Source organism: Saimiri boliviensis, chromosome X (assembly GCF_048565385.1).
Source record: "Saimiri boliviensis isolate mSaiBol1 chromosome X, mSaiBol1.pri, whole genome shotgun sequence".
NCBI lineage: Eukaryota > Metazoa > Chordata > Mammalia > Primates > Cebidae > Saimiri > Saimiri boliviensis.
This window is the reverse complement of record NC_133470.1, coordinates 62,872,354-62,992,487: the sequence shown is the minus strand read 5'-3', so window position 1 is coordinate 62,992,487 and position 120,134 is coordinate 62,872,354. Positions and strand designations below refer to the sequence as shown.

The window sequence follows — 120,134 nt, the reverse complement described above, 5'->3', positions numbered from 1 at the left end:
CATTGCATATGATCCTCTGCTCCACACTTAAGCAGTGTGATTCAGTGCTTTTTCAGTTCCATGACTTGTCTCCATCCACTTCAGCATCTGCTTCCCAGCGAGAAATACCAGGTTGATTTTATTCCTTTTCCTCTTCTCAGTGTCTACAATCTTAGTCACCAGAAGGTCATGGAGATTGCTCATGTACACCCCACAGCACATGTTGGAATCAACACCCTTGATGGTAACAATTCCAGTGGGCCTAGTATGATCATCTGGCAGACCCCAGCCTCTCACCTGCTCCACCTCAGCCTCAGTTTTTGTACTTTCATGAGCAGCTGATCTTTGATATTTTTATTCCACTCTGCTCAGTGGCAGTTATTTTCTCTGCATTCACAGAGGGACTTTCCAGCTCCATCACACTCCGAGATCTCCCTAACTGCCAAGATGTTGTCTTTAACTCAAACAGATGATCAGCAACTACTGTGATGAGATGCTGCTGTGAATGCTGCTGCATGTGGTCAAACCTCCACTCCAAGTCTATCCAGACCAGGACCTGGCTTCCAGGATCCAGGGGTTCTGTATGAAATGATCAGCCTATGCCACACAGTGGGTCACTCTCGGCACAGAGATGTCATTGATTATATCACTGTCATCAGGCTGTCTTCTGCCCTCAGGGAAAAGCAGCATGTCTTCCAGCACCATGTGAAAACTGCTCAGCACTTATTTCTTGCCATTGCTCCCTTCTGTCTGTAGCTCCATGGGATCACTGAAGGCTATGGTTGTGGTGAACTCCCGGGCATTGCTATTCTGCTGACACCAGAACACACTCATGGCCATCTCTTGGGCATCAGTAGTGTTTCTATATGCCAACAGTGAACAACCTGAAAAAGATATTAAAAAGTAATTTGATTTACAGTAGCCACACATAAAATTAAATACTTAGTAATTGACCAAAGAAGTTAAATATCTCTAAAATGAAAACTATAAAACACTGATGAATAAGATTGATGAGATTACCAAAAAATGGAAAAATATTCTATGTTCATGTATTGGAAAAATCAATATTGTTAAAATGCCCATACTACCCAAAGCAATCTACAGATTCACTGTAATCCCTATAAAAATACCAATGACATTCTTCACAGAAATATGATCTTAAAATTTATACAGAACCACAAGACCCAGAATAGCCAAAGCTATCCTAAGCAAAAAGAGCAAAACTGGAAGAATCACATTACCTGACTTTAAATCATACTACAGAGCTATTGTAACCAAAGCAGCATGGTACTGGCATAAAAGCCAGATCACCTGAGGTTAGGAGTCGGGAGACCAGCTTTGCCAACATGGTAAAACCCTATCTCTACTAAAAATACAAAAATTAGCCAGACGTGGTGGCAGGCGACTGTGGTCCCAGCTACTCGTGAGGCTGAGGCAGCAGAATCACTTAAACTTGGGAAGTAGAGGTTGCAGTGAGCCGAGATCACTCTGCTACACTCCAGCTTAGGCATCAGAGAGTGAAACTCTGTCTTAAAACAAAAAACAAAAAACTAAAAAAACTCCTACCGCAGATTTGTGTTTCTCCAAAGTGTTAAGGTACTCTTATCTCACTTCCTATTAAGATTGCATTTAACAGATTGATTAGAATCAGGTTCACAGCACACATGGGGTGTAAGGAACCATGCCTGCATACCACTCACACACACAGAACATAACTGAGTGGAAGGAGAGATGCTGTGGCATGCTCAGGGGGCCACTTTGGGGCATTTATGTAGGCTGCGTTGTAAGGAGGCTGACTAGCGGGGTAGGGCATGGCTGCTCCTCCAGCCAGGGTCTCGTGGTAGACTGGCGGTCCCATGGGCTGTACCAGGTAAAATGGTGGGTACTGCATTGGGTAGGGTGCTGCTGGCATCCCTGGCTGGGGAGAATGGGGTGGTAGCCCTTGTAGCTCGGTCAAGGGTAGCTGGGCGGCACACTTGGAGACTGAGTGTAAGGAGTGTGCACCACAGTGGTGAATGTGATGGTGGTGACAACCTGACGTGGTTGGCGGCACATCTTGTACAGGCAGTAGCTTGCTCCAAATCCCATGTTAGTCTCTGCCTTCACCCAGGGACTTTCTGTACCCCTTGACTTCCCCTCTTTCCATCATGATCCACTCAGTTTCAATTTTCTCCCCTTTTGGAGAAGAGGAAAGAAAATATCCCACATTAAAAAAATAATAGTAATACAAGGAAAGTATCAGGCAGGGCACAGTGGCTCATGCCTATAATCTCAGCATTTTGGGAGACCTAGGTGGGTGGATCACTTGAGGTCAGGAGTTCGAGACCAGTCTGGCCAACATGAAGAATCCCTATCACTACTAAAAATACAAAAATTAGCTAGGCATGGTGGTGGGCACCTGTAATCCCAGCTACTAGGGAGGCTTAGGCAGGAGAATTGCTTGAACCCCGGAGGCAGAAGCTGTAGTGAGTCAGGATTCCACCACTGCACTCCAGCCTGGGCAACAGAGTAAGACTCCATCTCAAAACAAAACAACATAAAAAAAGTAGCAAAGACCACTGGATCATGCCAAAGAGACTCAGAAGTCAATTTGATGAAAATCTCATGGGACAATTATGGGACAATCTGAGCATCAATAAAAATCATAACTGCAATGAACTGTAAGCATAAAATATGTCTCACACAAAGATTTCATATTGATATTTGCAAAAAAAGTAATGTTCCTGTTGGTTGAATTGTGTTTCCCACTGAAGCTTGGCTCAGTAGCACATGCCTGTAGTCCCAGCTACTCAGAAGGCTGAAGCAAGAGGATAGCCAAAGTCCAGAGGTTCAAGGCTATAGTGAGTTATAATCATGCCTGTGAATAGCCACTACACACAACCTGAGCAACACAGTGAAACTCTGTCTCCAAAAAAGAGTCCACATGTTATAGTCCTAACCCTCAGAATCTGAATGTGACAATATTTAAAAGTTAAAAGTTTTAAAATGGTAATTAAAATAAAATGAGATTCATGTTAGTAGAAGCCTTTATTCCTTTGAAGTGACTATTGGTAGAAATATGAACATTAAAATGATTTTAGTGAAGGCTCAGAAAGAAAAGAACTGTAAAGAGATAAAGCTTCTGTCATCTTATGGAATACATAGAGCATCATGAATACCACATGGTACAAATATGAATGTTTAAGTTTCTTCTGGTGTGGTCTCAAATAGAAATGAGGAACATGTTATTGGGAACAGGAAGAAAGGTTATTCTTGTTATAAAGCAGTAAAGAACTTGGACAAATTGTGTCCCAGTGTTTTGGAAAGTAGAATTTGTAAGTGATGAATGGATATTTAGCTGAGGAGATTCCTAAGCCAAGTGTCAAAGACCTGACCTGGCTTCTTTTTGCTGCTTTATAGTAAAATGTGAGAAAAGAGAGTTAATTTGAGGAAGGAATTGTTACGTAAAAAGGAACCAAACTTGATTTGGGAATGAATACTGCTAGCTTGGACTGAAGGGGACAGAGATAAGATAAAATGAAGGAAGGCTGTTGGACTTCTGAAATTCAACAGAATGGGGCAATAAAGCTATCCAGCTGTAAATGTGTTATCCTTCAAGAAGAGAAGAATAACCCAAAGGTGGATCAGATGTCAGCAGAACTGTCACTGCCACCTTGATCCTAGAGGTACAGGCCCAGGGAATGAGGCTGTATGCTCCAGATTTTCTCTAGCCAGGCATCTGCTTGTGAGTGCCAGAGGGTGTGGGTCTGTTTTCTAGGCTGAGATGGGTAGCCACCTGGGCTCAGAGGATAGAACACTGAGCCAAAGAAATTTATTCTTGAGCCTTAAAATCTAATGGAATTTTCCCTGTTCAGGTTTGAATTTGCTTGCAATCCATGATCCTTTTTTTCTCATTTTTTCTTTTTGAAATAGGAATTTCTATCCTATGCCTTTTCTGCTATTGTATTTTTAAAGCTGATAACTTGTCTGGTTTTACAGGTTTTCAGATGGAGAGGAATTTTGCCTCAGGATGAATCATACCTCGAGTCACTCATACCTGATTTAGATGACATTTATATAAGATTTTGGGCTGGAATGTGGGGTGCTGCTTTAAAAATATAGAAGTACCTTTTGAATTGAGTAATATGTAGGTGCTGGTAGAGTTTTGAGGAACAGAGGGAAGATAGTGTGAAGGCACAGGGAGAAAATGGCCATCTATAAGCCTGAAAATTCTTCTCTGATGGCCCCTCAGGAGGAATTAACTGCTGACAACTTGATTTCAGGCTTCTAGCCTCCATAACTGTGAGAAAATAAATTTCTGTTGTTTAAAGCTAACCCATCTGTGGTACTTTGTTATGACAGCCCTCGCAAATTAATAAATTTCCTTTGGAAGATGATAGAGAACAAACATTGTTTGAAAACCTTATTTTAGAAAAGGCAAAGAGAGAAACAGTTATTTTGACTTCCTATGCAAACTGTACCTCAAGTTAAACAAACATCTATACTTTTAAAGTTTTTTATGGATGGGGTCTCAGTGTGTGTCCTAGTCTGGAATGCAGTGACTGTACACAGTTGTGATCATAGCACACTGCAGCCTTGAATTCGTGGTCTAAAGCAGTTTGTTTGCCTTTGCTTCCTGAGTAGGTTGGACTAGAGGTGTGTGTCACCATGCCTAGCTTATATTTTGTAAGAAACATAGAGGCAGGGGAACATGTTAAATGACATTATTAAAACTCAAATCAGCAAAATCCAGACTCTGGAAAAGTCTAGATAATAGTTGATCATATTTCTTCAACAAATAATTTACAAAGAATAAAAAGAATAAGAGAATGAGGGAGAACTTAGAGAGTTAAAGAGATTTAAGACACAACAAACTGCAAAACAAGTATGTGTAAGATGCTTTGGGTACAGCTTGTGTGCATGTCAAATCAAGTCTTCTCTTAATCCAGTCACTGCTGTGGTGACCAGTTCTAGGCAAGCATAATCTGACAGGGCCTTGCATTGGCCCAATGCAGTATGTATATCTTGCTTCTTGCACAGGGGCTTCTCTCATGCCAAATCATGGAACAAATTACAGACCACTGGACAGTCAGGCATGTGCAAATGGGATGTGTGGCAGAATTAAGTCACGTGGGATTATCTTGACTAATAAAGGAATGGGAGATATTGGCTAAATCCTGCCCTCTTATGTCCTTCAACTAGACAGTTCTGAGATACATTTTATAATGCAACTCAGAAGGCCCCCAAGGTCATACATGTTATTAGTTGCATGCCAACTTAAATATGGAATTATTCCTTGTACTGGCTTTCTTTCCTTTTGAAAATACTACTATATACTTCATTTCTACTCTTGGGATCAGCTCTCAAATAAATTGCCCCACAGAGCTTTTGTCTGTTTGGGGTAGTGTTTATTTTTTTGTTTTGAGATGGAGTTTCACTCTTGTTGTTCAGGCTGGAGTGCAGTGGTGTGATCTCAGCTCACCACGAACTTCATCTCCTGAGTTCAAGGAATTTTCCTGCCTCAGCCTCCTGAGTAGCTGAAATTATAGGCATGTGCCACCACACCCAATTAGTTTTGTATTTTTAGTAGAGATGGTGTTTCTTCATGTTGTTCAGGCTGGTTTTGAACTCCTGACCTCAGGTGATCTGCCCATCTCAGCCTCCCAAAGTGCTGGGATTACAGGCATAAGCCACTGTCGCCTGCCAGGGTGGTGTTTTAAAATGTAGCTTTTACTATTATTTAAGTGGATAAGACCAACAAATCAGGAAATCACTGTCATTGAAAAGACTATTATATTCACAGGTCACAAGAAGAGGCATGCCACACCATGGTCACCTGGGAAAGCACCAGGGTCAGTCAGGAGGCAGAGGGCAAGGGGACAGTGTGAGCAAGAGGCTTTATTGTGGTTTCCAAGGGAAGGAATGGGCAAGTCAAAGTAAGCATGTTTAGAATTAGCTAGTTTGAATAATTTTAGCAGGCTCTATGGCTAAGGGCTTAGTTGTCTGATATCCAAACCTGTGCTGATTTGGGCATGTAGTGACCCTGTGTCTGAAATGCCAATAAAGGAGGTGATTGACTCTGGAGTGGTTGGTTTGCATATGAAAGATACTTTCATAATCCAATTATTTACTATCTCTAGAAATTGGCTAACCCTGCAAGGAGCAATCCCTCCAAGGTCAGTACAGCCTCAAGATGTCAGAGCACCAGAATAGAGAAAATTAAAGATGTGATTAATGCAATTGAATATAATTGGCTCTGTGATACTTTGATATATTAAAAACATATTGGGATGATAACAGAGAAGACTATATAGTAGAACATATGTTTTCCCAGATAGCATAGAAAACATTTTATAATGGGACTAAAAAAAGAGGAATGCAAGTAGAAGTATTAAATATAAGTGTCTTTATAGGCTGGCCCATGATTAAGTTTCTCATTTATATGGCATTCACAAAAAAAAAAAAAGATCTGAAATTTCTGAGATCTCTAGCAATATCTTATTGGAGTTGTAAAGTGTGTTAAAGCATATATATGTGTGTGGTATATATATTTATTTATATATACACATTCATGTGTATGTATATCACATATGCACATGTAAATATGTATATGACAGATGTAGACATACACACACACACACACATATATATATATAAATGGTAGAATTTTGGTGTACACTTGGGTCAAAGTTGTTATATATAAAATTTTTGGTGCCACAAAAGAAGTTAGCACTTGAATATTTCCTCAGCAAGGCAATTTACTTCTATAGCTCACAGATGGAACAACGAATGGCGAGTGCATACCTGGACAAGGGAGGGGAAGGAGTACTTATTCCTGATGGAGTTTGCTCCTACTGCTGTGTCATTCCCCTATTGACTAGGGTTAGACAAAACTAACCCTATTGGTTATTTTAAAGGGAGCAGGGGTACCAGCCGGAGTGGTGGGTTGGGTAGTTTGGTGGGAAGGATGGTTGTGGGCAGGTCAGAGCAGGTAACTAGGGGTAAAAGCAGGTGACTGGAGCAGTTGACCAATATGAGTGAGGATGAAGCAGGGACTGGGGGTACAGATGTGAACTACTGATTAGAACTGGTGGAAGAAGTTGTTTACTGAAACGACAAGGAAGTTAAACTTTAAAATGGAGAATTAAAGAATAAGAGAGCTGAACATACTGACATGCTGATTCTTTGATGAGAAACTTGGCATTCACTGTATCTAACAATCCCCTATCCTGAATTTTTACAGTTTTTTTTTTTCCCCTCTTCAAACTTTCTTAACATGTCTTGGCTTAGTTGTTCTGCTGTCCCTTTGACAGTATATTTTGTGCAATTAATAAACAGTTTCTGATCATAATAGATGTAATTCATTTAATTTACATTTTTATTAATTGTTACCTATGATAATATTGACTTAAATCCTGCAGCTATTTGATCTCAGGTTTCAAATTCATTTGGTAACTCCAATAGTGTTTATATAAACATGGGGGTTAAAGGACCCATGTAAGGCACTTAAAAAAAAATTCCTTTTTCATTTTTAAAATGTTGACAGAATGCTAGGGTGAAAGGGATGGCCAACTAGACTAAAGCCTGGGTGCTGCTCTAATTACTTGGCAGAGTACCCAGCAATAGTCCCCTGCAATATCACCACACATTTGTTTGGGGATGAACAAGGGTAGATTGATTGGTAAGCTCTTGAATAGGCTTGGTTTCAGTGCACCCTGTTAAGTCTTCAAGGAATGTCAACTTTTCCCCCTGCTGCAAAAGGCATGAGGTAAAGTTAACATTGGGGGCTGGAGGCCATGTCCCTCAGAGGCTGACCCACAGGGCTCTTAACCTCAGGGAACAACAGTGAAAGAGACTTGCGTGACTCATCACCCTAGGCTGTGGGGTTCCAGAAGAGAGCTACCATACGTCATGCCCAGTCCATGAGAGGACTACCCAAGTGGAAAGGGGACAATCTTGTCTCTGGCCTGCTTGTCAACCAAGTGTAACAGTCACACTTGTTTAGTGTGTGAACGAAATATATAATCCAGTCCAGCCAAGAATTTGCATCCCGATGCCCTGTTTCAATTGCTATAGTTTGTTAAAAATTTTTGACCTCTATAACAACTACTTTGGTTTTATCCTTGGGTAGGTAGTGAGAGAAGGTTTGGTTAGTGGAGAACTTAGGAGAGGGAAAAGGGGGTGCAGCAGGTAAGGAGGCAATAAAGCACATTTTAAAGTATTCTGTGGGGTCCTTCCCTGAGACTTCTGCTCCTATACCATAGAAATGACTTAATGAAGGGGAAGAACTCTGGGGAGCAGAGATGGTAATGTGCCTGACAATGGGGAGGGTTAACTCCTTTAGCAAAATGAATATATGGTCTTACGAGACTGCAAGTACTAATCTGGGCAGTCCACACTTGCTCTTTAGTGGTCCGCAGAACGTTAGACCAACTATGGTATAAATGCTCTGTATGGAAGGGGCAAGTCTCACAGTTGACACTGGGATCTGCATTGAAATCTTCCCAGACTAAATGGTCCCAATTCACTAATGTCCAATCTGAGTAGAGCCAGGTAGGATAGAGGTATTTTTCTTTTCTCTTTTTTTTTGAAGGGAGACATGACTTTATTAGAAAAATAAAAAACAGCTGAGGTGATGGCTTGGTCTTTAGCAGATGCCTTGGTGGATAAGGCTGCTTTTGGGTGCATTGGCCTTCTCCTGCTCCCGCCGCCGTGCAGGGTCCAACTCAAAACAGTGCCATAGCCTCAGGGTCTCATCTGCTGCTGCAGATGCCACTGTGGCCCCATCTGGGCTCATGGTCAGACTCAGGACCTGGGATGTGTGACCTTTCAGTTCAGCCACTTTGGTCATGGTTGGGTACTTCCAAATAACCAGCTGGTTCTGTGAAAAGCCGTGGCCTGAGATGAGCTCCTTGTAGTGGGCAGACCAGAGGATGGAGCACACCTGGGAATGGGCATCCATAGCACTCAGACAGGCCCCAGAGCACACATTCCAGATGCGAATGTGTCAATTACTGGTGCCTCCTCCCGTTGCCAGGACATTGGACTGCCGGGGACACCATGCTACAACCTTGATAGCCCCTTGATGCTGGGTGAATGTTTGCAGAGGAACCCAGCCACCCTCTCCAGGAGCACTAGGCCACACATTGACCAAGTTATCATTGCCACCACTGGCCAAATGTCGTCCATCTGAGGCCCAGCGCAGCCCACACACTTCCTGGCTGTGGCCACTCAGTGTGGCCACGTGGTGTGCTGCTACCTGAACATCATGGTGGTGGATATGGCCAGAACGTGATCCACTGGACAGGATATAGCTGTTCCAACTTAGGGAGCCCACTCGGGCAGAGTGACTGGTCATATTTTGAAGCCGTTTCTGCTGCTGCACAACCCATATCTGCACCTCAGCACTGCTGGTGCCCAGAGCCAAGTAGTTGCCCTCTTTGATCCAGGCCACAGAAGATACATATTCTCCAGGCTGTTCCATTTGCAAAAGCTGCAGGATGTCACCAGAGTTTGCACTCCACAGGTACACGCTGTTGTCCAGTGCCACCGCCAGCATATTCCCAGAGCTCCAATCCATAAGATTCAGGTAGTAGTCATTTCGGATTTCTGGGGCATCCAGGATATGGTCTGGCAGGGAAGGAATGTTACAGTAGGTCTTCCGGCTGGAGCCACGTGTGGCCTTTTGACTGTAGAGTACTTTCAGTCTGTTCTGGTAACCCTCTGGGGTATTTTGTGGTTTTCCACTGAGCCAAAGGATCTTGGTTTCCTCTGCATCAAAACCGTTCAGGTTCAAAGCCCAGGCTTTCTGACTTCTTCTTGGTGGGCATCTGGCTGTTTTCAGGCTGGTTCTCCTTGCTCAGGAGGAAGCTGGCCACCTCCATCTGGGCAGCACTGCATTGGGGGATATAGCAGTCACCGCCAGGTTTGCTAGGAGTGGTCTGAAACTTGGAACTGGGTTTGCCAGGAGTTCGGCCCGGAGTCCTGCCAGCGCTGTGGGATCGGTTGGCGGCCCGCATGGGTGAGGGGACCCGGCCTGCGGCTTCCTTGGCTTTGCGATGCCAGCGCGAGAGGGGTGCATTGGAGATGGGTGTATCCAGCTGAAGCAGCGAGTGCAGGTCACTCTCAAACGCTAACTGCACCATGGGAGCGCCCACAGTGGGAAGGATCCTTGCAGTTGGTGCCTGCGGAGCCCGTGCGCTCCCTAGCAGGTTGCAGTTCCGACCGGCCGGATAGAGGTATTTTTCTGCAGTGGAAAGCTCTCTTTGACTTGGCAAGTCCCCACAGGGTATAATAAGGCAAGCATCAAATGTAATAGCTTGAGACAAAATTGACTTTGTTACATTAATAACTAGATGGTCAGCAATAAATCGAGGAAAGAAGAAAGAGTAATAGAATAGATGAAAGAGAGTTAAATTTTTCTTAGCTTTAGTTTGGTAGGGTGTCGGGGACCGTCCGGGACGGGTAGGCATGTCTGCTGGGGGTCTCTCGACCTGCAAGAGGGTCCCAATACCTGGAAGAGAGAGTGCGCTTGAAAAATAATAAAGACAGAGAGAGAGAAAGCGAGGTGTCTGGAGGGCTGAATAGGCTGTGCCTAAACAGCAAATTTTATTTTTCAAAGGCCAGGAATAAATACACTTTCTTCTGCTCTGGTTTACATCATAGCAAGAGGAAATGCAAATGTATACCTTACATGGCCTATACAATAGAGAAGTCAGATACACAATCAGTGGTTGTAAAAAGTAACAGAATTTCCTGTGATCACAAAGCTTGTTTACATCCAGACATTATTCCTCCTGGCTGCAGGTATCTCTGGTTTCATCTTGTTTTAGAACTGAGATGTGAAAAGGTTTTCTGGTTTTGCTCATCAGAGTATCTTTTAACCGGATTCTCCTTTGTCTACTCCTGACTTAACTCAACTTCCCCATTCAGGAGTCTCTGAGTCAGAAATCAAAGCCATCCCTTATGGTGGCATTTGCTTTGCAAATATCCCGACAGTTAAACCATTATCTAGGGTACAAGGCAGTCAGGCAAGTAAAGAAAAGGTTTAAGGCTTATTCTTTTTTTTTTTTTTTTTTTTTTTTTTGAGGCGGAGTTTCGCTCTTGTTACCCAGGCTGGAGTGCAACGGCGCGATCTCGGCTCACCGCAACCTCCGCCTCCTGGGTTCAGGCAATTCTCCAGCCTCAGCCTCCTGAGTAGCTGGGATTACAGGCATGTGCCACCATGCCCAGCTAATTTTTTGTATTTTTTAGTAGAGACGGGGTTTCACCATGTTGACCAGGATGGTCTCGATCTCTCGACCTCGTGATCCACCCGCCTCGGCCTCCCAAAGTGCTGGGATTACAGGCTTGAGCCACCGCGCCCGGCGGTTTAAGGCTTATTCTTAAAAAGAGAGTCATAAAAAAGTTAAAAGCAGGAACCGGTTGCTGGCAGGGGGTCACTCGGTCTAGCAGCAACGCATAGTTTTAGGCCCAAACGATATTGTGGTTGATATTAGAAACTGATCATCCATCTTTAAGTTCCTTTTTCCGGATAGCTCCAGTAGGAAACTGTGTTTGGGATCAAACTTACCGTATAGTGAGACTCACGCCTTTTGGGGGTCTCACACGGGAATGTTCCCCACAGTAGGGTTTTCCTCTAGGACTATGGCCCATGACTCTGGGGTAGCGGGGGTGCCTTATTGACTTGGGTGTGATCAGTCCATCCTTTTTCTGCTGTCCAGACTGCCATCTCAGTAGTTAGGAACACTGGACAAGGTCCTTCCTAGACCCGTTTGAGCTTTTTCTTTCCTCCCAACGTTTGACAAGGACATGGTCCCCAGACTGATGCTGGTGTGCTGGAAACTCTAGGGGTGGCACCTGCGCTAAAAGACCTTTAGTTCTGAGGAAAGGGAAAGTGAAAGATAAATCAAGTATATAAACTAATTTTTTTCTTTCAAATGTAGGGAGATCAGTAGTAGAATGTCTTTTTGGGGAGCAGTTCAGACTCTTAACAAGGTAATAAGCCTTCTGACTTTCCCTAATGAAGGTGGATGTCAGGGAGTATGATATTTTCATTTCATATCCAGCACCTGGGCTAATTTCCCAGTGACATGTGCAGTAAGATGAGTCCTACTATCTGAATCAATAAATACTGTAGATGACCTATTGGAGGCATCTTTGTGTAATTAATCTGGATACTTTGGAATGGCCTTAAGCCTGAATTCCTTCCCCCGAGGGGTAATTTTTTTATAGTTTGTTTATTAGTTTTCTTACATACTAAGAAACTATCTGTAACCCATTTGGCCAGGGTACAAAATTCCTATGCACCCATAAACTCTGAAGACTGTGTCACACACGGTTTGGGGCCCCCAGTGGGTCCCTAGGTGCAGTTGGAAGAAGATTCCCCTCATAAGGGATTTGGATAACATTTCTCTCTGGTCTGGGAATATCTATTTTCCTTCTGAATTCTCTTTAGCACCATTTTTTTAAAGGTTTTAATTTCAGATTTTTTTAAATTTTATTTTACTTTAAGTTCTGGGGTACATGTGCAGATCTTGCAGGATTGTTACATAGGCATACAAATGCCATGATGATTTGCTGCTTCCATCCGGCTGTCACCTACATTAGGTATTTCTCCTAATGTTTTCCCTCCCCAATCTCCCCACCCCCTGACCTCCATTCCCAGCCCCCCACCCCCAAACAGACCCCAATGTGTGATGTTCCCTTCCCTGTGTTCATGTGTTCTCATTGTTCTACACCCAGTTATGAGTGAGAATATGTGGTGTTTGGTTTTCTGTTCTTGTGTCAGTTTGCTGAGAATAATTGTTTCCAGATTCATCCAGCTCCCTGTAAAGGACATAAACACATCCTTTTTTATGGCTGCATAGTATTCCATCGTGTACATGTGCCGCATTTTTCATTAATCCAGTCTATTTTGATGGGCATTTGGGTTGGTCCGAAGTCTTTGCTATTGTAAACAGTGCCACAGTGAATATATGTGTGCATGTGTCTTTACAATAGATTGATTTATAATCCTTTGGGTATATACCCAGTAATGGGATTGCTGGGTCAAATGGTATTTCTATTTCTAGATCCTTGAGGAATCGCCACACTGTCTTCCACAATGGTTGAACTAATTTACACTCCCACCAACAGTGTAAAAGTGTTTCTATTTCTCCATATCCTCTCCAGCATCTGTTGTCTCCAGATTTTTTAATGATTGCCATTCTAACTGGCATGAGATGGTATCTCAACGTGGTTGTGGTTTGCATTTCTCTAATGACCAGTGATGATGAGCATTTTATTATATGTTTTTTGGCCACATAAATATCTTCTTTTGAAAAGTGTCTGTTCATATCTTTTGCCCACTTTTTGATGGGGTTGTTTTTTTCTTGTATATTTGTTTTAGTTCTTTGTAGATTCTGGATATTAGCCTTTTGTCAGATGGGTAGATTGCAAAAATTTCTTCCCATTCTGTTGGCTGCCGGTTCACTCTAATGATTGTTTCTTTTGCTGTGCACAAGACCTTAAGTTTAATTAGATCCCATTTGTCTATTTTAGCTTTGGTTGCCATTGCTTTTGGTGTTTTAGTCCTGAAGTTCTTGTCTATGTGTCCTGCGTTCAGTTTTTGCCCATTCAGTATGATATTGTCTGTGATTTTGTCATAAATAGCTTTTATTATTTTGAGATACTTTCCATTGATACCTAGTTTATTAAAAGTTTTTAGCATAAAGGGCTGTTGAATTTTGTCTAAGGCCTTCTCTGCATCTATTGAGATAAATCATGTGGTTTTTGTCTTTGGTTCTGTTTAGGTGATGAATTACATTTGTAGATTTGCTTATGTTGAACCAGTCTTATGTCCCCTGGATGAAGCCTACTTGGTCGTCATGGATAAGGTTTTTGCTGTGCTGTTGCATTCGTTTTGCCAGTATTTTATTGAAGATTTTTGCATCAACGTTCATCATGGATATTGGCCTGATTTTTTTTTTTTTTAGTTGTATCTCTGCCAGGTTTTGGTATCAGGATGATGTTGGTCTCATAAAATGAATTAGGGAGGATTCCTTCTTTTTATATTGTTTGGAATAATTTCAGAAGGAATGACACAAGTTCCTCTTTGTACATCTAGTAGAATTCAGCTCTGAACTGGTCTGGACCTGGACTTTTTTTTGATTGGTAGGCTATTAATTGCTACCGCTACTTCAGACCTTATTATTGGTCTATTCAGGATTCAACTTCTTCCTGGTTTAGTCTTGAGAGGGTGTAACTGTCCAGGAATTTATCTATTTCTTCTAGATTTACTAGTTTATGTGCATAGAGTTGTTTGTAGTAATATCTGATAGTAGTTTGTATTTCTGTGGAATTGGTGGTGATATCCCCTTTATCATTTTTTATTGTATCTATTTGATTCTTCTCTCTCTCTCTCTTTTTTTTTTTAGTCTGGCTAGTGGTCTATCTATTTTGTTGATCTTTTCAAAACACCAGCTCTTGGATTTATTAATATTTTGAAGGGTTTTTTTTTGTGTCTCTATCTCCTTCCTTCAGTTCTGCTCTGGTCTATTTTTATTAGTTTTTAGACCAGAGAAAGTCAAACACCATTTTATGTTTGACAATGCTTTCTGTATTATTTTATACCAGATAAACCAAATTTCAACTTTATATTAGTGTGCTATTAATATTAAACTCAATTTTAATAAAACCTGGTAGACATATTTATCCAATTTTAATGTCTGACCATAAGGTAAGATTTTTATAGACTCTTTTTACCCTGTGTGATTTTTGTCAAAGAGCAGGTTAGTGCTTTAAAAAAATTTTTTTTGAGTGTTGTGCTTTTATTTTAATGACCAGTTCACAGAAAAACTGGATGATACCCCTTAATCATTAGCCAAGATATTTACACACAGAATTTCCTTTATAATTAACATTTTAAAACTTGCTTAAAGCTTCAAAACCTTTTTTTTTTTTTACTTTTCAGAAATGTAGGTAGAAATCCACAAAATGATGCCTCTTTATAATCATTTTACCAAAAGTATATTTTACTTTCCTTACACACCTTGCACATAGATTGTTTATTCAATAGTTTTACATTCAGCAGGCCTAATTACTTTTAAACTACACAACATTTTTTGCATAAATTCACTTTTGTAACATTTTTCATGATTTTCACAGACAGTCTTCAACTTTCTGACTTGTAAACATCCTTTTCTTTAAACAGCCAGTAAATTTATTTTAGGACAAGAATTTACCAAAGAAGATTTTCCTAACTCTATTTCTACAAGAGTTTCGCTATTAATTACTGAATGCCTATTGTGTCTTTTTTCCTTAATCAACAGGGATAAACCATTTAAACCTGCTGGGTTAAGGAAATTATTAGTGGTTAATGTTTAATTCTTATTTATTACTTTTCTAGCAGAATAGCCTTTAGGATTTTTGAATCAGTAAGCTACCTTTTTGTCTTCTCTTTCATATATATATATATATATATATATATATATATATTTTTTTTTTTTTTTTTTTGACTTAGGATAGTTCTGACCTGGTGAGATATGTCCACAATTAGTTTTACTTTAAGGTTTTTGTTTTATTTTATTTCATTTTATTTTTTATTTTTTGTTAGCAAAGCAGTTGTCACTACAGATTGGATGCATTTGGGCCATCCGAGGGCCACTAGGTTAAGGATTTTCGACAGGAAAGCTCCCCACTGTTAGTGGCCTCCATGCCTTTGGGCAAGTATTTTTAAGGGCTACGCCCTTGTTTACACTGATAAAAAGTTGGAATGCCTGCTTAATAAGGGCAAAGCCAGGACAGAGGCAGTCAGGAACAGATTTTTAACCGTCCCACCTGTTGGATTTCTGGTAATTGTCAAATGAGGGTGTTTAGCCTGTCTTGCATAAGGTTTTTGTATAAGGGCTTTGTTTTTAGGGCATAATAAGGATTAGACAGTATCTGACTAATCCTAAAATTTTCTAAGTTCTTGCTTAGTTTCTGGCAGAGGTAAGAATATGATGTCTTCAATGCATTTAAGCTACATTTTCCATTTACCTTTGCTAATTAAATAATATTTGACTAAATAAATTTGGGGACTCTGTAAACCCTTGGGGTAGACTGTCCATCGTTATTGCTATTTTTGACTGGAATGAGAGTCTCTCACCCAAAGGCAAATAGGTCCTGGCTGTCCTCTGCCAATGGACAAGCCCAGAAGGCATCTTTTAAACCTACTACTGTAAACTACTGGTGATTATAATAATATAAGGATTGGGAACAACAGGGTTTAAGAAGCCCATCATGGAGAAGACTTTCAATTATCAATTACAGGTTTTAAATTTACCATGGCTTTTAAAAGAATAGGGTACCCTGCTTTCTCTTTACTACTTCTATCTCTTCCTTTCTCTCTCTCTTTTTGTCTCTCTCCCTCTCTCTGACTTCCTCATTTCCCTCTGTCAGTCTTTCTCTCTCCTCTAGTATTTTTTTCTCTCTCTCTTAGAAGCTCTTTGATAGGTTTACCTTTCTAGTTCTCTATTTATTTTGTAATTTATTGTTAATATTTGGCCAATTGTTAGTGACAAAATGAAGTTTTAACGTTCTCTGCCCAAGAGGATCCTCAAGACCTAGACCCTCATATTTTCCTGCATGTTTTCTTGGTGGGCTGTGTTGCTATTGTCCCACTGGAGGTCTTGGGCAGGAAATTTTTGATCCGATATAGGAACATTTTGGCCACGGTGGGTGGGGCAGGGGGATGGTGTTCACGTTCCTAGGCTACCATAGCAGCTCTACGAATTATACCTCTTTTTTTCCCTGAGAAGAGGGGAAAGGGAAGTTCTGAAAAAAAAAAATTTTTTTTCCCATTGTTCTATCTCGCATTGAAATCCTTTTAGGGAAGGGTACTCAGGCTGGCCGTGAATGGTGAATGGGCTCTTGGGACGATTCCCAAGAGGCAGGGTTATAAGGATGGGGACAACAAGAATAGGAAAAGTGTCTGGGACAGCAGCTGCCTTTTCTTGGTTTTGGTCCCTTCATTATTCTACTAATATTTTAACATTAGCTGTAGGGGATTATTAGGGGAAATATTATTGTTGCTAGCTTTATCCTTTTTACCCTTTACCCTACTTGGAGTATTTCCTATTTTGGGGGTAAAGCACAATTTTCCTTACTGGAAATGTCTCACCTTTTGGGGTGAGGCTCAATTTTCCTTACTAGAAGTGTCTTGCCTTTTTTTTTTTTAACCCCACAGACACCCCGGCCAAGGAATACTTTACTGCCCACCCCGTTTCTCTTACCTTGGTATGTCCTGACCATCAAGGAAATACTTAGCCGGCACCTGGGCATTTCCTTCCTTGGTCTGTGCACAGATTTGCATGGTCGCTGCCGTATATGAGGATCCTTTACCTTAGGTCGCTGGCCGTTTTCCTTCTGCCTTTCTGAGAGTATGCGCTTATTTCTCACACTAGTTTGGTCCTGACTTCTCACTCATGATGCCACTGCAATGAGGCAGCAGGAGTGCTCCTCCTCAAGAGAGAGAACCAAACACTGCCCCTGGAGGGGAATGGGGTCCCCATACTGGCCACCAAGATTGTTATATGTAAAATTATATGTAAAATTTTCAGTGCCGCAAAAGAAGTAGCACTCAAATATTTCCTCAGCAAGGCAATTTACTTCTATAGCTCACAGATGAAACAATGGTGAGTGCACACCTGGACAAGGGAGAGGAAGCGGTACTTATTCCTGATGGAGGTTACCCCTACTGCTGTGTTGTTCCCCTACTGTCTAGGGTTAGACCACACTAACCCTATTGGCTATTTTAAAGGGAGCAGGGGTACCAGCCGGAGTGGTGGGGTGGGTAGTTTGGCAGGAAGGATGGATGGTTGTGGGCAGGTCAGAGCAGGTAACTAGGGGTCAAAGCAGGTGACTGGAGCAGGTGACCAGGATGAGTCAGGATGGAGCACTGGACAGGGGGAACAGATGTGAACTACTGATTAGAACTGGTGGAAGAGGTCATTTACTGAAACCACAGGGAAGTTAAACTTCAAAATGGAGAATTACAGAGTAAGAGCTGAATATACTGACATACTGATTATTTGAAGAGAAACTTGGCGTTCACTATATCTAACAAAGTAAAGAGTCAGTTATGTTGCTGCAGGTTATGAACTGGTAAGTTAGTAAAGTATATGTAGAGATTAGTAGTACTTGTGTGTGACCACGGGAAAAGGGTGATTGCTGTAGTAATAATTGGAGAAGGGCAGGAGGTCATGGTGGAAAGCTGGAGGTGGAGTAGGAGAGGGCACAGTAGAATGAGTGGTCCCCTCTCTACGGATTCAAGGAATTGACTGACATGTGTCAGATCCTTCTGGGGAAAATAATGCTCTCCATTAACTTTTAGAGAGATACATATAGTAGTAACCTCTTCTAGATTTTCTATATATGTAACCTCTGTGTACTTAAAAACACATTATATAAGAGACTGCAATAATTTGGATGTTTATCCCATCCAAATCACATGGTGAAATTTGATCCTCAGTGTTACATGTGGGGCTTAGTGAGTGGTTTGTTATCTCCCTTGGGCGTAAGCTCATTGTTTTTTTTTTTTTTTTTGAGACGGAGTTTCGCTCTTGTCACCCAGGCTGGAGTGCAATGGCGCGATCTCGGCTCACCGCAACCTCCGCCTCCTGGGCTCAGGCAATTCTCCTGCCTCAGCCTCCTGAGTAGCTGGGATTACAGGCACGCGCCCCATGCCCAGCTAATTTTTTGTCTTTTTAGTAGAGACGGGGTTTCACCATGTTGACCAGGATGGTCTCGATCGCTTGACCTCGTGATCCACCCGCCTCGGCCTCCCAAAGTGCTGGGATTACAGACGTGAGCCACCGCGCCCGGCAGCTCATTGTTAAAAAGAGCTTGGTACCTTCCTTCTTGAGACAGGCATGCTGGTTGGTTTCCTGTTTTAATATGGTCTGGAAAAAAGGATAAAAACCTCTCACGCAAGCTCTGGCTTATCTAACCCTCAACCAATCAGTAACAAAAGACTCAAGAAGTAATTATCTGCAAGTTTCTATTTCAGGGGGGTAGGGACTTCCCTGGAGCACCTGCATGTGCACATAGACTTATACTTCAACCTACAGTTAACCCTTCCTAATTTTAATGCTAAAAATCATGCCCAAGGGTGATTTAAAGGTTAATGCTACATACAATATATGAAGAAGCATATTGAGCCACTGCACAAACACTAGAAAAACCTCTCCTATACATGCCCTGATGTAACTCTTCCCTATAGAAATATCTTATAAAACCAACCCAGACACTTCCCTTGTGGAGCAGCCTATTTCTATTTGTAAATGAGGAATGTGTTGCCATCAGAAGTCAAAAAGGAATAAAAGATGTTGGACTTGTAGATTCTAAATGAATGTATCAAACAAATATCCTTGGAGGATGATGTTATACCTGCGTTCCTAATTTTAATGCTAAAAGGTAAAAGCAATTAGGCTCTCATCTGCAAAGATTGTGTGCAATGGCAAAGCTGTTAAAGTATCCCATGGGTGGCCTGAACAAGAATATTGTGTCCCTTTGGAGAGGAAGGCAAACTTTGGTGAGATGCTGTTGAAATAGTCACTGAACAGAACATATTAACTAAATATATAACAGCAAAATATTTACGAGTTTTTGACTGGACAGAATCGGTAATTTTCATAATATTGGATATTTGGTACGGGGGCCTTAATGGATGAGATCACAGGTTGTAATAATCCATCCTGAGATGCCATTAGCTGTATTTTTTGTATCTCTGTATCTATGCCAAATAAATGTATTTTTCCAGGTTTAAGAATATTGGAAAATTGGGCTGTCAAATCAAGAAGCAGTGGAGATAATAACTTCTTTATTAATTAGGCTTTAAAAATTGTGGCAAAATGTACATAATACAAAACTTACTATCTTAGAACAACTTTTAAGTTTCCAGTTCAGTAGTTTTAAGTACATTTCCATTGTGGTGCAACCAATCTTTTGCAAAATTGAAACCCTATACCCATTAAACAAAACTCCCATTTCCCCCTCCTTTCAGCCTCTAGAAACCACCCTTCTACTTTTTGTTTCTATGAATTTACTCTAGGTACCTCATATAACTGTATACAGTATTTATCTTTTTGTTATTGGTATATTTCACTTAGCATAACGTCCTTAAGTTTCATCCATGTGTCAACATTTTCTCCCTCTTTAAGGCTGAATAATATTCCATTGTATTTATATACAGCATCTTGTTTATTAATCAATTATTTATTGTTCATTTATTAATCAAGGTACACTGGGTTGGGACAATCTTTTGTGTATTGTGAATAATGCTGATATGAACATGAATGTACAAATAACTGCTTGAGTCCCTGCCTTCATTTCTTTGGAATACATACTGAGAAGTGGAATTGCTGGATCATACAGTAATTCTGTTTTTAATTTTTTTTTTTTTTTTTTTTTGAGACAGCCTCCCTCTGTTGCCCAGGCTCGAATGCAATGGCATGATTTCAGCTCACTGCAACCTCCATCTCCCGGGTTCAAGTGATTCTTGTGCCTCAGCCTCCCAAGTAACTCAGATTAGTCATGTGACACCATGCCTGGTAATTTTTGTATTTTGTTGGACTGAAATGTTAAAAGGAGTTGAGTACACAATTATGTCTTTCAGTTAAAACAGTTATTTGGGACCAATCAGAGATATGAAAGTTCTTTTTTTTTGTTTTTTTTTGTTTTTTTGTTTTGAGATGGAGTTTCGCTCTTGTTACCCAGGCTGGAGTGCAATGGCGCGATCTCGGCTCACCGCAACCTCCGCCTCCTGGGTTCAAGCAATTCTCCTGCCTCAGCCTCCCTAGTAGCTGGGACTACAGGCACGCGCCACCATGCCCAGTTCATTCTTTGTATTTTTAGTAGAGACGGGGTTTCACCATGTTGACCAGGACGGTCTCGATCTCTTGACCTCGTGATCCACCCGCCTCGGCCTCCCAAAGTGCTGGGATTACAGGCTTGAGCCACCGCGCCCGGCCTATGAAAGTTCTATGGAATGTTTAATATTGAATGTCCTTCATAAGCGCATGGTATATTCTCATAAGCGAAATTTTTGTATTGGTTACTATTAGTAATGTCTGTAACTCTGCAGGGAAAAAGAAGTGTTCTAGCAAACTCTTGTATTGTCACCTTAGTGTATGTTGAGATGTGTGATTTTGATTTATATTTTGGATATATGTGAGACGAGAGGTTCTCAGAGCTTTACCTTGAAAAGGGGAACAGCTTTTAGGAAATTACCTAATAGTGTATAATAAATATGAAGATGAAACCATTTGTTTTGGGGTGTGTGTTTGTTTTTTAGAGATAGTTACTTGGGCTGGAGTACAGTGGCATGATCATAGCTCACTGTAACCTCAAACTTCTGGGCTCAAGTGATAACTTCTGTCTCAGCCTCCTGAGTAGCTAGGAATACCAGTATGTGCCACCATGCCTGGTTAATTTTTTTTTAAATTTTTATTCTTTTTGTAGAGACAGGGTCTCACTATGTTGCCTAGACTTCTCTCAAACTCTTGGCCTCAAGGGATCCTTTCACGTCTATCTCCCAAAGTACTTGTATTACAGGTGTGAGCTATGCTGGACCAGGACCATTTGTTGATCAGGGCATCCAATGCTAACATGACTGTCTGAGGTCTGGCCAAGTGTGTTATTTCTTGGGCCCCATTCTATTAGGGACATCCTGGCTAAGGGATAGAAAGCAGCAATATTCTATTAAGCTCTATCACATATGATAGTTAGCAATGCTGTTCACATAGTCTGTAAACTATTATTACTGTTCACTAAATTAATCCCAAGGGGCTTCCCAGAGAGTCCAGGGGTCAAGGTAAGAAATTACCTTCTCCATCACCTGGCATCTGGAAAGAGACTAAGAATAGGGGTATCCACCTGCTCCTGCAGGTGGAATATACTAGAAGGCTTAAGTTTGGCTCCACACCGTTTTAACAAGGCATTCCTTCACAGCCGGGCTGAACTTGTGTGTTGCTGCTTCCATGACCCAAAGTATAACGGGCAAGCTGGGTCTGGAGGGTGACAGGCTCAAGGTCTATGAAATCTTCTATTTCTAAATGTGTCCAGTATATAGTCAGATATTTGTTGTTTTAATGGTGTATAGCACAAGGCCCAGAGAGGCAATATGTGGCATTAGAAGCCCTGGGGCAACTAATGGCCATCAAGAGTGTTCCACAGACTCCAGAAGGCATGAAAAAGTTGCAGTGAATGAAATGAAGTTTTTTGAAAGCACTAACAGGAGTAATGGTCAATTTTAATTTATCAGTAAAAAAGATACTAAACTTCTATCTTTTTATAAGTAAAAAAGATACTAGACTTTCTTTAAACAGCCAGTTAATTTATTTTAGGACAAGAATTTACCATATAGGCCGGACGTGGTGGCTTAAGCCTGTAATCCCAGCACTTTGGGAGGCTGAGACGGGTGGATCACGAGGTCGAGAGATCAAGACCATCCTGGTCAACATGGTGAAACCCCGTCTCTACTAAAAATACAAAAAATTAGCTGGGCGTGGTGGCGCGTGCCTGTAATCCCAGCTACTTAGGAGGCTGAGGCAGGAGAATTGCCTGAGCCCAGGAGGCGGAGGTTGCGGTGAGCCGAGATCGCGCCATTGCACTCCAGCCTGGGTAACAAGAGCAAAACTCCGTCTCAAAAAAAAAAAAAAAAAAAAAAAGAATTTACCATATAAGATTTCCCTAACTCTATTTCTACAAGAGTTTCCCTATTAATTACTGAATACCCATTGTGTCCTTTCCCCTTAATCACCAGGGAGGAACCATTTAAACCTGCTGGGTTAAGGGAATTATTTGTGGTTAATGTTAAATTATTATATAACATAATTTATATCATATAAATTATTATTATATACTTAGCGAGTGTGTCAGATGAATCTCATTGAAAGAGGATGTCATTAATGTAATATCAGACCTTTGTTCCTGGAGAAAGATAGATGCCATCAGGGTCTTATCTGCAAAGATTGCATGTGATAAAATAGCTATTGTGGTAGTCCCAGCATTTTGGGAGGCCAAGGCAGGTGGATCACTTGAAGTCAAGAGTTTGAGACCAGCCTGGCCAACATGGTGATACCCCGTCTCTACTAAAAACACAAAAATTAGCCAGGCATGGTGGCATGTGCCTGTAATTCCAGCTACTTGGAGGCTGAGGCATGAGAATCACTTGAATTCAGGAAGCGGAAGTTGCGGTGAGCTGAGATCACGCCATTGCACTCCAGCCTCGGTGACAGAGCAAGACTCTGTCTCAAAACAAAAAAGCTGTTGTGGTAACCCATCAGTAAACTAGAAAAGATATGTTGTGTCCCTTTCAGAGGTGGAAGCAGACTGCAGCTGAGAAGCTGTTGAAACAGGCATTAAACAATATATTAGCTATCTATAAGAACAAAATATTTACTGATTGTTGACAGAATAGAATAAATAATATTAATAATTTCACATATTGCGTAGGGAGCCTTGATGGATGGGACCATGCCATTAAGGTAGTAGTAGCCATCTTGAGAACTCCTTTTTAAATTTATTTATTTATTTCAGATTTAAGAGTAGTCAAATGTCAAAATGGTCTGCTAAATGGAAAAGCATTGAGAGTAATCACTTCTTTATTAATTGGGTTTCAGGTAATGAGTTTTAAGCTTTGCAGTCCCTATTTTAGCTTACATTGGGCCGTATGAATTCTTTAACTGAGTGTTGATGGAATCCCATTTCATCAAGCCAATTTTTAACAGCCAAAGATTTACTTTGATTTTATTTATTTCCAATATTATATATGTTAGAGGATTGGGTACTATGACTATGAGAAATTTAGGCAAAGCAACAAATTAAGGCATATCCATTTGTTTTCTCTATTATATTTAGTTACCATTTTAAGAATATAGGGGCCACAATGTTTAAACTTATTGAAGTGCCCAGGTATAATTTGAGCCCCAGTATTGAGTAATCGCATAGATTTGTTTTCAATTTTGGTTCATTTTGTCAATTGTTAAAGTTAAGTTATAACCTGTGTTGTAGAGGCACAGAAACCAATCAGCATCATTTAAAAAAATTTTTTTAGACAGGATCTCACTCTGTTGCCCAGGCTGGAGTGCAGTGGCATGATACTAGTTCACTGCAGCCTCAGACTCCTGGGCTCAAACAATCCTCCCGTGTCAGCCTCTCAAATAGATGGGACTACAGGCACAGGCCACCACTCCCAGCTAATTTTGAAATATTTTGTAGAGATGGGATTTGGCTTATGCTGCTCAGTCTTGTCTCCAACTCTTGGCTTCAATCTTCCCACCTCGACCTTCCAGTGTGCTGGGATTATAGGTGTAAGCCACCATGCCCTGCCTAAACCTTTTCGTTATATCTAATTGAATCAAAGTGTGGAATTTTGCTTTTAGTTACATATAACATATAGACATATATACAACTTATTATACATTAATATCAAAAAACATATATATAATTTATTATATATCTTTTATTTTATACCCTTTTATTAGGGCTTTATTCATAAATCAATTAGTAATCTAGGGCTAGTATTTTGCTTGCTAGAAGTAATGTTTCCTGAATTTTTAAAGTTGAAGTTCCTCTTTGTTTTTTTCCTTGAACTTGAAGCAAGTGAAAGCAGCAGTGTTTTTTCCTTTTTTTGTTTTGTTTTGTTTTAGGTTTTTAGCTTCCTGACACTGTGGTTCATAGTTTTTGTATCTGGTTGATTACAGAAATATAGGGAGGAGGAAGGGACCTGGTGTCTCTAGGCAGTAACCTTTCCCTGGGACATCCCCCAACAACTAGATAATGAGTCTCCAACCTTCTTTGCTTTTAAGTAAAATCTTTAGAATGGCTTGTATTTCTAGGCAGGTAAAAATATTTTCTTTTTTCTCTTTTTGAATGTTTACCTAACAAGTTCCTGGTGGTTCCAAGTGGCTCTTGTTGTGAGCAGTGGCCTCCATTTGTGGTTTTCATTGGTCCTGTTGTAGGCAGCTGCCTTGCTCTCCAAGGCATCCCAATCAACATCATCTGGGTTTGGATCAGCCTCCACTAGAGCAACAGTGGCAGGATCACTTGGCAAGGCCCCAGGCCCTATTTCTTTAATAGTTTACTAACCTCCTCGGAGATCATGAGAGAGTTGGGAAAGAAATGTTCCGGCCTTTTAATTTTAATCATTAAGTTCTATGTCATCACACACAATGGGGTTAGACTGTTAGGTTAACACATAGGGTAAGGGGATCAAGAGTGACAGAAGGAAGAAAAGGCAGAAACATATGGATTGTAGATCCCAGTGCCACTGCTGCCAGTGAGGTACTGTCATCTCCCTGGTGAAGTAGGCACCCCTCTTGTCATGCTGGAAAGTCTAGCCTCAGATATCGCCTCACCAATTTAGTGGGTAGTCAGAGTACATCTTCCTCTTTCAATCTGGACACACTCAATTTAGGGAGGGGAGTTTTGGTGGTAAAGACAATAAGCAGCAGTATGCATCAGCCCAGACACATGTCAGCAAGCCATGGAGCCTTCTTAAATGTTTTTAGCCAGGTGAGAGGGCTAGCTAATAAGCCAAAAGCAGTCTAAAGGCATTTTGTTGTGTCCCTCATGGTCATGACCACTCTGCTTGATTCACCAATTGCTATATATACATATATTTTTGAGACGGAGTCTCACTCTGTTGCCCAGGCTGGAGTGCAGTGGTGTGATCTCAGCTCACTGCAGCCTCCGCCTCTCGGGTTCAAGCAATTCTCCTGCCTTAGCCTCCTGAGTAGCTGGGACTATAGGCACATGCGACTAGGCCTGGCTAATTTTTTTTTTTTTTGTATTTGAGTAGAGACAGGGTTTCACCATGTTGCCCAGGCTGGTCACGAACTCCTGAGCTCAGGCAATCTGGCTACCTTGGCCTCCCAAAGCGCTGGATTACAGGCATGAGCCACCACTCCCGGCCCAATTGCTATATTTTTAAATAAAAACCGGTCTTGGCATCTCTCTCTGGAGAGTGGTCACAAATTCTAACCCTGCCCTGACAAGACTCCAGGGGAGGTTGTCCTGGATGTTTACAGTGTACCTTTTATCCTTTATCCTGGAGAACAGCCTAATGTCGAAGTGTCTAACTCACTTGACTGTCATCAGGTGTCCTTCTGATAAGAAACATGTTTATACTGGAAAATGCCCTTGTGGCTCTTCTCTGATCGGCATCCAGTTTATTCCTACAAAGATAGCCACTCTCTAGGAAAACTCTAATCAGGAAAAGAGTTAGATTCAGTTGTGATGATCAGGTGAGTCGCAGAAGAGGCAGCACAAAAAAGAATATATGAAATAACAAGCAGTTTTTATTACTTACAGATCCCTGAGAGGACAGCATGCCTCACAGGGCCATTGGAAAATGGGGAGTCCATCAAGATAGGTATGTTTAAACAGTGGGTGAGGATCAAGAGAGAGGGAGTGAAGGACCTAAGGGTCAAAGCCTTTATTGAGGTCCAGGATGTTACCCAGGGTTTCCTAAGGGGAGTTCTAATTGATGGTTTTAAAGTAAGTAGGCATGTGTTCCATGAAGGTCTGCATAGTCCGTGCAGAGTGTGGAGGTCTGTGGGTGAGTCCAGTAGGTTTATTGAGCTATTCCAGAGAAAGGTGGTAACCAGGAGATGGTTGCATAAGGCAGTTATCTGGATCAACCAAATTGAGGAACTAGGAGGATATGGAGAACTGCAAACTGTGTTAAGGGTGACTAAGCCCTGCTTCTGGCATAAGAAAGTCCAATTTATGCTTAAAAAGGATACTGAGGCAACATCAAATTGTAAATATTCACTACACTATTTTCCATAGCAGCTGTACCATTCAACATTCCTACCAGTAGTGCACAAGAGTTCTAATTTCTCCACATCCTTGCCAATGCTTGTTATTTTCTGTTCTGTTTTTTGTTTGTTTTCAGAGTATACATCCTAATGGGTGTGAGGTGGCATCTCATTGTGGTTTTATTTTCCATTTTCCTAGTGATTATTGATGTTGAACATCTTCTCATGTGCTTGTTGGCCATGTATGTATCTTCTTTGGAGAAATATCTTTTCAAATCCATGCCCATTTTAGTCAGGTTATTTTTTGTTGTTGTTGTCGATTTGCAGAAATCCTTTATATCTTGATATTAGCTGATTATCAGATAAATGATTTTCAAATATTTTCTCCCATTCTGTATGTTTCCTTTTCAATTTGTTGATTCTGTCATTTGATAGCTTTTTAAATTTTGATTCAGTCCAATTTACACCTATTTTTACTTTTGTTGACTGTGTCATGGTATTAATTATATCCAAGAAACCATTGACAAATCCAGTGTCATGAAGCTTTTCTTCAATATCTTCCTCTAAGAGTTTATAGTTTTAGTTCTTATGTTTAGATCTTTGATCCATTTTGAGTTAATTTTTGTATATGGTATAAGGTAAGGGTCTGACTTCATTCTTTTTTATGTGGTGTTTTCTCAACACCATTTGTTAAAGAGACCATCCCTTCCCCATTAAATAAACTTGGAACTCTTGTCAAATATCATCTGGCCAGTTCCATCCAAGTTGTTGCAAATAGAACAGGGTGACTATAGTCAATAATAACTTAATTGTACATTTTAAAATAACTTAAAGAGTGTAATTGGATTGTTTGTAACTCAAAGGATAAATGCTTGGGTGGATGAATACCCCATTATCTGTGATGTGCTTATTTCACATTGCATGTCTATATCAAAACATCTCATATACCTCATAAATATATACACCTACTATGCACCCACAAAAATTAAAAAATGAAAAAAAAATCATTTGACCATATGCGCAAAGATTTGTTCCTGGGCTCTCTATTCCATTGGTCTATATTTCTGTCTTTATGCTTAATTAAGTTTTACCTAAGTTGCAATCTTTGAAAGTCCTGTTTTAACCTATGTAGGGACATATTAACTATTTTAACTGGAGGTTTGTTGGGTCTCATTTTATCAGGTCAATGTAAAAGCGCAAAGAGTTAATTTAATTGTAATGTCTAATTCATTATGCTGTAGAATCTATGCTCAATATTGGATATTTTAGATAAATGAGCACTATAACTATGGGAAAGGTAGGGAGGTCTACAGTAAAAGTGAAACATATGTGTTTTTCCTCTATTTTATATTTATTTACTTTTCTAAGATTATAAAGGATACAATGTGTATTGTTTCCTCACTGCTGTTGCGATTCATCTTCTGACCCAGCAGGTGTAAGAAACCAGAGGTGCAATGCTTAATGAAAAAGGAAAAGGGGAGAGAGCATTTTATCCCTTCTCTGCTTAAGAACCCTGATGAGGTCATGCAATTGATTGAGGATAAAGATTTCCAGGTATAACTACAATCTGAGCCCTAAGAATTGATTAAGCCTATGGAGCTTTGTTCACTGGCATATTTGAGCAAATGTTTACTATTTATGTTTACATGATTATTATTATATATACAATTTGTTATATAAAATTTTAGTACATTGATTTTAGTATATAAATTTTGGATTTCTAATTGTGTCAAATTCTAGATCTTTGTGTGTGTGTGTGTGTGTGTGTGTCTGTGTGGGTATATATGTATCTATATTTTGGAAATCCAACATTTTAAATATATTTTAATATACTTTGCATTTTATATTAATATGTATACACATGCATACATACATTGGTTTACATAGAAAAGAAACCACAGGCCTGTTGTTTACTATTTTTAGGAATTTGAGACATTTCTATATTTTGTAGTCACATGAATACAATTATATACATATATACATATTGTTTTATAAAATTTTTTTTTTTTTTTTTGAGACGGAGTTTTGCTCTTGTTACCCAGGCTGGAGTGCAATGGCGCGATCTCGGCTCACCTCAACCTCTGCCTCCTGGGTTCAGGCAATTCTCCTGCCTCAGCCTCCTGAGTAGCTGGGATTACAGGCATGTGCCACCATGCCCAGCTAATTTTTTGTATTTTTAGTAGAGACGGGGTTTCACCATGTTGACCAGGATGGTCTCGATCTCTCGACCTCGTGATCCACCCACCTCGGCCTCCCAAAGTGCTGGGATTACAGGCTTGAGCCACCGTGCCCGGCCATATAAAATTGTTTTAAAGTCATTAAAAATATATGCATTTATAATATATATTTAATTACATAATTATCTTACTTGTGCTTTTATATGTTAATTAAAATATATATTAATATAAAATACAAAGTATATTAAAATAAAGTATTTTGTATAGATATATAATTTCTATTACCTTTTATTTTCTCCCTCTGTATTTAGGAGTTTTAGCTTTAGCTTTTTTTTTTTCCTCTATTTTTTGTAAGGGGTAGTGTCTAGATGCCTAAAGCCACCATTTTTAGTTTTTGCCTCTGGTTGATAACTCTGTGTGGTCCTTTTAGGTGGTTATAGAAAGAGAGAGAGAGAGAGGGGAACCTGTAGCCTACTTTCAGGCAGCTTTATTTTATTTCCAGGCTTTCCAATATATCTTCCAGGGAATGGGACTTGTACCTAGGGAGCTATAACAGTCTCTCCCTGGAACAGCACAGTTATCCTTGTCTGAAGTATCAATCCCTTTCATTTGTTCTCTTCCTTTCATTCTCTTTCTTTTTCTTTCTTTCTTTTTATTTTATTTTATTTTTATTTTTTTTGAGGCAGGGTTTCACCATGTTGGTCAGGCTGCTCTCGAACTCCCAACCTCAGGTGATCCGCCTGCCTCAGACTCCCAAAGTGCTGAGATTACAGGAGTGAGCCACCATGCCTGGCTTGCTTGCTTTCTTTTTCTTTTTTTCTCTCTTTCTTTCTTTTTCTTTCTTTCTTTCTTTCTTTCTTTCTTTCTTTCTTTCTTTCTTTCTTTCTTTCTTTCTTTCTTATTCTTTCTTTCCATCCTTATTTTTCTCTCTCTTCTTTCTTTTCTCTTTCTTTCTTTTTCTTTCTTTCTTTCTCTCTTTTTCCTTTCTTCTTTCTCTTTCTTTCATTTTGGTCTCCTCCGCTTTATTTTTTGATTGTCTACCAAATAAAGTCCTAGTGGTCCTGAACAGGCCTGTCCATAGTGGCAGCCACCCTCTTTAGAGTGTCCAAATTGACTTCTGAGGGATCTGGGTCCATGTCCAGGAGAGTGACAGTGGCCTTATCGGTATTTTTGAGGTTCCAGGTTGTGAACATAAGGCTCTTGGCATGCAATAGCAGTCAAGAAGGTCCATGCACATTATCCAGGCATTTTATATTCCTCAATCAACTGCATGACCTCGTCAGGGGTCTTAAGGAGAGCAGGGATAAAGTACTCTCTCTCTCTTTCCTTTTTCATTAAGCATTATGCCTCTGGTTTCCAAGGGTGTGATCTCTTGTTCCTCCCTGGGTCAGGAGATGAATTGCAACAGCAGCAAGGCAAGTAGCAACACAAGAACACTTCTTGCTGGATGCCATGCCATGACCCTGAGATGGAATCCCTCACACTTACTGTTTGCGGTTTGGAACAAATGAAGATCTCCAAAGAGCACTGTTTCTACTCAATAGGGCAGGCTGAAATGTATGGTAAAATAGCAGTTGTTTGTCCCACCAATCAGTTCTACACTGTCAATTGATCATCCTCACTCATCAGGCCTGTCCTATGACCATTGGAGGGAAGTCATACCTTGCTCTATTCACAAGAACCTTTTATATATTTAGCTAGTCAATGTAAAAAAGAGGTGCCCCAGGAGCATCTTCCTGGAATCTAGGAAAGTAACTCAACTCAGACCAGAACTTGGGGAGAACTCAACTTTCAAGTTCTAAATTTAAGGTTGGAATCCATGGAAACACCCAGCAAATACAACAAATAGCAATTGCAGCCATAGTGCAAGTGTATACCAGAAGGCTTCTGATACCATCTGGTGAAACCAATTAGGAAGCCAAGAGAAGGCTTAGTGGCATATCATTCCAGTGGGAGGCCAAACCACCCAGCTTGCTGCATGAAATGTTTTACAATATAGTTTTATCACTATCCAGGTGTAGTGAGTCCAACTGATCAGAAGAGGATTACCATTGAAAAGATAGTTTGTGATATAGATCCTAAGGAAAAAGGGCATACCACACCATGTGGGGTCATATAAGGAAGCACTGAGGCCAGTCAGGAGGCAGAGATAGGGAGGGGAAATGTGAACAAAAGCCTTTACTGTGGTTTCCCAGGGAAAGAACAGGTGTACAAGAGTAAGCAGGCTTATGATTGGCTAGTTTTAGCAGGCTCTAGAGCATAAGGGTTGTCCCTCATTTTCTGATACCTGGTCCTGGGTTGACCAGGGTGGATAAGTAGTAGCCCAGAGTGTAAATGACCAATAAAAGAGATGGTGGAGGGGTATGGGTTCTAGAGTGGCTGGTTTACGTAGAAAAAAAAAAAACCTCCAACAGGCCTATTGTTTACTATTTTTAGGAATTTGACACATTTCTATATTTTGTAGTCACATGAATACAATTGTATACATATTATTTTATAAAATTGTTTTAAAGTCATTAAAATATATATGTATTTATAATACATATTTGATTATATAATTATTTTACTTGTGCTCTTTTTTTATGTGAATTCAAATTATTTTTGAGTGTCACTTGCTTTCTGCCTAAGGAATTTCTTTAGTATTTCTTATAATATGGGTCTGATAGCAATGGATTTTTATCAGTTTTTGTTTATTCAGAAATGTCCTTATTTCAAATTTACCTTGAAAGGTAGTGTTGCTGTATATAACATTCTTGAATCACAGGGATTTTTTTTTTTTCTTTCACTTCTTTAATATATTATTCCACTGCCTTTTGACCTCCATTTTTTTCTGATAAGAAGTCAGCTATAAATCTCACTGGTGTTTCTTTATTTGTGATACCTTGTTTTGTCCTTACTGCTTTCAAGATGTTCTCTTTGTTTTTGTCTTCCAGCACTTCTACTCTGATGTGTATGGGTGTGGATCTCTGTGTTTATCTTATTTGCAGTTTGTTGATCCTATTAAATGTAGGTAGATGAATGTTTTCATCAAATTTGGACAAATTTAAGCCATTATTTAAATTAGATAGTTTTTATGCTCATTTTCTTCTCTCTTTCTGATAGTTCCATTATATATATGTTAGTGCACTTAATGGTGCCCCATCTTTGAGTTTATTTTCATTTTTATTTGTCTTTCACTCTGCTCTGCATATTGTGTAATCTCTATTAATCTATTTCCAAGTCCACTGATTCTTTCTTCTGACAAATTAAATCTACTCTTGAGTTGCTCTTGTAAATTTTTCATTTCGACTGTTACACTTTTAAATTTCCAAATTTTCATTTGGTCCTTTTTTATAATTTATTTCTTTTCATTGATATTCTTTAGTTTCTGAGATATTGTCATCATATCTTCCTTCACTTCTTTAAGCATGGTTTTCTTTAGTTTCTTGAACATATTTAAAAGGGCTATATTGAAGTCTTTGTCAAGTCTAGCATTTATGATCTCTCACAGGAAATTTCTGTTGACTCCCCTTTTTCCTGTGCATAAGTCTAGCTTTCCTGTTTATTTGTATGCCTCATAAATTTCTGTAAAAATTTGTGACTTTCATCCTACTACCCTTACAATTTCCCTTTTCAAGAATGTTCTAGGCTGGGCGCGGTGGCTCAAGCCTGTAATCCCAGGACTTTGGGAGGCTGAGGCGGGTGGATCATGAGGTCAAGAGATCAAGACCATCCTGGTCAACATGGTGAAACCCTGTCTCTACTAAAAGTACAAAAAATTAGCTGGACATGGTGGCGCATGCCTGTAATCCCAGCTACTCAGGTGGCTGAGGCAGGAGAATTGCCTGAACCCAGGAGGCAGAGGTTGCAGTGAGCCAAGATCACGCCATTGCACTCCAGCCTGGGTAACAAGAGCAAAACTCCGTCTCAAAAAAAAAAAAAAAAAGAATGCTCTTTATGTGTAATCATATACTATGTAGCTTTTAAAGTCAAACTTCTTGCATTTAACAAACTGCATGTGAGTTTCATCCACATCACTGAATCAGTAGCTTGTTCGAATGCAACATTTTTTTTAACAATCCATCATTTTAAGGACCATATGTTTTTGTTTCTATTTGACAAATACTTAAGAGTAGAATTGCTATAGCACATAGTGAATTTATCGTTGATTTGATAAGGAACTAAAAAACTATTTTCCAAAGTAGTATACCATTTTGAATTCCCACCAACAAGGTATGAGAGCTCCATTTGCTCTGTATCTTCAATCAGCACTTAGTTTTGTCAATGTTATTTTTCAAAATTTTGCAATTACTTAGATGTCTTATTGTAGATTTAACTGGCATTTTCCTAATTAGTAGTACTGTTGGTAATGTTTGTCTGCTGTGTTTGTCATGTATATCTCTTCTTTAATCTTTTGTCCATTTTAATTTTGTTTAGAATTATTGAGCTGTGGAAGTTCTTTGTAGATTTTGGATACAAAGGCATTATCAAGGATTTGTTTTGAAAGTATTTTCCCCAGTACATGGCATATCTGTTCTTTCACTTAGTTGTGTCTTTCATAGAACAGGAGATTTTGGTCTATATATAGTCCAATTTATCATATTATTTCTATTTATTCTTTTGGTGTTGTGACTAAGAAATGTTTGCCTTTATCAGTCACACAGTTTTCTCATTTTCTATTATAGACACTTAATTGTTTTTAATTATATGCTTATGTCTATAATGTCCATATATGTTAATTTTTATTTAAAATGAATGTTTTTCCATCATTATTTGTTAAAAAGACAGTCCTATCTCCATTGAATTGCCTTTGCATCTTTCTTAAAAATCAATTAAATGCATGTATAGCTCATTTCTGGACTTTCCATTTTGTTTCAGTGATGGAAAGTCTAGAAATAAGTCACACATATGTAATTAATTGATATATCTGAACTTTTCATTCTATTCTGTTGATCTATGTGTCAGAACTTCCACTTTTTTCACACTGTTTTAATGACAATAGTTTGAAGTAAATCTTGAAATATGTCAGTGTGAATTTTTCAACTTTGTTCTTATTTTAAAATATTGTTTTGGCTCTTGTAGTTCCCTTGATGTTCCCTGTAAAGTTTAAAATCAGGTTATCAATTTCTACAAAAAGCTTGTGAAGACTTTGGTATGGATTTGATTGAATCTATAGATAAGGGTGGGGGTTGATATATTCAAAATACAATTAAACTGTTTAGTTAAACTTCTGTGTTTGGTAGTGTTCAATCTAAAGGCAGAACAACTAGAAATCATATACATATAAAGTATGAAGAAAACAGAGACTCTTAACCAGGTCTACACACACTAATTAATCAGCTCCTACAAGTGCATAAGGTCAAATCCTTATGATAAATTATACATACATATATATAGTATAGACACACACACACACATCTTAGTGTGTATGTATGTGTATAAAATTGTATAATTTGTAATAGGAACTTGACCTTATGTAATTATGGGAGCTGATTAAGCAAGCTCAGCAGAACTGTTTAACAGTCTTTTTTTCTTCATATATGACACTTGAAGTCTGCAGGGCAGAGTCAGGAAGAAGATAGATATAAAGTGGTTGAGAGGATGAACAAGTTGGAATCCATAATCACAAGCTGGAGCCCACAAAGATAGACTGAAACTTATGTCACTTCTTCTTTTCTCTGGCCTTGGTGTTGTGGGTGTCCTGCAGAACCTGGAAAATGATGAACATGCATGCCTTGCCCAGGAGTTGGTGAATAAGAAGAATTCAGACAAATGTGGAGTGATTGAAGGCTAAGCTCTTGCCTTAAGCCAATGAGATTTGTCAGCAGATTTGCAACAATGTGTTTGACATAAAAAATGGTTACTGCTGTTTTACTTCTGCTATCCAAAACTCATACATAAATCTCTCTTTGGGCCTAAACTATTCAGAAACATACAGAAAAGGGGATTATGGAAAATGTAGTTCAGGCTAACAAAGTGGATACACTACAATGCCAACATAGTTTAATTTTACTTATTTTATCACTGATGTGTAGTTTTCAGTATACAGATCCTGTACATATTTTTTTAGATCTATACCTAATTATTTCAAGTTTTTTTTATGTTATTTTGAATGGTACTCTTTTAAAAATATTTCCAATTGTTACTTACTGGTATATTAACATAAAACTAATTTTTTTTTCTTTCCAATTGTTGTTTTAGGTTCAAGGGGTACATGTGCAGGTTTCTTACATCGGTATATTGCATGTCATGGGGGTTTGGTGTACAGACCATTTTGTCATTCAGGTAATAAGCATAATACCTGATAGGTTTTTTCTCAATCCTTGCCCTCCTCCCACTCTTCATATTCAAATAGGGCTCGGTGTCTATTGTTCCCTTTTTTGTATCTATATGTACTCAGCGTTTACCTCCAATTTATGAGTGAAAACATGTAGTATTTGGTTTGCTGTTCCCGCATTGATTCACTTAGGATAATTGCCTCCTCCAGCTCCATCCATATTGCTGCAAAAGCTATGATCTCATTATTTTTTAATGGCTGCATAGAGTTCCATGGTGCACATGTATCAAATATTCTTTATCCAGTCCACCATTGATGAGAATCTAGGCTAATTCCTTTGTTGCAATTGTGAATAGTACTGTGATGAACATGTGTCTTTATGGTAGAATGATTTATTTTTCTTTGGGTGTATACCCAGTAATGGGATTGCTGGGTCAAATAGCACTTCTATTTTAAATTACTTGAGAAATCTCCAAACTGATTTTCATAGTGGCTGAACTATTTTACATTCCCACCAGAAGTGTGTAAGTGTTCCCTTTTCTCTGCAATCTTGACAGCATCTGCTACTTGTTTACTTTTTAATCATAGCTATTCTGACTGGTGTGAGATGGTATCGCATAATGATTTTGATTTGCATTTTTTAATGACTAGTGATAGTGACCATTTTTTATGTGCTTGTTGGCTATGTGTATGTCTCTCTCTTTTTTTTTTTTTTTTTTTTGAGAACTGTTTGCTTATGCCCTTTTCCCATTTTTAAATGTTGTTGTCTATTTTTTGCTTGTTGATTTGTTTGAGTTCCTTATGTTCCTTATAGATTCTGGATATGAGACTTTTGTTGGATACATAGTTTGTGAAATTTTCTCTCATTCTGTAAGTTATCTGCTTACTCTCTTGATTGTTTCTTTTGCTGTGCAGAAACTCATTTGTATAATTAGATCCTGTTTGTCAGTTTATGTTTTTATTGTAATTCCTTTCGGAGTCTTCATTATGAAGTCTTTCCCTGGATGATGTCCAGAATATTATTTCTTAGATTTTCTCCTAGGGTTTTTATAGTTTTAGGTTTACATTTAAGTCACTAATTCATCTTGATTTTTTTTTTTTATATGGTGAAAGGTATTGGTCCAGTTTCAATCTTCTGCACATCGCTAGCTAGTTACCCCAGAAGCATTTATTGAATAGGAAGTCTTTTCCCCATTGCTTGTTACTGTTGGCCTTGTTAGACATCAGATGATTGTAGGTGTGTGGCTTTATTTCTGGTTCCCTAACCTTTTTCATTGATCTATATCTCTGTTGCTGTACCAGTATCTTGCTATTTTTGTTACTATAGCATTGTAGTATAGTTTGAAGTTGGGTAGTGTGATGCCTCCAGCTTTGTTCTTTTTACTTAGAATCGGTTTTGATAGTTGAGCTCATTTTTTGTTCCATATGAATGTTACAATGCATTTTTATAATTCCTTGACAAAGATCATTGGTAGTTTGATAGGAATAGTATTGAATTTGTAAATTGCTTTATGCAGTATGAACATTTTAACAACATTGATTTTTTTTCCTATCTGTGAGCATGGAATGTTTTTCCATTTTTTTGTGTGTGTTTTATTTATTTCAGTACTGTTTTGTAATTCTTATAGAGATTTTGGCCTCCATTTTTAGCTGTCTTCCTAGGTATTTTATTTTTGTGGAGATTGTGAGCAGAAATGCATTCTAGATTTGGCTTTCAGCTTAGGCATTATTGGTGTTGAGAAGCACTACTAATTTTTGTACATTGATTTTGTATCCTGAAACTTTGCTGAAATTGCTTATCAGATCTAGAAGGCTTTGGGCAGAGATTACGGGGTTTTGTGAAGGGAGATAGTTTTACTTTCTCTCTTCCTGTTTGGATGCCTTTTATTTCTTTCTTTTGCCTGATTGCTCTGGCTAGGATTTCCAGTACTACGTTAAATAGAAGTTATGAGAGTGGGCATCCTAGTCTTGTTCTGGTTCTCAATGGGAATGCTTCAGGTTTTGCCCATTTAGTACAACGTTGGTTGTGGGCTTGTCATAGATGGTTCTTATTATTTTGAGGTATGTATTTTTGATGCCTAGTTTGTTGAAAGTTTTTAACATGAAGGTATGTCAAATTATATCAAAAATCCTTTCTGCATCTATTGAGATTATCATGGTTTTTGTTTTTAGTTGTTTATGTGAGAAATCACATTTCCCATGTTCCTGAGACAGTTTACATTTAAGTCTATTTTCTCTCTGTCAATCTATCCTCAAGTTTACTAATTCTATCCTGTGACATACATGTTCTACTAATAGAATTGCCATCCAGCACTCTATTATTTCAGTTATTGTATTTTCAGTTATATACTTTTCATTTTTAATAGCTTCTATTTCTTCACTGAGATTTTCTGTTTTTTCATTTGTTTCTAGAGAATTTATAATTGGTTGTTTAAGCATTGTTATAACTACTTTAAAACTCTTTTCGGGGGCTGGGCATGGTGGCTCACATCTGTAACCCCAGTACTTTGGGAGGCCGAGGTGGGCAGATCATGAGGTCAAGAGATTGAGACCATCCTGGCCAATATGGTGAAACCTCATCTGTACTAAAAATACAAAAATTAGTGGGACATGGAGGCACACGCCTGTAGTCCCAGCTACTCGGGAGGCTGAGGCAGGAGAATCACTTGAACCTGGGAGGCAGAGGTTGCAGTGAGCCGAGATTGCACCAATGCACTCCAGCCTGGCAACAGAGTGAAACTCCATCTAAACAAACAAAAATAAAACACTCTTCTTGGATAATTCAATCATGATTCATCTATGTATTGTTATCTGTTGTATATCTTTTCTCATTCTTTTCATGAGTTTCCTGGTTCTTGGTATAACAAGAATAATATATATAGAATGTGAGATATATATATATATATATATATATATATATATATATATATATATATATGTGTGTGTGTGTGTGTGTGTGTGTGAATAATATATACAGAATGTCCTGCATACAGTAAAAATGTATTTTACTGTATGTATTTTTACTGTATGCATGACATTCTGTATATATTATGGAACCCTGAATCATAACAATCTTCTTTTTTAGCATTTGTTCCTTTGTAAAGTTGTATCAGCAGGGCTGGGTGGGTGTGTATATTCAGCTTTCCTGCTAGCCCTGCCAACATCAACCTGGTAAGTTTCTTTAGCACTGATTCACACTATCACATTGCAGTTCAGATCCCACCTCTACCTTGCTGATATCTGCTGGTAAAAGTGAGGCAAAAACTAACATCACCTTTTAAATTCCTAGTAAATGTGTAATATCTGCTCCATAGTGGGCCGTGCTGCCCCAAGGAAGAGCAGAAGAGGAGAGCCAACTCACAATCCTTTGTTGTGAGCTGCAGGTAGGGGTGGAAGCAAAGCTCTTTGCTGTGTCCCACTTACAGGAAGGCAGGGACAGGTGCCAAACATAAAGACAACTAACCCCACTTCTCACCACCTTGTTCTACCTCCTTGATGCTGGGTGGGATTGGAAGCTCAGCTCCCCACTGGGTACCCTTAACACTGGGTGGTAGGGTGAAGACTAGTGGTGACTAGTCTTGACTGGAACCACCTTGCTCAGTTGCTTCCAGGTGCTGGTGGAGGTTCAGCTATCAGCTGAACTCTGTTCATATTACCCTGGCTTGGGAATTGGAGCACTTCTTGTTTTCACCAGGGGCAGCTCTCTACTTGACCTTGCACTTTCCAGTGGGAAAATAATACTACTGCCATCTCCTTCTGCAGCGTGGGGGCTAAGGGTAAACATGAAGTAGAATATCACTCCTGGATTTGCCCCACTGAGACCTTGGAGAGAAGGATTTGCAGTATTTTCTTGGTGTTTGACTAGAGTCAAGGCAAGTCAAACCAAGGTAGCTATTGCAAGAACGATTTTCTGTTGTTAGGCTATCCTCTTCCTGTCTTTGGCAAAGGAGAAAATAATTTTCTTGGAATTTTTTGGCATGTGGTAGTTCTGAGTTGAAGATTTTGACAGTGTTCTGATCAGTATATATGGAATGCAATCAAAAAAAAAAAAAAAAAAAAAAAAGGCCGGGCGCAGTGGCTCAAGCCTGTAATCCCAGCACTTTGGGAGGCCGAGGCGGGTGGATCACGAGGTCGAAAGATCGAGACCATCCTGGTCAACATGGTGAAACCCCGTCTCTACTAAAAATACAAAAAAACTAGCTGGGTGTGGTGGCGCATGCCTGTAATCCCAGCTACTTAGGAGGCTGAGGCAGGAGAAGTGCCTGAGCCCAGGAGGTGGAGGTTGTGGTGAGCCGAGATCATGCCATTGCACTCCAGCCTGGGTAACAAGAGCGAAACTCCGTCTCAAAAAAAAAAAAAAAAAAAAAAAGGAACTCACCATCATGTTGTTACTTAAGTTCTGAGGTCCTTAAGCTTTCTGCCTTTTTCTTTTCACTTCTCAGAGTCTTCTGTGCTTGTTTGTTGTGTTATGTTGAGAATTTTTAGTTGTAAAAGAAAGTATGCAGGAGAAATGAGGCTACTGCATGTTGGAGGAAATGTAAATATACTTCACACATTTTTAAGTTATGGAATTAAAAGTATGATTATTGAAACTTTAACATCAATGGATATGTTAGAAAGTAAAGACAAGGAAATAGTCTAGAAAGTAAAACAAAAAGAATGGGAAGAAAAGGGAGGAGTTGCAGAGAGAGAGAGAGACTACATTCAAGAGATCAGAAAATAGAGTGTCATGAACTTTTCAATGAAAACATTGGAGGATAAAAGAAAATGAACAAACTTTTAAATTTTAAAAATTAATATATAATAGTTGTACATAGTAATGGGGAACATGTAATATTTTGATATGTGCATACAATGCATAATAATCAAATCAAAGTAATTGAGATAACCATCACCTCAAACATGTATCATTTCTTTGCGTTGGGAACATTCCTAATTGATTCTTCTAGTATTTTGTAATATAAAACAAATCATTGTTAACTGTAGTTATCCTATAGTACTATCAAACTGTAGAACTAACTCTATCTAATTATATTTTTGAACTCATTAATCAGTCTTTCTCCAACTCACCCTCCCCCATACCCTTTGCATACTCATAATCACCATTCTACTCTCTACCTCCATGAGGCTTTTTGTTTTTTTTTTTAGCCCCCCATGAGAACATATGATATTTGTCTTTCTGTACCTGGCTTACTTCACTTAATATAATGACTTCTAGATCCATCCATATTACTGCAAATTGCAAGATTTTATTTTTATGGCTGAATAATATTCCTTTGTGTATATATACATTTTCTTCATTCAATCATCTGTTGATGGATATTTGTGTTGATTCTTTATCTTGACTATTATGAATACTACTGTAATAAACAAGGGAGTACAAGTATTTCTTTGTACTCTTTTTGTACTGATTTTCTTTTGTTTGGATATATACCCAGCAGCAGGATTGCTGCGTCATATTGTATTGTCTTTTAACTTTTTTGAAAAAAATATCCATACTATTTTCCGTAGTACTGTACTAATTTACACTCACTAGAACAGTGTACATGCATACCTATTTCTCTGCATCCTTACCGATATCTGTTATTTTTTGTCTATTTGATAACAGCCACTTTAGCTGAGGTGATGATGTCATCATGATTTACATTTCCATTTTGCTGAATATTAGTAATGTTAAACGTTTTCTCATATACCAGTTGGCCATTTTAATGTCTTTTAAGAAATGTCTTTTGCCCATTTTTTGATCAGTTTGTTTGTTGTTGTTGTTTTTGACATGGGGTTGCTTGTGTTCCATATATACTGGTTATTAAATCCCCAAATAAATAGTTAGCAAATATTTTCTCCCAATTTCTAGGATATCCCGCCACTGTGTTGATTGTATTCTGTGCTGTACAGAAGGTTAGTAGCTTGATGTAATTCCATTTGTCTATTTTTGCTTTTGTTAACTGTGATTTCTGAGGTCTTATCCAAAAGTCTTACCCCAGACTAATATCCTGGAGTGTTTTCCCAAAACTGTCTTCTAATAATTTCATAATGTCAGGTGTTATCTTTAAGCCTTTAATTTACTTAGATTTTATTTTTGTATATAGTGAGAGATAGGGGTCTAGTTACATTTGCATATGGTTATATAGTTTCCTCAGCACATTTTATTGAAGACACTGTATTTCCCCACTAGATATTCTTGGCACCTTTGTCAAAAATAGGTTGTAAATACGTGGATTTATTTCTCAGTTCTCTATTCTGTTCCACTGATCTATGTACCTGCTTTTATGACAGGACCATGCTGTTTTGGTTACTAGGGCTTTGTAGAACATTTTGTAGTGTGATTCCTCCACATTAGTTTATTTTGCTCAGGATCACTTTGGCTATTCGGGTCTTTTGGTATTAGATATTTTAGGATTGTTTATTCTATTTCTTGAAAAATGTCATTGGTATTTTAATAGGGATTGAATCTATATGTCGCATTGGATAATGTTGACATTTTAACATCATTAATTCTTTCAATCCATGGCTATAGAATATCTTTCCCTTTTTGTGCCATCTTCAATTTCTTTTATCAATGTTATATAGTTTTCCTTATGGTGATTCTTCAGTTTTCTAGCTAAATTTATTTCTAAGTCTTTCCTTTTTTTTTTTAAACTATTGTAAATGGGATTGCTTTCTTGATTTATTTTTAGATTGTACACTGCTGGAATATATATAAAGTCCACTGATTTCTGTATGCTGATTTGGTCTCCTGAAACTTTATTGAATTCATTTATCAGTTCTAACAGTTTTTTTGGGGTGGAGTCTTTAGGTTTTTCTAAATATAACATCATGTCATCTGTGAACAAGAATAATTTAAGTACTTTCTTTTCAGTTCGAATGCCCTTTATTTCTTTCTCTTGCTTAATGACTCTGGCTAAAACTTCCAGTACTGTGTTGAATAATGATTGTTTCTTTTGCTGTACAGAAAATCTGGAGTTTAATTAGATCCCATAAAAATATGCAATGCTTCATGAATTTGCATGTCATCCTTGCACAGGGGCCATACTACTCTGTGTCATTCCAATTTGAATATATGTGCTGCCGAAGTGAGCACAATACCCAATTTCAATAGAAACAAAGGATCCTGAAGTGAAATCAAGGGAATTATTTAAATTAAACATGTTCACAAAAGTTATTGTACATTTACTGTAAAAAAAAAAAAAGTCCATACACATGAAGACCCTTAAAGATTACAGACAATATTTTTTAAAAATGTATTATAATTTTAGAAATAAAAATGAAGGTATTTAATATTTCCTCATGTCTTCTTATCTTTGTTCCATCTATTTCCCAGTTTTAATTAGTTATTTTATAATTTTTATTTTACTTTTGAGACAGAGTCTTGCTCTGTTGCCCAGGCTGGCATGCAGGGGCATAATCTCAGCTCACTGTAATCTCCTCCTCCTGGGTTCAAACAATTCTGTTGCCTCAGCTTTCCAAGTAGATGGGATTACAGGCATGCACCACCACACCCAGCTAATTTTTGTATTTTAATAGAGACCCTGTCAGCCAGGCTGCATAACTTTTGTTTTATCTGAATTTATAGCATTCCATTTTTTGGTAATAATTTTCATAGTTGACAGATTTTAGTCCAATATTTAAATAAATTTGAAGCTTAATTCTTGTCCTTTTACAATGTCTTTGTTATTCTTGAGATATTTATTTTTAATCATTATTTGATTCATCCCCTAATTGGATGAATTTATTGTAAAGTAGTTACTTCAAGAAGATCACATGTGTTCTATATTTTGTGAGGTCTTTTATGCTAAGAATGTCTGCATGTTGGCTGTATACTTGAACCATACCTTGGATGGGTGTACTGTAATTAGTCCACATTTGATTTTCATCTCAAGGCACTATTGATATTGTATAATTATTTTCTGGTATCAACTATTGTGGAGAAATCAGATGTCAGCTTTATTTTCTCCTGTCATTTTAATTAATTCAACAACTGTTTTATTGAGTGTTTACCATATGTCAAGCATATTTCTATGTTTTAATACTTCATTGAAAAAACAAAACAAACAGAAAAGTCACTATCCTGTTGCTTACCTTATAGGTTACTTGGTTTATCAGTCTGGAAGGCTTGATGTTTATCCTCAAAGTTCAAGAGTTTAAGAACAATACGTCTTAATTTATTTGTAAAATAAAATACACAGGTGTATATTTCTTTTAAAAAAAATGTCTTCTCTAATGACCGGTGATGATGATTTTTTTTTCATGTTTGTTGGCTAAATGTCTTCTTTTGAGAAGCGTCTGTTCATTCCTTCACCTGCTTTTTGATGGGGTTTTTTCTTGTAAATTTGTTTAAGTTCTTTATAGAGTCTGGATATTAGTCTTGTGTCAGATGGATAGATTGCAAAACAATGAGAACACATGGACACAGGGAAGGGAACATCACACACCGGGGCCTATCTGGGAGTGAGTAGCTAGGAGAAGGATAGTAGGGTGTGGGGGGTTTGGGGAGGGATAGCATTAGGAGAAATACCTTAATGTAGATGATGGGGTGATGTATGCAGCAAACCACCATGGCACGTGCATACCTATGTAACAAATCTGTACATTCTGCACATGTACCCCAGAACTTAAAGTATAATAAAAATAAGTAAATAAATATAATTTTTAAATGTCTCACATATGGGCTTCAGCATGGCTGACTAGAGGCATCTGATATTTGTCTCTTCCACAAAACAAAGTAGCCTATTTGGCTGGGATTGTCTGGGAGCTGCAAAAGTCTCTGACTTTTCTGTTTGTTTTGTTTTTTTCAATGAAGTATTAAAGCATAGAAATATGCTTGACATATGGTAAACACTCAATGAAACAGTTGTTGAATTAATTAAAATGACAGGAGAAAATAAAGCTGATATCTGATTTCTCCACAATAGTTGATACCAGAAAATAATTACACAATATCAGTATTGCCTTGATATGAAAATCAAACGTGGACCAATTACAGTACACCCATCCAAGGTATGGTTCAAGTATACAGCCAACATAAGTTAGGAGAGAGGGTAAGTGAGTGATACCCAGCAGTCTACATTCTCACCATGAACTCCTACATCCTAGCCGCAGGAAAAATCCTAGATCCTCATGGGCCCTGAGACTGAAATAGGAAGCTTCCTGGAGACTGTGAAAAGGTACTGCTTCATAGAGGAATCTCATGCTGGATCCCATATACCTCATGATCCTCAAGTAGCTATGGCAAAGCACCAAAATGAGAGCCCAGCCCCCATTAGACTACATCTTGCCCAGGGGCCCAACATTCCCTGAATCCTTCCATCTCCGGATCTTTATTGACATTCTAAGACTACAGCCACCACTGCAGCTGCCTGCTGCACCTAGAGCTAAAGTACAAGCCATTGGTAAACACCCTGCTGCCCACAGCAGGAAAGCTATTATGCATATTCAAGTGCCCTAAGGGCAAACTCCTCTGACCAAAGCAAGCGGCCGCATCAGGTGCTGAAACATAAGCAAATTATGTGCTTCCCAGCTGCCTACAAACAGCTGTGCCATTGAAAGAAACTCCACCCTTCTCAGCAGCAGGGATGACTTGCAGCTGCTGCTGCTACCATCAGAACATTTTGCCTTAGGTCTATGGTAGGCCCCTCCCTACCACAGCAATTAGTTGCAAACACCACCAAGGTGCCTGAGTATAGGTCTGCTTGGCCAGGCAACTCCCTCCTCCAACCCAGTGCCAGAGCATGTCATCCTGGAGACCACCTAGCCAAGTCCACCACTTGCAGATTACAACCACAGTCGATACCCATCTCCATGAGCCTCCTGTATACCTGGCAAGTGGAATGCCCAGCTGTCACAGCCATCATCTACACCAGCATGGACCACCTGGGCCATACTTGCTGCCAATGAGCCTGAGAACCAACCTACCACCTAGTCTACCACTGCTACCAGCACCTGGACATCCTAGCAAGCCACCTGAATGCCCAGGAATCAGCTCACTTGGACCTGCTAATACTGGGGCCAGCATATGCCACTCAGGGGCCCAAGGACAGGCATGCTTAGCCTACCAATGGGGCCTGAGGATGGTCCCAATCAGCACCCCCATCCCCAGCCAAACTTAACCACAACCTCCATGAACAACCACACTCTAAACCTCTAAGGAAATCAAAGACACCACTGATATTCTTTTCATCAAAAGAAATTTTACAGATTATGTTACTTCAGCCACTCAGAATGAAAGCCAAAGTGTCTTAACCAACAAACACAATCGACACATCTTCAAAAAAACTCCTCCCCTACAAAACCAATTCAAACAATTAAAAGAAATGACTATTAAAACAGATGCACAGATATGAACATTAAAACACAATAAACGTTTAAAAAGCAAGAAAGTATGACAGCTACAAAGGAGCACAATAATTCTCCAGCAAAATATTCTAATTTAAAAAAAAAAAAAAACCTTGGATAAAGAATTCAAAATAATAATATTAAAGAAGCTTAGTGAGAAAACAGAAAAACAATACAAATAAATCATAACAATAATTAAAACGCAAATGAGAAACTTTGCAAAAAAGGTACATAGCATTACAAAAACAGAAATTCTGGAATTAAAGAATTCATTAAATGAAACGCAAAATACACTTGAAAATTACCAAAATCGATTAGATGAAGCAAAAGAAAGAATTTCAGAACTTGAAGACAAGTGTTTGAAAATACCATGGACAAACAAAAATTTTTTAAAGTAAAGAAAAAGCATGAAAAAAGTCTGTGTCACATATAGGAAACCATAACGTGATTAAATATTTGAATTTTTTGTCCCAGAAGGGTAAGGGAAAACAAAAAGGGTAAAAACCTATTTAAGAAAATAATGGGGCCGGGCACGGTGGCTCAAGCCTGTAATCCCAGCACTTTGGGAGTCCAAGGTGGGTGGATCACGAAGTCAAGAGATCGAGACCATCCTGGTCAACATGGTGAAACCCCGTCTCTACTAAAAATACAAAAAAATTAGCTGGGCATGGTGGCGCGTGCCTGTAATCCCAGCTACTCAGGAGGCTGAGGCAGGAGAATTGCCTGAACCCAGGAGGCGGAGGTTGCGGTGAGCCAAGATCGGGCCATTGCACTCCAGCCTGGGTAGCAAGAGCAAAACTCCGTCTCAAAAACAAAACAAAACAAAACAAAAAGACAACAACAACAACAAAAAAGAAAATAATCGATGAAAACGTTGCAATTCTAGGAAGAGATTTAGACAACCAGATACAAAAAGTTCAGAGATCCTCAAACAAATACAGTGCAAAAAGTTCTTCTCCATAGCACATTATAGTCAAACTTTCAAAGTCAAAACAAACAGAAAACTGCACAACAGCAAGAAAAAAGTATCCAGTCACTTATGAGGGAACTCCCAGTATAGAACTGTAGAATTCTCAGCAGAAACCTTAGAGACCAGGGCAGAATGGGATATATTCAGTGTTTTATATATATATATATAAAATCCTGTCAGCCAAGGGTACTACACCCAGCAAAGTTGTCATTCATTAATGAAGGAGATATGAAATCTTTTTCAGAAAAGCAAAAGCTGAGAGAATTCATCACCACTAGACTGGTCCTACAATAAATGTTTAAGGGAGTCCTATATCTGGAAGCAAAGGACAATATCTGCAATCAGAAATGCACAAAAGTATAAAAACCACTGGTAGAGCAAAAACAAAATTAGGGACAAGAACAAACTCAAATGTTACCACTACAGAAAACCATCAAGCCACACTGAGAAACAAAAAGAAAGAAACTAAGGATATACAAAACAATATAAAACTAATTAGTAAGATGACAGGAGGAAGCCCTTACATATTAATAACCTTGAATGTAAGTGGACTAAACTTTGTACTTAAAATACATAGAGCAGCTGAATGAGTATTTTTAATGTCCCAAATATGCTGCCTACAAGAAAGTTATGTCACCTGTAAAGACCCATGTAGAATGAAAGTATAGAAAAAAATATATATGTTCCATGCAGAAACAAAAACAAAAAAGTGAGCAGAAGTAGCTATACCTATCTAAGATACAGACTTTAAGTCAAAACAGCAAAGAGAGGCACAGAAGATTACAATATAATAACAAAGAGATTAATTCAACAAGAAAATATAATTCTAAACATATATACACCCAAAACAAAAAATTCCAAATATGTAAAGCATATGTTATTAAAACTAAAGGAAGTAATAAACTCTAATAAAATAATAGTTTGAGACTTCAACATTCCACTCTCAGCATTAGATACATAATCTAGACAGAAAATTAAGAAAGGTAGCATTGGAGTTAAATTGCACATTAGACCAAATGGACCTCATAGGCATTTACAGAACATTTGACCAAACAGCCACAGAATGGACATTCTTCTCATAAGAAAATTGAACATTTTCCAGAATATAATATGTTAGGACACAAGTTTCAGCAAATTCTAAAAAATCAAAACAATATCAATTATCATCTCAGAATACAATGGGAAAAAACTAGGAGTCAATAACAAGAGAAACTTGGGAAACCATAAAAATACATGAAATTTAACAACAGGCTCCAGAATGACCTGGTCAAGAAAGAATATAAGAAAGAAATTTTTAAAATCATATTGAGGCAAATGAAAATTAACACATGGTATACCAAAACCTATAGGATACATCAAAAGCAGTGCTCAGAGGAAAGTTTATAGTAATAAATGCCTACATCAAAAAGTAGGAAGAAACCAAATAAATAATCTAATGATGCACCCCAAGGAACAAGAAAAACAAAAACAAATCAAACCCAAAATTACTGGAAGAAAAGAAATAATAAAAACTAAGCTGAATTAATTAGAGACTTGAACAACAACAAAAAAATCAACTAAGTAAAAACCTGTTTTTGAAAGGATAAACAAAATTGATAAACTACTGGCTGGGCATGGTGGCTCATGCCTGTAATCTCAGCACTTTGGGAGGCCAAGGCAGGTGGATCACCTGAGGTTAGGAGTTAGAGACCAGTCTGGTGAAACCCTGTCTCTACTAAAATATGAAAATTAGCTGAGTATGGTGGCTGGCACCTATAATCTCAGCTACTTGGGAGGCTGAGGCAGGAGAATCACTTGAACCCAGGAGAAGGTGGTTGCAGTGAGCTGAGATTATGCCATTGCACTCCAGCCTGGGCAACAAGAGTGAAACTCCATCTTAGAAAAAAAAAAAAAAAAAGATAAACTACTAACTGGACTAACCAAGAAAAAAGACAACCAAACTGCGCACAGTCAGAAATAATAAAGGAGACATTATAACTGATACCATAGAAATACAAAAGATCATCAGAAAACATTATGAACACCTATACACTAACAAACTGAAAAACCTGGAGGAAATGGATAAATTTCTGCACATATACAGTATACCAAGATTCAAATAGGAAGAAATAATAATTAAAAAACAAATCTGAACAGACCAATAATAAGTAATGAGATTGAATCAGAAATTTTAAAAATCCCTCAACAAAGGAAAGTCCAGGAATATAGGGCTACAATGTTGAATCTTACAAAAGATTTAAAGAACTACCACCAATTCTCTGCAAAGTATTCCCAAAAATTAAAGAGAAGGGAATTCTTCCTGATTGTACAAGGCCAGCATTATCCTGATACCAAAACCAAAGACACGACAAAAAAGAAAACTACAGGTAAATATACCTGATGAACACAGACCAAAAAAATCCTCAACAAAATAGTAGTATATCAAATCTAACAGCACATTAAAAAGGTTATACATGGCCGGGTATGGTGGCTCATGCCTGCAATCATAGCACTGTGGGAGGGTGAGGTGGGCAGGTTGCCTGAGCTCAGGAGTTTGAGACCAGCCTGGGCAAAATGGCAAAACACATATAAATCAATAAAAATGATAACTCACATCAACAGAATGAAGGACAAAAACAATACGATCACCTTAGTAGATGCAGAAAAAGCATGTGATAAAATTCAGCATCCATTCATGATAAAAACTTTCAAGAAACTAGGTAAACTACAGCTGATGACCTACTAAATGAGGAAAAGGTTAAATCTTTTCCACTAAGAACAAGAACATGACAGGGATGCCCACTTTACCACTCATATTTAATGTAGCATTGGAAGTCCTAGCCAAAGCAATCAGGAAAGAGAAAGAATTAAAAGGTGCTGGTTGCAGTGACACACGCCTATAATCCCAACATGTTGGTAGGCCGAGGCTGGCAAATCACTTGAGCCCAGGAGTTCGAGACCAGCCTGGACAATGTGGTAAAATCCCATCTCTACTAAAAATACAAAAATTAGCCATGTGGTAGCACACACTTGTAATCCCAGATACTCTGGAGCCTGAGGCAAGAGAATCACTTGAACCTGAAAGGCAGAGGCTGCAGTGAACTGAGATTGCACCCTGCATTCCAGCCTGGGCAACAGAGCAAGACTCTGTCTCAAAAATAAAATATAATAAAATATAAAATAAAATGGCATTCAAATAGGAAAAGGAGTCAAATTATCTCTTTTGATAGTAATATGACCTTATATCTAAAATACCTAAATACTCCACCAAAAACTCTAAGATCTTAAGAATAACTTCAGTGAAGTTTTAGGATATAAGATCAAGGCATAAAAATCAGTAGCATTTCTCCACACCAATAATTAGTTGAGAAAGAAGTCAAGAAGGCAATCCCGTTTATAAGAGCTACAAAAAAACAAAACAAAACAAAACCCTAGGAAAAAGTATTTACCCAAGCACAAGGAAGAGGTATACATGGGAATTGATAAAACACTTATGAAAGAAAATCAAGAGGACACAAAAAAAAATTAAGAGAAATCCCATATTTGTGGCTCAGAAGTTAATGTTGCTAAAATGACCATGCTTTTCAAAATCATCTAGAGATTCAATGCAATCCATATAAAAGTAGCTATGTCATTTTTCAAAGAAATTTTTTTTTTAAATTTCTAAAATTCACATTGAAGTAAAAAAGAGCCAGAATAACTAAAGTAATCCTAAGGAAAACAAAACAAAATGAAACAAAACAAAACAAATGTGAAGGCATCATATCACATGACTTCAAAATATATTACAAGGCAATAACAACCCAAAGAGCATAGTATTAGTATAAAGACACAGACTAATGGAACAGAATAAATAAATCCACATATTAGTTAATTCATTTTGAAAAAAGGTGCCTAGAACATATATTAGGGAAATCATACTGATATGGTTTGGATCAATGTCCCCACCCAAATCTCATATTGAAATGTAATCCATAATGTTGGAGGAGAGGTCTGGTGAGAGGGAATGGATCATGGGGAAGGATTTCTCATGAATGGTTTACCACCATCCCTCTTGGTACTACCCTCACAATAGTAAGTTCTTATGAGATCTGGTTGTTTAAAAGTGTATAGCACCTCCCTACTCATTCTCTTGTTTCTGCTTTTGCCATGTGATGTGACTGCTCTCCCTTCACCTTCTGCCTTAATTATAAGCTTCCTGAGGCCTCCCCAGAAGCCAAGAGCGTGCTAGTTTTATGCTTCCTGTACAGCCTACAGCACCATGAGCCAATTAAAACTCTTCTATTTATAAATTACCCAGTCTTGGGCATTTTTTATAGCAATGTGAAAACAGCCTAATACACATACCCTCTTTAATAAATGATGCTAGAAAACTGGACATACATATGCAGAAGAATGAAAGTGGACCCTTATCTTACCATACAGAAAAATCAACTCAAGATGGATTAAAGACCTAAATATGAGACCCCAAACTATAAAGCTACTTGATAAAAGCATAGAAAAAACACTTCAGGACATTGGTCTAGGCAAAGATTTTAAGGGTAAGACCTTAAAAGCACTAACACAAAGAAAAATAGACAAATTGAGTATATTTAATTAAAAATTTTCTACATCGAAAAAGAATCAATAGAAAGAATTGAGAAGCTGATCAATGGGTGAAAATACTTGGAACCTATTCATCTGACAAGAGACTAATATCCAAAATATACAGGGAATTTAACAACTTAACAGTATAAAAACAAATAATCTCATTAAGAAGTGGTTAAAGAGGATGAATAGACATTTCTGAAAAGAAGACATACAAATAGCTATAGGTATATTAGAAAATGCTCAACCTCACTAATCTTCAGGGAGATAAAAATCAAAACCATAATGAGATATTATCTTACCCTCCTTGAAATTGCTATTCTTAAAAAGACACACACCAAAAAAACATGTTGGCAAGCATGCAGAGAAAGGGAAATTCTTTTTTTTTTTTTTTTTTTTTTTTTTTGAGACGGAGTTTCACTCTTGTTACCCAGGCTGGAGTGCAATGGCGCGATCTTGGCTCACCGCAACCTCCGCCTCCTGGGTTCAGGCAATTCTCCTGCCTCAGCCTCCTGAGTAGCTGGGATTACAGGCACGAGCCACCATGCCCAGCTAATTTTTTGTATTTTTAGTAGAGACGGGGTTTCACCATGTTGACCAGGATGATCTCGATCTCTTGACCTCGTGATCCACCCGCCTCGGCCTCCCAAAGTGCTGGGATTACAGGCTTGAGCCACTGCGCCCGGCCCGGGAAATTCTTATACAATGTTGATGACATTGTAAATTAGTACAGCCACTATGAAGAACACAATGGAGATTCTTCAAGAAACAAAAAATGGAACTACTATATGATCCAGCCATCTTACTATTAGGTATTTATCCAAAGGTAAGAAAATTAGTATTATCATAGGAATACCCATACGCCCATGTTTATTGCAGTTCTATTCACTATAGCAAAGACTTGGAAGCAACTTCAGTGCTCATCAGTGGAAAAATGAATAAAGATTATGTGGGATGTAGACACAATGTAATACTATTAGACCATGGATGGAACTAGTGGTCATGATATTACGTGAAATAAGCCAGGCACAGAAAAAGAAATATCACATGATCTTACTCTTATAAAGGCACTAAAGAATTTGACCTCATAGAGATAGAGAGTAGAATTATAGATACCAGAGGCTAAAAAATTTGTGAGTATGAGTGGGATAAAGAGAGGTTGGTTATTGGGTACAAAAACACAGTTAGTTAGAAGGAATAAGTTCTAATGTTTGATAACAGAGTAGGATGACTATAGTTAAAAATGATTTATTGTATATTTCAAAATAGGAGAATGTGAAATGTTACCAAAATATTCAAATAATAAATACACTAAGTGATGGACACTCCAATACTCATAATTAATCATTACATAGTCTATATAGATGACAAAATATCACAATGTACCCCAGGAATACATGTATTTATATACATTTTTAAAAATTTTAAATGTCTTGAATATAGTGTGCTTCTTTGTTATTCAGATTCTTTCTTCTTTGTGGAAAATTTTCTTCTACTGTGTCTCTGAATATGTCTTCTATTCCATCTCTGGACAGTCTACATAAGGGAAACCAGTTGTCCTAATGTACAATTCTATTTCTCTTTTATTAGATTTTCAAATTTTATTAATTTCTTTGTTTTTCACCAGCATTTACTCTAATGATCTGAAACTTTACTTGCAGTAATTCCATTTTTTTTTTTCATTTTAAGAACAGTTTTTATTTTCTTGCTGTCATTTGAACATTTAATAAAAACTTTTATTTAGGTTGATACCTTAAAGTGGTCAGTGAAATCTCAGATTTACATCCAGTAGTTTTTTGGGGTAACACAAACATCAGTATGGCCAAATGTTAACTCATTTCACTTTTTGTGTTAATAACAAATTAATATAGTGTCCTTTAATAAGTATAAAAACTTCTTGGAATTCTTTTGTTTTTAAAATAAAACACTATTTAATAAGTAGTATCATAGCCCCAAAAGACACATTCTGAAAAGATATCAAAGTTAAGGGGCAAAGCTTTAGTTCAGTTTATTTATTTTTTCCAAGCCAAACTGTATCCAGCTTTATTAAAGATACTTTCCATAAACAATCATGGTATTTCAGGCAGGACATGGGCAGACAATCAGACAATCATTAACAGTATACAACAACTTTCAAACTCTCTTCTTTGATGGACTACCAAAAATCAGAAAGCCACTATAAAACCCAATGAAGTCTTCATCTGATGCTCTGAACAGGGAAAGTTTAGAGTGAGGGTTGATATTTCACATTTAGCATGTTGTTTAACAACTTTTCACGAGCCGACCCTGACTTTCAGGACGTGAAATGAAAATGGCAGAATTCATCTGAAGATCCACAATCTAGAAATGGAATCACTGCTCTTTTGACAGGTGCCATCTCAGTGGCATCACTGGCAATTCCAGATTGCCTGACACTGGTAACCAATGACTGGGGGTCAGGTCCCAACAGATGCCTGGGCTTAAGGGAGTTAAGTCTATGCTGAAAGACGGAAAGGGAGAAGAGGACATAAAAGCGAATTTGTGTTTCCATACCACAAGGCTTTTGTGTGCCAAGGTGGCCATGTGTGTCAAAGTCAGGGAATCCCTCCTCCTGGGAGCCAAGAGGAAGTCTCTCAAAACTAGAAGGGAAAGGCGTCTCCCCACATCAATCCAGCTTTGGAGACATTCTATTAGTAGCATATGCCCGTTCCCCCAAAACAACAATGAAGTGTTCTGTGTGCTAACAACATAGCTTAAAAAAAAAAAAAAAAAAAAAAGTAAAACAAAATTCTGCATTTTTATAAAACTTGATAAAAAATAGTATTTCAAACTGTACAGTCACCAGAAGTACACAGTTATCAAAAATGCACACACTTCACTTGGCATCTCCAGCACCTTCGGCTTTCTGTGCCTGGTCTGTTTTGGCATCTCCATTTTCTGCAGGGTTATTCCCTTCTTTGCCAGCATCAGCTTTTCCCTTTTTCTCTTTGGGTACCTTCTCTCCCTTCTTTGCAGGGGCCTTTTTAGGCTTGGGCTCTGGCTTTGGAGGAGCAGGTTTAGCAGACAACCTCGCGGATCTTCTCTGTGGTTCGTCCTTCACCTTGGCTTTATCTCCTTTAGCATCCCCTTCAGCCTTTCTCTTGGGCATGGTGGCGACAGCGGCGGGACATAAGCGCTGAGCGCGGGATGCAGCGGCGCGTGGGCTTTGGTTGGTCCGGGGGTCGCTCTCGCCTCTTCTTCTTCCAGTTTATTTTTTTTAATATGTCCTGAGTTCTTTCTGTTTGTAAAATTATGACCTTATTATAGTTGTAACTTTTACTTCATAATATTAACAAGTCACTATTGATAGAGGTTTTTCAGTTTGCTCAAAATTAGGAATCGTAAGTGGAATGAAGCAGCACTTCCATTTGACAAATGGATCCAAACGTAACTCGATGTCTCTTAAATTAAGTTTGTAGCAATGAGAAAACTACCAGGGAATACTCATCTCAATATATGCTGGAATCTGTGCTTTAAATAAAAGAATGATTACCTGAAGTACTACAAATGGTAACCAGGTACTGAGAAAACAATGAGCTTGGATAATATTTTTTCATATTTCATGATATAACTGGAGTGGGATAAAAAAGGAAAATAAAAGATAGTTTCATTCATATAGGAAGTTATCTTAACAGCCTGTACCAAAGTAGTAACTTCTTCCCAAGAGGTTATGAAAACTACAAATAAAATCATCACCATGAAAAATGATACCCAGTAACTCTGAATGCTGACATAGAAAGGACAGTGATGAGAATAAGCATTCTGTGGCTTCAGGCTTTGGTAGATGGCTGGACCTCCCAAAACATAAGCAAGGACTGAAATCCAAATTAAAATTATTGTAAAGAAATAAAACAATTTTTGACACTTAAATGAAAACTTGGTTGTTTTAGACAAATTCAGAGAATAATCTATACAAGCTATCAGGAAAACTGAATAATGCAAAAAGCCATAAGTTAAGGAAATAATTGCAGTAAATAGGCAGATGTGGTATTTAGTAAATCTAATGCTTAAAAGTACAAAATCCCTGAAATACAATAAAATGGAAATATTTACCAAAAGATCAATGAATGCTAGTGAAATGCAAAAATATTCCATAAAATTTTGACAGGTGTTTTTTTTCTTCTCATTACTAGTCTGAGAATATTTAATAATATTTTTCCAAGTATGATCAAGAATAGCAGACAGTTAACATCTAGGGGCTGGTTTGTTTGACATAACTGGTACTGAAAAGAACAGTTCTCTGAAGAGAGAGCAGTCATATTTTCAGTTAAATTTCAAGAAGACCTGCTGAAATGCACATAAAACACTGCTTCCTTTATTTTCCATCCTCTCCAGTAGGTCTTTCTTGACTGATGATCTTTATTTAATTTCGGGTTCACTCCCTTCAATTATGTTATTTTTGGTTCCTTGCATTTCATTTTGCTATACCAAAATGCCATGTGAGTAAGCTCAGAATCATTTTGCCCAAGTGTAGTAGGAAGCGGGAGCAGTTTCTCCCAGCTGAACCTTCCTCCCGAGGCCGGGTTCGTGCACTGGCCTCCGGACTGCAGGGGGCGGCCCTGCCACCACCTCAAGGCCACCTGAGGATCAATGGCCGCTGGCTCCACAAGGTCGAGCAGTAATTCCATTTTATGTTGTTTGCATTTTCTTCCCCCATTAAGGCATAACTGACAAATAAAAATTGTATATATTTATGATGTACAATATATTCTGCTACATGAATACAATGTGAAATGATTGAATCAAAAAAATTAACATATTAATCATGTCACATACTTATTCTTTTTTTTGTGATTAAAACATTTAAGTACACTTAGCAATTTTAAATATAAAATACACTATTAACTATAGTCAATACACGGTGCAATAGATTGCCAGAATTAATTCACCCTAACTGAAACATTATAACATTTGACTATCTTCCCATTTCAGTCCTCCACCACATTCCATGACAGTCATCATTCTATTCTGTTTCTAAGAAGTCAGCTTCTTAAGACCACATATAAGTGAGATCATCCAGTATTTGTCTTTATTTGACTAGCTTAATTCACTTAGGACAATGTCCTACAGGTTCATCCATAGTATTTCAAATGACTGAATTTCCTTATTTTACCAGACTGAATAGTATTGCATTGTGTGTGTGTGTGTGTGTGTGTGTATGTATGTGTCTATATGTATATGTGTGTGTTTATATATATAATATATATATATAAACACACACACACACGTATATATACATATATATATCACAATTTCTTTATCCATCGATTCAGCAATGAATAATTAATTCCATATACTGGGTACTGTGAATAATACTGCAATAAATATGGAAGTGCAGTATCTTATTGACATGATGCTTTCAGTTCTGTTAGACAAATAACCAGAAGTGGGTTTGCTGGATCATATGGTAGTTCTATTTGTAATGTTTTGAGGAATCTCTATAGTATTTTCCACAATGACTGTACTAATTTACATTTCCCACAACAAGCTGCAAGTCATCCCTTTCCTCTGCATTCTCACCTATATTTGTTATCTTTTGTATCTTTGATAATAGAGATTCTAACAGGTATGAGATGATATCTCATTATGGCTTTAATTTGCATTTCCCAGGTGATTATTGATGTTGAGCATGTTTTCATGCATCTGTTAGACATTTGTATATCATCTTTGAGAATTATCTATTCAAGTCCATTGTCCATTTCTAAACTGGATCATTTATATGCTTGCTATTTAATTGTTTGTGCTTGATGCTTTCCTATTTGTCTATTTTTGCTTTTGTTGCCTGTGCTTTTGGAGTCAATTTTTAAAAACGCATTGCCAAAAACAACATCAAGATGCTTTTTCTCTCTTTTCTTCTAGTAGTTTTATGGTTTCAGGTCTTATATTTAAGTCTTTAATTCAAAGTAATTTGATCATTGTATACTGTGTGAGATAAGAATCCAATTGCATGTTCTATATGTGGTTATCCAGATTTTCCAATACCATTTATTGAAGAGATTGCCTTTTCCCCATTGTGTGTTCTTGGCATTTTTGTTGAAGATCAAATGACTGTAAATGTATGAATTTGTTTCTGGTCTCCCTGATTTGTTTCACTGGTCTATATATCCATTTTTGTGCCAGTACATTTTGATTTGATTACCATAACTTTCAAGTATATTGTGAAATTCCGTAGTGTCTTGCCTCCTACTTTGATATTTTTGCTCAAGATTTATTTGACTATTCATGATCTTTGTGGTAATATACAAATTTTAGAGTTGTTTTTTTTTTTTTTCTATTTCTTAGGAAAATGCCATCATTATTTTGATAGGAATTGCATATGATCTGTAGATTGCTTTGCATAGTGTGGACATTTTAACAATGTCAATTATTCTGATTCATGAACCCCAGGATATCTTTTTATTTGTGTCTTCAATTTCTTTCATACATGTGTTACTATTATCAGTATACAAATATTTCACCTCCTTAAATTTATTTCTTTTGAAAACTTAAAAGATAAATTTATTTTATCTTTTGAAACTATTGTAGAGAGTCTTGGATCCTCACGGCAGGTGGGAGGCAGGAGTAGATTGTAGCTATGACTTGGATGGACAGAACAGTGTGCAGAGGATTGCATCATGAATTTTAGCACCATGATGACTGCAGAAATAAAGCCAAAAACCCGAGAGGACCCTCAGACCTTCTGAAGGAAGCAGACTACTCCTGCAGAACCCAGGAGACACTCCAAATACTGTGAATGCCCAAACTGTGGAAGTGGAAAAGGAAGTTCCTCTGCCCTGAACACACACATGCACTGGGGAAACTGAAGGTCTAGTTTGTGGGGGAAGATTCCGAACTTACCTGGAGCTGAGTCAATTTAAAGAGCCAAGCAAAATCCAGGGTTAGAGGAAGAATCAGAAAGGCCCTCGGAGGTCACTGGGTCCCCAAGCAGGCCATTCATGCCTGGCATCACAGGGATCTTTCAGGAAGGCAGCCAGTGGTACAGGGAAAATGCCACAAGAAGGAAGTCTTCAGCAGAACTTTCTAACAATTTGAACTGGTTGAAAAGCATCCTGTCCAGAACTTGGGCGAGAGCACGAATCAGGCATGCAGACTCTACAGGCAGGGTAAGAACTAATGCCCTTTTCTTTTGCAGCTGGGATATGGGCAGACTGGGACAAGATCTCAGCCCTGCTTTCCTACTGCATGAAAACAGACTGGGTGTTGTTAGCGGGGGCACAGTGGGAGTGAGACTAGCCATTCAGAATGTTTGGGAGCTGGGTGAGGCCTGTGACTTCTGGCTTTCCCTGACTTCTCTGAAAACCTGCATGACTCAGCAGAGGCAGCCATAATCCTCCTAGGTATACAACTCCACTGACCTGAGAACCTTACCCCATCCACCACAGCAGCCACAGCAAGACCCACCCAAGGAGAGTCTGAGTTGAGACACATGTAGCCATGCCCTTACCTGATAGTCCTTCCCTACCCAACCTGGTAGCTGAAGACAAAGGGGATATACTCTTGGGAGTTCTAGGGCCCCACCCACCACTGGTTCCTCTCCACAACACTACAGCTGATGCTCTCTGGAAAGCACTACCTCTTGGCAGAAGACTGACCAGCACAAAAATAGAGCATTAAACTACCAAAGCTAAGAACCCTCACAGAGTCCATTTCACCCCCTGCCACTTCCACTAAAACAGGTGCTGGTATCCATGACTGAGAGACCCATAGATGGTTTATATCACAGGACTCTGTGCAGATAAGTACCAGCCCAGAGCCTGGTAGACTTGCTGGGTGGCTAGACCCAGAAGACAGAAAACAATTTCTACAGCTCAGCTCTCAGGAAGTCATATCTATAGGAAAAGGGGGAGAGTACTACTTCAAGGGAACACCTCTTAGGACAAAAGATTCTGAACAACAGGCTTCAGCCTTAGATCTTCCCTCTGACGGAGACCACCCAAATGAGAAAGAACCAGACAACCAACTCTGGCAATTTCACAAAACAAGGCTCTTTAACATCCCTCCCTCCAATCACAATAGCATACCAGCAATGGATCCAAGGCAAGAAGAAATCCCTGATTTACCTGAAAAAGAATTCAAGCAGTTAGTTATTAAGCTAATCAGGGAGGCACCAGAGAGAGATAAAACCCAATGCAAGGAAATCCAAAAAACAATACAAGAAGTGAAGGGAGAAATATTCAAAAAAATAGCATACAGAAAAAAGCAATAGAAACTTCAGAAAACATTGGATACACTTATATAAACGTAAAATGCCCTGGAAAGCCACAGCAATCGAATTGAACAAGTAAATTAACCCAATCCAACAAAGACAAAGAACAAAAAACAAGAAAATATAAACAAAGCCTTCAAGAAGTCTGGGGTTATGTTAAATGATCAAACCTAAGAACCATCGGTACTCCTGAGGAAGAAGAGAAATCTAAAAGTTTAGAAAACATATTTGGGAAAATAATTGAGGAAAACTTTCCCAGCCTTGCTAGACACCTAGACATCCAAATACAAGGAACACAAAGAAGACCTGGGAAATTTAATGTAAAAAGATCATCACCTATGCACATTGTCATCAAGATATCTAAAGTTAAGATGAAGAAAAATATCTTAAGACCTGTGAGACAAGAGCACCGGGTAACCTACAAAGGAAAACGTGTCAAATTAAGAGCAAATTTCTCAGCAGACACCCTAAAGCTAGAAAAGATTGGGGCCCTATCTTCAGTTTCCTCAAACAAAACAATTATTAGCCAAGAATTTGGTATCCAGCAAAACTAAGCATCATATACAAAGAAAAGATATAGCTCTTTTCAGAAAAACAAATGCAGAGGGAATTTGCCACTAATAAGACACCACTACAAGAACTGCTAGAAAGGAGCTCTATTATCTTGAAACAAATCCTGGAAACACATCAAAACAGAACCTTTAAAGCATAAATCTCACAGGACCTATAAAGCAAAAATACAATTTAAAAAGCAAAACAAAAAACCAAGGTGGACAGGCAACAAATAGCATGATGAATGGAATGGTACCTCCCATCTCAATACTAACATTGAATGTAAATAGCCTTAATGCTCCACTTAAAAGATACAGAACTACAGAATGGATAAGAATTCACCAACCATCTATCTGCTGCCTTCAAGAGACTCACCTAACACATAAGGACTCATATAGTGGTTTGCTGTATATATCAACCTGTCATCTAGATTTTAAGCCCTGCATGCATTAGGTATTTGTCCTAATGTTCTCCCTCCCCTTGTCCCCCACCTCCCTGACAAGCCCCAGTGTGTGATGTTCCCTTCTCTGTGTCCATGTGTTCCCATTGTTCAACTCCCACTTATGAATGAGAACATGCAGTGTTTGGTTTTCTGTTCCTGTGTTAGTTTGCTGAGAATGTTGGCTTCCACCTTCATCCACGTTCTTGTAAAGGACATGAACTCATTCTTTTTTATGGCTGCAAGGAGTAGCTATTCTTGTATCAGACAAAACAAGCTTTAAAGCAACAGCAGTTAAAAAAGACAAAGAGGGACATTCTATAATGGTAAAAGGCATTGTCAAACAGGAAAATATCACAATCCGAAACATATATGCACCTAAAACTGGAGGTCCCAAATTTATAAAACAATTACTAATAGACTTAAGAAATAAGATAGGCAGCAACAGAATAATAGTGTGGGACTTTGATATTCCACTGACAGCACTAGACAGATCATCAAGATAGAAAGTCAACAACAACAACAACAAACCAAAGGATTTAAACTATACCTTGGAACAAATGGACTTAACAGATATATGCAAAACATTTCATCCAACAACTGCAGAACATATGTTCCATTAAACAGCACATGGAACATTCTCCAAGATAGACCCTATAATAGACCAGGAAACGAGTCTCAATAAGTTTAAGAAAACTGAAATTTTATCAAGCACTCTCTCAGAACAGTGGAATAAAACTAGAAATCAACTCCAAAAGGAACCTTAAAAACCAAGCAAATACAAAGAAATTAAATAATCTGCTCCTGAATGATCACTGGCTCAAAAATGAAATCAAGATAGAAATTTAAAACTTCTTCAAACTGAATGACGATAGTGACACAACCTATCAATATCTCTGGGATGCAGCAAAGGCAGTGCTAAAAAGAAAGTTCATAGCCCTAAATGCCTACATTAAAAAGACTGAAAGAGTACAAACTGACATTCTAAGGTCACACCTAAAGGAACTAGAGAAACAAGAATAAGACAAACTCAAATCCAGTAGAAGAAAGAAAATAATCAAGATCAGAACAGAACTAAATGAAATTTAAACAAAAAATACAAAAGATAAATGAAAGAAAAAGCAAGCCAGGCGCAGTGGCTCAAGCCTGTAATCCCAGCACTTTGGGAGGCTGAGGCGGGAGGATCACGAGGTCAAGAGATCGAGACCATCCTGGTCAACATGGTGAAACCCTGTCTCTACTAAAAATACAAAAAATTAGCTGGGCATGGTGGCACGTGCCTGTAATCCCAGCTACTCAGGAGGCTGAGGCAGGAGAATTGCCTGAACCCAGGAGGCAGAGGTTGCGGTGAGCCGAGATCGCGCCATTGCACTCCAGCCTGGGTAACAAGAGCGAAACTCCATCTCAAAAAAAAAAAAAAAAAGAAAGAAAGAAAAAGCTGTTTCTTTGCAAAGACAAATAAAATTGATAAAAATGAAATTGATAAATTATCAAGATTAACCAAATAAATAAAAAAGAGAAAATCCAAATAACCTCAATAAGAAATAAAATGGGAGCTATTACAAACTGACACTACAGAAATACAAAAGACCATTTAGGCTACTATGAACACCTTTATGCATATAAACCTGAAAACCTAGAAAAGATGGATAAATTCCTGGAAAGACACAACCCTTCCAGCTTAAATCAGGAAGAATTAGATACCCTAAACAGACCAATAACAAGCAGTGAGATTGAAATGGTAATTTCAATGTTATTAACAAAAAAAAAACAGTTCAGAGCCGGATGGATTCACAGTAGAATTCTGCCAGACATTCAAAGAAGAATTGGTACCAATTCTATTGACACTATTCCACAAAATAGAGAAAGAGGGAACCCTCCCTAATTAATTCTATGAAGCCAGCATCACCCTGATACCAAAACCCAGGAAAGGACATAAACAAAAAAGAAAACTACAGACCGATATCTTTGATGAACATAGATGATAAAATCCTTAACAAAATGCTAGCTAACTGAATCCAACAGTATATCAAAAAGATAATCCACTATGATCAAGTGGGTTTCATACCAGTGATGCAGGGATGGTTTAACATACACAAATCAGGATACACCACATAAACAGAATTAAAAACAAAAATCACATGATCATCTCAATAGATGCAGAAAAAGCATTCAACAAAATCCGCCCTTTATGATTAAAACTCTCAGCAAAATCAGTATACAAAAGATATACCTCAATGTAATGACAGCTATCTCTGATAAATCCACAACCATAATAATACTGAATGGGAAAAAGTTGAAAGCATTCCCTCTGAGAACTGGAACAAGACAAAAGATGTCCACTCTCACCACTCCTCTTCAACATAGTACTGGAAGTCCTAGCCAGAGCAATCAGACAAGAGAAAGAAATAAAAAAGAATTCAACAAAGTCTCTAAATACAAGATTATTGTACACAGATAAATAGCTCTCTTATACACCAACAGCAACCAGGCTGAGAATCAAATCAAGAACTCAACCCCTTTTGCAATAGCTGAAAAAAGAAAGAAAAAAAAAAGAAAAAAGAAATATACCTAACAAATGAGGTGAAAGGCCTCTACAAGGAAAACTACAAAACACTGCTGAAAGAAATTGTAGTTAACACAAACAAATGGGAAACACATCCCATGCTCATGGATGGGTAGAATCAATATTGTGAAAATGACCATACTACTAAAAGTAATCAATAAATTGAATGCAATCTCCATCAAAATACCACAATTATTCTTCACAGAATTAGAAAAAACAATTTTAAAATTCATATGGAACCAAAAAAGAGCCCGCGTAGCCAAGGCAAGACTAAACAAAAAGAACAAATCTAGAGGCATCACATTGCCTGATTTCAAACTATACAATAAGACCATAATCACCAAAACAGCATGATACTGGTATAAAAATAGGCACGTAGACCAGTGGAACAGAGTAGTTAACCCAGAAATAAACCCAAATACTTAGAGCCAACTGACCTTAGACAAAGCAAACAAAAATGTAAAGTGGGTAAAAGTCAACCTTTTCAACAAATGGTGCTGGAATAATTGGCTGGCCACATACAGCATAATAAAACTGGATCCTCATCTCTCTCAACTTATACAAAAATCAACTCAAGGTGAATTAAGGACTTAAATCTAAGACCTGAAACTATAAACATTCTAGAAGACAACATTGAAAAAATCCTTATAAACATTGGCTTAGGAAAGGATTTTATGACCAAGAATCCCAAAGCAAATGCAATATAAAGATAAGTAGCAGAGATTTCATTAAACTAAAGAGCTTTTGCATGCCAAAAGGAAGAGTCAGCAGAGTAAACAGACAACTCATAGAGTGGGAGAAAACCTTCACAATCTATACATCTGACAAAGAACTAAGATCCAGAATCTACAACAAACTCAACAAATCAGTAAGGAAAGAACAAAAAATTCCATCCAAAAGTGGGCTAACGACATGAATAGACAATTCTCAAAAGAAGAGATGCAAATTCCCAACATATGAAAAACTGCTCAACATCACTAATGATCAGGGAAATGCAAATCCAAACCACAGTGTAATACCACCTTACTCCTCCAAGAATGACCATAATCAAAAAATCAAAAAATAGTAGATATTGGCATGGATGCGAAAAAGGAATCAGTTAACAGTATCCACAGTGACCTGGATGAGATTGGAGACTATTATTCTAAGTGAAGTAATTCAGGAATGGAAAACCAAACATCGAATCTTCTCACTGTTATGTGGGAGCTAAGCTTTGAAGATACAAAGGCATAAGAATGATACAATGGATTTTGGGGGGAAGGGTGAGTGAGGGGTGAGGGATAAAAGAGAACAAATAGGGTGCAGTGCATACTGTTCAGGTGATAGATACACCAAAATCTCATAAATCACCACTAAAGAACTTCCTTATGTAACCAAATGCAACCTGTACATCAATAACTTAAGAAACTAATTTAAAAAATTGAGCTGAAGCATGCAGGCACAATTACCTCTTCTTACTGACTTAAGTAAGCTGTAACCCATATCACTGGCCTTATTAGTACAATGGTGTCAGCCTGTGCAAAGTGATTTTCATAGAGCTGACCAGCGACATTCTAGATTAGCACCAATAGAAATATAATGTGGTTTTAGTCAGGCATAGTGGCACACACTTGTAGTCCCAGCTACTTCTGGGGCTGAGGCAGGAGAATCGCTGGAGCCCAGGAGTTCAAGTCCAGACTGGGCAGACTATTATTTTAGTGTGGCCCTATCTCTAAAAATAATAATAATAAATGGGCAAAGGACATAGACACTTCTGAAAAGAAGACATACAAGGGGCCAACAAACACAAAAAACTGCTCATCATCACTCACCGTCAGAGAAATGTAACTCAAAACCACAATGAGACACTATCTCACACCAGTCAGAATGGGTGTTTCTAAAAGGCCAATCTACTGACAGTATTATATGGATCATTTAGGCAGACAATTAACAGGTATGTTTCATACCCAGATAAATATCTTGATACTGAACCTAAGACTTGATATGCTAAAAATTATACATATGGAAAAAGATAATTGGTGCACACATCTATCCATGTTCAAATGGATCCCACCAGGCATAGCCCCAAATTTCCCAATATTCTTCAATGTCATAAGAAAGGACTCCAACCTAACATTGAGGGCCTAATGTGCAGGAGCCTTCTAATAATTTACCCTAACACTTGAACACTATTATCTTGCCAGTGAAGAAACCAAAAGAATGACAAAATTATTTTGGTCAACACTTCGTGATAATCAACAAAATCGTTATCCTTTACTTCCCAGTAGTACCTAACCCAAATACCAACCTGTCAACAATTTTGCATGCAGCTACCCACTTAACTATAGTGAACCTTGGTTCTGTCTTTTTCAGGGTGCAAAAGAGTCAGTACCTTTCTGCCTTTATACGAGCAGGTAAAACATACCTGCTTGATCATGTGCCAGGAGCTCAATGACATCTACTACTATTTTTCCTTTGTCTTCAGTCAAGACTTAAATGATTCAAATTTCTCATAATTAAGTTCAGATACAATATGTAGATGGTTTCCTACTTTGTTTAGAGAATAAAGAAGCCCATACAAATGGGTACATTTACTTGATCTCAGCCTAACAGAAAGAAAACAGAAAGGACAAATTATAAATTTGTACAAACACTGTCCATTTTTTTTTTTTTTTTTTTTTTGAGACGGAGTTTCGCTCTTGTTAACCCAGGCTGGAGTGCAATGGCACGATCTCGGCTCACCGCAACCTCCGCCTCCTGGGTTCAGGCAATTCTCCTGCCTCAGCCTCCTGAGTAGCTGGGATTACAGGCACACGCCACCATGCCCAGCTAATTTTTTGTATTTTTAGTAGAGACGGGGTTTCACCATGTTGACCAGGCTGGTCTCGATCTCTTGACCTCGTGATCCACCCGCCTCAGCCTCCCAAAGTGCTGGGATTACAGGCTTGAGCCACCGCGCCCGGCAACACTGTCCATTTTTTAAGGACATGACCTATCTAAGGAGGAACTGAAAACTCTCTTCCTATAAAGACTATGGAAATGATCTTAGACTCCTCCTTAGAAAGTAAAAATTGATAGGACATTTAGGTTTGAATTGGATATTGCAGATTATAGTTGTAAAGATTTTTTCTAGTTTTTTTTTTTTTTTTCTCAAACCTTTAAATGAGTTGACTAAGTCCAAATAAAATACCAATGACTTTGAAAACCCAAAAATGAGTAGGCCTTCTGTATCCTTAAGAAATCTCCACAACAGCCTCCTTTCCAAGTCATTCCCAACTATAAAAACCTTTTTTGTGTACTTGTGCATGAGGACAAATTTTAGGGCTTCAAGGAAAACCATCAAATGAATACTGCATACTCTAGGCTCAAACTTGATGCAGATGCAGATTTATCCACTTTTCTCCAGGGCAATAGCTGCCAACATGAAACTTGATGTTTCTGTTGAACTACTTCTACGTTCCATGTTTTAACCATGGTTCTCCAAACAGTAGATGCATTAGTACTGACTGAGAACAAACAATACATTTCAGTCTGCCAGTTAACATCTTACGGGATTCTTTTTCTCTCTTCCTTACATTACGATTTACCAGTGCGACAGACTAAATTGTGCTACCCTTCCCCACATAACATAATGGGAATCCCAAACTTGTATTATGATAGCTATGTAGTTTCTTTTTCAGATATATTGCATAAATATGAATCCTTTAAATATAAAATGAATTGGTTTTTAGCATATAAAAAAGTTGTGAAACCATCACATCTTTTAATCACTCCAAAAAGAAAGCTCGTACCCATTAGTAATCATTCACCATATTTTCTTCAATGTTTCCTTCTAATAGTTTCACAGTCTCAAGTCTTACAAATTACAAAATCTGTCACTTTGCTTGTTACGGATTTAAATTTTCTTTATCTTCCTGAGACAATTTTATTAGATTGTGTCTGTCTGGGAATTTCACCATGTCATCTAGGTTATATATTTTAATGGGATACAATTTGTTATAGTATTTCATCATAAGCTATAAAGATAACTGCAGAGTCAGAAGGAATTCCAATTTTTCAGCCCTCATTATAGTAATTTAGACCTTCTCTATTTTTTTCAAGGTCAATCTACCTGACTTTTTCTATTCTCTGAATTTATTTTGAAAATCAACTAGTGATTTCATCAATTTTCCATTTGCTTTTGGTTTAGTTCCTCTTGTATTGCTTTTTTTTCTTTTTTTCTTTTTGAGACAGGGTCTTGCTCTGTTACCCAGGCTGGAGTGCAGTGGTACAATCTCAGCTCACTGTAACCACCACCTCTCAGGTTCAAGTGATTCTCCTGCCTCAGCCTCCCAAGTAGCTAAAATTAAAGACACCCACCACCATGCCCAGCTAATTATTGTATTTTTAGTAGAAATGGAGTTCACCATGTTGTCCAGGCTGGTCTCCAACTCCTGACCTCAAGTGATCTGCCCACCTCAGCCTCCCAAAATGCTGGGATTACAGGTGTGAGCCACTGTGCCAGTCCAGTTTTCTTTTATTTCTATCTCACTTTTTTAAAAAAAAAATCTTTCCTTTATTTTTGTACTGGCACTTACAGTTAAAAATCTCTAATTACATTCCAAGTGGAATTACTACCCCTGTCCAAGAGACCTCAGAAAGCTGCCTTGTCTTCCACATGAGGTCAGAACAAGAGACCATCAATAAACCAGGACCCTCATTAGACACTGAATATGTTGCTGATTTGATCTTAAAGGTCCTGGTCCCTGATAAATAAATATATGTAATTTATGCCTAGTGAATAGTATTTTGTTATAGTAGCCCAAATATAAATCTCTTTGGGTAGTATTAGAACATTAACAGTAATAATTCCTTAATACATAAGCATAAAATATCATTCCATTTTCTGTACCCTCTTAAAATCCTGTGATCACTTTTATAGTTTTCCTTAGAGCTAACTGGACATAACTTATTACTCAAGATAACTTTGTCCAAAACAATGTCATGGAGAATTTCCCCACTCTTTTCTTGTATTGTTTTTATAATTGGAGGTCTTAAATTTATATCTTCAATTCATTTGGATTTGATTTTTCTATATGGAAAATTATGGGTCTAGTTTTATTCTTCTGCATATGGATACCCAGTTTTCCTAGCACTATTTATTAAAGAGACTGTCCTTTTTCAAATGTATGTTCTTGGCATCTCTGTTAAACATGAATTCATTGTTGATGTATGGATTTGTTTCTGAGTTCTCTATTCTGTGCTTAATCTATGTCTATTTTTATGCCAGTATGCTGCTTGGGTTACTATAGCTCTGCAGTATAATCTGAAGTCAGGTAATGTGATTCCTCCAGTTTTGTTTTTTGTTATTCTGTGCTTAATCTATATGTCTATTTTTATGCCAGTATGCTGCTTGGGTTACTATAGCTCTGTAGTATAATTTGAAGTCAGGTAATGTGATTCCTCCAGTTTCGTTATTTTTGCTTTGGCTATTCTGGGTCTTTTTTGGGTCCACATAAATTTTAGGAGTTTTCTATTTCTGTGAAGAATGTTGTCGGTATTTTGATAGGAATTGCACTGAAACTGTAGATTGATTTCAGTAGTATGGGCATTTTAACAATATTGATTCTCCCCATCCATGAACACAGAATATTTTTTTTTCATTTGTTGAAAATGAGTTCACTGCAGATGTATAGATTTACATGTAGGTTCTCTGTTCTATTCCATTTGTCTATGTGTCTGTTTTTATGTCAAATACCATCATGTTTTGGTTACTGTAGCTCTGTACTGTAACTCAATATGAGATGTGATTTCTCCAGTTTTGTTCTTTTTGGTCAGAATGGCTTCATTTATTCTAGGTCTCTTGTGGTTTCACAGTTATAGGATTGTCTAAGTCATTGGTCACTGCATTAGGGGGCACCCCAAGCACAGGAATGCTGTGAGTATTGTAGGCTTACAGAGGTACTGCCTTGTTGCTGTTTGGTAAGATCTGGAACCATTCTGTAGATTCACGGGTAGATATATTCTCTTCCCTTTCTTCCCCCTGAACAAATAGAGTCTCTTTCTCCATACAGAGCTGCTTAGAACTGGGAGATGGGTGACACAAGCACCCCGGTGACCACCACCACGGAGACCATGCTTAGCTAAACCCAAAGCCAGCATAGCACTGGGTCTCACCCAATGCCCACGTTCAAGACTGTATTGTTACCACTAATGTTCCCTAAGGGCCAAACAGTTCTACAATCAGCAGGTAGGAAATAGAGCCAGGCTTATATCCTTCCATTCTGGGTAATAAACTCATGTCTTATTTTCCTTCTTCAGTGCCTAGTTCCTTGCTATTATGCTAAAGTCAGATACTGTGATCATTCACTCAATTTTTGGTTTTTACAAAGTTGTGTTCTTGTATGCATTCCCTCAGGAGGGTGGGGCAGGGGAGGATTCTATGCAGCCAACCTGCTCTTCTGCTTTGCCAGCATTCTTCACTGTTTTCCTTCTAGGACACCAATTATTGGTATACTGATAGATTTTGTGATGTCCCACAGTTTTTAGGTTCTATTCATGCTTCATCAATTTTTCTTTCACCTTCTCAGACTGGATCATCTAAATTTCTCAATCTGTGAGTTCTTCAACTTTCTATTCTTACTGCTCAAATTTGCTGTTGAGCCAATAAACTGAAATTTTTTTCCCACTTATTGTCTTTTTCAGCCCCAAAATATGTATTTTGATTTATAAATTATATCTTTTAATGTATTCTCTACTATTCATATACTGTTCTCTAGGTTTCCTTTAGATCTTTGAACAAATTCAGACTTGATTTAATGACTTCTGTCTAACACAAGCATACTGTAGATATACTAGAATAAAGTACATATAAACATAAGTATAAGTAAAACATAAGTATAAATAAACACAAGAATACTGTGGATATACAACAAATATCACAAAAAGGTGAGTCACACAAGTTTCCCAGCACATGTTTACAATATACTAAGGACTATTAAGTGTGCAACGGCATTATTTTTTAATCTAATTAATATTCTCTTAAATTTTAAAAAATATGTTATTGCTGATGAGATTCTAATCCTTCGGCAAGTCAGGATATTTTTGCTGTGGGAGGCTACTGCAACAGTGTTGGTTGATGCTGACTAATCAAAGTGGTGGTTGCTGAAGAAAGCTATTGTGATGTTCCTTGAAAATTAAACAACAGTGATATTTGCCACATCCTTCCTTTCATGAAAGATTTCTCTGTAGTATACAACACTGTCTGATAGCATTTTATGCACAATCGAACTTACATAAAATTGTTATCAGTATTCTTTTTTTTTTTTTTTTTTTGAGACGGAGTTTTGCTCTTGTTACCCAGGCTGGAGTGCAATGGCGGGATCTCGGCTCACTGCAACCTCCGCCTGCTGGGTTCAGGCAATTCTCCTGCCTTAGCCTCCTGAGTAGCTGGGACTACAGGCACGCGCCACCATGCCCAACTAATTTTTTGTATTTTTAGTAGAGATAGGGTTTCACCATGTTGACCAGGATGGTCTCGATCTCTTGACCTCGTGATCCACCCACCTTGGCCTCCCAAAGTGCTGGGATTACAGGCTTGAGCCACCGCGCCTGGCTATCAGTATTCTTAAAACCTGCTATTTTTTTCACATAAACTTATATCGTATTTTAAATCTTTTGTCATTTCAATAATGTTTAGAGCAGTTTCACCAGGAGTATATTCCATCAAACAATTATTTTCTTTCTTCATACATAAGAAGCAATGCCTGATCCATTTAAGTTTGATCATAAGATTATAGCAATTTAGTAACATCTTCAGTCTCTACTTCTAACTGTTCTCTTCTGATTTCTACAAAATCAACAGTTATTTCCTCCACTGGTGTCTAGATCCCCTCAAAGTCATCCATGATGATTGGAATCAACTTCTTCCAAACTGCTGCTAAAGTGAATATTTTGATCTTCTACCGTGAATCATAAACGTTCTTCATGACATTTATAATGATGAATACTTTACAAAAATTTTCAATATGCCTTACACAGATTCATCTGAGGACTCAGTACTTAAACCTTTTGAAGTGTATTTCTTAAATTACAAAATGTGAATGTTGAAATTACTATTTGATCCACTGTCTGCAGAATTAATGTTGTATTAGTAAGAATGAAAAAAAAAAATCTTAGAGTTCTTGGCTTACTAGGTGCATTAATGGTGATTAATAACTTTTTTTTTTTTTTTTTTGAGACACAGCCTTGTCCCTTTTGAGACAGCACACCTTGCAGTGGTGCTATCTTGACTCACTGCAACTTCTGCCTCCTGGGTTCAAACAAGTACGCCTCAGCCTCACAAGTAGCTGAGATTACAAGCGTGTGCCACCATGTCTGGTTAATTTCTTTTTGTATTTTAGTAAGGTCAGGGTTTTTCCTTGTTGGGATAATATTTTTAAATAAAGACTTTTATTTGCAGTTGTTGGACTCATCAATAGGATGACATATTCACTAATCAATCTGCAAACAGATGTGCTGTCAGCAGGATCTTCTTCCACAAAACACAGGCACTCCATTTCCAGAGAACTGAAGACATAGGACCTTGCTCTGGATTAGGCATTAGCTTGAGGGTATGTTATAAACTTGTTTGATCTTCTATATGAATCACAAAAATGTTCTCCACATCAGCAATAAGGCTGTTTGGCTTTCTCAATATTTTTGTGTTCAGTGAAGTAACACTTTTAATTTTCTTGAAAAACATTTCCTTTGCTTTCACAACTTGGCTATTTGATGCAAGAGGCCTAGATTTCAGCCACTCAGCCTGCAAAATGCCTTCCTCACAAAGTTTAATCATTTTCAGATTTTAATATAAGGTGAAGAAAGTGCAAGTCTTCCTATCACTTGAACAATTAGAGGCCATTTTAGGATTACAGTGTCTCCTGTTTTCTTTTTAAGACAGAGTCCTGCTCTGTTGCCCAGGCTGGAGTGCAATGGCATAGTCTAGGCTCACTGCAACCTCCACCCCCCGGGTTCAAGCAATTCTCCTGCCTCAGCCTACCAAGTAGCTGAGACTACAGGTGCATGTCATCACACCTGGCTGGTTTTTGTAGAGACGGTGTTTCACCATGTTGGCCAGGATGGTCTCAAACCCCTGAACTTGTGATCCACCCACCTCGGCCTCCCAAAGTGCTGGGATTACAGGCATGAGCCATCACGTCCAGCCTCCTATTTTCAATATGGTTCTGTCTCAGGAAATAGGGAGGTCCAAGCTGGAGAAACAAGATGAGGTAAAAACTCATTAGAAAAGCAGTCAGAACAAACACATTTACTGATTAAGTTCATGATTTTACATAAGTGAGACTCATAGTTCAATAACATAATAATAGTAATAAGAAAGAATTCTGAAGAAAGTTCACTTACTATACCTAATATAAGAATAATAAAGATTAAAGTTTAAAATTAACAAAATGTGATATAGGACACAAAGTCAACACAATGCTGTTGGAAAAATGGCACCAATTGACTTGCTGGATGGAGGGTTGCCACAACCTTTTGATTTTTTACAAAAACATGACTAGGCTTTACAATTCCTTGGATAATTTAATTCTAAAGATTTTATTTTTTGTTAGATATTATAAAAGGGATTTTCTTGATTTCAGATAGCTTGCTGTTTCATTATAGAAACATTAGTAATTTGTTTTTGTTGTACTTGTATTCTCCAATTATATTCAATTCCTTTGTAGACCTCTGTACATGTGATCATGTCATCTGAAAAAAAAAAAAAAAAAAAAAAAAAAAGAATTAACTCTTTCCAAGTTAAGTGCTTTTAATTTTCCTGCCTTATGGCTGTGGTGAAAACTTCCAGTACTATGTTGAATGTAAGTGATGAGATTCTGCATTTCTTATGTTTTTTATTTAAGGAAAAGCTTTTATGTTTTCCCCTCTGAATAATATGTTAGCTCTAAGTTTAAAAATCATGGCATTTATTACACTTGTGGCCTAGCATTCAGCCACTCAGCCTTTAACATGCCTTTCTCACCAAGCTTAAGCATTTTTAGAGGCCATTTCAGGGTTACTGTTTGTCTTATTTTCAATATGGTTAGTGTCCCAGAGAATAGGGAGACCCAATTGTCTGTCTAAATATTTGAATTGTTACCATGAAAATATTATAAATATTCTCAAATGCTTTTATGACTGAGATGACCAGATGGTTTTAATCTTTTCTTCTGTTAGTGTAATGCATAACATTCATTTCCATATGTACAATCATTTGCATCACTGGGATGAATACCACTTATGAAAAATTAAATGTTTAAAATACTGTTGAATTCAACTTCCTAGTTTGTTGTAGAGGATTTCTGTGTCTATGTTCATCATCGATATTGGCCTCTGGTTGTCTATTATTTTAAAAATTTGCTTTATTAATTCATTGTCTCACAATTATAATTGTATTTATAGAATTCAGTGTGATGTTTTCATATGTATTTAGGTTGTATATTAATCCAATCACATGCAGTTATCATATCTTTATAATGAAAACATTGAAAAGTGTCTAGTCTGTTTTAAAATATACAACATTTTACAGTTAACTGTAGTCATGATAGTGTGTGAAAGAACACAATAATTTATTAGTCCTATCTACCGTCACTTTGTACCTAATGGCCAAATCAGACGCACCTCCCTGGTCTGTTGTAATCACTGTTCTACTCTCTGACTTAAGGATATCAAATTTTTATTTTCTTAGTATCCACATGAGTAAGATAACACAACATTAGTCATTTAGTATGTAGCTTATTACAATTAAGATGTCTTCAAAATTCATTCATGTTATTGCAAATTACAGTTCATTATTTCTTATGATTGAAAAGTACTGTGCTTTGTATATAAATATATAACATTTTCTTTGACAGACACCCACTGTGGGACACTTAGGTTAATCCCATATCTTAGCCATTGTAAATACTACTGCAATATATAAGGCAGTACAGATATCCTATTACTTTTAGCTGTATGCCTGATAGTGGGATTCTGGGATCATAAATTCGTTCTGTTTATAAATTTTTAGAAACCTCCCAACTGTCTTCCACATTGGCTATACTAACAATCACATCAACAGTGTGTAAATATTTTGATTTGTCCACTCCCTCACCAATAGTTGTTTCCTTTTGTCATTTTGATTTAACAATTCTAAGCAGAAGTGGTATTTTCTTGCGGATTTGGATTTGTGTTTTCCAGAATATTAGGGATACTGGGCATTTTTTTTTTCATGTACATGTTGGTCATTTGTATTTATTCCTTTCAAAAATGTCTATGCAGTTCCTTTGTCAATATTTTTTTTACTCATATTACTATTTTCTTGCTATTGAGTTATATTAGTTATATCTTCTTAATACTCCTTGTCACATGTATTGTTTGCAAGTATTTTCTCCAATATTCAAAATTGATTCCTCACTCCTTTAATACTTTTGCTGTGCAAAAGCTTTAAGCTTTGATGTACTGTCATTTGGCTTTTTCCTTTTATTCCCTGAATATTTCAGGTCTCATTTCTAAATCCTTGCCCAGCAAAATATCATTGTTCTTCAAGAAGTTTCACAGTTTCCAATTTTACATTTAATTCTTTATTCCATGTTAATTTTTGTGTATTGTTAAGATGTAGACTTCTAATTATTGCGCATGTAAATATAAAGTTTTCCCAGTGCTATTTACAAGGTACTGGCCAAAACATCCTGAACTAAGTTAAACAGAGGTGCTGAGAGTGGGCAAAAGTTTCTTCTTCTTACAAGAAAATATTTCATGTTTTCTTCATTGATTATGATGTTAGTTGTGGGTATTTCATTTACTGTCTATATGGTGTAAACATTCCTTTTATGCCTAATTGGTTGAGAACCAGTGTTATAAAATATCAAATTCTATTAAACTGTTTTATTTTTCAATCTATTGAGATGATTGAATGGCGGTGTTCCTCCTCCTTCATATGAGTATTTAAAACATCCTTGCCTCACAGGGACAAATCCTATTTCAACATGGTCCATGTGAACATGGTGAATAATCCTCTTAATATGAAGTGGAATCAGGTTTGGCAGAAATTACCAGTAAAACACTGTGGACATATCTTTGATAGATTTTTATTATGGATATGATTTGCTTGTTATTGGTCTCTTCAGATATTCTTTCTCATGACTGGATTTGCATACGTCATATGAGTATAAATTTTTTCATTTATTCTACTCTGTTCTTTATTAGATGCTTCCTTCTGTAAAATTTGTACTGTTTGTTCTTCCCATTCTATGAATAGTTGCTTCAGGTGTAACATAAGGTTTTTTTTAAATTACTTTTCTGGTATCACAAACATTAGTATGTTGTGTTTCATCTTTTACTTGTCAAAATATTTTTTAACTTCCATTTTGATTTATTGATTCACTCATTCACTATTTAAAAGCATATTGTTTAATTTCTATGTGTTTGTGAACATTCTAATGTTTATTCTAATAATTCCTAGGTTAGTGCAGTGTGCTTAAAAATGTGGTATAAATTCTATATTATTAAATTTAAAATTAATCTTTATTCCTAACATAAGACCTATGTAAAGATCCATCTTCTCTTGAGAAGAATGTAGATTGTGCTGCTGTTAGATGGAGTATTCTGTATTATTTGGCATAAAGTGTAGTGTAGCCAGATATTTGTGTCTAGATGATCTGCCCATTGCTGAAACTGGAGTACTGAAGTCCCCTACTATTATTGTACGGCAATCTATCTGTCCACTCAGAACTCATTTGTTTTATATGATTAGGAACTTCTATTTTGGGTGCATATGTATTTACAATTACTATAACCTCTTGCTGAATTAATCCCTTTTACCATTACGTAATAAACTTGTTTCCCAAATTTTATAGTTTTTGGCTTCATGTATAGTTTAATAAGTTTAACTACTATTATTCTTTTGCTTTCGATGAAAAACAATGGTTTTTCATCCCATTACTTTCAGTCCATGCATCATTACAAGTGAAGTTAATATCTTAGTTTTAATATCCATTCTGCTACTCTATTTTGAATGAATAATTTAATCCATTTACATTCAAAATATTGTTAATACTTAAAGAAATAATGGTATTTTGTAAATTGTTTTCTTTATTACTAGATCCTTTCTTCATTTTTTTTTTTTACTCTGCCACTATCTTGAATTGTAATTATTTTATCTTGTGATATTTTAAAATTTCTTTTTATTTTTGGTGTATCTACTATAGATATTAGGTGGTTCCATGAGACAATAATACATCTGATAAACTATTTTAAACTAATAACAACTTAATTTTCATTGAAAACTAACCTGTAACATTTTTACACCAATTTCTGAATTTTGAATGTTTACCTGGATACATAAAAGTTGTACATTTCAGAAGGTACATGTGGTATTTTTATACACACATATACTTAGTAGTAATTAAACTAGGATAGTTGGGACATGCACCACCACAAACATTTCTCACTTTTAATTTGCGGAACATTATAATTCCTCTATTTGGCAACCTTAAACAGTAACATGAAATACTGTTCACTGTTGTTCCCTTACTGTACTATCAAATACTAGGACTTATTTATTCTACTTGTTTTTGTACTCAGTGGTCGAAATTGTTGTCTTCCCCTTTTGGATAGAAGACCATTCAGTAACCAGCAATCAACTCTGCACACCAACCAGATCAACTGTTTTATACCCATGTTTAACATATATGTGAGAACATGCAGTATTTATTTTTTTGTGCCTGGCTTCTTTCACTTACCATAATTACCTCCAATTCCAGTCATATTACTGAAAGTGATATGATTTAGTTCCTTTTAATGAACAATTCTCAATAGTGCATATATATAACATTGTCATTTTCCTTGCATCCTTTGATAAACATTCAGGTTAACTCAAAAGTTATTGTGACTAGAGATGCAAAAAGAAGTGGATAAAGGCTGCTGCGAGGAGCCGGCGCTGGGTGGGCGAGGGGTGAACAGGGTGCCGCTGGCTGCTGGGGTCTACAGATCACCGAGCCCCCGGGAGAGGGGACTCCCGAGGCGGCATCTGCCTGTGTTTACCAGGCAGTGAGCGCGTCGGCCCCCGCGAACTCCCGGCAGTGCTCGTTGCGCCCCGCGAGGGAAACAGAGCCTTTGACCATGGTTGCAACTGGCAGTTTGAGCAGTAAGAACCCGGCCAGCATTTCAGAATTACTGGACCGTGGCTATCACCCAGAGAGCCTGCTAAGTGATTTTGATTACTGGGATTATGTTGTTCCTGAACCCAACCTCAACGAGGTAATATTTGAGGAATCAACTTGCCAGAATTTGGTTAAAATGCTGGAGAACTGTCTGTCCGAATCAAAGCAAACCAAACTTGGTTGCTCAAAAGTCCTTGTCCCAGAGAAACTGACCCAGAGAATTGCTCAAGATGTCCTACGGCTTTCCCCAACGGAACCCTGTGGCTTGCAAGTTTGTGTTATGCACATGAACTTGGAAATTGAAAATGTATGTAAAAATCTGGATAGGATTGTGTGTGATTCTAGTGTGGTGCCTACTTTTGAGCTTACACTTTTATTTAAGCAGAACTGCTCATGGACTAGATTCAGGGACTTCTTTAGTAGAGGTCGCTTCTCCTCTGGTTTCAGGAGAACTCTGATCCTCAGCTCAGGATTTCGACTTGTTAAGAAAAAACTTTACTCACTGATTGGAACAACAGTCATTGAAGGGTCCTAAAAAGGGAACATTTATAAAGGTTATTTCATGATTGGGTAGTGATACTATTCAGCAAGTCGGCTAAAGTCATTTATAGTTTGCCCCAGCTACCCTCAATAAGAAACCCCAAATGTAGTCCATTTTCTTTTTGTGTTTCACATTCATAGCAACTGCAGCTAACAGGCTGATTTTCTGGCCTTTGGAGAAATGATCCCAAATAGTGTACATTTTCTGCATATTATCACATTTTGTAGAGAATTGAATGAGATGGAATAGGTAAACAAAAGTAGAAGTCCATTTGAGTTGTACATTTGATTCCACAATTTTGTTTCAGGTAGGCTTGCTAATAGACTATATAAACCAGATTTACCTAGTTTGATTTTCATATGGCTTTTTTTTCTGTAAGTTTTCAGAGTGATTCTTTAAATCACAGAATCTTACTAAGTGACACTTAGCCTATCAAAACTTCCAGAAGCCTTCCTGACTCAAATTTGAATGGTTCTTAGACAGGAGGGTAGGATTAAGTAGGTGAGTTTAATTAAAGCTTAACCCTAGGTAAGAGTGAATGAGAAATATTACGGCTATAATGGAACTGCTTCACTGTTTCTTGGTGATTTCCTCACGCTAATGTTTTTAAAAGGCGACAAAAGCTTGTGCTGCCATTTCAGTAGCCACAGTGTTGTTTTGGATGCTTTTATAAGCTCCGTTTCCCTTGTTCTTAAGTGTTAAATATTGTTTTTAAACTAGAAAAATGCAAAATATAGAACTGATATTTTTGTGTGTAGTTGATTACTCTTCCATTGAATGAATGATGAATGCCTGTGAGGACAGGAAATTAGTTCTGAGATCTAGTCCCTCTCTGATTTATTTAGTAATCTGTCTTCTTTTCAGTATTATACATGCTTAATCTCAGATGAACCATTTCACCATGTCAGTGTTATCTCATCTCTGGGCTTTTCTGGGAATTGAGGTATCTCTCCTTAACCCCAATTTTCAAGGGCAGTAGCTGTATACTACCACTTTGAATTATCGAAACGGGTCAATTTACAAAGTCTGCATCGGCTATGGAGATATGGTTTATGGTACAGCCTAGAGAATGAAATTCACAGCCCAGATAACCATGCACATACCCGGATTTCTTCCACCTTGGATACCTGTCACTAGGGAATAATAGAGGCCTTATTTTTTGTCTTATTCTGACTAAGTAGATCATTATCTCTTTCCTTTTTTATGTTAATGAGAGAATTTAGCGTCTACCCAACAATGTTCAATTCAGCAAGGCTTTCATATCTTTGCTGTGGGTCGTGGATAAGGAGCTTATTCAGGTTTCCTGCTCTAGCTATTAGCTCCACTTCACATGCTGGAGACTGGTGTCAGGGACAGACGTATCATCCCAGTGTTACTCAAAAACAGGTGTGATCCTGTTACTGATACTGTAAGTGACCTAAAATGTCACTGTTCAAATTAGCAAGTGTTCTAACAAACTCTTCAAATGCTTGGAAAGATACTACAAAGCCAATCTTTACAGAATTAGGCCAAGATAAATCAATGTTGTTCTGCATGTCTATTGCTAGGCTCCAAAGGTTCACTGTGTTTCTGCTGCTGTCCTGGAGTTGTCACCACTAACTGGGCAACATTTCTTGGGCATGGATGTAGAACTGTTGTCCTTTATCCACTAACAATTTATCTTTGACTCTCTTGCCTGCTATGCTTACAAAATGGTGATGGCTTTTGGAGGCTGTTAAATTAATATTCCTGTTAAAGGAAATTAAAGTTTGTCTATTTTTGACAATAAAGCATTATATATTCTTTTAAAAAAGTGGATAAAAATATCACCCTAATATATTGATACCTTTCACTGTGATAAATACCGAGCAGTGGAATTGCCACAGTATAGTGGTTATATCATTTGTTTTGTGAGACAACACAATACTATTTTCAGAATGGCTATACAAATTCACATTCTCAGAAATGGTACATGACCATAACCAACTGAATGCATGGTTACCACCATCTGTTATTTGTCTTTTGGATATTTGTTTTAAATGAACAACATTCCACTGTGGCTTGAAATTGCACTTCCTTGATGATTAGTCATGAAAATGTTTACGTATACCTATTGGCAATTTATGCCTTCTTTTGATAAATATTCGCTCTAATAATGTATCCTCAACAAATCAGATTATTTCCTTACCTTTTAATGATGTGAATATATGTTCTTGTCCCTGTAAAAAACAATTATCCATTTTTTTCCCATTATGATTTGTCTTCACTATCTTCTTACCTCCATCATGCAGAGGCATTTTAGCTAGAAGTAGGAACAAATGTCTATTTTTTATTTTGTTGCCTGTTTTTCAGAGCTTACCAAAAAGTCTTTGCTTAAACAAATATCCAGAAGCATTTATATAAAGACTTTGTCTACCATTTTTATACTTTCAGACAGAAGTATTTAATCCATATTAATTTTATTTTTACATATGGTAAAAGATTCATTCTTCTACATATGATTATCCAGTTTTCCCAGAAAATTTCATTGAAAGCATTATTCTTTTCACAACATATATTTATGGTGATTTAAAAAAATGAGGTTGTTTTTATAAAAGTCTGGATTACTGAGCTCTTGATTTCATTCCATTGATCTACGTGTATATTATGCCAATATATCACACTGTGTTTACAATGACATTGTAGTATCTTTTGAAACTGTCTACTGAATGGAAATTCAGTATGGAAAACAGTATGGTAGTTTCTATTTCTATGAAAAATATCATTGGTTTTTAATACAAAAACAATGAATCTGCAGACTGCTTTGGGCAGTAATAATATTTTAATTATACTTACTTCAAAAGTTTGACTATTTGACATTTTTGTAGAGATTCCAAATGAGATTGTTTTCTTGATTTCTTTTGCAGACTGTTCGCTGTTGGCCAATGTAAATGCTACAAATTTCTGTATTGCTCCTTAGAATCCTGCAACATTACTTAACTTCTTTTCATTTGGATGCCCATTATTTCATTTGTTTAATAGATCAGGATAGAATGTTATGTGGAATAAGAGTGGGTATCCTATCTTGTTCCAGATATTAGAGGAAGAAATTTCAATTGTTCTTCATCATATTAACTGTAGACTTGTTATATATGAATTTTATACTTGTTTTTATTCTGGATTTATATACCACTAACTAGTTCACTTGTTTATAAAAATCATATAGGTTTAAATACTATGGGTACATGATAGTTGTATATATGTATATATATGGGACACATGATATTGGAATACAAGTGTGTCATGTGCAACAATCAAAACTAGGTAATGAAGATACACATTACCTCAAGCATTTATCATTTCTCTGTGTTAGGAACAATCAACTACTATTGTAATCATTTTCAAATATACAATAATTACTTCCTATAGCTGTCTTATTTTTTGCCCACAAACAGATGATATTCCTACTTTCAAATGGCATTTTGTACTCCTTAACCATACTGTCCTTATTTCCTTTTCCTAATACATAAACCCATTACTGATAACTGTCATTCTACCCTCTGAATCCATAGGTTCTTTGTAGCTACCACAAATGAATGAGAATACACAATCTTTCCATGCCTGATTTATTTTTCTCAATATTATGTCCAACTGTTTCATACATGTAGTTGCAAGTGACAGGATGCCATTCTTAAGTATGACTGAATATTCATTCTACTGTGTATACATATCACACTTTTTTTTTTAATCAGTTCATCAACTGATGGACACACAGCATGACTCTATACACTAGTGTTTGTAAATACTAACATAAACATATCAGTGCAACTATCTCTTCAGTATATTTACATCTTTTCTTTCAGATATATATCCCACAAGAGGAATGCTGAACAGTATGGTAGTTTACCAATTAGTTGTTTTAGAAAACAGTGAACATTGGCCAGGCACAGTGGCTCATGCCTGTAATCCCAGCACTTTGGGAGGCTAAGGTGGGAGGATCACCTGAGGTCAGAAATTTGAGACCAGCCTGGCCAACATGGTGAAACCCCACCTCTACTAAAAATATAAAAATTAGCTGGATGTGGAGGCGTGTCCCTGTAATCCCAGCTACTTGGGGATGCAGAGGTTGCAGTGAGCAAAGATCAGGCCACTGCATTCCAGCCTGGGTGACTGAATGAGACTCTTGTCACCAAAAAAAAAAAAAAAAAAAAAAAAAAAAGAGAGAGAGAGAGAGAAAGAGAAGAGGAGGAGGAAGAGAGGAGAGGAGAGAGAGAGGAGAGATTATTTACTGTTGGCCTATGTAAATGCTACAGATTTTTCTAAGATTATGTGGTATTCTACATATACTTTAACTTCCTCATTGAATGTTCTTTATTTCATACTATTGTGTACTTACTCTGGCTAGAATGACTAGTCCTCCATGGAATAAGTGTACTTACTTGTCTTGTTCCAGATATTAGTGGAAAATATTTCAGTTGTTCCTCATTCAGTATGATGTTAACAAATTTACTATTGTTTTAATTTTAGGCATACTCTATGAAGTTCATTTTAGTGAAAATGATGTTATTTTTAATAGTTGCATGTATTATGTAATATATAATAGTTGCATATATGTACATATTTTGGGGACATATGATAGTTTGAAACAGATCAAACCAGGGTAATGGAAATAGCCATTACTTCAAAGATTATCATTTCTCTGTGGAACAATAACTTCCACTGCATGGCTATATTGAAATGCCCAATAAGTAATTATCAACTATACTTAACCTATTCTGCTCCACCAAGACAGATCTTATTCCTACTATCAACCTCTACTTTGTACCCTTTGACCACATTTTCTTTGTCCCTCCATCCTCACTACACTTCCAAGCCACTGATAACCATTACCCTACCCTTTATCTTCCTTAAATGCAGGAAGGCATTTATTTTAGCAAACACAGGAGTGAGCACATGTATTTGCTTTTCTGTCTGCCTTATTAGACTTAACATTATTTGAAACCATTTCCATATATGTGGCTGCATATAACATGTCATTCTTATTTATGGCTGAAGTATATTGCATTGTATATGACATTTTCTACATCCATTCATCCACTGATGGACACTCAGGGTGACTCCATATCCTAGCTACAGTGAATATTATTGCCAAAAATATGCCACACTGCAGGTATGTCTTCAATAGGCTTATATTATTTCTTGTGGATATACGCCCAACAAGAGAAAAGCTGGATAATATAGTTCAATTATTAGTTGTATTAGAAAACTCAATTATTACAGAAAGTCTTTACAAATTTACTTTCCCCCAACAGTGTATGAGAATTCCCTTCCACCTTCAATAGCACCAAAATCTGTAATTTTTCCTTCTCATGATATCTTTTTTTCCTTTTCATATTATCCATTTACATTGCGGTTTTGATTTTCCGGTCTCCAATGATTAGTGATGTTGAACCTTTTTTTTTAACATTCATAATGGTCATTTTCATGTCTTCACTTGAGAAAGGTTTCTGCAAACTGTTTTTTCATTTCTATATCCTATTGTGGTTTTGCATCCAAATTAAGTGGTTTGAGCTCCTTATGTATTCTGGATATTATCCCCTTCTTACAAGGGGTTTGTATTGATAGCTTATAAATATTTTATATCATTATGTATATAACCTTTTCACACTCAACAGTTTCATTTGCTGTATAGAAGTATTTTAGTTTCATATATCCCATTTATTTATTTTGCTATCACTGACCATTCATTTGAAGTCCTAGTCATAAAATGTTTTCCAGAGGAATACTTTGAAATATTTAGCCCTCACATTCTTCTATTAATGTCATGCAAGCCACTAATATATTTAGGTATTTCCTCCATTTTGATGTAATACATGCAGAGCATGTAATTTGGTAGTCTAGATTCACTTCTTTACAGATAAATATCCAGTTTTCCCAGGACTATGTACTGAAGAGAGTCCTTTGCAAATAGCATGTTCTTGACATCTTGTAAAAAACGAGTTAAATTAAAAAAAAGATTTCAGATCAATATCCCTGATGAACATAGATTTGAAAATCCTCAATAAAATACTGGCAAACAAAATCCAGTAGCACATCAAAAAGCTTATCCACCACAAACAGTTGGCTTCATCCCTGGGATGCAAGGCTGGTTCAATGTACACAAATCAATAAATGTAATCCATCACATAAACAGAACCAATGACAAATATCACATGGTTATCTCAACAGATGCAGAAAAGGCCTTCAATAAAATTCAACAACCCTTCATGCTAAAAACTCTCAATAAACCAGGTATTGATGGACCGTATCCCAAAATAATAAGAGCTATTTAATACAAATCCACAACCAATATCATAGTGAATGGGCAAAAGCTGGAAGCATTCCCTTTGAAAACCAGCACAAGACAAGGATGCCCTCTCTCACCACTCCTATTCAACATAGTATTGAAGGTTCTGGCCAGGGCAATCAGGCAAGAGAAAAAAATAAAGGGTATTCAAATAGGAAGAGAGGAAGTCAAATTTCTCAGTTTACAGATGACATGATTGTATATTTAAAAAATTCCATCATCTCAGCCCAAAATCTCCTTAAGCTGATAAGCAACTTTACTAATTCTCAGGATACAAAATCAGTGTGAGAAAATCACTAGCATTCCTATATATCGATAATAGAGAGCCAAATCATGAGTGAACTCCCATTCACAACTGCTACAAAGAGAATAAAGTACCTAGAAATACAACTTAGAAGGGATATGAAAAACCTCTTCAAGGGGAGCTACAAACCACTGCTCAAGGAAATAACAGTGGACACAAACAAATGGAAAAATATTCTATGCTCATGGAGAGGAAGAATCAATATCATAAAAATGGCCATACTACCCAAAGTAATTTATAAATTCAATGCTATCCCCATCAAACTGCCATTTAGTTTCTTTACAGAATTAGAAAAAACTACTTTAAATTTCATATGGAACCAAAAAAGAGCCCGTCTAGCCAAGACCTAAGCAAAAAGTACAAAGCTGGAGAGATGATGCTACCTGACATCAAACTATACTACAAGGCTACAGTAACCAAAACAGCACTGCACTGGCACTAAAACAGATATATAGATCAATGGAACAGAACAGAGGCATCAAAAATAACACCACACATCTACAACCATCTGATCTTTGACAAACATGACAAAAACAAGCAATAAGGAAAGGATTCCCTATTTAATAAATGATGTTGAGAAAACTGGATAGCCATATGCAGAAAACTGAAACTGGACCTCTTGCTTGCACCTTATACAAAAATTAACTCAAGTTGGATTAAAGACTTAATGTAAGACCTAAAACCATAAAAACCCTAGAAGAAAACCTAGGCAATACCATTCAGGACATAGACATGAGCATAGGCAAAGACTTCATGACTAAAACACAAAAAGCAATGGCAACAAAAGCCAAAATTGACAAATGGGCCCTAATGAAACTAAAGAGCTTATGCACTGCAGAAGAAACTATGATCACAGTGAACAGACAACATACTGAATGGGAGAAAATTTTTGCAGTCTATCCATCTGACAAAGGTCTAATAGCCAGAATCTTCAGAGAACTTAAACAAATTTACAAGAAAAAAACAAACTTCATCAAAAAGTGGGTGAAGAATATGAACAGATACTTCTCAAAAGAAGACATTTATGCAGCCAACAAACATATGAAAAAAAGCTAATCATCACTGGTCATTACAGAAATGCAAATCAAAACCACAATGAGATACCATCTAATGCCAGTTAGAATGGTGATGATTAAAGTCAGGAAACAACAGATGCTGGAGAGGATGTCGAGAAATAGGAACGCTTTTACACTGTTGGTGGGAGTGGAGATTAGTTCAACCATTGTGGAAGACAGTGTGGCAGTTCCTCAAGGATCTAGGATGAGAAATACCATTTTACCCAGAAATCTCAATACTGGGTATATACCCAAAGGATTATAAATCATTCTACTATAAAGACACATGCACATGTATATTTATTGCAGCACTGTTCACAATAGCAAAGACTTGGAACCCACCCAAATGCCCATCAATGATAGACTGGATAAAGAAAATGTGGCACATATACACCATGGAATACTATGCAGCCATAAAAAGAGATGAGATCATGTCCTTTTCAGGGACATGGATGAAACTGGAAACCATCATTCTCAGTAAACTAATACAAGAACAGAAAACCAAATGCCGCATGTTCTCACTCGTAAGTGGGAGTTGAACAATAAGAACACATGGACACAGGAAGAGGAACATCATACTCTGGGACCTGTTTAGGGGTTGGGGGCTAGGGGAGGGATAGCATTAGGAGAAATACCTCATGTAGCTTCCGGGTTGATGGGTGCAGCAAACCATTTCTTTTCTTTAAGCTCTCATTTCAGGTTGGGAGTATACAACGCGGATTGCTATATAGCTAAATTGTATGTCATGGGGTTTGGTGTAGAGATTATTTCATCACCCAGACAAAAAGCATAATACCCAATAGGTTCTTTTTCGAATCTAATCAATCCTTCCACTCTCCACCTTCAAGTTAACCCCAGTATCTGTTGTTTCCCTTTGTGCCCATATACTCTTAAGAGAATATGTATTATTTGGTTTTCTATTCCTGTGTTAGTTTGTTTAGGATCATGGCCAACAGCAACATCCAAGGACATGATCTCATTCTTTTTTATGATGTTGTAGTGTACCATGGTGTATATGTATGTTTTCTTCATATAGTTAACCATTAGTGGGTATTAAGCTTCACTTCATATCTTCACTATTATCAAGAGTGCCCCAATGGACATGCACATTCATGTGTCTTTATGGTACTAAAATCTATACTCCTTTTGGTATAAAACCAGTAATGGGAATCCAGCATCAAATGGTACTTCTGTTTGATATTTTTTGCAAAATCACCAAGCTGCTATCCACAATGGATGACATAATTTTTAATTCAACAAGCAATCTTTAAGCATTCCCTTTTATCTGTAAATTCCACAACATACTATTTTTGACTTTTTAGTAATAGTCATTCTGGGTGGTGTAAGACAGAATTGCACTGTGGTTTTAATCATTTCCCTATGGATTAGGGATGTTGAGCATTTTGACATAAGAATCCTGGATGCATGTATGTCTTCCTTTGAAAAAATGTCTATGTACTTTTTCATCTTTTCAATGTGGTTATTTTTCCCTATTAATTTAAGTAGCTTATAGATTCTGGATATTAGAACTTCCTCAGATGCATAATCTGCAGATATTTTTTCCCATTCTGTACATTTTGTGTTCACCATTGATACATTCTCTTGCTGTGCAGAATCTCTGTAGTTTAATTAGGTTCAATTTGCCAATTTTTGTTTCTGCTGCCATTACATTTGGAATCTTCATCATAAAATTTTTTCAAAACCTATGTTCAGCATGGTATTTCCTAAATTATAGCTTAGCATTTTTCTGGTATTATATTTTAGATTTAAGCCCTTACTCTATAGCGTTATTATATGTAACGAAAGGGGTCCAGTGCCAACATTGAATATATAGCTAGTCAGTTACACCAGCAGCATTTATTGAACAAGAAGTCCTGTCCACATTTATTTTGTCAACTTTGTTGAAAAGCAGATGACTGTTGGTGTACAGCTTTATGTTCTATATTCTGCTCCACAGGCCTCCATATCTATTTTCGTACCAGTATCATGCTGTTATGCTTACTGTAATCTTGTAGAATACTTTCAATTCAGGTAATGTTATGCATCCAGGTTTGTCTAGAAATTGCCTTGGCTATTTGGGCTTTTCCATTACATTTGAATTTTCAAAGGTTTTGTTAATTCTGCAAAGAATGTCATTGGTAGTTTGAATAGCGATTAATGTATAGATTGCTTTGGGGATTACGGCCATTTTAACAATGTCATTTCTTCCTATTTGTGTCAGCTATGATTTCCTTCAGTAGTGTTTTGTAATTCTTATTATACTGATATTTCACCTTCCTGGTTAAATGAATTCCTGGGTAATTTATGCTTTTTGTGGCTATTGTGAATGAGTTTGCATTCTTTATTCAACTCTGACCTTTCATGTTGGGGCCGTATAGAAATGCTAAGTTACAGACTTATTTTTTTATACTGAAACGTTTTGGAAGTCTTGTATCTAATCTAGGTGCTTTGGGGCTTTGAGGTTTCCTATGTATAAAATCATGTTGTCTGCAGAGATTGTTTTACTTCTCTTCCTATTTGGATGCCTTTTCTATTCACTGATTGCTCTAGGTAGAACTTCCAGTAGTATGCTGAATAGGTGTGGTGAAAGTGGACATCCTTGTCTTGCTCTGATCATAAAAAGAATGCTTCCAACTTCTGCCAGTTGATTAAGAGATTGGCTGTGAGTTTGCTAACAGATGGGTCATTATTTTGAGATGTTTCTTTAATGCCAAGTTTGTTGAGGGCTTATAACACGAAGTAATGTTAAGTAAATTGTATTAGACTTTTCTGCATCTATAGAGATTATCATGTGGTTTTGGTTTTAGCTCTGCTTATGTAATGAATCACATTTTTTGCCCCAAGTTTTTTATGTTGAACTAAGCTTGCATCACAGAAGTATAACCTCCTTAATCACAGGGGATTTGCTTTCTGATATGCAATTGGATTAGGTTTGCTGGTATTTTCTTGAGAATTTTTCCTTTTAAGTTCATCAGGGATATTGGCCTCAAGTTTTCTGTTTGTGTTGTGTCTTTGCCAAGTTTTGGTATCAGGATAATGCTGGCTTCATAAAATAGTTAAGGGAGGAGTCCTTCCTCCTTGATATTTTGGAATAGCTTGAGTAGGAATTTCACTAGCTTTTCCTTACATACCTGGTTGTATTCAGCCATAAATCCATTGGGTCCAGGGCTTTATTTTGTTGATAGAGTTTTTATTACTGAATCAATTTAAAAATTGGTTATCTTAGTTATTTCTTACCTGCTGCTAGCTTTGGAATTAGTTTACTTGTTTTTTAGTTCCTCTGGTTGTGATGTTAGCATGTTAAATTGAGATACTGAACTTGTTAATTTCTGCCTTTTCATTATTTATACCAATATAATTAAGGATCAAGTTGTTTAATTTCCATGTAATTGTATAGTTTTAGGTAATCTTTTTGTGTGTGTGTGATTTGTTTTTATTGTGTTCTGCTCCAAAGATCTGTTTAGTATGATTTTGCTATTTGAATTTGGTGAGGACTGTTTTATGACCCACTGTGTGGTTGACTGTAGAGTATGTGCCACGTGCAGATGAGAAGAATGTGCACTCTGTGGTTTTGGATGGAGATTAATACGGATGTCTGATAGGTCCATTTGGTCAAGTGTCAAGTACAGAACCAAAATAAGTTAGATTTCAGCCTCAGTGACCTGATTAATAGTGTCAATGGGATGGTCAAGTTTCCCACTCGTCTGCTTATCTACATTTCTTCATAGGTCTGTAGGAACTTCTTTTACAAATGCGCATACTCGTGTGTTCAGTGCATATATATTTTGAATAGTTAGCTCTTCTTGTTGAGTTGAAGCCTTATGATTATAAAATACATTTGTCATTATTGATAATTGCTGTTTTAAAGTCTATTTTCTATGAAATTAGAATAGCAATCTGTCTCTCTTCCTTTTTTCTGTTTGCTTGGTAGAATTTTCTCCATCTCTTTACCTTGAATAAATGGGTGCCATTCCTTCTGAAATTGGTTTCAGGAAGACATTATATACAGTTGGGTCTTCTTTATTCAACTTGCCTCTCTTCATCATTTATTAGGACAGTAACCTAAAAACTTAACACGGATATGTGCATATTTAATTCTGTATTACTATTAGCTGGTTGCTGATTATTCTGCAGAGTTAATTGTGCATTTGGTTTATAGTGTCAGTGGTCTGTGTACTTAAATGTGTTTTTTCGTGGCCAGTAATGGTCATTCCTTTCCATATTGAGCACTCACTTAAGGCAGGTCTGGTGGTAATGAAATGCCTTGGCACTTGCTTGCCTGTAAAAGATCTTATTTCTCTTTCATCTATAAAGCTTAATTTGGCTGAATATGAAATTACTGGTTGGAATTACTTAGTAAAAACACTGAACACAGGTATCCATATCTTCTGGCATACAGGAAACCTACTGAAAGGTATGCTGTTAGCCTGATGGGCTTCCCTTTGTAGTTTACCCAGCCCTTCTCTATAGGTGATTTGGACATTTTCTTTCATTTCAATCTGATAGCTGTCTGGGAGACAGTATTTTACAGAGTTGTCGGAATTTCCTGAATTTAAAATTTGGCATTTCTAGCAAGGTTGCAGAAAAATTCACAAACAATAAACTAAAAAGTTGCTTGCTTTATTTGCCTTTTTCGGGAATGTCAGTGACTCATAGGTTTGAATGCCGTATTGCACAGAGATTTTGTTGTTTTTAAATTCTTCTTAAAATATTTGACAACTAATTCAACTAAACAGTCTTAGAGCTCTGAGACTCTCCTCAGCTTCATCTACTCTGTCAATACTCCCAATTATATATTACATAATCATGTAGTGTGCTTTTCAGCAGCACTACAAGGGCCATTTGCCTCTTTGTTGAAATGGGCATTTCAGTTTCTAACATCTGTATTGTTCTATTATTTTTCCTTAGATTCTTTAGATTTGGTTTCATCTTTCTTCTGAATCTCAATGATCTTCATACATACCCATATTCTTAACCCTGTCATTTAACCCATCTCAGCCTGGTTAAGACCATCTGCCAGAGAGCTAGTGTGGACCTTTGGAAGCCAGAGTTTGGAACTCTGGAATTTACAACTGCCAGAGTTCTGGAAGTACTTTCTTCTCATGTATGTGGGCTAATATTCTTTCAATATTTGAAGATGCTATGCTTTGTATGAAATTTTTCTTTCATCCTCAATGCCCTTGGGGTTTGAGGGGTGAAGTGTGTTCAGCTGAATGGCTTTATTTCTGGAAGATTTTAGGGGAACAAGGCTGACCTCAGGATTCCTGGGCTGCATGTTCTAACTCTGGGAAAGCAGGGTCAAGAAACTAATCTGTTCTATCGTCGCTCAAAGTTAGAAACCTACTGAACTGGAGGGGCTGATGTATTCCTGTTATAATGCCCACAGTATTCAAATAGAAGGGTGGCAGCCATACTGTATCATTGGGCTGGTGGCGTTGGAATCCATGCTCACTTGCTTATGCCAAGTTTCAACAGCATGGAAGTGTGCCCATGTGTCAGATGAGGAGGAGCACTGGAAGATGAAGGTTTAGCATCGTTCATGTTAGAACTCATGCCAGTGGCTGCAACAGATACAAGGCCCTGGAGGAGGCTAGCTGGTTGCCATCCATGTGCACATTTGCACTTGGGGAAGAATGGAAAGGGTGGAGTTGCTGGTGCTCATTTGCATCAGTTAACAACACACAAAGGGTAAGGTTACCATTGTTCATGCACACTGGTGGTGGCCCTGCAGGGGCGGGATTACTAACACCTATAAATAGATTTGTGCTGGCAGCAGGTAAGCCTATGGAGCCTGATATGTTGAAGCTCTCTGATAAGCCAAGTTTAGTTTCAATACATGGATTTCTGGTTTGTAGATGTTACATTGCTGTGTATGTGTATGTATGCAAGTCACATTCAGATTTGGTTAGCGTTACATTGTCATATAACTTTAAGTCAGGTAATCTGATAATTCCAGCTTTGTTCTTTTGGCTCAGGATTACTGTCTGTTCTTTGTTTTGTTTCTATTTCTGTGAAAAAATCACACTGTCACTTTCAAACTATAAATTGCTACACATAGTATGGGCTTTTAACAATACGCCTTCTACTAAATGAACATGCAGTATCTTTTGATTTACTGGTGTCCTCTTCATTTTCTATCAATGACTCATAGTTTTCCTTCTAAATACATTTTACTTTATTGGTTAAGTTTCTTCCTATATCTTTAATTTTATTTGCATCTATTGGGTTATTTATAATTCTCCCTTTCTAATATGAGTGACTATTTCTTCCTCTTCTTACACCATTAAAGTATTCTATATTTGTCTGTGTACCTTTTTCTATGAGTTGTGAACATTCAGACGTTTTTCTTTTGCCCATTAATGTCCTTATAATTCAGACTGAATTACAGTTTTTAGCATTTCACGTAAGACAGGTCTGATGTTGACAAAAATTCCTCACCTGTTGTGTGCCTAGTAAAGCATTTTTTTCAAGTTTGAAGAATATTTTGCTGGATTTGATATTCTAATTTGGCAGGTTATTTCCTTCAACAATAAATATGCCATGATACTTCTAGACTGTAAACTTCACTACCAGATGTATCACAGCTCCTTTACAATTTTTTGTTTTGTTTTGTTGCAGTTTTTAGGACCATTTAAATTTTCCTCTACCTCTGAACATTTGATTGTTACATTCCTTGATAGAATCTTATTTTAGTTGAATCTACTTGTTTCTGTTTTATTTGTACTATCCTGTACCCTGGGTAATCACATCTAGATATACACATACATATTTCAGCTCACCGTAACTTCTACCTCCCAGATTCAAGCAATTCTCGTGCCTCAGTCTCCCAAGTAGCTGGGACTACAGGCATAAGCCACCGTGCCTAGCTGATTTTTGTACTTTTAGCAAGAGATGGGGTTTCACTATGTTGGCCAGACTGGTCTCGAACTCTCGACCTCAGGTGATCTACCCAACTCAGTCTCCTAAAGTGCTGGAATTGTGTGAGCCACCACGCCCAGCCTATTTCTCTAAACTTTCACCTCCAAACTCTCTCTTTAAGAATGATAAGCCTGACATTTCAAGATTATTTTCTTCACCTTGTACGCATGCTTCATTCCTTTTTGTTCTTTTTGCTTTTTTCTCATTGTGCATTTTCATATAGCCTGTCTTTAACAATACTGATTCGTCTTTTGCTTTATCATTTCTGCTATTGAGACCTTATGGTGCATTTCTCCACTCAGTCACGGTTTCTAGTTCCACTATTTCAGTTTGTTTCATCTATTATTTCATTATTTGTTAAATTGTTTTAATCAAATCCTGAATTGCTTTCCTGCAATATCATGGTGTTTGGTATTATCCCAAAATGATTCTCCTGAATTATTACCTTGACATCACACGCATCACCATCTCATTAGGGTCAGTCAGTGGCTACTTGTTCTGTGTATCTGAGGTCATGGTTCATAGTAATTTTGAATTTCCTGTATGAGAGGCAACTTAGCTACATCCCTCCAAAACTAGATTCAATAGTCCTTTTAAAGACGTCATGTCTCCAGTGTCCAGGCATTTAAGAGTTACGTATTTATAGAATCTTGCCTGTGGTTCCATAAAACAGTAAGTGGTAATTTTCTCTTGTAAAGTGGCTTGAATCCTACAGGTAAAGCACAAGCAAGCAGGGTAATCAGAAGCTGCTGTTATTCTGGAACCTGCAGAGAAAGGAAACCCAGAAACCTGGTATGCCAGCAAAGAGGGACACAATAGGAGAAACTGGTTGATTCATCAAGGCTTTGACTGGAATGGCATGCTTCCTTTAAGGAATCAAAGTTGATTTGTACAGCCAATTAAGGCCTGTTGGGGAATCTGGTTTCATACCTTGTCCCCACAGAGTCCGTGTACAAGGTTCCTGACCTGTGACCCTGCACTTGATGGATCAGCTGCCACCACCCAGATCAATAAACTGGTTCATCCGATCTTGTGCCAACTCCCTCCCCCACATCAAGGAACTGACTGAACACAAGAAGACAGCTCTGACTCCCTATGATTTAATCTCTGACCAAACAGCACTCATGGCTCACTGACTTCCGCCCACACATCAAGCTACCCTTAAAAAATCTTCCCAAATGCTTGGAGAGACTGATTTCAATAATAAAACTCTGGAGACACACACACACACACACATACACACACACACACACACGCACGCACACACGAGTTATGTATTCCAATCTCCGCACTCTGTGCTACTTTGCAGCTGCTCTTCTGCACAGGGTGTTTAAAAAATTAAATGTGATTGTGTTGTTTTATCTAATAATGTAATCATTGCAGTCATTTCATCACTAGAGGGTGCCCTAGGACCAGGAACACAGACACACTTGAAGAATCCCCCACACACAGCACTGGTGGACTTGAGGAATACAAGGGTACAACTTCCTGGATTACTATGCAAATACCCTCATTGTCTTATATTTTGTTCCCCCAATTAGAATAAGCCTCTGTGCACTCAGTTGCCAAGATTTGAGGAAGGGATATTAAAATTCCCTACTATTATTGTATTGCAGTTTCTCTCACATTAGGTTGCTTGTACTTTGCTTTATATATTTTGATGTTCTGCTGCAGGGTGCACACATATTTACGATTTTTATAACGTCTTCCTGAACTGATCCTTCACAAGTATTATGTAGTAATTTTTTTTTGTCTTTTTCACTTAATAAGTATTAAGTGAAAACTCTGTTATCTAAGTACACCTACTGTTGCTATTTATTAGTTTCCATTTCTATCAAACACCTTTTTGCATCTCTTCACTTTTAGTCAATGTGTATCTATATGTTAATTTTTTTTTACATGCAGCATATTTGGGTCTTGATTTTTTTAAATATCCATTGAGCCACTCTCTTTTATTTCTTTTGAGGGTGGGGGTCCTAGAACAATATTATTGATAGGTAAGAAATCACTATTGACGTTTTGTTTGGTACTTTTTTGTCGTTTTGTCAATTATTTCTTCCTTCCTTCTCCCACTGTGGTTAAGTGATTTTCTTTGGTAGTATCTCATAAAAAGTATTTTGAAACAGATAATAATTTTCATCACAAGAAATATAAGCAATCAATTTTATACTTTAACTCAATCCCCCCGCATTTTGATTTTCTCATGTCTATTTTTATATTGGTTATATTTTATGATGCTGCTATACTTTTCATAAACTTGCAACTTACTTGTATTATGGATATAAGAAGCTTACATATTCTTACAAGTATTAATTTCTTCTGAATTTGCCTATGTATTTGCATTGGTCACTGAGTTTTGTATCATCAAATTTTTTCTCTTTGGACATCAGTATAATTTTCTTCATGATAAAGAACTTTGCATTTCTTCAATGATGAGTCTAATGAATTCTCACGTTTTCTTCCTTTCTGTAAACAATGTTATCTCTTAATCTTCCAAGGAAATCTTGTGTGGATACAGTATTGTTGGTTAAGTTTTTTCCTTTAGTATTTTATGTCATTTTACCCTCCCTCCCCGCCCGGGTATATACAATTTCTGATCAGAAGTCTCTTAACAAATTGGAAGTATATAATGTTATTTGCTTTTCTCTTGCTGTTTGCAGTGTCCTTTCTCTTTGTAGTATGTTTTTGAGATTACATATAAGCCTTGCAGTATTCTTATTTAAACTGAATCTATTTGGTTTTCAGCATTGTTGTACCTGAATATTTGTACCTTTCCCTGCATTTGGAATGTATTCTGTTATTTCATTGAATAAGCTTTCCTGCCTTTGCTATAACAAAACTACTACTTGAACACCAATGATGACTTAATTTGCTGTTTGGACGTTATTCTCTATATCCTATATTCTCTAGACCTTTTCATTCCATTTCTTTAATCTGTACAGATTCTCCAATACCTTATCTTTAAGATCACTATTTTTCTATTCTTGATTCATTCTGCTAGACAGCCTCTAATAGATTTTTCAATTTAAACAATTACTTCTCATTTGCAATACTTAGTGTATTTTATTATTTCAGTCACTTCATTAAGTTTCTAATAAATTCCTGGATTTTTTTCATTATACTGAGTTCTGCTACATTTCCTTAAAATTGCATTTATGAATTCTTGATTTTTTAGCTCAAATATTACCATATCATTATGGTTGGCAACCATAATGGCTCCATGCTTTCTCTGTTCACGGTGGTCATGGTTCATGGCTTCCTGCTGTTTCTTGTAGATATATGCCTGTAGTTTCACACTGAGTAATTATGTACTTATTCCAGTCTCAGTGGTCTAGCTTCTTTTGGTCTTCCTAGAGTATGTTTTCTTAGATACTACTTGCATGCAATCTTTGAGACTACTTAATCTGTAAGTGCTGCCTATTTTAGATTTAACTCAGCTCTCACAAACATTTTGAGCATTGCCCATACCACATAGGGGGACCAAAATCAATCCTCTGGCTGTACAGGAAGGTTGGATAGGCATTTGTGCAAAGAACTATGAACTCTACCTACTGCATTATAGTACTGCAGAACAGCCACTTTGACTTGGAATCTACGTTGTCTGATGTAAAGTCAATTATTTTTCAGGCTGGAGTTGTGAATCTCAACTGGCCCAATTGTCTTTCGCTGTCATCATGGGATTTTCTCCCTACAAGCACACACAATACTTCCCGTGTGTTAAGCTATTAACAGTTTTTCAACAAGAGAAGCCAAGATGGTGAAGAAGCTGTCTGCGAAAATCTCACATTTATCCCATGTTGAATTGATGAATGTGGAGAAATTTTTCCACACATGATGGCAGGCAGGTAAGAGTGTCAAAAACACAGAACAAACCCTTTACCATCTGGTCCACGTTTTTCACTTCTCTGTAGTCTCAGGAAATGTCTCAGCTTCAGATTTCAGTTCTGGGATATTACTTGTGATAATATGGGTACTGAATATATTACTGATGTTCTATGGGGGTGAGTAAAACCAGAGTATTTTTACTCTGAAATTTTGGTGAAGCATTCTATTCTTGATTTCACACCTTACATATATTTATAATCACATACGCCAAAATTAATTGTTGTAGTTGTTAATAGTTTATAGATGGACATGAGGGCAGGTGCCAATAATACCATCAAATCAGAAGGCTAAGGAGGGAAAATTGCTTGAACCCAGATGTCTGACACCAGGTGGGGCAACACAGCAACAGCCACCTAACTGAAAAAGTTTTGTGTATTAACCTTAACAATGAAGATACACGTTATTTGTATGCCACCATTAAAGTACATTAGCATTGTGAATTTGAGATTTTACTTACCTTTTACCAGTGAGTTTTATAAATTCCTGATTTTGTATTATGCATAAGCTTTTTCTTTCAACTTGAAGAATTCCCTCTAACATTTAGTTTTAACAAATAATAAGAAAAAAGAGGTGAAGTCTTCAATAATATTTGTGGATCCATTTCTATTTTTGGCTTATTTTCCAGATATATTAAAATTGTTTAGTTCCATCCAAATATTGGAATTTAGGAATTATCCCAGATAATTTTCCCTGTCCTTTATGTTTCTGTTCCATCCATCCATTGGTAAGTGTTCACATTACTTATCATTTTTCTTATTCTTCCATATAAGCTGTTACTTTCTTGTATCAAAACCATTTTTCTAGGTGCTTTCATATTATGTTAAAATAAAGATTCACAAAATGCTACAAATACAGTACTGTTTACACATACCACTTACCTAATTTTCCCCAATGGTGACATTTTCCATTAATATAGTACAATATCACAAGCAGCACACTGACATTGGTGAAATGTGCACATTTACATATTTTATCACATACATTTTTTAACCACTGCATGACTCAGAATACACTTATATTGCTTATAATCCACATACAATCCCGACTTCTACCATCCCTAACAGATGAAAACAATATTCTGTAATTATTAATTTTATCATGTAAAGATACATGAAAATAAGCATTATGTTAGAACTGGAAATTGGTTTTTCCTTCAGAATTGAGAATCATCTAAGGCTTATTGTATAGTAATAGTTTATTTCTTTTAATTTTTCAGTTGCACTACACAATATGGAAGCTAATAGGTGTATTTACCTGTTTACCTGGTGAATAGTTGTTTACAGGTTCTGGCTATTAGAAATGAAATTTCTGTTACCACTCAAGTACAGGTTTGCACAACACATAAATTTTGATTTCTATAAAATTGCCCATGACAGCAATTGCTCAGCCTAACTACATGTGTGTTTAGCTTTAAAATAAATTGCCAAATAATTTTTCAATGTGGTATACAGTTTTATATTCCCACCAGCAATAAATATTCAATTTTTTCTACATTATTCCCAGCCTTTGGAATCATTATGTTTTAACTCTTTCAGCTATCAAAATAAATCTGCTGCAGGCCTGGTGAGGTGGCTCACCCATGTAATCCCAGCAATTTGGGAGGCCGAGGAGGGTGGATCACCTGAGGTTAGGAGTTCAGGACAAGCTAAGCCAACATGGTGAAACCCTGTCTCTACTAAAAATACAAAAAAAAAAAAAAAAAAAAAAAAAAAAATTTACTGGGTGGGGTGGCAGCCAGCTGTAATCCTAGTTACTTGGGAGGCTGAGGCAGGAGAATCGCTTGAACCAGGGAAGCTGAGGTTGAAGTGAGCCAAGATTGCACCACTGCCTTCCACCCTGGGTGAGAGTGACTCCATTTCAAAAACAACAACAACAACAAACAAACAAACAAACAAAACCAAAACGGCCGGGTGCAGTGGCTCAAGCCTGTAATCCCAGCACTTTGGGAGGCCGAGGCAGGTGGATCACGAGGTCAAGAGATCGAGACCATCCTGGTCAATATGGTGAAACCCTGTCTCTACTAAAAATACAAAAAAATTAGCTGTGCATGGTGGCAAGTGCCTGTAATCCCAGCTACTCAGGAGGCTGAGGCGGGAGAATTGCCTGAACCCAGCAGGCGGAAGTTGCGGTGAGCCGAGATCGTGCCATTGCACTCCAGCCTGGGTAACAAGAGCGAAACTCCGTCTCAAAAAAAAAACAACAAAAAAAAAACACAACTCTGCTGTAATGTCTCATCATAGAATTAATTTCCATTATGTCCTTACTGAAGTTTCTGTATCTTCCATAAAATGTTCTTTCACATTTGCTCATTTTCTAATTTAAAGCTTTGGATTTTTAATATTGCCTATGGAGAATTATGTAAATATTCTAGTGATAACTCCAGTGTTGAGATTTGCAAATGTTTTCCATATAGTTTGTATTTTCATACTATTTATGGTTACTATGCAAAGTAAAAGAAATAAGCTTTGATGTCCTTCCTTTTTTCAATTGATTTTTATTAATGAACTGTCCTTTTGATGCTTAGTCTTCTTTTTTTTTTATTTGCCTGAACTCTGCTGGCAATTGTTTTTAAGTATATATTTTCATTATACTTTGAGTTCTGGGGTACATGTGCAGATCTTGCAGGATTGTTATGTAAGTATACCCATATCATGGTGGTTTGCTACCTCCATACCCCCATCACCTACATTAGGTATTTCTCCCAATGTTTTCCCCCCAAATCTCCCCACACCTGCTAGCTCTCCCCTAGCCCCCCATCCCCCAACAGACCCCAGTGTGTGCTGTTGCCTCCCTGTGTCCATGTGTTCTCATTGTCCAAAACCCACTTATGAGTGAGAACATTCAGTGCTTGGTTTTCTGTTCTTGTGTTACTTTGCTGAGAACGATGGTTTCCAGATTCATCCATGTCCCTGCAAAGGACACAAACTAATCATTTTTTATGGCTGCATAGTATTCCATGGTGTATATGTGCCACATTTTCTTTATCCAGTCAACATTGATGGGCATTTGGGTCATTTCCAGGTCTTTGCTATTGTAAACAGTGCCACAACAAACATATTGTGCATGTGTCTTTATAACAGAATGATTTACAATCCTTTGGGTATAAAACCATTTATGGGATTGTTGGGTCAAATGGTATTATTTCTAGATCTATGAGAAATTGCCATATTGCCTTCCAAAATAGTTGGACTAATTTACACTCCCACCAAAAGTGTAAAAGCGTTCCTATTTCTCCACATCCTCTCCAGCTCTGTTGTCTCCAGATTTTTTGATGATCGTCATTCTAACTGGCATAAGATGGTATCTGAATATGGTTTTGAATTGAATTTCCCTAATGATGAGTGATGATGAGTTTTTGCCCATTCAGTATGATATTGGCTGTGAGTTTGTTGTAAATAGCTTTTATTATTTTGAGATACATTCCATTGATACCTAGTTTATTGAGAGTTTTTAGCACAAAGGGCTGTAGAATTTTGTTGAAGGCCTTTTCTGCATCTGGTGAGATAATCATGTAGTTTTTGTCTTTGTTTTCTGTTTAGGTAATGGATTATGTTTATAGATTTGCATATGTTGAACCAGTCTTGCATCCTCGGGATGTAGCCTACTTGATTGTGATGGATACGCTTTTTGATGTGCTGTTACATTTGGTTTGCCAGTATTTCATTGAAGATTTTTGCACTGATGTTCATCATGCATATTGGCCTGAAATTTTCCTTTTTAATTGTATCTCTGCCACGTTTTGGTATCAGGATGATGTTGGTATCATTAAATGAGATAGGGAGGATTCCCTCTTTTTATATTTGGAACAGTTTCAGAAGGAATAATATCAGGCCCTCTTTGTACCTCTGGTAGAATCTGGCTGTGAACCCATCTTGACGTGGACTTTTTTTGTTTACTAGGCTATTAATTGCTGCCTCAACTTCAAACCTTGTCATTGGTCTATTCAAGGATTCAACTTCTTCCTGGTTTAGTCTTGGGAGGGTGTAAGTGTACAGGAATGTATCCATTTCTTCTACTGGTTTATGTGCGGAGTTGTTTGCAGTAATCTCTGATGGTAGTTTGAATTTCTGTGGAATGGGTGGTGATATTCCCTTTATCATTTTTTAATGCATCTATTCAATTCTTCTCTTTTCTATTAGTCTGTCAAGTGGTCTATTTTGTCGATCTTCTCAAAAAAACCAACCCCTGGATTTATTTTTTTGAAGGTTTTTTTGTGTCTCTATCTCCTTTAGTTCTGTTCTGATCTGTTATTTCTTGTTTTTTTGCTAGCTTTTGAATTTGTTTGATCTTGCTCCTCTAGTTTAGTTGTGATGAGAGGGTGTCGATTTCAGATCTTAACTCATTCTCACGTGGGCATTTAGTACTATAAATTTCCCTCTAGATACTGCTTCCAATTTGTCCCACAGATTCTGGTACATTGTGTCTTCGCTTTCATTGGTTTTGAAGGACATCTTTATTTGTGCCTTCATTTCATTATTTATCCAGTAGTCATTCAGAAGCAGGTTGTTCAGTAGTTCATGTAGTTGTGCAGTTTTGAGTGAGTTTATTAATCCTGAATTCTAATTTGATTGCACTGTGGTCTGAGAAGCTGTTTGTTACGATTTCTGTTCTTTGGCATTTGCTGAGGAATGATTTACTTCCAATTATGTTGTCAATTTTAGAATAAGTGTGATGTGGTGCTGAGCAGAATATATATTCTGTGGATTTGGGGTGGAGAGTTCCATAGATGTCTATTAGGCCACTTGCTCCAGATCTGTGTTCAAGTCCTGGATAATATCCTTGTTATTTTCTGTCTCATCGATCTGCCTAATATTGATGGTGGAGTGTTAAAAGCCTCCCACTATTATTGTGTGGGAGTCTAAGCCTTTTTGAAGGTTGTTAAGAACTTGCTTTTTGTATCTGGGTGCTGCTGTATTGGGTGCATATTTAGGATACTCAGCTCTTCTTCTTGCATTGATCCTTTTACCATTATGTAATGCCCTTCTTTGTCTCTTTTGATCTTCATTGGTTTAAAGTCCATTTTGTCAGAGACAAAGATTGCAACCCCTGCTTTCTCTTTATTTTTGCTCTCCATTTGCTTGGTAAATCTTCTTCCATCCCTTTATTTTGAGTTCTGTGTGTCTTGCACGTGAGATGGGTCTCCTGAATACAACACACCAATAGGTCTTGACATTGTATCCAATTTGTCAGACTGTGTCTTTTGATTGGGGAATTTAGCCCATTTACATTTAAGGTTAATATTGTGTGTGAATTTGATCCTGTCATTTTGATACTAGCTGGTTGTTTTGTCCATTAGTTGACGCAGTTTCACTGTGTCAGTGGTCTTTAAAATATGGTATGTTTTTGCATGGAAAGGTAATGGTTCTTCCTTTCCATGTTTAGTGCTTCCTTTAGGAGCTCCTATAAGGCAGGCCTGGTGGTGACAAAATCTCTCGCCAATTGCTAGTCTGCAAATTATTTTATTTCTCCTTTACCTATGAAACTTAGTTTGGCTGGATATGAAATTCTGGGTTGAAAGTTCTTTTCTTTAAGGATGTTGAATACTGGCCCCTACTCTCTTCCACTGTGAGTCTGATGGGCTTCCCTTTATGGGTAACCAACCATTCTCTCTGGCTGCCCTTAGCATTTTTTCCTTCATCTGAACCCTGGTGAATCTGATAATTATGTGCCTTGGGGTTGCTCTTCTTGAGGAATATCTTTGCAGTGTTCTCTGTATTTCCTGGATTTGAATGCTGGCCTGCCTTGCTAAGTTGGAGATGTTCTCCTGCATAATATCCTGAACAGTGTTTTCCAGCTTGGATTCATTCTACCCGTCACATTCAGGTACACTGATCAAATGTAGATTAGGTCTTTTCACATAATCCCATTATTTCTTGGAGGCTTTGTTCATTTCATTTCACTCCTTTTTCTCTAATATTACCTTCTCATTTTATTTCATTGAGTTGATCTTCATTCTCTGATATCCTTTCTTCTGCTTGATCAATACAGCTATTGAAATTTGTATATACTTTGCGAAGTTCTTGTGCTGTGTTTTTCAGCTCCATCAAGTTGTTTATGTTCTTCTCTAAGCTGGTTATTCTAGTTAGCATTTCATGTAACCTTTTTACAAGGTTCTTAGTTTCTTTGTATTGGGTTAGAACATGTTTCTTTAGCTCAGAGAAGTTTGTTATTACCCACCTTCTAACAGTCAGACTCCTCTGCTACAGGACTGCTGGTGGTTCACTCCAGACCCTGCTTGCCTGGGAATCACCTGCAGGGGCTACAGAACAGCAAGGATTGCTGCCTGTTCTTTCCTCTGGTAGCTGCGTTCCAGAAGGGTACTTGCTAGGTATCAGCCAGAGCTCTCCTCTAGGAGGTGCACTTTTGGATATACGGGTGTCAGGGAGCAACTTGAGGAGGCAGTCTGTCCCTTATTAAAGTTTAAGTACTGCACTGGGAGCTTCACTGCTCCCTTTAGCACTGCTGGGTAGGGATGTTTATGTCTGCTGCAGCGGAACTCACAACCACCCCTTTTCCCTGGTGCTCTGTACCAGGAAGGTGGGGTTTTATTTACAAGTCCTTGAAAAGCTGCTGCCTTTTTTCGGAAATGCCCTGCCCCACAAGTAGGGAGTCTAGTCACAGTATGCCTGCAGAGGCACTGCTGACCTGCCGTGCATGGGCTCTGACCAGCTATTGTGTGAATGCCTTTGCATTTTTGTTTACATTGGTAAGGTTAAAACTGCCTCGGCAATGGCAAACGCCCTTCCTCCCACTGAGATAGGCCACCTTGGGTCAAGTTCAAACTGCTATGCTGGCTACAAGACTCTCAAGCCAGAGGGCTTCAGTTTGCTGGTCTTTCTGGGGGTAGGACCCGCTGAGCCAGATCACTTGGATTCCTACCTGCAGCTCTCCTTATTTTGGCCAAGTGGAAGGCTCTGTCTAGCAGGCATTCCAGGTGCCAGCCAAACGGCCACCCAGATTTGTGACAAATACTCGAGGTGCCAGCTGAAATGGCTGCTCAGATCTGTGCTGGGATCTCACAGTGCCTGTTGGCCCCAGCAGAAATTTCCTGCTCTGTGTGCTGTAGTGACCATGGGAGAAATGCAGGATCTGAACTGGAGTGCTAGAGTGGCTAGAAAAGTCCCCAGTCGCCTCCGCTGAGTAGGACGGAGCCCTCCGGCTAGTTGCATTTCCCAGGTGAGGCAGCGCCCCATTGTGCTTCAGTTTGCCCTTTTTGGGCTACACTCACTGTCCAACAAATCCCATTGAGATGAACCTGGTACCTCGGTTGGGAATGCGAAGATCACTCTCCTGCATCACTCTCATGGGGAAATGTGCTCGGCAGCTGTTCCTATTCAACCATCTTGGTGGACTCCCCCCAATGCTTAAGTCTTCTAATCCACAAATATGAGATGCCTTTCCACTTACATATTCCTCAACTTCTCTGACACATATTTTGTGATATTCACATTTCTTTCTTTTTTTTTTTTTTAGTAGTGAGTAGCATAATGTTAAATCCAAGAAAGAAAAACAAATAGCCACCTCTGCAGCAGTTCATTAACCACCGGTAACACAGAGAGGTCAATGTACCAGAACTTCAAAAAAAAGTGTTGATACAATTGAATACCCTTCCACTATAAATAGGATGGAGGATGGGTCACTGAATCCATATTACCAATGACAGTCACCCCAAGAAGCACAAGCAGCCTCATCCACCCTCTTTCAGAGGGTAGAGCTACTATACTTCTCATGTAGATCAGCTACATTGTCTGGCGTCAAGTAATCCTCCTGCTTTGGCTTTCTCAAGTGCTGGGATTACAGCCACGGCAGCAGGCTCTAGTTGTGGATTCTTAAAATATGCCCTTTATTAGGTTGTGGTTTACTTTTTAGTTTGCCAAATACTTTTCCATCATCTATTTTTCATTTTTTCAAGTGTCACCCAGGCTGGAGTTCAGTGACACAATCTCTGCTAACTGCAACCTCCACTTCCTAAGTTCAAGTGATTCTCCTGCCTCAGCCTCCCAAGTAGCTGGGATTACTGGCAACTGCCACCACACCCAGTATATTTTTAGTAGAGATGGGGTTTCACCATGTTAGCCAGGCTGGCCTCAAACTGCTGACCTCAAGTGATCTGCCTGCCTCAGCCTCCCAAAGTGCTAGGATTACAAATGTGAGCCACTGTGTCTTGCCCATGGCTATTATAAAAAATTTTTAATAAATAAACAGTTTCTGGTGAGGTTATAGAGAAAAAAAGCACGTTTATCCACCAATGGTTGGAAGTGCTAGGATTATAGGCATGAGCCACCACCCCCGGCCCTCCACAATCTATTTAGATTACCATGTTTTGTTCCTTCAGTCTATTGAATGCTGTAATGCACTAATTATTACCAGGTGATAAAATAATGTTACATTCCAGGGATACATTGTACTGGGTACTAGTGTATATTCCTGTTTATATGTTACTATGTTTGCTTTGCAAAATTTACTAAAAAAATTTTACAGATCCACTCATAAGCGGTATTATCACAGTTTTCTTTGCTTATGTTTCACTTTGCCTTTTTTTTTTTTAACTTCCTGTTGATTCATAGATGTTTCACTTTGGTATCTAAGTAACAATAGCATCAGAGAACCAGTAAAAAATATTACTTGCTCTTCCAGGCTTTTAAAATGTTTTTAACGAATTGGTAATTCATGTTTGGTATAATATACAAAAAAAAAAAAAAATACATTTGAACTGGGGATTTACCTGTGTGTCTGCGGCAGGGGTGAGAGTTTTGAAATTGCCAATTTATTGTCTTCACTTTGTTTTTTTCTTGAATGAGTTGTGGCAGTGTCTTTCCAGGAATTTGTCTACTCCCACAAAGATATTGTTAAAACACTAATCCGTTATATGGAATAAGGTAATTAGGAACATCAGCTTTGACAATTCTCATTTTAATAAAGTTTTATTTTATGAATAAGTCAATACAGTGTACTTTTCCTAGTATTTTCACCTTCTCAAAGAATCAAATGTTAGTTGTGCTTCTCAATTATTTTTAATTCTCTATTTCCACACCAACCTTTTTTTATGTCCTTTCTGCTTTAATTTGCTCTTCTTTTACTCTATTTTCTAAAGTTGGAAATTAGGTCAGTAATTTGAAGTACTTCTCGTTTCATTAAAATGTTCATAGCTATTAATGTCACTGTAAGCATTGCTTTACACATCTCACAGAATTTGATGTTTTTTTCATTCACCTTCCAGCTTTTTTGAAGTTGCTCCTTAGATATTTCTATTTATATTCTATTTCTTTCAACACCTTTGTATTTTATAAACTGCCTACAACAGACGTCTTATAGTTTGATTGTTTTTTAAAATATCCATTTGATCAATCAGACTGGTTTGGATTGCTTGATCTATCAGTATATACCTGGATTTAAATTTTCCATTATACATTTAAAATTCTAGGTCTATCTTATTTTACAGAATTTCTCCTATACTACTTTTGATAAGTTAATATTTTCTAATGTAATGCATTATCATTAATGATTATTCCCTCTATTATATAAAAATACTTTTCAGTGGTTGCTATAGGGCTTCTCTTTTTTATAACTGACAACTAATGATTGTATATAATTCAAGGGAATAATGTGATGTTTTCCTATGTATACATAGTGCAACAATTAAGTCAAGCATATTAAGATATCCATAACTTCACCTACTTTTGTGGTGACAACTTTAATATCTACTTATAAAAATTTTAAAACATACACTCAGTGACAATGGTCACCATGCTTTGAAACAGATGTCTAAAACTTACTCCTCCTAACAGAAACTTCATATTTTTAGATCAACATCTTCCCTTTCCCCATCTCTCCAACACCCACATCTTGGAAACCGTAAGATCCCACCTTCTACTTCTTAGCTGTATTTAGATTCCATATACAAACATCATGCAGTATTTGTCTCTCTGTGCCTGTCTTATGCCACTTAGCACAGTACACTACAGATTCATCCATGTTGTCACAAATGACAATTATCCTTCTTTCCAAAGGCTAAAAACTATTCCAGCATGTATATACAACACACTTCCTTTGTCCATTCATCTGTTATGAAAACTTGAGTCCTTTCAATATATTAGCTTTGCAAACAATTCCAAAATAAGGGAGTGCAAGATCTCTTCAACATACTGCTACAATTCCTTTGAATATATATCTAAATAGAGATTGGTGGATCACATATTTCTACTTTTAGTTTCTTAAGGAACCACCATATTGTTTCCTAAAATGGCTATACTAATTTATATTCCCACTAACAGAATGTTGGGGTTTCCTTTTTTCCACATCTTCGCCAGCACCTTTCATCCTCTTTATAATAGCCACACTAAATGGTGTAAGGTAATATCTTCCAGTTTTGGTTTGCAAATCACTAATGATTAGAGATGCTGAACATTTTATTCACATATCAATTGGCCACTCATATCTTCCTCAGAAAAATTTAAGTTCAGGTCCTTTTGTGCTTTTTAAAGAAAGTTGTTTTCTTGCTATTGAGCTTGGGTTCCTTATATATCTTGGATATTACCCCTTATCAGATATATGACTTGAAAATGGTTTCAAAAAACCCATGACTTCACTATTAACTGTATCCTTTACAGTGAAGATGCTTTTTAGATTGATGCAACTCAAGTTGCCTAGTTATGTTTTGCTGCCCATGCCTTTTTTTTTTTTTTGAGACAGAGTTTCGCTCTTGTTACCCAGGCTGGAGTGCAATGGCGCGATCTCGGCTCACCGCAACCTCCACCTCCTGGGTTCAGGCAATTCTCCTGCCTCAGCCTCCTGAGTAGCTGGGATTACAGGCACATGCCACCATGCCCAGCTAATTTTTTGTATTTTTATAGTAGAGACGGGGTTTCACCATGTTGACCAAGATGGTCTCGATCTCTCGACCTTGTGATCCACCCGCCTCGGCCTCCCAAAGTGCTGGGATTACAAGCTTGAGCCACCGCGCCCGGCTGCTGCCCATGCTTTTAAGGATTTATCCAAGAAATCACTGCCCAGAACCACATCATAGACCTTTTCCCCTGTATTTTCTACTAGTAGTTTTACAGTTTCAAAAGCAACATTTCAGGCTTTAATCCATTTTCAGTTGATTTTTCTATATGCTGACAAAATGGTCTAATTTCAAAAATATAGATATACAGATATTGCAAAACAATTTATTCAAGAGACTATCCTCTCTCAATTCTCTGTGCCACTTTTGCCAAAAATCAATTGGATGAAAATGCATGGATTATGTCTGGGCTATCCTGTTCCACTGGTCAGTAACTCTGTTTTTATGCTGGTACCATAGTTTTTTTTTAATGACACTGGGTTATAAAATCAGGTAGTATGATGCCTCCAGCTGTGTCCTCGTTACCCAAGATTACTTTATTTAATGTCTTTTGTAGTTCCATAAAACTTTTAGTATTTTTTTTTTGTATTTCTGTAAAAAGAAAAAATTGAAATATTGCTAAGAGATTACACAGAATCTGTATCTTTCTTTTAGCAGTATGAAAATTATAACAATAAATTTCCCAATCCATGAAGAAAAAACAATTTCTATTTATGTAATCTTCAATTCATTTCATCAGTGTTTTACAGTTTTCAGTTTACAGCTTTTTAACCTACTTGGTTAAATTCATTCGTAAGTTTATTTACTAAGTAAACAGTGTAAATGTGATTAGTTTCTTGATTACGTTTTTGGAGAGTTTGTTGTTAGTGTATAGAAATGTTACAGACTTGTCAATTTTGTATGTAGCACTTTACGGAATTAATTTCATTAGTTCTCTATTTTTTTTTTTTTTAATGGAGTCTTCAGGGTTTTCTAGCTATAAGATAATCAGGAGAGACAAGTTCTTTTCTTCTTTTCCTACTTAGATGTCTTTTATTTCTCTTTCCTAAATGCTCTTGCTATGACTTCCAGTACAAAACTGAACAGAAGGAAAAAATTTGGCATCCATGTCTTTTTCCTGATCTTAGAGAAAAAGCCTTCAATTCTTCACTGTTGATTATAATTTCAGCTCTGGGAATGTCATAGCTGGCCTTATATGTGCTGACACATTTTCTTTTTATACCCGAGTTGTTCAGATTTATCATGCAAAGATGTTAAATATTGGGCCAGGGCAGTGGCTCACAACTGTAATCCCAGCACTTTGGGAAGCCGCAGAGGGTGGCTCATCTGAGGTTAAGGGTTTGAGACCAGCCTGGCCAACATGATCAAATCCTGTCTCAACTAAAAATACAAAAGCAAGCTGGGCGTGATAGTGGGTGCCTGTAATCCTAGCTGCTTGGTGTTACAGTGAACCCCAAGTTTCTCTTCAATTCTTTGACCTAGGTCACCCCTGGCTATCTGCTCTGACACACCCATAAACATCCTTCCTGCCAAAAAACACCCACCCTGCCACTCCAGCTCAGACCCCTGATCTCTTTAAAATAGCCAATTGGGATTAGTCTAGTTTGTGCTGTCTAATCCTAGCCAATAAGAGAATGACAAAGAGTAGGGACAACCCCCATCGGGCATAAGTACCCCTTCCCCAACTTGCCCAAATGAGCAGCCACCATTGCTCCATCCATGAGCTGCACCCTTCTACAGAAGTAAACTGCCTTGCTAAGATGATTTATCTTCAAGTGCTATTTCTTTTGTGGCATTGAAATCTTACTTATAACAACTCTAGGGGCTCGTCCAGGATTCACCGTTCTCCTCTGGGCAGTCTCGGGCCCTCTATCGTGAGCATATGTGTCCTGCTGCTTCAGTGCAGCAGCCTGAGAAGTAAGGGATTGAGACCTATCTGGTGTGATGAACAAGATCAACCTTTAAAAACTGTAAGGTATCTTCTAAAAGCAGACCCTGAAAAAAAAAAAAAAAAAACTGCAAGGGAAAAAAATAGGCCTATGAATACCACAGCAACTAAGCAACACTATGCACAGATGAAGAAAAAGATGCCGCTGGAGCCGGTAAAGTATTTCCTGGTGGTCAGGACCAAGGCAAGAAAAACCGTTGGGGAGGGGGAGCAGTTAACTATTCCTTAGTCAGAATATGCCAAGGCAAGAAAAGGTGAGGGGGTGGGGAGGGGTGAAGGATTCCTTGAGCAGGTGGCTTGGACATTAAAAAGAGGTGAGACGGGAGAGAGATCCAAGATGGCTGATCACTAGCAGCTCGGGAATGTAGCTCCCAGTGAAAACGCAAAGAACGAGAGGACGCCACACCTTCACATGAATTCTTGTTGCTCACGCACCAGGAGATTCCCCGTGGAGGAGCCCCACGGGTCGCCAGCGCGACTCTTGTGACCGGCGAGGCGGTTTTGCAGGCGCCTCAGAGCGTCGGTTCTCGGTGCAGAGTCAGAAAAGCACCACCAATCTTAACGCTGCTGATTTAGTCGGTGCAGTGGGTTGCTCAGATTTCGGCGCTGAGAATCAGAAAGTTGGACGTCCACTCAGAAACCCAATTACAAAGACGGTAATTAAAAAGACCACAGATGGATAAATCTACAACGAAGGGAAGAAAACAGTCAAAAAAGGCTGAGAATACCCAAGATCAGAACGCCTCTTCCTCAGCAGGGGATCCCAGTTCCTCATCAGCAACGAAACAAGGCTTGATGGAGAACGAGTGTGTTCCAATTACAGAAGCAGGCTTCAAAATGTGGATAATAAGAAACTTCTGTTAATTAAAAGAACTTGTTCTAACACAATCTAAAGAAACTAATCACTTTGAAAAAAGGTTTGACGAAATGTCAACAAGAATACAAAATTTAGAGAGGAAAATAAGTGAATTGATGGAGCTGAAAAACACAATACGAGAACTACGTGAAGTACGCACAAGTTTTAACAGCCGAATTGATCAAGGAGAAGAAAGGATATCAGAGGTCGAAGACCAACTTAATGAAATAAAACTAGAAGACAAGATTAGAGAAAAAAGAATAAAAAGGAATGAGCAAAGTCTCCAAGAAATATGGGACTATGTGAAAAGACCTAATCTACGCTTGATAGGTGTACCTGAATGTGACGAAGAGAATGAATCCAAGCTGGAAAATATGCTTCGGGATATTGTTCGGGAAAATTTTCCCAACTTAGTAAGACAGGATGATATTCAACTCCAGGTAATACAGAGAACACCACAAAGATATTCCTCAAGAAGAGCAACTCCAAGGCACATAATCGTCAGATTCACCAGGGTTGAAACGAAGGAGAGAATACTAAGGGCAGCCAGAGAGAAAGGTCAGGTTACCCACAAAGGGAAGCCTATCAGACTTACAGCAGATCTCTCAGCAGAAAGCCTACAAGCCAGAAGAGAGTGGGGACCAATATTCAACATCCTTAAAGAAAAGAACTTTCAACCAAGAATTTCACATCCAGCCAAACTAAGCTTCATAAGTGAAGGAAAAATAAAGTTTTTTGTGAACAGTCAAGCACTCAGAGAATTCATCACCACCAGGCCTGCTTTACAAGAGCTTCTGAAAGAACCACTACACAAAGAAAGGAACAAACAGTATCAGCCTTTCTAAAAAATACCAAAAATAAAGAACATCAATATAATGAAGAATTTGTATCAACTAATGGGCAAATGGCAGTATTAAACTCAAATATATCATTATTAATTCTAAATTTAAATTGACTAAATTCCCCAATTCAAAGACAGACAGCCAATTTGGACAAAAAACTAAAACTGTATGCTGCATCCAGACCCATCTCACATTCAAGGATACACAAAGACTCAAAACAAAGGATGGAGAGAGACTTACCAACTAACCAGAGAGCAAAAATAAATAAATAAAAAGCAGAAGCTACAATTTTTGCCTCTGATAAAATAGTATTTAAAGCAACAAAGATCAAAAGAAGCAAAGAAGGACATTATATAATGATAAGAGAATCAATGCAACAACAAGAAGAGTTAAAGGTCCTAAATATATACGCACCCAATACAGGAATACCCAGACATACAAGACTTATAAAGAGACTTAGACTCCCACACAATAATAGTGGGAGACTTCAACATTAATATTAGACAGATCAATGAGACAGAAAATTCACAACGATATCCAGGACTTGAACTCAGATCTGGAACAAGTAAACGTAATTAACATTTATAGAACTCTCCACTTTACACAAAATATACACTCTTATCAGTACCACATCATATCAACTTAGAAGTTTAAACGAAATGTTGGTTGGCTCCTTGTTACTCTCTTCCCTCATTTTCTTTCATGTCTCCATTATTAAAGACAATTATAGGCATACCCATATTTAGACTGCATTCTAGCCCGGGCATCAAAGCAATACCCCCATTCTCTCTCCCTCTTCCTCTTTCTCTTTCTTCCTCTTCTTTATACTTAAAAAAAAAAAAAAAAAAAAAAAAAAGAGGTGAGACATCTCCATGGGGGGGGCGGGATTGAACCTCCCACAAACCTCCAATAGTAGGGGAGGTGAGAAATTCCCAATAAAGAAAATTGAGCCTCACCCCAAAAGGCAAGACATTTCCAGTAAGAGAAATTGAGCCTCATCCCAAAAGGCAAGACATTTCTGGTAAAAGAAATTGAGCCTCACCCCAAAAGGTGAGACACTTCTGGTAAGGGAAATTGAGCCTTATCCCAAAAATGAGAAATACCCCAAGTAGGGTAGCAACAATAATATTTTCCCTAATAATTCCCTAGGATTAATGTTAAAATATTAGAATAATAATGAAGGGACCAAAAACAAACAAGCAGCTGCTGTCCCAGACCTTTCTCCTATCCTTGTTGTCCCCTCATAACCCTGCCTCTTGGCAATCAGCCCAAGAGCCCACTCACTACCAGCCTGAGTACCCTTCCCTGTAAGGACTTCAACGCGAGATAGAGGAATGTTTTAAAAAAAAAAAAAATATTCAGAACTTCCCTTTCCCGTCTTCTGGGGGAAGACAGAGGCATGCTCTGCAGAGCTGCTACGGGAGCCTAGGAATGTGAACAACCCCCACCCCACAAAACGTTCCTACAGCAGATCAAAAATTTCCTGCCAGGCCGGGCGCGGTGGCTCAAGCCTGTAATCCCAGCACTTTGGGAGGCCGAGGCGGGTGGATCACAAGGTCAAGAGATCGAGACCATCCTGGTCAACATGGTGAAACCCCGTCTCTACTAAAAAGACAAAAAATTAGCTGGGCATGGTGGCGCGTGCCTGTAATCCCAGCTACTCAGGAGGCTGAGGCAGGAGAATTGCCTGAACCCAGGAGGCGGAGGTTGCGGTGAGCCGAGATCGCGCCATTGCACTCCAGCCTGGGTAACGAGTGAAACTCCGTCTCAAAAAAAAAAAAAAAAAATTCCTGCCTAAGACCCCTGGAGGGACAATAACACCACAGTACAATTCACCGAAAAAACATGCAGGAAAATATGGTGCTCTAGGTCTTGAGGATCCTCTTGGGCAGGGAATGTTAGAATTTCATTTTGTCACTAACAATTGGCCAAATATTAACGAGAAAAGGGAGGGAGGGAGAGAAGGAAACTAGAAAGATGAACCTGTAAAAGCTTCTAAAAGAGAGAGTAAAAAAAAAAAAGAAAAGAAATCCTAGAGGAGACTGACAGAGGGAACAGAGGAAGTCAGAGAGAAAGAGACAGAGAGACAAAGAGTCAGAGAGAGAGAGAGAGAGAGAGAGAGAGAGAGAGAGAGAGAGAGAGAGAGAGAGAGGAAGATACAGAAGCAGTAGAGAAAGCAATGTGTGCTATTCTTTTACCAGCCAGGGTAAATTTAAAACCTGTAATTGATAATTGAAGGTCTTCTCCTCAATGGGATTCTTAAACCCTGTTGTTCCCAATCCTATTACTTTTACAATCACCAGTAGTTTACATGAATAGGTTTAAAAGATGCCTTCTGAGCTTGTCCATTGGAAGAAGACAGCGAGATCTATTTGCCTTTGAGTGAGAAGATCCTCACTCCAGTTGAAAATAGCAATACCAATGGACAGTCTTACCCCAAGGGTTTTTGGAGTCTCCGTCTATGGAGACTCTTACACCCTAAAAATAAAGCCCTTATACAAAAAGCTCACGCAAGACAGGCTAAACTCCCTGATTTGGCAATTACCAGAAATCCAACAAGTGGAAAAATTACCTCCTTAAGCAGGCATTCCGTCTTTTTCTCAGTGTAAACAAGGGCGTAGGCTTAGAAATACTTGCCCAAAGGCACAGAGGCCACTGGCAACTGGTAGCCATCCTATCAAAAATCCTTAACCCAGTAACCTGTGGATGGCCCAAATGCATTAGGGGACAACACTTACTTACAAACTTTGCTAATAGTTAGCAGTGTAACATGTATTATCCTAATTTCTAATCTTGTGGCTTTAGGCAGTCTAGTCCACAGGCAAAAAGAAGTTTGATTTGAAAAAGAACAGTTATCACCTTTGGAAAAAAAAAAAGACAATTTATGTAAAAAGAATCTTATACGGTAAATTCTTGTCCTAAAATAAATTAACGGGCTGTTTAAAGAAGAGGAATTTACGCAAGAAATGTTGTATACTGTTTACAAGTCAGAAAGTTGAAAATTGTGAAAGTTGTAAAAAATGTTATAAAAGGGAATTTATGCAAGAAATTAGCGTATAATTTAAAAGTAATTAGACCTACTAACTGTAAAACTATTAAACAGTTTCTGTGTAAGACGTGTAAGGAAAATAAAATATACTTTTGGTAAAAGGATTATAAGGAGGCATAAGAATGGATTTCTACCTACATTTCAAGAAAGGTAAGTATGTGTGTGTGTGTGTGTGTGTGTATGTGTATGTATTCTGAATGTTTAGGCAAGTTTTAAAATGTTAATTATAAAGGAAATTCTGTGTGTAAACATACTGGCTAATGGTAAAAAAGTATCAAAATCACAACAGTCTTTTTTTTGTTTCTTAAGGCACTAACCTGTCCTTTAACAAAAATAATACAGGGTTAAAAAGAGTCTATAAAAATCTTACCTTATGGTCAGACATTAAAATTGGCTAAATATGTCTAAAAGGTTTCATTAAAATTGAGTTTAACATTAATAGCACACTAATGTAAAGATGAAAGTTAGCTTATCAGGTATAAAATCATACAGGAAGCACTGTCAAATACAAAATGGTGTTTGCTTTCTTTGGCCATAAAACTAACAAAAATAGGTGCTAAAGAGAGTTCAGAAGGAAAATGGATATTCCCAGACCAGAGAGAAATGTTATCCAAATCCCTTATGAGGGGAATCTGCTTCCATCTGTATCTAGAGACCCATTGGGCACCCCAAGCCATGTGTGATGCAGTCTTCAGAGTTTACGGGTGCATAGGAATTTATACCCTGGCCAAACAGGTTACAGTCAGCTTCTTAGTATGTAAAAAAACTAATATACTATATTAAAAAAAAAAAAAAATCACCTCTCAGGGGAATGAATCCAGGCTTAAGGCCATTCCAAAGTATCCAGATTAATTACACAAACAAGCCTCCAATTGATCATCTAAAGTGTTTATTGATTCAGATAGGACTTATTTTACTGCACATATGACTGGGAAATTAGCCCAGGTACTGGATATAAAATGAAAATATCATACTCCCTGACACCCACCTTCATTAGGGAAAGTAGGAAGGCTTATTACCTTAAGAGTCTGAACTGCTCCCCAAAAAGACATTCTACTACTGATCTCCCTACATATGAAACAAAAAAATCAGTTTATATACTTGATTTATCTTCCACTTTCCCTTCCCTCAGAACCAAAGGTCTTTTAGGGCAGGTGCCACCCCTGGAGTTTCCAGCACACCAGCATCAGCCTGGGGACCATGTCCTTGTCAAAAGTTGGAGAGAAGGAAAAGCTCAAACTGGCCTAGGAAAGACCATGCCTGGTGTTCGTAACTACTGAGACTGCAGTACAGACAGGAGAAAAAGGATGGACTCATCACAACCAAGTCAAAAAGGCATCACTTCCCCGCTCAGCAATCAGGGGCCATATTCCCAGGGGAAAGACTTACCAAACTAAAGCTAAAAAAATTTAACTCTCTATTAATGTAACAAAGTCAATTTTGACTCAAGCTGTTACATTTGATGCTTGCCTTATTACGCCCTGTGGGGACTTGCCAAGTCAGACAGCTCTCTTCTTCAGAAAAATACCTGTTTTTCCTGGTTCTCCTCAGACTGGACATTAGTGAATTAGGATCATTTAGTCTTCGAAGATTTCAATAAAGACCCCATTGTCAACCTCGAGTCTTGCTCCCTGGATACAGAGCTTTTATGCTGTAGTTGGTTCAACGTTTTGTGGACCACTAAAGAGCAAGAATGAACCGCCCCAACTAGTACTTGTAGTTTCTTAAAATTATGTACTCATTTTACTAGTTACTGCTCCCCATTGTAAAACAGATTACTGTCTCTGTTCTCTAGAGTTCTTCCCCTTTATTAAGCTGTTTCTATGGTATAGGAGCATAAGTCTCAGGAAAGGACCCCATAGATTCCTTTAAAATGTGCTTTATTGCCTCCTCTCCTCCTGCACCCCTTCTCCCTCTCCTAAGTTTTCCACTAACAAAACCTCCTTTCACCATCTACCCAAGGATAAAACCAAAGTAATTGTAGAGGTTAGAGATTTAAAACAAACTATGGCAACTGAAACAGGGTATCCGGACACAAATGCTTGGCTGGAATGGATTAGATATTCTGTTTCCAAGCTAAACGAGTGACTATTACACTTGTGCGACAGGCAGGCTAGAGACCCAGATTGTCCCCTTTCCATGTGGGTAGGCCTCTCACGGACTGGGAATGAGCTGTATGGTAGCTCTCTTCCGGAACCCCACAGCCTGGAGAGAGGTGTCATGCAAGACTCTTTCACTGTTGTTTCCTGAGGTTAAGAGCCCTGCAGGTCAGTCCCCAAGGGCCATCTGGCCTCCAGCCTCTGATGTACCTCGTGCCTTTCACAACAGGGGGAAAAGTTGACATTCCTTGAAGACTTAACAGGGTATAGTAAAACCAAGACTTTTCAGGAGCTTCTCAATCAATCTGCCCTTGTTCATCCCCAAGCAAATGTGTGGTGGCATTATAGGGGACTATTGCTGGGTACTCTGCCAAGTAACTAGAGCAGCATCTGTGCTCTAGTCTCCTTGGCCATCCTTTTCACCCTAGCATTCCGTCAACACGATAAAAAAAAAAAGGAAAAGAAAAACTGTAGAAAAACAGAAGTACCTCACATGGGTCCTTTAACTCCCATGTTTACATAAACACTACTGGAGTTACCAAATACATTTAAAATCCGAGATCAAATAGCTGCAGGATTTAAGTCAGTATTTCATAGGTAATAATTAATAAAAATTAAATAAATTACATCTGTTATGATCAGCAGCAGTTTATTAATTACACCAAGGATGCTGTCAATGGGATAGCAAAACAACTAAGCCAAGATATGTTAAGGAAGTTTTAAGAGAAAAAAAAAAAAACTGTAAAAATTTAAGATGGGGGATCGTTACAGTGAACCCCAAGTTTCTCTTAAAAAAATCAGTATGTATGTTCAGCTCTCTTATTCTTTAATTCTCTACTTTAGTTTAACTTCCTTGTAATTCCAGTAAACAACCTTCTCTACCTGTTCTAATCAGTAGTTCACATCTGTTTCCCCAGCCCCAGCTCCGTCCTGACTCATCCAGGTCACCTGCTCCGGTCACCTTCTTTGAGCTAGGTCACCCCAGCTACCTGCTCTGACCCACCCATAACCTTCCTTCCTGCCAAAACACCCACCCTGCCACTCCAGGTCGGACCCCTGCTCTCTTTAAAATAGCCAATTTAGTATAGTTTGTGCAGTCTAATCCTAGCCAATAGGGGAATGACACAGCAGTAGGGAGGACCCCTGTCAGGCATAGTACCCCTTCCCCCGCTTGTCCAAACGTGCTGCCACCATTGCTCCATCCGTGAGCCACACCCTTCTATGGAAGTAAACTGCCTGGCTGAGAGGATTTATCTTCAAGTGCTATTTCTTTTGCAGCATCGAAATTTTACTTATAACATCAGGAGGCTAAGGCAGGAAAACCTGGGTCGGGGACGTTGGAGTGAGCCGAGATCGTATACTGCACTCCAGCCTGGGTGACAGAGACTCTGTCTCAAAGAAAAAAGCAAGTTTTTAAATACTGTTAATTATTTTCTGGAAGTATTGAGACATCATGTAGTTTATGATGTTCATTTTAATGTGATGTATCAAATTTACTGATTTGTGTATGTTTAATCATCCTTAAATGCAAAAGGTTATCTCCCCATGTGATCATGGAAAAATTATCTCTTTAATTTGTTGAATTCAGTTTCCTGCTATTTTTGTTGAGGGTTTCTGCATCTATGTTCATCAGGGATATTGGCCTGTAATTTTGTATTCTTCTAGTATCCTCATCTGACTTTGGTATCAGATTAATGTTGGCCTCATAAAATGTGACTGGAACTTATTCCCTCCTCTTCGACTTTTACATACAGTGTGAAAAGGATTGGTATTAGCTTTTCTTTAATCTTTTTCTCATTTAGGGAAAAAAAGGGCAGCCCGGTGCCAGCACTTATTTTACATAAACATGCTCTTTGAGGCTGACACAAATCTCACTGATTTTCAATGTGAAAATAAAATGCACAAACTATTCTTGGTGTTATTTCTAAACAGAACTAACATCAGAATCATCTGAATCATCAGAATTGTCTATTTCCGAAGAAAATCTATGCATCTTTGGACAACTGTTCAAGAATGATATTAACATTATGCATAGGAATGCTACATTTTCTAGAATTTGACATTTTCAGTGATTGAAAATTACTATACTTTGTAAATGGAAATACCACTACTATAAATCAAAAGATGTGTTCTGCTTCCAGACTCAATATACTAGAGCAATGTAAAAATAATAAAAGCAAGATATTTCGTAGCAAAGTTATCTTAGGGTAAATGTGGGCAAGTTTGAGGCAAATGAGAAAAGGGTTAAATGTTTGGTAGAATTCAGAAGGAAATCTGCAAGTTCCTGGTTTTCTTTCATGAGAAACTTTCAATTATTGATTCAGCCTTCTTACTCACTATTGGTCTTTTTATTTATTGTTCACTGCTGAATTTTATTGTTTATAAAAATCACCTGTTTTGTTAGTACTATTATTTTTCTAGTCTCATTTATATATACTATAATCGTTGTTATTATCTTCTTTTGGTTCTCTTAGGTGTACCATTAAATTATTTGAGATACTTCTTCTTTGTACTTGTAGGCATTTATTGCTAAACCTTCACTCCTAGAATTGTTTTTTTTTTTTGCATAAGTTTTAGTACTTTGTTTTCATTTTTGTTTCTCTGAAAATAACTTTTAATTTCTTCCTGGAACCACTGATTGACAAGTAATATGTTATTTAATTTCCATGTGCTTGTGAATATTCTGAAATTCCTCATATAATTGATTTCTAGTTTCATACCATTATGGTCAGAAAAGATACTCAATATGATGTCAATCTTTTAAAATTTCTTAAGACTTGTTTTGTGACCTAACATATAATTTCCTCTGGGGAATATTCTGTGTGCACTTTTGAAAAATGCGTATTTCACTGCTGTTAAACAGAAGACCACATAAATGTGTTTTGGGTCCATTTGGTCAACTTTGGTTTTCAACTGTGGTTTAAGTCTGATGTCTCCTTATTGATGTTCTGGCTGAATAATCTCACCATTGCTTAAAGAGGTGTGCTGAAGGCACCAACAATTACTGTATTATTGTATTTCAGTCTTTTTTTCCTTCAAATCCTTTAATATTGCCTTTATATATTTAGGTGTTGTAATGTTGAGTGCTTATATATTTATGACTTTTATAACCCACAAACAGACCACTTTATCATTATATAATGACTCTGTCTCTGCTTAAAATTTTTTACTTTAATTCTATTTCATTTGATGTAAATATTAATATATCTTCCTCTGCTCTCTGTTGGTTTCCATTTACATGGCATATCTTTGTCTATCCTTTCCCTTTCAGTTTACATGTGTACTTAAACTGTCTTGGAGGCAACATAGAAACACATAGATGGGACTTTTCAAAATCTATTCATTTACTTTATGTACTTTGATTAGAGAACTTAATCCATTTACATTCAAAGTACTTATTGAGAGGTAAAGAATTTCTACTGTCATTTTGCAATTTACTTTCTAGTTGATTACAAATCTTTGCTTTTCTCTTCTTCTCTTGCTTTTTTTTATGTGGTATTTTTCTGTAGTGGTATGCTTTCAACCCTTTCTTTTTATATTCTGCAGAACTACTAAGAGTTTTTTGCAAACCTTGTGGCTACAATGAACCTTACACAAAGCCTCTTACACTTATGAGACTATTTTAAATTAATACAATTAAAATTAGGTCAATTACTCAAATGCTATGCTTTTACTTCCATCCACCCCCACATTATGTTCCTAATGACACAATTTATATCATTTTATAATTTGCATAATTTGTTGCTATAATTTTGTCTTAACTTTTATAATTTGTTTCCACACCACCATTATAGTATTAGCGTATTCTCAGTTTGACTATGTACTTTTTTTGGGGCGGGGGAGACAGAGTCTCACTCTGTCACCCAGGCTGCAGTACAGTGGCATGATCTTGGCTTACTATAACCTCCACCTCCTGGGTTCAAGTGATTCTCCTGCCTCAGCCTCCAAGTAGCTGGGATTATAGGCACACACCACCACACCCAGCTAATTTTTGTATTTTTAGTAGAGATGGAGTTTCACCATGTTGACCAGGCTGGTCTCCAACTCTTGGAATCAGGTGATCCACCACCTCCGCCTCCCAAACTGCTAGGATTACAGACGTTGAGTCACCACACCCAGCAGACTATATACTTACTTTTGCCAGTGAGTTTTATACTCAAATGTTTTCATGTTTCTAATTAGCATCCTTTTACTACAGCTTGAAGGACTCCCTTTAGCAATTCTTCCCATACAGGTCTAGTGGTGGTGAATTCTCACATCTTTTGTTTGAGAACTTTGTATTTCTCCTTCATTTTTGAAACACGGGATTGCTGCAGACAGTATTCCTAGATGGCAGTGATTTCCATTCAGCTTTTTCTATGTATCACCCACTATCTTCTGGCCTGAAAGTTTTCTAGTGAAGTCTGCTGACAGTCTTCTATGGATGATTCTGTATGTAAAAAGAGACTATTCCCTTGCCGCTTTGAAGATTCTTTTACCTTTGACTATTACAGTATGTTCTGGTCTCAGTCTCCTTGGATTCA

At 37.6% G+C, this 120,134-nt stretch overlaps 1 non-coding gene and 4 pseudogenes across 1 annotated transcript; 1 reads left to right on the top strand and 4 right to left on the bottom strand.

Annotated features, from left to right (window-relative positions):
* Positions 1–8,525: 8,525 nt before the first annotated feature.
* On the bottom strand, positions 8,526–10,103 carry LOC101029290 (cell division cycle protein 20 homolog pseudogene; annotated as a pseudogene).
* A 32,053-nt stretch (positions 10,104–42,156) lies between these two features.
* LOC120366662 (U6 spliceosomal RNA) lies at positions 42,157–42,258 on the bottom strand. Its single transcript, XR_005581247.1, has one exon. It is a non-coding gene; the product is annotated as a U6 spliceosomal RNA (small nuclear RNA).
* Positions 42,259–53,802: 11,544 nt separating this feature from the next.
* Positions 53,803–54,263, bottom strand: LOC120366615 (non-histone chromosomal protein HMG-17 pseudogene; annotated as a pseudogene).
* An 89-nt stretch (positions 54,264–54,352) lies between these two features.
* Positions 54,353–65,738, bottom strand: LOC141582865 (putative G-protein coupled receptor 160; annotated as a pseudogene).
* A 6,277-nt stretch (positions 65,739–72,015) lies between these two features.
* Positions 72,016–110,519, top strand: LOC101029927 (DNA damage-inducible transcript 4-like protein pseudogene; annotated as a pseudogene).
* Positions 110,520–120,134: the final 9,615 nt, after the last annotated feature.